Source organism: Podarcis erhardii (genome assembly GCF_964252035.2).
Source record: "Podarcis erhardii genome assembly, chromosome: 7".
NCBI lineage: Eukaryota > Metazoa > Chordata > Lepidosauria > Squamata > Lacertidae > Podarcis > Podarcis erhardii.
In genome coordinates this window covers 93128155-93243579 of record NC_138511.1, presented here as the reverse complement: position 1 = coordinate 93243579, position 115425 = coordinate 93128155, and the positions used below count along the sequence as shown (strand labels likewise).

Below are 115425 nucleotides of genomic sequence, written 5' to 3'. Positions count from 1 at the left end.
GGGACCCCCCTCCGGGCAGAGCCCATCTCTGGCTCTCTGCGCCCAGCGAGGGTCCGGTCCAGCCGGCCCGGGCGCCCAGTCCCGCCCCTCCCCGCGGCGAGCCCACCCCGACGGCACCTGCGCTGCGGCCGGAGCCCCTCCCCGTCCGGCGGCCGGTGGGCTGGCTATTGGCTGCGGAGCCGGAGGGGCAGGCGGGCCGGGCTGGGCGCCCATTGGCGGTCGCCGAGCAGAGCCCCGCGCCGCCGCCGCCGCCTCTTCGCCGCGCCGCCGACGGCAGGATGCGGCCGCCGGCGCTGGCCGCGCTCTGCCTCCTCGCCGCTGCCGCCGCGCTCCTCCCGACGGCGCTGGGCGCAGCCCGCGGGCCGCGCCGTCGGGCCGCTCCCACCCCCGCCGGCGGGCCGCCCCCCCTGGAGAAGCGCAGGAAGAGCCCCGCGGGCCGCGCCCCGAAGGCGGCCAGGTGAGTCGGGGACCCCGCGCCCCGGACCTCCCGCCCCGCAGCCTGCCCTGTCCTTCCTCGACGGGGCTGCCCGGGCAGGGCGCGCGCCGCCCAGGACCCCCGGGGGCTTGGAGGGGCTCTCCCGGGAGCCCGAGGGGCGTCCCGCCGGTGCACGGCGCAGCGCCCGCCCGGAGAGGCCGAGGCGGGCTGCCCCGTGGCGCTGGCAGCGCCGTCGCGCCGGAGCAGCGCGCTCTGACCCCCGCCCCTTCGGGCAGCAGCCCCCGGCGCCTGGTCTTCTCATCAGGGCGGAGGGGGCGGCTTTGGCGGCTGGAAGCCCCATCTGGAAATGTCAGCGCTGGCCCAGGCTCGAGGGCTGGCGCAACAACGCCCCTGCCAGGTGGGTGGCTGGAACCAGGGCGGAGCTCAGCTTGGCAGGAGCGACCTGGGCAACCCCTCTTGCCAGCGCCCCCTCCCCTCTGGGGCTGCTGGGCTGACCTCCTCCCCCCCCAACAAAGACCCCTCCTCCTCCTCCGAGGCTGGCACCAGCTCTTTCCATGAGCTCTGCCCAGGGCTGGCACCCTCAAGCTGCTGGCAGGTGGGAACCCAGAAGGCCAAGCCGAGAGGGAGAGGCTCTCTGCACGTGCTCAGAGGCACCCTCCTTCCTTTTGGGCTCTTTGGAGACCGTGTGGCCCAGGCCAGGCAGGAGACCCCCGAAGCCACTCTGTGGAGGGGGGGGGGTGCCTGGATCTGCCTGCCCCCCCCCCATAGCCCCTCGGAGTGAGGTGGGGGCACCCTGCTCCCCCAGGCCAAGCCTAGGCCAAGCAGTCAGTGAAGAAGGGGCCTTGTGGTCCCCCCCCGCCCCCCCTTCTCTCCCTCTTCCTCTGTTCCATGGAGCTCCAGAGAAACAATCTCCGTCTCCTGCAAATCCACTTAGTAACTTGAGTCCCGGTCAGGACAAGAATGTCAGGAATTAGAGGGGGGGAGAGAGAGAAGAAGAAGAAGAAGAAGAAGAAGAAAAGGAGTCTGGATGACACAGAGGTGGGTGTCCGGATGAGAATTGGGGAGGGGGCAGCAGCCTTTGCAGCCTTGCTGGAGGACCAGCCTGGGGAAGAGAGAGCGCTTCTGAACATGTGCAGAGTGCGTGGAGAGAGAGCGTGTTCCCTCCCTCCCCCTCACGCAGGGTCTCCCACGGAAACGGGATGTGGGATGTTTCAGAACAGACAGAAACTGTCTTCGTCACAGAGCATCCTTAAACCGTTGAGATGCCCAGCGGCTTGGAGGGCAAGAAAAGGGTCAGACCACTAATGGCTGCTCCTCGTAGAATCCGAAGGGCCCCAAAGGGTCGTCTGGTCAAGGCAGGATGGCTGCTGCTTCCCTCCAGGAACTGTGGAAATGGGGTCCTTCTCAGGACCCCCCCCCCGCCTTCCCTATGGGGCCCCCAGCAGGCAGAAGAGGGAAATGTTGTGGGGGGCAATATGAGCCTCATCCAGGGAAGCTGAAGGCTGGGAGATTTGGGACAGATAAAGAAAGTCCTTCTTCACACAGCACAGAGTTAAACTGTGGAACTCCCTCCCACTGGAGGCAAGGAGGACTGCCAGGACGAGGAGGAGAGGGCTCTCAAGGGCTCCCAGCCAGGATGCTCTGCTTCCAGGGCTGGAGGCCGACAGGCCACAGGAGGGAGAGGATGCTGGGCCAGAAGGGCCACTGGCCTGATCCAGCCCCCTCTTCTGATCCCTTATGCAGAGAGTTTTCCCCTCACCATCATCCCAGCTTCCAGGCAGCAGGGCTTCCACGTGGGCGAGTAGGAGTCCAAGGCAGACCTGGACCTTTGGCTCTCCAGAGCCGGCCGAACTACAGCTCCCCTCAGCCCCAGCGAGCACGGCCAAGCAGCAGCAGGAGGGTGGGAGCTGTGGTTCAGCAACCCCCGGGCGGCCACAGAGACACCCCTGTGCTTCTTCAGAAGCTTTGTGGAAGTGGACCCAGCTGCCGGCTGGGATTAGCCTTCCCTTGCGGGAAGAGGGCGTGGGAAGCTGGTTTTGACTGAGTCAGGCTGCTGGGTCCATTGAGCTCAGCCCTGTCTGCACTGGCTGGCAGCCGCTTCTCCAGGTTGCAGGCAGGGCTCGCCCCATTTGGAGAGGCCGTGCAGGGTTGTCTCTGGAGAGAGGCTCTCCTGAGGAGCTACATCTCTTCCCCAAGCGGGGAGGGGAGGGAAGGTTTGGCCCCATGGGGTGGTGGTGGTGGGGAGTAACTCCTTCTGGGGATCCCAGGAAGTCACACGCAGGTGAGGGCAGGTGGTAAGGGGGCACTGCCAGGGCATCCTCCCAGGACATTCCAGCTTGTGGTGGTCAGTGGGTGCTGGGCCTAAATGTATTTATTTTTAATTGAGAGGTAGTAAAGGTAAAGGGAGGGATGCGGGTGGCGCTGTGGGTTAAACCACTGAGCCTCTTTGGCTTGCCGATCAGAAGGTCGGCGGTTTGAATCCCCATGACGGGGTGAGCTCCCGTTGCTCAGTTCCAGCTCCTGCTGACCTAGCAGTTCGAAAGCCCATCAAAGCGCAAGTAGCTAAATAGGTACCACTCTGGCGGGAAGGTAAACGGCGTTTCCATGCACTGCTCTGGTTCGCCAGAAGCGGCTTAGTCATGCTGGCCACATGACCCAGAAGCTGTACGCCGGCTCCTTCGGCCAATAAAGCAAGATGAGCGCCGCAACCCCAGAGTCGGCCACGATGGGACCTAAGGGTCAGGGGTACATTTACCTTTTCATCTCACTTTATTGGCCAAGCTTCCGGATCATGTGGCCAGCATGACTAAGCCGCTTCTGGTGAACCAGAGCAGCGCACGGAAACGCCGTTTACCTTCCCGCCGGAGCGATACCTATTTATCTACTTGCACTTGACATGCTTATGAACTGCTAGGTGGGCAGGAGCAGGGACCGAGCAACGGGAGCTCACCCCGTCGCGGGGATTCAAACCACCGACCTTCTCATCAGTGTTACGGAAGGGGGGGGGGCATGTCTTCTTCACCTTCTTCTTCGCTACAATATATCAATTTATTTCCAATTGTCAAAAGGGACTAAAATCTATAAAATTCATAGAAAATCAGCGTGCCAGTCTGCTCAATTACTCTAGGACTCCATCACATCTCCCCTGTCCAGCATAATCCCTCAAGCAAAGTGTCAAGACCTTAATCCTTTCAAATTGTTCTGATCAGCCTTTCCTCCAGACAATGTCAGGTGGCAGACTATGCATATTTGAGACCATTGTCTTTTCATCCCCAGGAAGTGTTTATCTGTGCATATCTCCAGCTCTGCATATTCCCCCCTCCCTCCTCCATATGTTAATCTGTGCAACCCCTACCTTACTGAACTGCTGATCTGTGTAACCCCACCTTTCTGTGATGTATTCATGACGTGTTTTGCACTGTATTCTGGGACATGGAGGGAGTTTCAAAAACTCATGTCACCCCTTTCTCACTGTTCAATCTCGCCTTGAACCTGTTGCGCAATAAACTTGGATCTTCTGCAGTTTGCTCCTGTCTCCGGCTGAGCTCATTTTCCTCCGCAGGGACCCACGGACTTAGTCCGATGAGCTGGGTGGCAGAGCAGCCTCGCACCCAGATTTTTGCCGTAACAGTTGGCGCCCCACGTGGGGCATGCGGTTCTCCCGCGTTGCTGACTGGGGGCCCTGAAATCTTCAGCCGGCACCAGGCCATTTTGCCTGGGAAGATCCTTTGGACCCCCGGCCATCCTCCGGGCGGTAATCGAAAGCCCCAGGAGTTCAGCCGGGGAGCAAAGAGGGATCCAGCCGGCTTATTCATCAATCCGGGGATCATCATAGAAGACATGTGAGTATAAGGAAAAGGAAAAATCCAGTGCACTGGTGGGAAAGGGGTGGAAATCTCCTGGCAACTGAATTCTCTGCCCTCCTCTCTATCGCTCCTTCTCGCCTGTCTCTTGGTCCAATTGGTGAGAGAGACCGTGGACTGCTGCTCGACCCGAAAGGGGGGTTCTGAGCTCTATCTCTTTCTCTAAAAACCCTCCAGCCAGCCGCACCAATTGGGAGTCCGAAAGTAAGACGGAGAGACCCGACTTGAAAGATAGCCGACTCTCCGCAACGGGTATCCCAGTTGAAAGCAAGGGGCTGGAGTTCTTCTTCCGAACTTCCCGAGCGCCCTTACGGAGGGGGCAGGAAGGGGTCTTGCTTTCTGTATCAATCCCAGCCGCACTGGTCGGTGCCACGTAACACGTGTATCGTGCGTGAGCCCGCTTCCAAAAGCAAGGGGGATTTTCGGTTCGAAACTCTATCCAGGGATCACCCGATCTGGCACCGCACGGCGCGGGCGTTCAGTAGGGCCCCTTTTCCTGAGATTGACGATAGGTAGGAGGTTGCCAGGAGGGATAGCCCATGAGGAATTGGGCGGGATCGGCAGAGTGGAAAAGGACCCCAGGTTATTGACTAAGGAAATAGGAAGGAATACCGGATAGCTAGAGCTCTTTAAAAACCCTCTAAGGAAGTTGCCAAGCGACTAAAGACCCCTCTTTACTATAAATCCCGTATTAAGTATATCAATCTCCTAGATATACCAATCCTTACCACCCTTTCTCTTCCCTCTTTCTGTCTAGACACACGTAAAACATAAAATGGGTACCCAGGCTTCCAAACGCGAGCGGGCTCACTCTGGGAAGAAGGCTTCTAGAAAGCCATCTCAGTCTCAGAAGGACCCTGACTCTCCTCTCCAATTTGTCATCACGTATTGGAAGACGATTCCTGGCCACAAATTATTATCGAAGCAAAATTAGAGAACCTCTGTTCTGAAATCTGGCCTGCCAGCACCGCCTCCGCCAAGCCCGAATTGCGTTGGCCGGCTGGTTAACTGGTGGTGTTTGAAGAGGCAAGGAGGCTCTTAAAACCATGTGGGACCTTCCTACTAATTTCACTTAATGAAGCTAAAGGAAGCAGCCCAACTCCTTGCAATAACCAACTAAAGGATGAGAGTATATATGTTTACATGTTGTCTGTTATGTGTGTTGTGTGTTAATACATATATGAGAATATGTGTGTTTACATGTCGTCTGTTATGTGTGTTGTCTGTTCCTTCTGTCTCTGACAGACTGCCTTTCTTAAGCGCGCATAGTTTAAACTGCAAGCTTGCTTCAAAATTTAATTTTTAAGGAAGCCATGCTGGACCTTATCAGTCCTAAATAAGACAAAATGAGAATGAAAGGTGCAAATGTTTACCCCACCTCGTGCTCTGCCGCAACTTTTCAGATTGTGAGTCTACAGTCTATTTTGGAATGTGAATGTTTCTAATGTTTCTGGAATGTGAATGTTTCTAATGTGAATTAGATGTTTCTGCTGCAAAAGCGTAGTCGAGCACAACTGCTCTCTCAAGCTAAAATGCAGTGTATTTATTTCATGAAGCACATGCCTATGAAAGTATGGTCTTCCTTCTAAGAAAATATCTGAGTCCAGTTTTAACTTTGATTTGGTTGGACAGAAGAGTTATTGTAAGGCTCCTGATATCAGGCCTCTTTTCTTAGAAAATGCCCCCCCCCCCGTTTCATTCTTTCTCTTTCAGGGTTTTTTTTTTTTTTTCCTTTCTCTTCTTCTGTGCCAGGTAAATTTACTTCTGAGTAAGCTTCCTTTAAAGGAAACTGCAAAAGGGGGGGGGCATAGATTAGGTTTACTATTCCTCTGCAAATTCAGGAAAATTGTCACTTTTGTATTCCCTTTAAATCAAATCTATGGCTGTTTTAACTATGCTTTATAAGAGATCCTCTCCCTATCTTAAGAAAATGTTCACTTCAATCTTTCTTTAAAGATCATTTGTCTAGGAACTTGCACTCTAAGGAACTTGCATGTCTAAAGAAGTAAACTCAAACTAATCTCAAGATCTGCTAAAGGGTTCTGTATAAAGTTGGGAATTTTTATTTTCTTCTTCCTTAGTACATGATAGGAGCACTGATTGTGCTCTCTTCCCCAGTAGTGCCTGTGTACATAAGTATGTGTGTGTAGTACAAATCTTGCTGTGAAATCTTGCTGTGAACCCTTTATTTTGGAGGGTTGGACTAGATGACCCCAGGGTCCCTTTTAGCTCTCCCAATTTGAGGCTGTGTGGAAGGACATGTGTCTGCAAGCATTGGAGGATTTGAGGGTAATTCTTAAATTCTGGTGTGGTGATGGAGTTGAAATTCAGCCTAGCTTTGCTCTTTAGTTTTAAAACATGAGAGGTGAAGCCGAAGCACAACTGAGAATATCAAGCATTTGAGTGATTACAGTGTTTATCATTTTGTCTACTATTAAAAAAAAAATCAGACTTCAAAGTCAATTCAAAGTTTAAGCACATCAAATACATATGAGTCTTGACCATTTATCCTGTAAATAAAGGGCAGAAAAAATTTTTGTCTGCAAATGGTAAGGCTGAAATGATTGGGAATATTAAAAATCTTATGAATTCTGAGTCTGGCCATTTTCCCCCATATATAAGGGCGTGGCATTGTTCCACGAATGGCCAGAGGGATATTAGCCCTTTCCTGTACATAAAGGAAGCAGTCGCTTTGCTTGGGCTGAAATTGCTAGCTTTTGTTGGTGAATACTTCAATTGCTGAGTTTCTCTCTTTTGTTTTAAATCTAACCCTCTTTTAAAATCTACTTACCCTTCCCTTATTCAAATTCTAATTTTGCCAAAAGATGCAACATTTCAATAGTATAAAAGGTTTGCTGAGACATGAACTCCACACATGCACAGAGACTAGATCAGCAAGAAAAAAAAAAGAAAAAAGAGGATAGGAAAAGAAATGAGAGAGAGAGAGAGGAAGGAGGGGGAACTGTAGGGAGTGAGAGGAGCTTGGGCTGAAGGGGGAAATTTATCCTAATTTCCTTATGTAAAAACTTGGAGCCACTGAGGGAAATCACCCTTAATGTGTCCTTTGCTCCAGGGGCTTCGCAAGACAAAAGGTGTGCCAAGTTTCAAATCTTAACATGATTAACATGCCAAATTCTTTTCACAGGTAAGGGGGAACTGTAGGGAGTGAGAGGAGCTTGGGCTGAAGGGGGAAATTTATCCTAATTTCCTTATGTAAAAACTTGGAGCCACTGAGGGAAATCACCCTTAATGTGTCCTTTGCTCCAGGGGCTTCGCAAGACAAAAGGTGTGCCAAGTTTCAAATCTTAACATGATTAACATGCCAAATTCTTTTCACAGGTAAATTTCAAAGCACTCCCCCCCCCCAAGGGATTTAAAATCACAGACTTTGTGTGCATTTTAGGAACAGCATTTCCTGACAGGCTTCTCACATGAAATAATTTTTCCCTTTTAACAGGATATGTGAACCCCGATAACAAAGGTTTTTGTCCCTTCTTTTCTCCCACAGCAACTTTCTTTCCTGTTCTGTGAAACATGTCTGAATCCCTGCTGTATTTGTGACTTCCATCTCTTCGTGCCTTTGACGCTTTAAGTTACAAATAATCTCTTTTCATTTATTTAATCAGTTTTTCGATGATGTCTACGAAATTAAGCGAAGCACAACCTAACATTGTTTGTGGAATGGTATTTGTTTACCCTTTGCCTGATCATTTCTTATTAATTCTGTCATTTTGGCTAGTTCAAGGTACTTGCACAACTTTAAATTGCCATTCATTTTCTTGGTATTAAGTCATTTCCCAGTATTTTGCTATTAACATTCTAACTGATGTGGTCACATCAAGAAACACTCTTTTATTTTCATTGTTACTTCAGATTTCTTAAAATTCTGTGTCTTAGCATTTATTTATTTTGGTTCCTCATAGGTCATTGTGTGTGTGTGTGTGTGTGTGTGTGTGTGTGTGTGTGTTTTATTATTATTTTAACTGTGTCTTTTAAGTCCACCCTGCCCTTACAGGATATCACTTCTACAAGTGTGTTATTACAGATCCAATGAAAGACTTCGCCACCACAACAGAAGACACCAAAGTTTCAAAGTGATGTCTCTTTCAAAGGATATAGACTGCCGGGGGGAGTGGGGCTGACAAAGGGGGGTGGAGTTGAATTACAAGGACATTTTCTGACTTTTGAACCTCAAGATACATATATAAAATATCCCAATTGTCTCAAGATATGCAACTGATATTTAATTAGTTTGTTTTGTATTATGTGTTATTACGTAGGAATGTTGAAATGTGTCTGACAGTGTGTCATTTCCACAAATGGGGGGGCTATTTTGTGGCTATTTTTGTGTGTAAGTGTTTTATGTCTAATGTCTTATTCCTTACACCCCAGTGGAGGATCCTCATACATTTTATACCTTTTAACAGATCAGGATATTATGTAGTCCAATGTTTAGACTTAGATAAATTTATTACCATATTTCGTTGTTTCACCTGGCACTCTGCCAACTTCCCTACCCATTTTAAAAAATGTGCTAAAACCCACTTTACCAAGGAGAAGCTTCTAAGATACATGAAGGTGGATATGCTTTGGTTTAGCAGGAATGATCCCTTATACAGTTAAATTGACTTATTTCGACAAGTGCCCCTTTAAGAATGGTTTTCTTTTAACAGATTGGTTTGAAGAGTTGAGAACCATGGGGAAAGATAAATTCAAATTGGACTCAGTTTGAATTGGGCAAGTGTATCCAGGCTGCAATTAGCTTTTGGTCCTTAAAGTGCAAGTGCGCAACTTCCCATGACTGCAAGACCAATAATAAAACCCCCATAGGAAGCCAAGGCAAGGACATTTCCCTCAGGACGTGCCCGAACCTATGGCAGCTGTGGTGAGTGCCAGGCAACATGGTTAATATGAAAGCCCTAAGTGGATTCACCAGGGATTGCCACTACTGTGAGACCACAGAAAAGCTACCTTGACACCTGAGAACACAAAAATGGCGGGGGACAAAGCAAACTACATTTTTTTTCAGTCAGTAGTGGACCTTCCTGCTAAATGTAAAGCATAGACCACTATTGAACAAAATACAACAGGTGTCCTTTTTGCACTACTATACTTGCAAATGGCCTTAAGAGGCATGATTTGCAAGTCCCCTTCAGGTTTGCACAAACCCACACATCTAGTACGATAGATACAAAGTTATTATTTAGTGCATATCTATATAACATACACATACATTGTATTGGTCCGTGTTGCTCCCTCCTTTGTTGCCCTGCTCAACCCACCTCCTTTTCCATTAGGGCCTATTCCCACTCACACGGCACCCCTACCTTCACCGAGATTTAGGGTGCGGAGAAAAGATTTGCAAGTTCTTACAGAACTTTAATGCAAATCTATCTCCGAATGGGGGACTGTTACGGAAGGGGGGGGGGCATGTCTTCTTCACCTTCTTCTTCGCTACAATATATCAATTTATTTCCAATTGTCAAAAGGGACTAAAATCTATAAAATTCATAGAAAATCAGCGTGCCAGTCTGCTCAATTACTCTAGGACTCCATCACATCTCCCCTGTCCAGCATAATCCCTCAAGCAAAGTGTCAAGACCTTAATCCTTTCAAATTGTTCTGATCAGCCTTTCCTCCAGACAATGTCAGGTGGCAGACTATGCATATTTGAGACCATTGTCTTTTCATCCCCAGGAAGTGTTTATCTGTGCATATCTCCAGCTCTGCATATTCCCCCCTCCCTCCTCCATATGTTAATCTGTGCAACCCCTACCTTACTGAACTGCTGATCTGTGTAACCCCACCTTTCTGTGATGTATTCATGACGTGTTTTGCACTGTATTCTGGGACATGGAGGGAGTTTCAAAAACTCATGTCACCCCTTTCTCACTGTTCAATCTCGCCTTGAACCTGTTGCGCAATAAACTTGGATCTTCTGCAGTTTGCTCCTGTCTCCGGCTGAGCTCATTTTCCTCCGCAGGGACCCACGGACTTAGTCCGATGAGCTGGGTGGCAGAGCAGCCTCGCACCCAGATTTTTGCCACGTGTTTTGCACTGTATTCTGGGACATGGAGGGAGTTTCAAAAACTCATGTCACCCCTTTCTCACTGTTCAATCTCGCCTTGAACCTGTTGCGCAATAAACTTGGATCTTCTGCAGTTTGCTCCTGTCTCCGGCTGAGCTCATTTTCCTCCGCAGGGACCCACGGACTTAGTCCGATGAGCTGGGTGGCAGAGCAGCCTCGCACCCAGATTTTTGCCGTAACATCAGCAAGCCCTAGGCTCTGTGGTTTAACCCACAAACTCACCCGCGTCCATGTACTGTCTGCTAAAGTCATTCTGGCATGAATCACATGTGAAAGTGTTGGGAGACCCTGCCCCCCACCTCCCCCTTCTTTCTGCACCCCCAGTTAATCCCTCGCTTTTTGGTCTGGCTAGCAGTCATCCCCCCCTGTGCCCCCTTCCTCTCATGACCCAATCCTGGCTCCTCCTTCACAGCCACTCTCTCTCTCTCTCTTTCTCCAGGCCCAACCTCTGTGGGGAGGTCTGCTGCCCTGGATGGTCCCTGGCACCCAAAACTGGGAAGTGCACCAAAGGTATGGGGGAGGGAAGGGGGTGGGAGGGAGAGGAGTGGGGGGAGGCAGATTTTCAGGGACAAGCATCCTCCCCCCTCCTGAAAGGTAGGCCTCATCCTGCATCCACTGCTGCCCCATCTCTCCAGCGTCTGGACTTGGGACTTGCATCTCAGCCATATTCATGGAATCATAGGACTGGAGGGGGTCCCACGGGGTTGGGGGGGCATCTCTGGGGGGGCAGTTTCTTTGGAGCTTGCTGTTTCCTTACATGGCACATCATTTGCCTTAGGCAAATTTCAGACACAAGGGGATTGGAGCCACATGCGGCCTAGGACCTTCGTACCTACGGGACTGCCTCTCCTGGTATGCCCCGCGGAGGACCTTAAGGTCCACAAATGACAATATTTTGGAGGTCCCTGGTCGCAAGGTGGTTACGTTGGTCTCAACTAGGGCCAGGGCCTTTTCAGTACTGGCCCCGACTTGGTGGAACGCTCTGTCACAAGAGACCAGGGCCCTGTGGGACTTGTCATCTTTCCGCAGGGCCTGCAAGACAGAGCTGTTCCGCCTGGCCTTTGGTTTAGACTCGGTTTGACCCCTATGTTACCCTCCCCTTATGGTCTTGATTTATTGGCTACTTTAAAATGAGGCTGCATTTTAAATTGCATTTTAACCTGTATTTTAAATTGTTTGTTTTCCTTTTTTCTTATTATGTTTTTACTGAAATTTTATTGATGTTAGCTGCCCTGAGCCCAGCTCTGGCCAGGAAGGGCGGGGTATAAATGAAATATATTATTATTATTATTATTATTATTATTATTATTATTATTATTATTGAGAAGCTGTCCTGACGGAGTTTGCGCATATTGCAAACTGCCCTGTGATGCTCAGATGAAGGGCAATCTAGAAATGGAATAAATAAATAGATTCCTGCCTTGCAGGGAGTTGGACCAGATGACCGTGGGGTCCCTTCCAAGTCCACATTACTGTTTCTATGCAATTGCAGTCTCTGGCTGGCCACAGGGGGAGCTGGCTGGGCAGGAGGCCTCTCCTGGTCACAGAACCACAGAACAGTGGAGTCGGAAGGGACCCCAGGGCTCATCTAGTCCAGCCCCCGGCCGGGATGCTCTTAGGAAGCAACCTGGGCAGCAGAGAGGAGACTGGGCTCTGCAGAGGACATCTCCCAGAGCCAGGGCTGGAAGAGCCAGATGCAAATCGCCTCCTGGGAACAGACGACCTGTACTTCGTTAAGAACATCCGTCCCATCTCTTGCGGGGGCACAATTAGTGCCAGTGCCCTCAGTCAAGAGCTTGGGTGTGACCTTCGAGGCCTCCCTTTCCACGGAGACGCAGGTTGCAGCCACAGCAAAGGTGGCATTTTTCCATCTCCGCCGTATCAAGCAGTTGGCTCCTTACCTTTCTTGCCCTGATCTGGTCACAGTGATCCATGCGACGGTCACCTCCAGACTGGATTATTGTAACTCACTCTACGTGGGGCTGCCCTTGAAGCTGACCCAGAAACTCCAGCGGGTGCAGAATGTCGCGGCGAGGCTCCTTACAGGGTCCTCGCCCCGGGATCACATTCATCCAGTGCTTTACGAACTGCACTGGCTCCCAGTGGAGTATAGGATCAGGTTTAAGGTGCTGGTTTTGACCTATAAAGCCCTATATGGCCTAGGACCCTCGTACTTACGGGACCACCTCTCCTGGTCTGCCCCACGGAGGACCTTACGGTCTTCAAACAAAAACATCTTGGAGGTCCCGGGCCACAGAGAGGTTAAGCTGGCCTCAACCAGAGCCAGGGCCTTTTCGGCTGTGGCCCCAACTTGGTGGAACGCTCTGTCATAGGAGACTAGGGCCCTGTGGGACTTGTCATCTTTCCACAGGGCCTGCAAGACAGAGCTGTTCTGCCTGGCCTTTGGTTTAGACTCGGTCTGACCCCTATGTTACCCTCCCCTTATGGTCTTGATTTATTGGCTACTTTAAAATGAGGTTGCATTTTAAATTGAATTTTAACCGGTATTTTAAATTGGGTTCCCCCCCTCTCTTTTCCCCCTATTATGTTTTTACTGTGATTTTATTGGTGTAGCCGCCCTGGGCAGGGAGGGCGGGGTATACCGTAAATAAAATTTATTATTATTATTATTATTATTATTATTATTATTAAAGCACCCGCTGGGTGCAGCCCAGCACCCTCTTCTCACAGTAGCCGCCCAGGTGCCCCCGTGGGAAGCCTGGGACCAGTTGAGGGAGGACGAGAGGGTTCCCCTTGCCATTCCCAGCAAGGGTCTTCAGGGGCCTCCATTTATCTCCCCTTCGCTGCTCCCCAGGCTTCAAAGCATCTGGCAGTTCCATGCTTGGCCAGCAGGTGGCAGCAGCTGCCTTTGCGCAAGAGTTCCCTGGGAAACCTGCTAGGTCAGTACAGTGGTACCTTAGTTCTCAAACTTCACCCGTTCCAAAACCAAGGAGCGCTTTCCCACAGAAAGTCATGCAAAACAGATTAATCCGTTCCAGAGTTTCAAAAACAACCCCTTGAACAGCAATTTAACATGCATTTTACCATCTAACGAGACCACTGATCCATAAAATGAAAGTCATTATCCATGTACTGTACTATAAAATTAATAAGACAGTACTGTAGATTATAAACATATAAATTATTTTTTTTCCTTACCTGCGGTAATGATAGTCTTTGTTTGGATGGGGGGCTTTTATCCATTCCCACAGGCACACAATCCATCAATCAGTAGCTGAACTGGGTTCCACACAGTTATAAAATCAAATGAACCGAAAAAGCCTCAAAAACAAAAATGCAAAATAAATAGCAAAAACAAAAGTGCCAAACTTAATCCATTCCTGAAGTCCATTTGACTTCCAAAATGTTCGAAAACTGATTGGTCCAGGTGCTCCAGAAACAATAGCCAGCAGCCACATCGGACGTTCGGCTTCCGAAACGTTCAAAAACTGGAACACTCACTTTGGGGTTTTGGGGGTTTGGGAACCAAGGTACCACTGTAATCTCCAACACTGGCTGGCAGCAATGGGCCTTCAGGCTTTTCCCAGGAGACGCTGTCATGCATTGAAGTGGGGCCCTTCTGCATGCAGGACAGCTGCTCTGCCAGTTGCAATGGCCCTTCGCCAGGCGAGGCTTTGATCCCTGGGGGACGGGTCCAGGGGGTTCTGCTGCAGCACCCGATTCCCCTGGGGGAGCCCCCTTGTCTCGGAGCCGCAGGGATTCGCACACAGAGCAGCCCGCCGGAAATGGCTCCAAGTTTGGGGGGGGGAGCTCTCAGCACCTGCCTTGCCTTCTGGGCTGCCTCCCTGTGGGGCAAGAGAGGGGTGTGGAGCTGCCCTCCCAGTGGGGGTTCTCCTCCCCACTTTGCAGGAATCTGAGTCAGGCCCTGAGGGTCCATCCAGATCGTGGAATCATAGAATTGTAGACGGGGGGGGGGGACAACTGAGGCTCATCCAACCCCCTACAATGCCATACAGTGCTGTCTACCCCAAGGATGCCCTCCCGATTATTTAGTTTTATTTTATTGCATTGCATTTCTGGCCCACTCCCCCCCCCACAAAAGCTCAAATGAGCGTGCAAGGTTCCCTCCCTCCTCATTTAAACCCCACAATAACCCTATGAGGTTTGATTGATTGATTGAGTTTATATACTGCCCGGAGGTCCCAGGGTGGTTCACAGAAAAGATCACAACACATATACTGTATTTTTCCATGTATAAGATGCCCCCGTGTATAAGACGACCCCTATTTTTTTAAAAAAAACCCGAAATTAGGAAATTAAGCTGTTTAGCTTTTTTTGGTGGGGGGGATTGTGACTTCTGCCAATCGCTCACCCGCCTGCCCGCCACTGCCAATCGCTTGCCACAGCCACTGCTGATCGCACACCTTGCCACAGCCACCAATTGTCTGCCCGCTCACCCCCACCAACAGCCCGCCCACCCACTTGACGCAGCCACCAATCACCCGCCCAATTGCCGCTGCCAATCTCCTGGTCACTGCTGCCATTCATCGCATGCCCCACTTCTGCATTCACTATCCGTGTATAGACAACACCCAATTTCTGCCTAATGTTCTTTGGCCAAAAGCATTGTCTTATACACGGAAAAATTCAGTAATCAGAATAAAAACAATGCAATAACACCCACCCACCCAGGTTAGGTTGAGACAGGCAAGCCCAAAGCCACCCAGTGAGTGGGGATTCGAACTCTGGGCTCCCAGGTCCTGGTCTGACCCTGACCACTCCACCACTCCTCTTGTTGGACTACAACTCCCACCGTCCCTGAAGGTTTTGGCTTTCACAAGAAACATCTAGACATCCCCATGTTGGCTTCTCCAGGAGAGACTTGGGGGGGTGGAAAGTGGGGCGCTCTGCATGCCCAGCAGCCCCCTTCCCCCGGGAACTGTGGGGAGCCATAGGGTGGCTATGGGGGGCAGAAGGGGGCTCCTGATGGACCTGCTCTGACCTCTCTCTCGTCTTCCCCAGCTGTCTGCCTTCCTCGATGTCGGAACGGGGGCCAGTGCAGGGCCCCCCAGCGCTGTGCCTGCCGCTCAGGCTTCTCTGGCCCCCGCTGTGAGCACGCCGCGCCCCCCGGCCCCACGATGACACCGCAGCCCCCCCGGGCGCCCCTGCGCTCCATGGCCATCCGCTGGCAGCCTCTGACGTGAGTTGGAGCGGGCAGGGGGGCTTCCCTTTCTGCCCCCTCCCATCGCACAGTCGAATCCTGTGCACGGTTCTGGTTGCCTCGTCTCAAAAGGGATATTGCAGAGTCGGAAAAGGGCCGGGAAGGGAGATTGGGGGCTCTTTACGGAAGTGGGGAGCAAGAGCTGCAAAGGTCAAGAGAGTCTAGTCTAAGGGGCAGCGGTTGTAAATAAATTGGGACGTCGGCAGACATGGATTAAACGCTTGCCAAAAGCAACAATAAGGATCATTTTGAAAGGGGAAATAGTCTGTAAGCAGAGATGTGCAATGTATAAAGTGGTTTGAATGTTTAAAATATCTGTGCAGTATATCACAAATTTAATTGTTTAGCAGTTGGGAAATTGGGTAAAGGGATCTGGAATATAAGATGATTTGGTGTATTTAAAGAACCAAAAGAAGGAGTGGAGGGGAGTCCGGGGATTTGCGGGTGGGAAAATATGTTTTCTTTTTGGTTATTTTTTAATGTTCATGAGAAATGTGCGGCATAATATGGTACTGATACAATGTGGCATATATTGGATTTTTAATAATTGAAAACTAATAAAAATTATTTAACATAAAAGAGAGATAGAGTCTAGTCCGGACTCCTCGTCTCACCCTGGTCAGCCAGAGGCCACTTGTGGGAAACTTGGAGGCAGGATTCGAACACAGGAGCACTCTCTCCTCCATCGCTTCTGATGGTTGAGGCAGGGCAGAGCCATTTTTCCAGCAGCCATGGATTTGTCAAAGCCTCTTTGGAAGCCCTTGAGGAGTGTGGCCGTCGCTGTGGCAGGGAGTTCCACAGTTTAACTTTGTTCTGTCTCCCTGAATCTCAGCTTCCCCAGGTTCTGGCTTTATGAGAGAGGGAGGAAATGTCTACTCTCGCCATTATTTTTTCCCATGCAAGGCATCTTTTTGCAAACTTCTGTAAGGTTTCCTGCCCACAAGGACTCTGCTCTGCCCTCCCCAGTCAGAGGCAGCGACCGCAGGCTTTGTGTTCGAATCCTGATTTCTGCTTTCCCTTTGGGGCATCCGTTCAGCCCCAGTGAGAACGGGAGGCCGGACCTGACGGGCCTCCGGCCTGATCCAGCGGCTGCTTCTTCTGTGGGGCTGGGCTTGGAGGGAGGGGTCATGCCGCCAGAGAGAGGTTGGGGCGGTCCTGACTTCTGTGGGGATTTGCTGCTGTGTCCCTGACCCCAGGATCGTTCCCCTCAGGCTGGCCGAGCTCCAGGTGGTTCTCCGGCGCCGGAAGACATTGGACCCCTCTGAGAAGATGGCCACGATCCTGGCACAGCATCTGGCCTCCCGGCCGAGCGGGGACAACAATGGCGCTCCTGGACACGGCCCCCCAGCAACACCAAGGCCCCCAGGTACTGGGCACGGGGGGGGGGAGGCAATCTGTTCTGTGCAAGGATCGGGGCCTGGAAGAGCATGGGGCCTCCTCTGCTGGGGAAGAGGGGAGTGTGGAGGCTGGTGGGCTCTCCCTGCCGTTTCCATGGCCAGGAGAGAGCTGCTTTCGCCTGTAGCTCAGGGTGCGAAATCCTCAGCGCTGTGCCAAGTTAATCTGTGGAACTCCCTGCCACAGGGAGCTGCTTGGATGGCTTTGAAAGAGCGAGAAGGAGGAGGAAGAGAGGGCTTTTGGGGGCTCCTAGTCAGGACGGCTCTCCTCCCCCCCCCCACTAGGGAGCAGCAAGGCTTCTGAATCCCGCTTTCCGGAAGCGTTGCTCTTGCGTTCGAATCCTGACTTCAGGATTCCCTTTGCCTGACCCAGAGACTCCCCTTCGCTTCCTCAACGAGCCTCTTGCAATTGCGGAGGGGGAGGGCCGGAGCCCTGACGTTATTCTGGGTACCTCCCCCCCCCCTTGCCCCAGGCCGCTTCAGACGGGTTCCCATGTGCAGCGCAGTCCCCACCCCTCCGGATCCGGCAATTGTTCTGCCCCCCCTTCTGCCTGAGTTTTTCCAGATGACGTCAGCCTTGCCTGCGATGGGAGGGTGAGGCCCGGCTGGCTGGGGGGGGGGGGAGCGGGACAGCTCTGCTTTCTTCTCTCCCCCCCCCCCCCGCCAGCTTCCTCCCTGGGGAGCCTGTTCGGAAGCCCCACCCCCTGTTGCTGCCTAGGAGTGCTCTGCTCAGCCACTCCAGGAGGGGGGGGGGGCAGGTTTCAAGGCCTTTTACGCCCCCCCTCCCTCCAGAAGGAGAACACCCACCTTGTCACCCTCTGGACAACCTCTTTTTTTCTTCCTGGAGGGGGAGATGAGCTCCTTTTCCTTCAACTGTGAAGCAAGCAGCCCCTTCATTGGGGGGGGGGACAACAACAACTCAAGACTTGGGAAGCTAGAGAATTTGGGGTGGGGGGGGGGAGCTAGGGGCACCGTGGCTCCTTTGGCACAGATGTTTGCCTCCTTCGCCCCCACCCACCTGCGTTTGCCGGGAGTCTTTTTATGGGGGGGTGTTGAACAGCTGGAGCCAGCGGGGGGGGGGGAGAGACTCCAAGGCAAAGCTTGAGTAGATTTAGCAGCTGGAGGAAGATGAGGGGGGGCACTGCTGCATGGGTCCCTCTTGGTGCATTTGAAGTCAGGGGGGGCTGCTTTCATATCCTTGGCAAGGGGGGGAGCGGAGAGGGGAGGGGGAAGAGGTCTCTCACCCCAGGAGGTGGGTTGGAGCAGGACTCTTTGGGGGGGGCTTCTTCTGAACTGACAAGTGCAGCGCTGAGCAAGAGCTGGCCTGTTCTCCCTCGCGGGGGGGGGGGGGGCGCTGCTGTTCGGGTTGCGAAAGGGACAGGGCTGCTGGACGCCTTTTTGCGGGGGGGGGCTGGGATGTGGCTGCTCTGGGAACTTCGGCGGAGGCTGCTTTCCTGCTGGCACCCGGCTTGGGGGGGCGGAGGCAAGGAGGGCGGCCCCCGAGTGGGTGCCAAGCCCAGGCAGCGCCGCTCCATCTGGGCTGCGCAGAGCAGGCGAAGAGTTAACGCTCCCAGCCGCCCCTCGTAAACATTGTGCTTGGCCCGGCGCCCGAGACCCCCCTACCCACCGCCCACCCGACTGCTTCCAATTAGCTGGTGGGTCCGTCAGCTTCTGCGGTGGGTCGCCGGCTCCCCTGCCTGCTCCTCCGCCCGTGGCGCCCTCTTCCGCGCGGGGCCATGATCCACGGCCGCCACTCCTTCCCCCCGGCCGTCTCCCCGCTGCTGCTGCTGCTCCTGCTCCTGCTCTGCCGGGACCACCTGCCCGCCGGTGCCCAGAGGGTCAAGGTCCTCTTCACCCCCATGATCTGCCGGGTGCACTGCAGCAGCGAGGGCCGCTGCACCAACCACTGCGAGAGGGGCAATGCCACCACCCTGTACAGCGGGGCGGACGCCAGCCCAGCCGAAGGGGGACCCGGCTTCCGTGTCTGTGAGTATGGCAGCAGGGGGGCTTGGTGGGGGGCTGGCACAGAGCAGGGGTGGCAGCACTCTGCCCTGGGCAGCTGGCAGCATGGAAAAGTGGGCAGCCTCTTGCCTCAAGGGCCCTTCCTGGATCCCGTGTGCCACCCTGGGTGCTTGGCGCCTGCTTCTGCCCAGGTCACAGCATCCTGCATGGTTCTCTCCGCTGTGCCAGGCACACCTTTGCCCCTCGCCTGGTTCTGTGTCTGGTTGCTGAGGTTTGTGGCTACCCCACCCCCCATTTGGGCTAGGAGAAATGGGGGGGGGGCTTCCTGGTGCCCTCACATCATCTGGTCCTTTCGACGGGCAATGTTTTCCTCCCCTTGCAGGAATGTGGTTTCTGTTTCCCAAGAAGAGAGGCGGGCAGCACTTCTCCCCCCTCCTGCCACTTGACCGGATGTCCCCCCTAGCTGGTTCCCCCCCCCCAGTGCATGGATCCTCTCCCACCCGCCCACCTGCCAGCTGCTGCCCTCTCCCCCTCCCCTGCCTGCTGCTGGGTGTTGGAGTGTGGAAGGCAGCAAATGGGTCTGGGGGTCATGGCCTCTGCGGTCAGGCGGGCAGATGGGATTCTCCAGCTGCCACTCCTGCGGTCAAACTTTGCAGGGGGGTCTGCATGTCGGAGGGGGCCTGGGGGTGCAGATCCCACCTCCCAGAAAACATGGTGTTTCTGGGAGTTATATGAGTGATTGCTGAGTGACACCTTGCAGGACGGGGGGCAGGGACTTGGGGGCCAGGGGTTCATTGTTGTGTGTCCCCCCACACCTCCCAGAAGACGCTGAGGGTTGGTGGGGGGCCTGCCTGCTTCCCCACCCACGTTAACCCTGCAAGCGCCGTCTCTTCCTGGCGCCCCACGAGGGTCTTCTCTCGGCCCCCGGATGCCGGCAGAGGCTCCTTCAGGGGCTGGAGGGTGAGCAGGCGGCCAGCTGGCGCAGAGCCCTCCCTCCGCCAGATGGGCCCAGCTGCCTCTGGCGGGGGGCCAGGGGGGCTGAGCTCCAGCCCCAGAGGAGGCAGGCAGACAGGCAGGGGGTCTTGGTGTCCTCAGGGCCACCCTGTGCCTCAGTTTCCCTGGGCAGGCTTGGAGAGGGGCGTCCTGCACGCTGAGGGCTTGGAGAGGGGGGGCTGTTGGGGGGCATCTCCCCGTCCCCCCTCCCTGTTGTGCTTGGTGATGCTCCCCAGGCTGCGCGTGGGTGGGGGTGCAAAGCGAGGCGTGTCCTGGCGGGCCTTTCCCCGCGTGTCGTGCCTCGGAGCAGCGCCTGGTCCTTGCGCAGGGGGAGGCAGCGGCCCCCCAGGATGGGACGCAGCACCACATGCTCATTGACGTAGTCCACAGCCCACGGGGGGGGCTCTTGCGCTCCTGCCCCCGCCACTCCCAGGAACATAGGAATCCGGCCAGCGCGTCCATTAGCTCCAAAGACACTGGCTGGCAGAAAGGGCTCTCCAGGGTTGCAGCCAGAGGAGTTTCTCTCAGCACCCCCCCCCCCCGCCCCAGAGATGGGACCCAGGACCTTCTGCCCCATAGCAGCTATGGCTCCTCCCTATGGCCTGTGGAGGGTCAGGCCTGACCTGCCTGCCCACCCCACCTCCAAATTTCTCCTGCTACTGAAGGCACTTGCACTTCACAGACCTGCAGCAGTTTTGCTGCCTCCATGTTGTTTCTACAGTGGGGGCTCCAAATGATGATGCTGATATTAATAATAATAATAGTAATAATAATAATCCCCCACCCATTTGACTGGGTTGCCTTTGCCACTCTGGATGGCTTCCAATGAATATCAAAGCATAATAAAGCATCAAAGATTAAAAAAATTCCCAATACAGGGCTGCCTTCAGATGTCTTCTAAAAGTCGGAGAGTAATTTATCTCCTTGGCATCTGAAGGGAGGGTGCCACTACCAAGAAGGCCCTCTGCCCGGGTCCCTGTAACTTTGCTTCTCACAGGGAGGGAACCAGCAGAAGACCCTCGGAGGGGGACCTCTGTGTCTGGGCAGAACGATGGGGGTGGAGACGCTCCCTCAGGTACGCAGGGCAAGTATGCCAGCCTTTCTCTGCAGCCCCAGCCAGGGGCATAGGAAGGGGGGCGGTGGGGGCGGATTGCCCCGGGTGTCATCCCTGAGAGGGGTGACAAAATCCCCCCTGGTCGGATCACTGACCCCCGGGCGCCAATTGCAGTGCTGATCCCAGGTGCACGACACGTGGGGGCTGCCATTCTGCCAGAGCCCAGCAGAGAGACTGAGGGGTCCCTGCACAGAACCCCCTTATGGCATCATGGAATTGCAGGGTTGTGGGGGAAGCCAAGGGTCCTCTAGTCTGACCCCCGCACTGCCGGAATCACAGCTGAAGAATCCCTGAATGATGCCTGCCCCAGGTTGTCTTCTCCTCCTCCTCACTCCCCCAAACCACACCCTTTCTTGGCCCTTTCCTGGTGAGCAAGAAGGCCAAGTCCTGGCCCCGATCCTCCTCTTCCTGTGGCCCTGAGTTTCCCAAAGGAGTGGGGAGGGGCTGGCAGCAAAGCCTCTGTGCTGCTTTCTGGGGGTCTCAGGGACTGAGCCAGCTGCCCCCTGCCTCTCCCCTTCCTCGCGTCTCCATGGGGTCAGGCCTGAGAAGGAGTAAGTCGTGGGCGTCCTGGGAGTTTTATGTCACTCCAGGTCTAAATTTTGACTGTGAGAAGTAGACAGAGGACAGCCTGCTTTGGCAGCCGGGAGTCGCGTCTGGGGCAGGAATCCTTCTTCACTCAGGGCACAGTTAACTTACGGAACTCCCTGCCACAGAGGTGGCCACCAACCAGGCTATTGATGCCCACAATGGCTCTGCTCTGCCCTCCATGGTTGGAGGAAACAGTGCTTCCGAATGCCAGTTGCTGGAAACCACAGAAGAGAGCGGTCTTGGGTTCAAATCCTGCTTGCGACTTTCCCACACTGGAATCTGGTTGGCCACTGTGGGAAGCGCCCCCCCCCCTTGGGCTGATCCAGCACTCTGGCTCTTCTTATGGAACCTCCAGCTCCAGAAGCAGTCTACCTGGATTCTTGTCTTCTTAGGGGTATTTGGCCACTGTGAGAACAGGACCAGATGGGTCCCCTTGGGGCCCGATTCCAGGAGGCTCCTCTGACCTTGTGCTCTGCCCCCGCCCCAAAGTGTGCCCCCACCAACCTGGAAACCCCTCCCCCAATGTTTTGAACTACAATTCCCACCAGCCCTTGCAACTTAGAGCTGTGCTGGTGGGAGCCTCTATCCACAAGGCCCCTGTTTTGTCAAGGCTGCCTGCCCCCCCCCCCCCAAGATAGCATTGATTAAGGTTTCGAGTGTCCCGGTGCAAAGCTGGAGCAGCTAACGAAACAAACCGAGAGCGAGAAAACCGACAAGCCGATAACGGAGGCAGGACCTGGGCGGAGGTCAAAACGAAAATGACGAGGAAAATATGCCAAAATAGTCTTGCAGAACGTAGCATAAATAGACACAGTTTCTTCTTTACGTAAGGAGAAATAAACACGGAGATAATATAAACTGGGCTGGAGGGTGCAATTACAGCTTCCATATGTCCAGCCAGGCTGGAGAAAGAGGGAGAGAGGCAGATCAAGAGCCGTTGGACGGGGGGACGGACCCCCTGGGAAGGTTGCTAAGCAGAAGTTGGGGGGGGGCGTCTGCCACAGGGGTCCATCAGTGGCTCCTGCGTTGCGGGGGATGAGGCTGTGTAGAGTCCAAGTGCACCCCCCCTCTGGTGGAGCAGGAGGGGAAGTTTTCATAGAATCACAGGATCTTAGAATTGTAGAGTTGGAAGGGGACCCCCCAGAGATCATCTGGTCCAACCCCCTGCAATGCAGGAATCGCAGCTGAAGAATCCCTGGCATCCAAACTTAAGAATGGAAAGCGTAATGCCGGTGATCAAGGAAAGAGGTTTAAAGACTGTCTCAAGGCAAATCTTTAAAAATGTAGTATAAACACCAACAACTAGGAAACACTGGCCTGCGAGCGCTCCAGTTGGAGAACAGCCTTGACCAAAGGTGTCCTGGGCTTTGAAGACACTCGAACTCAGGACGCAAGGGAGAAACATGCCAAGAGGAAGGCACGCTTGGTGAATCCACACCAGGATCACCTCCTGCATGGAAACCCCACTGTGGAAGGATGCGTGGATCCAGAATTGGCCTCCGCAGTCACTTACGGACTCACTGTTAAGACCCTGTTTGTGGAAGACCATCTTACTTGGCTGCGAGGGACGCCAGAGAAGAAGATTCCTGACCAAGGGCCACGCAGCCTCTGCTTAAAAGCGTCCGATGAAAGAGAATCCCTCCCGAGGGAGCCCATTCCTCCATCTGGTGGCTCTTGCTGTCAGAAATCTCTTCCTATTGCTTAGTTAAAATCTCCTTTCTTGCTGTTCGAATCCATCGATTCGGATCCTGCCTCTTGAACCAGTTTGCTGAACCAGCTGACTTGGATTGTTTGGGTTCCAGAGAGCTTTGGACAGGAGGCAACCCCAGCAGCCCCGGTCCTTGCGGGAGCCTTTTTGGTCACAGGGACAGCAGGTGGTTGGGGCCGGATGGGGAGGGGACCACACCTGTCCCTTTCTTTACCCTCAGCTCAGGTTGACCCTGGCGGTGGGGGGGGGATGAGTGTCCTGCCTTGCAAGAGGGGGTCGGACAAGGTGTCCGTGTGGCCCTCTCCAAAGATCCCTCCTGCAGGCTGCTTCCTGCCATGACAGCTTTTACAGAGAGGACAAGGAGTTCAGGATGGCGTTCTGCCGCTGAAGGACTCTGTGGGGCTCAGAAGCTTGCACATTTCTGACTTTAAAAAGAGGGAGAGCTTGGGGCTGGACTGTGCTGTGCCTGCTTTGGATCGGTTGGCAAGAGAAGCCCCCACACTGCTTTCTCAGTCTGCTCCATCGCTGGTGCCCGCCTGGCCCTCTCCCCACACCAGCTTCACCCTCTGCCTAATCTGGCCTCCCTCTGAGCGCGGCCCAGCTGGCCGGCCTGCAGACCTGCCCTCTCAAAGGCCTGGCAGGGTCTGTCCCTTCTCAGCACCGCCCAGACGGGCACAAGGCAGCCAAGAACAACCGAGACTGTCTGGCCGGCCTCGATTGCGCCTGGGAATGTGGGGCAAGTGGGCCCCCCTCCAAGAGATCTGGCTCCCGCCCAGCCCCAGGGATCGGGGGGGGGGGCTCTGCGTTGCAGTCCGAGTGGGCATGGGGTCCTGTTGCTCCCAGGAGGGAGCTGGCTCAGGACCCCACAGTGCCAGGCAGCGTTGTGTGTTAAAGGACAACCTTCTTTTCCTGAATATTCTCCACCCCCCAAATTAGCCCAGATCTTGCTGTGCAGATGCGTCCCCCCCCCCCCGAGTGTTTAGAAAAGCACATACCTCGCCATGACTCTGGCAAGCGAGCCAAGCCGCACGCTCTGGGCGGAGGCCACGCGGCCCCTACCCCGTCCCTCCAGGGGAAGGTGGGGTGTCCTGAGAGCAGAGACTTCCTGCTGACTTGGCAGTCCAGACCCCACCAAGGGGGGGGGGGGGAGCCAGAGACTTTTCCTAACACAAACACACAGCTCCCAAACCCCCAAAGGCAGCTGAGCAGAAGACTTGCGGGATGAGGCTGAGTTTTGGCAACCAGATGGGGACACTGGAGTCGCTATGCTGGTACCACGTGTAGCGAGTCTGCCCTCTGAGACTCGCACAAGAATGGGGGCAAAGGGGCATCTCGGTCCCCAAGGAGATGCAGGAATCTCTCTTGCGTTGCAGCGGATAACGAACGTCCTTGTTATTTACTTCGTAAAATTTATGCACCATTTGACTGTAAGACAAGAACATTAAAAGCCTCAAAGTAGTTTGAAAGAAGATCAAACGAGAAAAATCAAGTGTGGTTTGCTTTAAAATGTGCAAAACTTAAAATACAAAAGCCGATTAAAGTTGCTTCAATTTTCTAAGCATCTGGGTTAGGGTGCCGAAAAGAGTCCAGTCCTCAAGTGGCAGGGAGTTCCAAAGGCTCGGTGCTGCCACTAAATGACCGAGTTCTTAAAAGCACAAATCAAAGCAGTCAGGTGGGGGCCTTTTGGGTAAGGAGATCTCATCCTGCTGGGGCCATTTCCCAGTTGCATGTGTCTAGGATCAAAGTCATTGTTTATTTTATTTTTAATTACATCCCACTTTAAGAGCCTAAGAAGAGTCCTGAATGAGGCCAATGGCCCACCTAGTCAAGCATCCTCGTCTCCCAGTGGCCAAATTTCCCTAAGAACCAAGGAATCTAGATAGACTTCCTCTGGAGCTGGAGGTTCCATCAGAAGAGCCTGGCTGCTGGATGAGGCCAACGGGGGCCTGTCTAGTCCGGCAGCCTGTCCCCACAGTGCCCGAGCAGGTGTCCACAAGCCGGAGCTGAGAGCAAAAAAAACCTCTCCCCTCTGCAGTTTGCAGCAGCTGCTACTCGGAAGCATTTGTGGCCTCCTGCAAGGTGGCCATAAAATTAGCACGCCATAAATAAAAGGGATTTCGGGTGGCAGAGGCAGCGGCGCTGATGGGAAGTGTTAAAAACCCAGGTTCTCCTGCTGCCCGGCTATCAAATAATCATCCAAATAGTGCATGACGTAATGGGATCCTGACCTTATTTTCATGGCCCACTCCAGAAATGTGCTTAAAGTCTGAAAAGGGGCGCATGCAATGGAACAGCCATGGGCATAGCATGGTAAAAGCATCATTGGTCCTGAAACTTGAAACCTAGCAGCCCGAAGTCATGCGGGTGGAGTGGAAGCGGGCACAAGGCCAGTTCAACATCACACTTTGCCCTAAGAGCACCAGGGCTGCCGCCTTCCTGAAGAAGCTTGATTGCACAATCCAGCAACGCCTATTTTACTGAGCATTGCTTCTGAGAAATGCGGCATTTACTGATCTGCTTTTGGGGTATGATAAGTTATGAATTGTGTGCAACTCACCCAGTACCTTGTGAGGCACAATACCCAGAGGTGATTCTATAAATTTAGGGAAAGGGGGCTTCCGGAATGGACCTGCAACCCTCCCTAAAAGGCGCTCTTTGGAAATATTTTTCAGGGTAACAGGTGTGTAGGAAGGGGGGGCGCCCCAGGTTCCATCATGGAGGGGGGTGACAAATTATCAAGGAACAATTACTGTCCTACTAGGGTGGTTCATAAATCTTTTAAAAAAGGCCTGCTCCAAAGGTCTTATTTTACTACACTAGGGATTATATAACTATATCTGAAATTTCATGCATATCAGTTAATATCTTGACCCTCCTCCATGAAAATAGCTGTTTACTTGGCCGTTTTCCTATGTTGCGAAGGCTGAAATTTCAATTCAGTGGAGCACTTCCTGTTCCCAACCCTAAACCTGCGGAAAGCCATCTAATTCGACTTTGATTTGATTTTGACATGTTTTTAGGAGGTGATTTAATTATTGTTTGATTTTATATCAAGGTTATGTATCTGATGTTAGCCATCCTGAGCCCGACTTCGTCCGGGGAGGGCTGGATATAGATAAAAGTTTATTATTCCTTTGTAAGAAAATATGAAATAACATAAAACCACTTTTGCAGGCCAAAAAATAATAATAATCAATGGGGGGTGGCAATAAATTTTCTGCACCGGGTACCACCTGCCTTTCCTACGTCTCTGCAATATGGGGCATCTCACGTACAGACTTTTATTTGGGGGGGGGTCAATGTTGAGGTGCCTACTGCTGGGACCCCGGGGCTCTCTCCTCCTTCCCCCTCCCCACAGTCGTGTGTCCCCAGAGGCTTTTCTTCCCCCAGGGGAGAGTCTGCACCCTGGACGGAGAGTCGGCCTTTGTGCACGCGGGGGGGGGGGGGGTCCAAAGAGCCAGGGGGGCCTCTGTCCTGGGAAGCAGCTGCACCTAAAGGGGAGACGGGATTATTATTATCATCATCATCATCATCATCATCATTATTTTATTAATTCAACTTATACACTGCCCTATTCCCGGAGGTCTCAGGGCAGCTCACAAACAAGACCACAATGTATAAAATCAAACCACAAACAATAACCCCCCCAAAAAAGAACCACCTTCTAAAAGGGTGTTGGATGTCAATAAATTCAGCCAAAGGCCTGCTTAAAAGGAATGTTTTTGCCTGGTGCCTAAAGGTGCATAATGAAGGCGCCAGGCAAACTTCCCTGGGTGGAGCATTCCACAGACGGAGAGCCACTGCAGAGAAGGCCCCGTTCTCATGTTGACGACCTCCGGACCTCTCAAGGAGGAGGGATGAGAGAGATGGGGAAGGTGGAGGGATTTATGTTATTGCTGCATTTATTTTATTGCATTTATAGCCCTGTTTTCCCCATTCTACTTTGACCCCCACAACAACCCTGCGAGGGAGGCCAGGCTGGGAGGCAGCGGGTGGCCCCCAAGGACACCCCAGGACTGAGGGCAGAATTTCAAACCAGGTCCTGGTCCTGCGCTAACCACTAGGCAACACTCTCTTCCAACTAGGCGAAAAAGGAAAACACCCCACTGGATTCTGACTCCTGTCTGCAGGTGTGGCTGCTGGCCTGATCTCTCTCTCTCTCTCTCTCTCTGTCCCCCAGTCCTCTGCCCCCTCATCTGCCAAAATGGGGGGGTCTGCCTCAAGAAGGACAAGTGCCTCTGCCCCCCCAGCTGGACGGGGAAGTTCTGCCACATCCCAGCCCACCCTCGGCCCCACGGACAGCAGGCACCCTCCCGCCGCGAGACCAGCGCCCAGGCCGAGGGGGGGACCCAGCCCATGGCCAAGTCCACCTACACCCTCCCCATCGCCAACCACCACAAGGAGCGTGACGGTAAGACGGGGGTCGGGAGAGGGGCGGCGTGGCGGCGGGTTGGGCTAGATGGCCTTGGGGGGTCCCTTCCAGCTCTCCCCTCCTGGGATTCTAAGAGGAGTAAGGGAAGGGGGGAGGCAGGATGGAGCCGAGGGGGCAGGAGGTTCCAGAATGCAGTTAAGTCATTTTGGGCACCCTGCCCACCTCGGATTCTTAATCCCACCCCCCAAAAAGCATCGATATAGTAAGAATGAATAATAATTTTTATTATTTCTACCCCCTCCAATCTGGCTGGGCTTCTCCAGCCGTTATTCAGAAAAGCACGTTGCACGACTCGTCGAGGAAAGAACACCCTGAAATCCTAAGCAGTAACAATTCGTTGCCTGTTTCGGCAAGATCTAATTAAAAGCAGGGAGTTTTCTGAGAGGAACCCCCCCCCCCACCGCTGTCCCCTTGCCTCTTGACGCCCTCCCCCAGGTCATAAGTATCTTATTTTTCCTTCTTTTAATAATTTCAATGTGGTGACAGTAAGTTTTCTGCACCGGGTACCACCTGACCGTGCTATGCCACTGCATCCCTTCATGGTTGCACCACCCCCTTTGGGAATCTCGGAGTTAAATGGTGTGGGTGTTGGGGAGGGGGAACACGCCCAGCTGGGAAGCCGGTGCGAGTGCGAGGCCGGATCCTGCGCTGCGTGGCTTCCCGTGCTGTGAGGACCCTTGGGTGCCCACAGGGCCATGCTGCGTCAAGCACAGCCAAGACCATTCTGGTTTGAGTTGGCAGGAGAGACACCCCCACTCCTTACAGCTCAGGGGTAAGAACCCCAGAAGAGCCCATCTAGTCCAGCCTCCTCTTCTCACAGGGGCCAAATACCCCCAAAGAGCCTAGCATTCAAGGTAGACTGCGCCTGGACCTGGAGGCTCCATTAGAGCCTCAGAATAATAATAATAATAATAATAATAATAATAATAATAATAGTAGTAGTAGTAGTAGTAGTTATTTTTATTTATTTATTTATTTATTTATTTATTTATACCCCGCCCTCCCCAGCCAAGGCCGGGCTCAGGGTGGCTAACAAGCAATAATAAAAACAAGTTGAATGAATACAACATAAAAACAAGATTAAAATACAACATTAAAATATTGAAATTTTAATTTAATTTAACTAGAAGAGCCCATCTAGTCCAGTCTCCTCTTCTCACAGTGGCCAAATACCCCCAAAGAGCCTAGCATTCGAGGTAGACTGCGCCTGGACCTGGAGGCTCCATCAGAGTCTCAGAAGGGCCTGGCTGCTGGATCAGGCCCTCCAGTCCAGCCTCCCGTTCTCAAAGTGGCCATCCAGGTACCCCCAAGGGAAACCGGCAATCAGGATTCGAACACGAGACCGACTTGTGGTTCCCAGCGACTGGGGGCAAGAGGCTCCCTCGCTTGGCGCTGGCAGGAGATCCCTTTAGGGTGGGGCCGGGGGGCTCCTTTTTGGGGCTGGCTCCTGGAAAAGGGATCTCTGCCAGCCAGGAAGGGACGGAGCAGACATCCAGCGACAGAGGAGATAAATGTTTGCTGGAGGGACGCCTGGAATTCTTCTTTTTGGGGGAAGGCTGAGGGACACGCTGCCTGCCTGGAAATATTTGAGGAGATATCGGCAGGAATGGGACGCGTTGTCTCTTCCTCCCCGCCCAGCCAAAGCCGCCCAGACGCAGCTGGAGCCTCAGAGGCGCAGATGAAGCAGGAGGAGGAATTTGGCAGGGGAGCCTCCATGGGCAGCAGCAGTCTACCTTAGAGGTGCTGGAGGGAGGGGAGGGGGAGAAGCAGCAGGTGGGGCTCCGCCCTGCTTCCCTGGCTATAACATAATCAATGTTATTTATATCCCGCCCTCCCCGGCCAAAGCTGTGTTCAGAGCGGCTGACATCAATAATATGCATAATGCAATATACAATATGCAAATAAAATAAAATAACATTCCGCATTCATTAAAATAATATAAGTAAAGGTAAAGGGACCCCTGACCATTAGGTCCAGTCGTGGCCGACTCTGGGGTTGCAGCGCTCATCTCGCTTTACTGGCCGAGGGAGCCGGCGTACAGCTTCCGGGTCATGTGGCCAGCATGACTAAGCCGCTTCTGGCGAACCAGAGCAGCGCACGGAAACGCCGTTTACCTTCCTGCCGGAGTGGTACCTATTTATCTACTTGCACTTTTGGGTGCGCTTTTGAACTGCTAGGTTGGCAGGAGCAGGGACCGAGCAACGGGAGCTCACCCCGTCATGGGGATTCGAACCGCCGACCTTCTGATCGGCAAGTCCAAGAGGCTCAATACTATTAAATATCAGCACTTCAAGATGAAACAGAAATCCACTCTTAGCAGTTATTTTTTGCTCTATAGGACACATTTTTTGCTCTATAGGACACACTTTTTCCCCTCCAAAAATGAAGGGGAAATGTGTGTGTGTCCTGTGGAGCGAATGCAGGCTTTCACTGAAGCCTGGAGAGGGAGAGGCGTCAGAGCGCTCCGAAGGCTTGCGGATAGCAGCCTGAAGCCTGAAGCCCAGGGAGCGCAGTGCCAACCACCGCAAGCTCTGGGAACAGTGGCGAGGTTGCGCGCAATCTCGCCACCTCTCCTGGAGCTGTTCTGGGGGCTGGGGTCGGGGGAAGCTCGGGCTTCCCCCGTCCCCAGCTCCACAAGCTCCGGGAGCTCTTTGGGGCTGGGGGGGAATAAAAAAAATTCCTTTATCCCCCCCCCTAAAAACTAGGTGTGCCCTATAGTCCGGTGCGCCCTATAGAGTGAAAAATATGGTAATTTCTAAACTCCAGTCACTAAAACAACAGCAAGCCACAGGGCACAACACTTGGTTGGGGGGTGGGCTGGATGACCCCCAGGGCTCCCTTCCAGCTCCACAATTCTACAATTCCCCAAATCCCTTGGTTTGGGTCTTGCCTGCCTTCCCGGTCTTTGGGGATCCCTCTCTGTCCCCTCTTCTCGGGGCTCAAAGGCCCCTTCAGCCTCCCTCTCTGCCCCCCTTGACCCGTCTCTCCCCCCCCCCAGGTGTGGCCTCCCTGGCCAGCGTCCACGTGGAGCACCCTCCTGAGGCTTCGGTCACCATCCACCAGGTGGAGCGCGTGAGCGAGGAGCCGGCGGGGGACGCCAACGCCCTCCCCCTCTCCCGCCCGGCCCTCTACAGCGTCCTGGCGCAGAGCAGCCCCCGAGACACCCCCAGCGGGGGCTACGGAGAGGGGGCCGGGTTCGGATACTGCTTCCGGCAGCTTCGTGGAGGAGAGGTACTACTTGGGGGGGCATGGGGGGAGAGGGGGGGGCAGCTGTGGCTCATGCAGAGGACCAACCCCCCCATCAGCTCACTTCCAACTCAGCCCTCTAGGGCAAAAAAGGGGGGTCTGTTTAGAAAACCCTCCGTAAATGGGGGGAATCTAGGGGTCTCCCACTGTTCCTTAAAAAAGCTAGCGGCTCTCCGTTGTTAAAAACATAAGAGGAGACTTCAGGATCAGGCCAGGGGCCCCCCAGTCCAGCTTTCTGTTCTCACAGTGGCCAAATACCCCCAAGAACTTAGAAATCCAGGTCATGTCAAATTGAATTTCAGAATGATATACAAAACAAGTATCAACCAAGGAGTTTTTATTTTGATAACAACTTTTCTTGATCATTTCTGTTGTACAGTTTTCTAAACCAATAAAGCATAAAAAAGAACTTAGGGATCCAGATAGACTGCCTCTGGACCTGGAGGTTCCATAAGAACGGAAGAAGCAGGGGCATCAACTATAGGGGGTCTGAGCACCCCAAAAATGTTTGGTTGTGGCTGCTCAGCACCCAATCCGCAGGGACCCCACATGACCTCCGGCGCCTCGTGAAGCCCTGGAAGTCACGTCCGAGGCCAACCAAGACCTCGGAGATGCGGTCGGAGGCCTGGCGAGAACTGTGACTTCTGGTGCCACCGGAATTCCAGGTTCTGAGGGCGCCGGGTGCGTGAGCTCGTGGCATCGTGTCGCACGCACTGGGCACCCATAACCCGGGGCCCAAGTTGGCAGAAGGAGAGCCCAGCCATTGGCCCATCTGGTCCACCTTCCTCTTCTGACAGTGGCCAACCAGATGCCCCCATAGGGAGCCCCCATAGGGACCTGAGTGCGAGGGCTTTCTCCCGTTATCTGGCATTCAGAGGTAGACTGTCCCTGGGCATGGAGGTTCTGCGGTCAACATCGGCCTCTGTAGGAAGAGCCTGGCAGCGGGGAAGATCACAGCCGTCCTGGCCATGGGTCGCGCCCCCCACCTCTGTGGGTTTGTCTAGAACAGGTGTAGGCAACCTAAGGCCCGTGAGCCAGATGCGGCCCCAATGCCTTCTCAATCCGGCCCCCGGACGGTCCGGGAATTGGCATGTTTTTACATAAGTAGAATGTGTCCTTTTATTTAAAATGCACCTCTGGGTTATTTGTGGGGCATAGGAATTCGTTCATTTTCCCCCTTCAAATTCTAGTCCGGCCCCCCACATGGTCTGAGGGACGGTGGTCCGGCCCCCGGCTGAAAAGGGTTGCTGACCCCCGGTCTAGAATCTGCTTTCAAAGCCATCCAAGTTAGTGGCCATGGCTGTCTCCTGTGGGAGGGAGTTCCGTAGTCCAGCTCTGAGCTGCCAGAAGGGAAGCACAGCTGTGAATTCATGTGAAGTGGAGACCGGGGGGGGGGGGGAGAGGGGGCAGAGAGTGGCTGAGCCCCCCGCTGCCTCTTTGGCAAGGGGGTCCGGCTGACTCATCTGCTTTGGCTGCAGGCAGCAGGTGCCGTTCCAAAGCCAGGAGAAACAGGAGTTTATGGGGCCCTTTTGATGGGGGTCTCTCTCCCCCCCTCCCCGCTGGGAGCAAAGCAAGGGGGGGCCTGGAGGCCTCGGCCCCAGCAGGGCGAGGTTGGGGGGCCCGGCAAGCCCTGGTAGGGGTTTCTCTTTAGCGAAATGGCTGGATTTCAGCACTTTGGGTTGACCGGAGGCCAAGAGCGGCTCGCAGATGATTGTATCAGGAGGGAGGGGGCCACCATCTGTGCCAAAAGAGGCGATTGTGAAATGGCAGCAGCTGGACTGGCTGGAGGGGGGGGCTGAGGGGCACAGAAAGAAGAACGAAAGAAGAAAGACGAGAGCGAGAGCGAGAGGCAGAAAGAGAGAGGGAGATCGTAGTCGTCTTCTCTATGTCGATTCCAGGAACACAGTTTAACTCTGTGGTGCCGTTAATAAGGATTTTCTTTGGTTCTGTCTGGAGAGGAAGATGGGACCCCTCTTCTCTCAAGGAAGGGGTGCACTTGGTGACCCCCCTTTAGGGCTTGAACAAGCAAGGGAAAAGGATGGGGACTATCTTATTTTATTGCATTATCACAGCCTGCCTTTTTCCTCACCAAGGAGCTCAAATTCATGGTCCTCCCTCCTCATGTATTCCCCACAAAGCCCCTGTGAAGTAGGTTAGGCTGAGAGGGAAACTGACCCCAAGCTCACCCAAGCAGTGGGGGGGGGATTCGAACCCAGGTCTCTCCTAGTCTGACATTCTCACCATGATGCCACACGGGCTCCTATGCACGAAGGTTTTGCACGCTTGTGAGCAGAGGGCACTGTGTACACCCTGGGGGTCGCCGTGGCTTTGCGGGGGAGGGAGCCCCTCTGCTCTGGGGGGGGGGCTGCCCTATGGAGGGATTATCATGGGCCAAACCCATCCTACAGGTGCTGACTGGAAGCTGGGCTTTTAGGGCTTCTCTGGAACAGCCAAGGTCTGGGTGATGCTGGGGGGGGGGGCTGTTTCTGGGTTAGGATCCCCCCAATTGACTCTCTCCCTCCTCTTTCAGTGCAGTGCCCCCCTGCCCGGCTTGCGCACTCGAGAGATCTGCTGCCGGGGGGCCGGCCTGGCCTGGGGGGTCCACGAGTGCCTGCCTTGCGCCAATGGCGACGTGGGTAAGGTTGCCAACTGGGCCCCCACCCTCTCCGAAGAAGGGGTAGTGGCTGGGGGGGGGGGACTGGGAAGGAGGACGTGGCTCGGACCCTCCTGGGCTGGTTGGGGAGGGGTGCCTTTACCACAGATTCTTCTCCCCCACCCCAAACTCCTGCCCTTTTGGGACACGGGACACCCCTTTGATGTGGCTTTTGGTGCAGCCCTGGAAGTGTCAATGGTGGGGGGATCTTTCTAGGGGGGCATGGATATAGCAAAGGGCTCCTCCAACCGCCTGCTCTCTCCTCAAAGGGGACGCCAGCCCCGTGGGGAGGAACGAAGTGGCCTGCCCCAAAGGCTTTCGCCGGCAGAATGGATCCTGCATTGGTGAGTGGGGGCTGGGCTGGCTGAGGACCCCTTGGTTTGTGGGGGGGGGGGCTTTTCCACCCCTGGATCCTTCTAGGGGCCAAGACAGAGCCCCCACAAAGTCCACCCCCTGGCATCTTCCCAGGTGGGGCCTTTGCTGCCCACCCATCCTGCCAGGACGGGCCTGGATCTCTCTCCCCCGGCCTTTTCTGACACCCTCTTTCTCTCCCCCCCCCCATGGCCAGATGTGGACGAATGCGCAGAGGGCAGCTTCTGCCACAACGGCGACTGCACCAACACCCGCGGCAGCTTTGCCTGCGTCTGCCACGAGGGGTACATTCTCGACTCGTCTCGAAGCAGCTGCATCTGTAAGTCGGGCACCCCTGGCACCGGCGTGGGGCGCTGGGGGGTGGAGGTGGGGGGTGGCAGGCCTCCAAGCCCGCCTTCTGTTCCTGGTTGCATGAGCAGAGCCTGCTGGATCTGGCCAATGGCCCACCAAGTCCGGCCAAGTTTAAAATGCTTTACTTACAAAATGTCCCAAAGGTCAGATTCATGCATTTATCCAGGCAGCAGCAAGGAAAACACAGGCGGAATACTCTTGGGTAGGAAATACAGAAAGGTAGCTTCAAAGACATGCTGTTGGAGCTTGCTTGGACAGGACCTCCTTGGTCAGTTGCATGGCTCAGAGAGAGAGAACAGGAAGAGAAGGCTTCACTTCCTCCTCATCGGATAAGAGGGGGCGTGGCCTAGCTGAATCTAGGAATCTAACTCTGTGGTTTTAACCCCTTCATGCACTAACTAGCTCTTATGTTTGCCTGCAAATTCCCACAGCATCTCCCAACGTCCAGCTTCGTTGAATGTCCAGCAGTTCTAGGGTTTTGAGAGAGAGAGCGGGGAAAGCTCGGCACTTTCTCCAGGCCAGACATAATTTTACAGACTTCTACGCTCTCGCCTCTCGTTCGCTTTTCCTCTAAACTAAGAAGCCCCAAACGCTGCAGCCTTTTGTTGCAGAGGAGTCCAGGCGCCCCCTTCTCATTCTGGCTGCCCTTTTCTGAAAACCTCCTCTGACACTGCCATCTCCATCTCCTTTTTGAGAGGAGGAGACCAGAACTGGGCACAGTGCTACACCCACACCACAGATGTGCAGATACACACACACACACACACACACACACACACACACACCGTATTTTTCGCTCCATAAGACACACTTTTTTCCTCCTAAAAAGTAAGGGGAGGTGTCTGTGCGTCTTATGGAGCGAATGTGTGGTCCCTGGAGGGGAGAAAAGCAGATCATGCTCTTTGTTTTTGAAAGAGGGAAGTAGGTGTTGAAACAAAGCTGCTGATCGGCAAGCGATTGGGAGGGAGATAAGGGACTCTAGAGATAAAGGAGGCTGCCTGGGAGGGGAGGTAAAAGGCCATGGATCCTCAGGATTTTAGCATTGGGTCACCCCAAATTCACCATCAGACCACATAGCATGTCCATGGCTACAGCCTGCACCAAAAAAACCTGCATCCACTGTTTTGTGGGGCCACAATGGCGCAAAAACGTGGTTACAAAGCACGGATACACATGGATCCTCAACATTTTTGCATTGAGCTTCCCCAAACTCACTGTCAATTTACATGTCTGTGGCCACAGCATGAAACACAAATACATCCACTGTTTTGTTCAGAAATATTTTTTTTCTTGTTTTGGTCCTCTAAAAACTAGGTGTGTCTTATGGAGCAAAAAATATGGTGAAATGCATCTCTGGGTTATTTGTGGGGCATAGGAATTTGTTCATATTCCCCCCCCCCCAAATATAGTCCGGCCCCCCACAAGGTCTGAGGGACGGTGGACCGGCCCCCTGCTGAAAAAGTTTGCGGACCCCTGTTGTATATCATATCCCAGCAGGCTTTAACTATACTGCACGTCCACCACATATGTGCAGATTTTGACGCCCCCCCCCTCCCCCTGCAGCCCACCACGTGATCTCGGAGGCCAAGGGCCCCTGCTTCCGCGTCCTGAGGGAGGGCGGCTGCTCCCTGCCCATCCTGCGCAACATCACCAAGCAGATCTGCTGCTGCAGCCGTGTGGGCAAGGCCTGGGGCCACGCCTGCGAGCGATGCCCGCCCTTTGGCTCAGGTGAGGGCGCCCAGGGAGGGGGGCGATGGGGAGACAGCTGGACGGCGGAAGCAAAGGCTGGAAGGGGAGCCAGCTTTGCCTGGGCTGGAACAGAAGGCTGTGTGATGGCGGGGTGGGCTAGATGACCGCTGAGGCTCCCATTCCAATTCCATCATTCTATAAGCTTTCTCTCAGCTCACGAGAGCAGAGGACCTTTTGCCCAGGGCAACCAGCCCCAGCCTGGGATTAAGTGGGGCAAGGCTGTCAGGGAAATGCCCAGCAGGCTCCAGAGTGGAGTGGGGGGTGCTGAGGGTTCCCCCCGCAAAAATAAACCCCTCTCTTCACACTGATCTCCTCCTCTTTGGCAGACGGGTTCAAGGAGATCTGCCCGGCGGGGCCCGGCTACCACTACTCGGCCTCTGACCTGCGTTACGACACCCGCTTCCTCGGCCAGGACCTGCCCCGGGTGCCCGTCGGCCGCCAGCAAGGGGGTCGGGATCCGGCCGCCAGACCCGCCCTGGCAACAACCACAGCGCCAGCCGTCCGTATGTTCCCTGGGGGGAGGCCAGAGCCCCCCCTTCCTGCTCTGCCCCTCTCCCTCTCGGGGCAGAGTGAGGTGGCTTCTCTGATCTGGATGTTTGGGGAAAAGGGGAGCCTTGGCAGGCCAGTTTGTGGAACTGGGGGGGGGCAGAGGGGGGGCAGTTCTACCGCTGCTGCCTGGCACAGCATCAGCCCCCGGCTGCGACTCCCGCAAGGACCCTTGGCGTCCCTTCCAATTATACAGTTCTTTCTTTCTAAGGCTGGCAGAGTCTGTGCCAGTGTGGATGAGGTGGGCTGGTGCTGTCTCTCATCTTGCAGGGCTGGGCATTAGGGGGGTCCTTGCCCCCTCCCCTCCTCACGCCAGCTCTCTCCCCGCCTTGCAGTGCGCTGGAGCCCCCCGCCCACCTCCTTGCCGGAGCGCCAGCCTCCCCGGCGTGTGCCAACCCAGTCTCCTGACCCACCTGTGCCAGGTAGGAAAGCGGGCACGTCAGGGGGGAGGGGGGCATTGCGCCTCAATGTGGGAGCCAGAACTACGTCGTTTAACAGACTCTGGGATAGCTCAGTCGGTCGAGTGTGAGGCTCCTACTAACAATTTCAACTGTTTACAGTGGTTTTTAAGGACTTGATTTAGCTCTCAATGCAATTTCCCATTGACTGCTGTGCAGCGCCCCCTGGTGACACATTTTTACAGCACATTTAAACATTATAACTCACGTATAGATTAGTCCTTATTCCGGTCTCACGGTTATTTTACCTTTTCAACATTGTTTTTGTATATTATCTGTAAGCTTGGCTAATGAAGAAATGAAGTATGATATTAGATCATCCCTCCCTGAACTTCAGAGCATGGGAAGTCGCCCAAAAGATATGTAATATGGCATTGAATATTTGGCTTTTTTGATTGTATTATAATTTGGAATGTTTTAATGTGATTTTTATCGGATGGTTAAAATGGAAAAAATATTTAATATTATTATTTAATATTATTATTTAATAAATTATATATGTGTGTATATATAGGTGTGTGTATATAATTAAAGAAATGCAAGAAAGCAAAGTGGCTGTCCAACGTGGCCTTACAAATAGCGGGGGAGAGAAGGCAAGCAAAATGCAAGGGAGATAGTGAAAGATACAGGAAATTGAATGCAGATTTCCAAAAAATAGCAAGGAGAGACAAGAAGGCCTTCTTAAACGAGCAATGCAAAGAAATAGAGGAAAACAATAGAATGGGAAAAACCAGAGATCTGTTCAAGAAAATTGGAGATATGAAAGGAACATTTCGTACCAAGATTACCATAATAAAGGACAAAAATGGAAAGGACCTAACAGAAGCAGAAGACATCAAGAATAGGTGGCAAGAATACACAGAGGAACTATACCAGAAAGAAATGGATGTCTCGTACACCCCAGGTAGTGTGGTTGCTGACCTTGAGCCAGACATCCTGGAGAGTGAAGTCAAATGGGCCTTAGAAAGCACTGCTAATAACAAGGCCAGTGGAAGTGATGGTATTCCAGCTGAACTATTAAAAATTTTAAAAGATGGTGCTGTTAAGGTGCTACACTCAATATGCCAGCAAGTTTGGAAAACTCAGCAGTGGCCAGAGGATTGGAGAAGATCAGTCTACATCCCAATCCCAGAGAAGGGCAGTGCCAAAGAATGCTCCAACTGCCACACAATTGCACTCATTTCACACACTAGCAAGGTTATGCTTAAAATTCTACAAGGCAGGCTTAAGCAGTATGTGGACCGGGAACTCTCAGAAGTGCAAGCTGGATTTCGAAGGGGCAGAGAAACCAGAGACCAAACTGCAAACATGCGCTGGATTATGGAGAAAGCTAGAGAGTTCCAGAAAGACATCTACTTCTGCTTCATTGAGTATGCAAAAGCCTTTGCCTGTGTCGACCACAGCAAACTATGGCAAGTTCTCAAAGAAATGGGAGTGCCTGATCACCTCATCTGTCTCCTGAGAAATCTCTATGTGGGACAAGAAGCTACAGTTAGAACTGGCTATGGAACAACTGACTGGTTCAAAATTGGGAAAGGAGTGCGGCAAGGCTGTATATTGTCTCCCTGCTTATTTAACTTATATGCAGAATTCATCATGCGAAAGGCTGGGCTGGATGAATCCCTAGCCGGAATTAAGATTGCCGGAAGAAATATCAACAACCTCAGATATGCAGATGACACAACCTTGATGGCAGAAAGTGAGGAGGAATTAAAGAACCTTTAAATGAGGGTGAAAGAGGAGAGCGCAAAATATGGTCTGAAGCTCAACATCAAAAAAACAAAGATCATGGCCACTGGGCCCCATCACCTCCTGGCAAATAGAAGGGGAAGAAATGGAGGCAGTGAGAGATTTTACTTTCTTTGGCTCCATGATCACTGCAGATGGTGACAGCAGTCACGAAATTAAAAGACTCCTGCTTCTTGGGAGAAAAGCAATGACAAACCTAGACAGCATCTTAAAAAGTAGAGACATCACCTTGCCAACAAAGGTCCGTGTAGTAAAAGCTCTGGTTTTCCCAGTAGTGATGTATGGAAGTGAGAGCTGGACCATAAAGAAGGCTGATCGCCGAAGAATTGATGCTTTTGAATTCTGGTGCTGGAGGAGACTCTTGAGAGTCCCATGGACTGCAAGAAGATCAAACGTATCCATTCTTAAGGAAATCAGCCCTGAGTGGTCACTGGAAGGACAGATCCTGAAGCTGAGGCTCCAATACTTTGGCCACCTCATGAGAAGAGAAGACTCCCTGGAAGACCCTGATGTTGGGAAAGATGGAGGGCACAAGGAGAAGGGGATGACAGAGGACAAGCTGGTTGGATAGTGTTCTTGAAGCTACCAGCATGAGTTTGATCAAACTGTGGGAGGCAGTGGAAGACAGGAGTGCCTGGCCTGCTCTGGTCCAGGGGGTCACGAAGAGGCGGACACCACTAAACGACTAAACAACAACATATAATTTATTAAATATTATTTAATAATAAAATTTAATAAGTTATGGAAACTGGCCAGAGTGGCTGGGGCAACCCAGTCAGATGGGCAGGGGACAATTATTATTATTATTATTATTATTATTATTATTATTATTATTATTATTATTATTATTTCTCCCCACCAGACGCTGGGCAGGGCGTGTGTGAACGGCGCCCCCAAGTGTGTGGTCCCGGGCGCTGCATCCCCCGCCAGGGGGGCTACACCTGTGTGTGCGACCGCGGCTTCTGGCTGAGTCCTCAGGGCACCCACTGCATTGGTGAGGGGCGCAGGCTTTGAGGGGGCGCAGGGAGAAGGCAACCCACTGGGGACGCAGAGGCGCTTGCCCAGAGTTCGGCTTCCGAAGCTGAGCATAGGGAGATTCGGTTGCATAAAAGGAAGGACTTCTTCACACAGTGTATTGTTCATCTGTGGAACTCCTTTCCACAGGATCACCAACAGTCTTTGAAATTCATGGAGGAGGAGAGGGCTTCCGATGGCTCCTCCACAGTCGCAGGCAGAAATGCTTCTGAATCCCAGTTGCCGGAAGTCAGAGAGGGGAGAGGGGCTCTGGAGTTCAAATCCTGCAGCTTTCCCAGAACAGGCATCTGCTTGGCCACTGTGAGAGCAGGAGGCTGGCAGGCCATGGGCCTGATCCTGCAGGATCCTCTTGTGTTCTTAGGAAGCTTTGAGGGTGTGCATGGCATCAGAAGGCGGCCTCAGAAGAGCCAGAGGGGCCCGCCTCCCCCAGCCAGGTGCCCCAAGGAACTGGGTGCCAGAGGGGCCCACAAGCCCCACCTGAGCCCCACAGCAGCCATCGCGACTGCCACTCAGAGGCGTTTTCTGCCTCCCCCAGCAGAGGTGGATCTCGCCACTGCGGCACTTGGGGAAATCTGTGGCCTGTAAGCTCAGCTTAGGAAACCAGGCCGTACATGCTCAGAGGTAGCCTCTCCTGGAGTGTTTTGCAGAGCTCAGCTTTTGCAGGTGGCTTTGGCCAAGGGGGGCAGCCAGGGCCGGATTGAGGTTTGATGAGGCCCTCAGCTCCCGAAGGGAATGGGGCCCTTTCTATGTCCAGCTGTCCTTTGTCCACAACAAAATGGTCACTGGGTTTTCTTTTGAATATATGCTAGATGGTCATTGATGGACCTCATCGGTATCTCAAGTCATTTGCACGTCACAAAATGTGTATTTTATCAAAGTAATTGTTGAACTGAAATACAATTAAGAAGAAGTACATTAATGGTGAAATACAATTAAGAAGAAGTATAGTAATAGTCAAATAATTATTAAGTTCTGACTTAAAATGATTGGGGGCTAATGAATTACATCCTAGGAGCCAACACAACACAAAACACTGTTGCTGGGTGTATCTTTTATTTGATTTATTTTTTTATCTTCTATTTTGGAAATGTACATCCAGGTTTTTTCCCTTTAAATTTTTTGGGGGGCCCCAAGAGAGTGGGGCCCTAAGCGAGAGCTTGTTTAGCTTATACTTAAATCTGGCATTGGGGCCAGAGGAAATGTGGGGTGGGGTTTGGGCCGGGTGTCTCGGTGGCACAACTTCTTTCCTTCTCCCTCACCCCCCTCTCTTCTCTCCCTCCCCTCCCCAGACGTGGACGAGTGCCGGAGAAGCCCCCGCCCCTGTGCCAATGGGCGCTGTGAGAACTCGGTGGGCAGCTTCAGCTGCAGGTGCCGGGCTGGCTACCAGGTGGACCCCTCCGGCTCCGAGTGCCAGGGTGGGTGTGGGGCAAAGAGGGAGGGGGCTGGGAAGGACTGCTCCCCTCCTCAGCCTCAAAGCAACACTCTCTTCCTCCTCCTCCTCCCCCAGACATTGACGAATGTGCCAAGACCCCCCCGCCGTGTGCCAATGGGCGCTGCCAAAACAGCCCCGGCTCCTTCCGCTGCTCCTGCCCCCCCGGCTACGTTCCCAGCCCCACTGGCTTCGAATGCAGAGGTAACTGGGAGGGGGGGTCCCTGCCTGTCTGGGAGGAAGGGAGAGTCTGGACAGGAGACTGAGGCTCCTCCGAGCAAGGGAGGGTGGGGGGGACAGGTGGAGGGGGCAACTTTTGGGGGTCCCAATACTCTCCCCGATGCTTTTCAACATCTTTATGTGCCCCCTCGCCCAGCTTGTCCGGAGTTTTGGGCTGGGCTGCCATCAGTATGCCGATGACACCCAACTCTATCTGTTGATGGATGGCCATGCTGACTCGGCCCCAGACACACTGATCAGATGCTTGGAAGCTGTGGCTGGATGGTTACGTGGGAGCCGGTTGAAGTTAAATCCTTCAAAGACAGAGGTCCTCTGGCTGGGACGGGACGATATGGGATTGAGGGGGCAACTTCCATCTCTTGCGGGGGTGCAATTAGTGCCAGCATAGTCCGTTAAGAGTTTGGGTGTAATCTTCGATACCTCCCTCTCTATGGAGGCGCAGATTACAGCTATAACAAAGGCGGCATTTTTCCATCTCCGCCAAGCTAAGCAGTTGGCTCCTTACCTCTCTCGCCCTGACCTAGCCACTGTGATCCACGCGACGGTCACCTCCAGACTGGATTATTGTAACTCGCTCTACGTGGGGCTGCCCTTGAGACTGACCCAGAAACTCCAGCGGGTGCAGAATGCCGCAGCGAGACTCCTTATGGGGTCCCTGCCATGGGATCAGATTCATCCGGTGCTATACCAGCTGCACTGGCTCCCGGTGGAGTACAGGGTCAAGTTGAAGGTGCTGGTTTTAACCTTTAAAGCCCTATACGGCCTAGGACCCTCGTACCTACGGGACCGCCTCTCCTGGTATGCCCCACAGAGGAACTTACGGACTTCAAACAAAAACATCCTGACAGTCCCGGGCCACAGAGAGGTTAGGCTGGCCTCAACCAGAGCCAGGGCTTTTTCGGCTGCGTCTCCAACCTGGTGGAACACTCTGTCACAAGAGACTAGGGCCCTGCAGGACTTGACATCTTTCCGCAGGGCCTGCAAGACAGAGCTGTTCCACCTGGCCTTTGGCCAAGGCACAGTCTGACCCCCATCCTTTGGTGAGCCTCACAGAACTCTAGCCCAATGGTTGCCATTAATCTGATTTGAACTGATTTTATAATGAATTGATTTTAGAATGTTGTATCATTTTACTGTTGTTAGCCACTCTGAGTCCGGATTTGGCTGGGGAGGGCGGGATATAAATAAATTATTATTATTATTATTATTATTATTATTATTATTATTATTATTTATTAAAGGTTAAGAATATGTAGAAAGCACAATGAGGTGAATTGGAAGTCAAAAGTGTGTGAAGTTAGGCGATGTGTTGTTAGTTAATGTTTAGTTGTCCTCAAGGTCTTTGTCTGTCTGTGTTGTTCTATGTCAATTGTTTTGCAATGAAGTTAAAAAGAAAAAAGAAAGAAAATTTCAAATTAGTTTCCTGCAGCCTTTCCCAAGCCCAAAGTTGAATGTGACCCCTTTCTCTCCCCCCAGACGTTGACGAATGCTCCCAGAGCCCCCCGCCCTGCGCCCGCGGACGCTGCCAGAACACGCCCGGCTCCTACCAGTGCAGCTGCCCCTCCGGCTTCCAGCCCGGCCCCACGGGCACCGAATGCTTGGGTGAGAGAGGGCAGCCAGGTTGGGGTCCATGCTCTCGGCCCCCAAAGACCACCTCCCGGGGGAAGCTGCCTTGCCCTGGCTCAGACCACTGGGCCCACCTGCCTCAGGGTTGCTTACACAGGCTGGCAGCAGCAGAGGCAGCCCTCCCTGCAGGTGCTGCCACCAGGGAGGGGCCTGGGTGCCTTCTACATGCCAAGCAACTACTCTAGACACAGAGCCCTTTTGCAGAACGTTCCCCCAACCTGCCTCCTCCTGGGACCCAGCAGCAGAGCAAGTCGGGGGTCCCTGCCAGGGTGGGTTTGATTTAAATCACAATTTTAATCACTATTCAGTAAGGCTTGATTGAAATCATATTTTTTTTATACAGAAAGATTCGTTCTTGCTGGTATCATCTTAATATTTACAACCAGTGGAAGGTTTCCTTTTTGGAATCATAAATTTTCAGAGTAGTTTTTACAGTTATATCAACAATTCCTGATTTGGTTAAACTATCAGAAATACCTAGACAGGTAATTATGAAATTCTGGTGAGGTGTCATAAGTTAACTGTTGATATTTGGACAACTTTTCTGCTGTACTTGATTGGAAGGAGATAAATAATCATTTCCTTAATAACCATTTCAACCATTTATTTAACTAAAACAATAACATTATAGCATATGTATCCATGTTTGTTAACCGATGTGGTTAAACAGTTTTTTTAAAAAAAAAACCCAACAAATTAAGACTGAATGTTAGCACACATGAAAAACTTAAAACAAATCCTTATTTCCGGATGAATAAATAGTCTTTGGACTATAATGTCATTTAAATAGAAAATCTTTAGAAAGATTATTCCTCCAAAAGCATTTTAAAAATCTGATTTAAATTTTAAAAATCTGATTTTTAAAAAATAAAAATAAATCATTGATTTTTATCCACCCTGATCCCAGCCAGCCAGCCCCCTCTCCATCTGTCCATTGGGGGGGGGGTCTTCCGGACCACCCTGGCCCCCAGTCCCTTGGGAGGGAGGGAGCGTCGGGGGCAGAGAAGCCCCCCAGGCCTCCATTGCTGTTCTTTTGCAGATGTGGACGAGTGCCGGGAGACCCCCACCATCTGCCAACCCGGCCGCTGCGAAAACGTCCCTGGGGGCTACCGCTGCAGCTGCCCCATCGGCTACCAGCCCCACCCGCTGGGCACCCAGTGCGTAGGTGAGAGGGCCAAGGAGAGCGTGGAGACACTGCTGCTGCCTTGGGGTCCGCGTCTCCCCCCCCAATTCCCAGGAGACTGCTTCTAGGGCTGGGCAGGGGGGTGGCAAGACGAGAGGCAGCACCCCTGCCCATGCGCAGAGATCTTGATTTCGAAACGCGAATCTGGAGATGTTTGGTGCGGCGCAGGCAGTGGTTTGAGCGTTGGCTTGGGACCCGGGAGACCGGGGTTCGAATTCTCCCGCTCGGCCACAAAGTCTCTGGCCAGTCGCTGCTGCTCCACTTGGCCTACCTCGCAGGGGGGTTGAGAGAATAAGGAAGGGAGGGTAAGAAGAAAAAATTGGTCATGGTGAATTTCTGGTCTGTCTCTCTTGTCTCCCCCCCCCCCACCAGATGTGGATGAATGCCAGCAGAACCCCCCACCCTGTGGGTCTGGGCGCTGCGAGAACGTGCCCGGCGGGTACCGCTGCCTCTGCCCTGCAGGATTCCGTGCCAGCCTGACGGAAAACCAGTGCCTGGGTGAGAGACGGAGAGGGGAGGCGCCTTGCTTGGGGGGGGGGCTTGGGGGTTGGGCTCAGCCCCACGGGGCCCCTGACTCTCCCCATCTGCCCCTTTCCAGACATGGACGAGTGCGCCGCGGGAACGCCCTGCGGGCCTCAAGGGCGCTGCATCAACACGGAGGGCTCCTTCCGCTGCCAGTGTGGACGAGGGTACCGCGCAGAGGGCACGGGGACGTCCTGCGTGGGTGAGGGGGGCAGGGGGCGGGCGACTGGGGTGGGGCGGGGGATTTGGCACTGGGCACCCCTGGGGGCAGACCCTGCCCACCTCTGCTTGTTCCCTTGGCAGCGTGTTCCGGTGTGCTCTGCCAGGGCACAGGGTTGGGCTGGATGACCCTTAGGGGTCCCTTGCAAAAAGAAACTTCCGTGGGGCAGCCCTTCTGGAGTTTGAAGGTGCCCCCCCCCGGCCGCCTCTGAGCCTCCTCCCCCGGCTGAGCACCCCCAACGCCCCCCCCGCCTCTTTCTCTGCCCCCCAGACGTCAACGAGTGCCTGGAGGGCGACTTCTGCTTCCCGCGGGGCGAGTGCCTCAACACCGAAGGCTCCTACACTTGCCTGTGTGCCCAGGGCTTCACCATCGCCCCCAGCGGGGCCTCCTGCATCGGTAAGGGGCCCCGGACCCCGAGGGCCACCCGAGGGCCGCCTGGCACAAGATGCAGACTGGCACAGATGCGGCCTGGGAGACGGAGGGAGGCAGCCATCTTGGATCTCTTCATATATATATATATATATATATATATATATATATATATATATATATTTGCTTTCGTAGATTTTCACGGGTACAGGAATGCAGGTTTTGGTGTCCTCGGGTGTCTTCCCGTGTAAAAGTTGGGGTGTCTAGGCGACGTTTCGACGAGGTCTCACTCGTCATCTTCAGGCTGGTGCTTTCGGCTTCTTGTTACTGGAACAGAGCAGGATCTCAGTGTTTGAGTTCCTATAAATACTGTAGAGGGGGTGTGGTGTATAGCCTCCAATGTTCTGGGCAGAGAGGAAGTTCCCAGGCTAGTGTGCCTTTTCTTCTTTTGTTCCTTAATTACTTGAGAGATATCTTGAGTGATTTCTTGAGTGATATCCTGAGTACCACTTAGGTGGGTCATTAGGTGTGGATTAGTTGCTAAAGTCTTTGTGTCTTGACCTCTTGAACTTTGTGAAGAGTTTTCCTGAGAAGATGGCTGTACTGTACTTAGTTGTGCTCTGGCTTGGCTTCGTGTATAGGGGCGAGCTGTGGTTTTGTGGCTTGTGTCAGCCAGATCTGTGTAGGGATTGCAGGGGAACCACAGCTCGCCCCTATACACGAAGCCAAGCCAGAGCACAACTAAGTACAGTACAGCCATCTTCTCAGGAAAACTCTTCACAAAGTTCAAGAGGTCAAGACACAAAGACTTTAACAACTAATCCACACCTAATGACCCACCTAAGTGGTACTCAGGATATCACTCAAGAAATCACTCAAGATATCTCTCAAGTAATTAAGGAACAAAAGAAGAAAAGGCACACTAGCCTGGGAACTTCCTCTCTGCCCAGAACATTGGAGGCTATACACCACACCCCCTCTACAGTATTTATAGGAACTCAAACACTGAGATCCTGCTCTGTTCCAGTAACAAGAAGCCGAAAGCACCAGCCTGAAGATGACGAGTGAGACCTCGTCGAAACGTCGCCTAGACACCCCAACTTTTACACGGGAAGACACCCGAGGACACCAAAACCTGCATATATATATATATATATATATGAAACTCAGAAAATTAGAATATCGTGGAAAAGTTCATTTATTTCAGTGATTCAACTTAAAAGGTGAAACTAATATATGAGATCGACTCATAACATGCAAAGCGAAATATGTCAAGCCTTGATTTGTGATCATTGTGATGATCATGGCGTACAGCTGATGAAAACCCCAAATTAACAATCTCAGAAAATTAGAATATTAAATGAAATCAGCAAAACAGGCTGCTATTGAGGCTTCCTGGTCTTCCATAACTCCTCAGCAGTGCCACAGGCTGATAGCATCCATGCCACGCCGCATTGAGGCAGTAATTGATGCAAAAGGATCCCAAACCAAGTACTGAGTACATGTGCATGCTTCTACTTCACAGAGGTCCAATTTCATTTCCTGATTTCATTTCTATCTCATATATTAGTTTCACCTTTTAAGTTGAATTACTGAAATAAATGAACTTTTCCACGATATTCTAATTTTCCGAGTTTCAACTGTATTTATTAGTTTTTTTTAACATATCATTTCCAACATTCATATAACATAATTTCTTATCTTATACAATATTTTTTATTTTTTCATCTCCTCTGGTGATTTCCCGTCTTTTTCTGTAACTCTTAATTATCATTAACTAGTAATTTTCCTCATAGTCTTTTTTTGCAATATTTCAACTAATCCTCCTTAACAAAACTTCTTGCAATCCTACTAGCGTAATTTATCTAATTCTGCATAGTCCATCGATTTCATCTGTTGGGTTGTGGGTTGACATAGCAGATGACACAGCAATTTCTCCAAAGCAGCTCTTTATTTTGTAAGCTGGAACAGAACTAAACTGAGGAGCTCAGTCAGCCTGCTTATATAGAGCTCCAGAACAATTGTAACTGTTGCAACGTTCTAAAACTATCCAATCACTGAACGTCACTTTTCGATCCTTCATTTGCATACAAAACTATCCAATCACTGAACGTCACTTTTCAATCCTTCATTTGCATAACTATCTACAGTATCCCCCTGCTGGCCCAGGGTGAGAACTTCAGTACATAACACCCCTCCCCACCGAGATAAGGCGTTAGTTACAATCGTAATGGTTTCCTTATATACAGCACTACATGTAATGGTTCAATTAAGCACAAAAGCATATCGGTTACATTTCCCATACTTAGACCAACAGTGATACATGTAAAACAACATAGTCCTTGAAATAAGTTGGGCGCTTGGAAACTCTGCCAGACCGCCGGGGACTGGTAGCCAAGTCCGGGGGGCCACACAATTCTTGCTGAGGCTGTGGTGCGACCCTAGGTGGCGTTGAAACCAAATCCCCTGGATCCGCTGCTGTGGGTGGAGCCTCCGAAAGTGGAGTGGTCTGAGCCTGTGGTAAGTCTGGCAGACCCTCTGAAGCGGCTTGGTTCGGCTCCACCCTGGCAGTTTGCGAGGGAGGTGTAGGTGGAGCCTCGCCATCTGTAAGTGTCTCTTCTGGAGCCACAAGCGCAGCTGGGGGCACCACGGTAGTGTCCAAGTCCCCAACCCTGCGCCTAAGCTGGTCTATGTGCCGGCGCCACAATCGTCCGTCTTCGAGTGCCACCTGGTATCTGACTCCCACTACTATGGCTGGCACCCAAGGAATGTCCCCCACATAGTTCCGGGCAAAGACCTGGTTTCCTGGAAGAAATGACCGTGGCGCGTTGGCACAGCCTGGGGGTTTAGCCACGGCAAAGTCCGGGTGCAGCCAGTCGAGCGGTGATCTGAGGTGGCGGCCTATAAGCAGTTCAGCAGGACTCCGCCCTGTGGCCGCATGAGGGGTGATGTGTTGCACGAACAAGTATTCTGTGACCCGCTCGTGCCAGTCTCCCCGGTCCAGGTGCGCCAGTGCCTCTTTTGCCGAGCACACCATTCTCGACCAGGGTGTCTTTGGCTTCTCCCAGGTGTGTCCCTTAGCTGCCGGTGGTGCAGGCCTCAATTCTTGGCACGCTTGACAGGCGGACACCCAGGCAGTGATGGCATCGTCCATGTTAGACCACCAGACATAACACCGAGCCAACACCTTCATTTTGACAATTCCCGGGTGGCCAACGTGCAGAGCCTCCAGGATGTGTTGACAGAGTCTTTGGAGAATCACGACGCGGTCTCCCCACAGCAGACAGCCGCGATGAGCCAAGAGTTCGTGTTGTCTGGTTGTGAAGGGCTGGAACTCCGATGCAAAAGGCCCTTGTGGCCACCCCCTCCACACCCAGTTGAGCACCCGGCTGATGGTGCTTAGCGAAGACCTTACCCTCACCCAGGGAATGCAGCAGGTGTTGGACAACAGGAACCGGATAAGTGTGCTGCTGAAGTGCCTTGTTGATCATGCACTTGTAGTCAGCGCAGATTCTCACTGACCCGTCTGGCTTGACAGGCGTGATGATGGGGGTTTCCCACTTGGCGTGGTCAACCGGCTCCAAAACTCCTTGGGCGATCAGCTTGTCCAGTTGTTTGTCCACCTTAGCCTTGAGAGCAAAGGGAACCCGGCGTGGCTTTAGCTTGATGGGGGCGACTTGTGGATCAAGGCTAAAGGAGATGGGCGTACCTGTATATTGCCCCAAAGTGCCATCAAAAACCTCGGCAAAGTCTTTGACCAGACTCTCAGTCTCTGCGTTAGAGATGCAGTTGATGCCGGTGACTTCCAGGCCGAGGGCATCAAACCAGTCAAGCCCTAGGACTTCTGTTGGAACTTCCTGCGCTCCCGCTTTGTCTGGTGCACATCATCGTCTTCACTGGAGGATGCCTCATCACTGCTGGCCTCTTCGTGATGCACCGGAACTGGCTTCCTATCAAGACGTGGGCTGCTGGACTTGCGGATCTCTTGGGCGGAGTGTTCAGCAGCTTCTGAGGCCACAGCCTCCTCAATGGCTTTCTGTAGCGTGAGGTCTGGCTTGGCGAGGAGACGCCGTTGCAGATGGATGTCCCGGACCCCGCAGACGATTCGATCCATCAGGGCATCGTCTAAGTCTCAGAACTCGCAGTGCATTGCAGCCTGTCGCAGGGCGGTGGTGTATTTGTTGATTGACTCCCCCTCTGCCCGGTTCCGGTAGTAAAACGCATGGCAGGCAGCAATCTTGGACGGCTTTGGCGCGTAGTGGTTGCAGAGCTTCTCTTGGATCGTGTCCCATGGTGTTGCCTGGACTGCTTCAGGCGCAACCAATGCTCGGGCCGTCTCGAACACCTCAGGCCCACAGAGGCTGAGGAATAGGCCCCACTTACGCTCCTGTGATACTTGTGTCAGCTCGTTGGCTTGGAGGTAGCAGTCGAACCGAGCGAGGTAGGAGTCCCATGATTCAGAGGCTGGCGCAAACGGCGGTAGAGGCACAAGTAAAGCCATGATTCCGATGCCGGCGTGAAGGGCGATGGATGGAACACAGTGCTCTAGCCAGAACAGTCAGCTCTGAATTGGTTCTGTCCAGTGATTTCGCGCAGTGATTTCGCTCTGTGATTCAGCTCAGTGATTCAGCTCAGTTCAGAGGATGGCCGCATCTGGCTGTGCTCTGATGTCCATCGATCCCATCCTCGTCGCCAGTGTTAAGTTGTGGGTTGACATAGCAGACGACACAGCGATTTCTCCAAAGCAGCTCTTTATTTTGTAAGCTGGAACAGAACTAAACTGAGGAGCTCAGTCAGCCTGCTTATATAGAGCTCCAGAACAATTGTAACTGTTGCAACGTTCTAAAACTATCCAATCACTGAACGTCACTTTTCGATCCTTCATTTGCATACAAAACTATCCAATCACTGAACGTCACTTTTCAATCCTTCATTTGCATAACTATCTACAGTATCCTCCTGCTGGCCCAGGGTGAGAACTTCAGTACATAACACCATCCTCCATTCTTCTTTCGTTGGTAATTCTTCCTGTTTCCATTTTTGTGCCAATAATATTCTTGCTGCCGTCACTGCATATAAAAACAACATACAGTCCTGTCTATTTTTATCATCTCCTACAACGCCAAGTAAAAATGCTTCTGGTTTCTTAATAAATGTATCTTTCGACATCTTTTTCATCTCGTTACATATCATTTTCCCAGAAGTTTTTCACTTTTTTACATTCCCACCACATGTGATAACATGTTCCTTGCTTTTCCTTTACATTTCCAACCTTTATTACTTATTTTATACATTTTAGCTAATTTCACGTCTTGGATCTCTTCCTTGGGGGGTGGGCATCTCCCTGCCATGCTGACCCCCCTTCCCTCCCTCCCCACAGATATTGACGAATGCCAACCGGGCACGGCATGTGCCGGGGGCCACTGCGCCAACACCGAGGGCTCTTTCGACTGCTACTGCCCGCCGGGCACTCGCAGCAGCGCCAACAAGGCCTCCTGCGAAGGTGAGGGGCACCGGGGGGCGGCAAGAGGGAGACGGGGGAGGGCCAAGGAAACCCTGGCCTGGGCCTGACCTCCCACTCCCCTAGATATCGACGAGTGCCAGGAGTACGGGGCGGCCCTCTGTGGGACGCAGCGCTGTGAGAACACGCCCGGCTCTTACCGCTGCGTGGCAGATTGCCAGGCCGGCTACCAGGCTGGCACCACGGGAGACTGCATTGGTGAGTGTTGCTGCAGGGCCCAAGTGGGGGGTCTGGGGGGGTCTGGAAGCCTCTCTTTTGCTCTGGTGCTCCACTGGGTGGACATCTGTCTGGGAGGCTTGAGCTGAGATTCTTGCCTTGCCGCCTGGGGGTGGACTACAGGACCTTTGGGGTCCCCTCCAACTATGATACTGTGATTTCTGAGGCTGCCAAGGAGTCCCCACCTCCTTTGTTGCCTGGGGGGGTGGTATTGTTGGGTTATTGTTTTTATTTTGATTTCATATATTGTGATCTAGGACCCTCATACCTACGGGACCGCCTCTCCTGGTATGCCCCGCGAAGGACCTTAAGGTCCACAAATGACAACACTTTGGAGGTCCCAGGTCACAAGGTGGTTAGATTGGTCTCCACTAGGGCCATGGCCTTTTCAGTACTGGCCCCGACTTGATGGAACGCTCTGTCACAAGAGACTAGGGCCCTGCGGGACTTGACATCTGTCTGCAGGGCCTGCAAGACGGAGCTGTTCCGCCTGGCCTTTGGTTTGGATTCGGTCTGACCCTTATGTTTCTCTCCCCTTATGGTTTTGATCTATGGGCCACTATTAAAATGAGGTTGCATTTTAAATTGTATTTTAACCTGTATTTTAAATTGGGGTTTTTTCCCCTGTTACGTTTTTACTATAATTTTACTGGTGTTATCCGCCCTGAGCCTTGCTCTGGCAAGGGAGAGTGGGGTATAAATAAAATTTATTATTATTATTATTATTATTATTATTATTATTATTATTATTATTAGTGAACCACCCTAAGACCTCCGGGTATAGGGCGGTATATAAATTCAATTAATAATAATAATAGGAGGAGGAGCAAAAGCTCTCTCCTGAAGCTACCCCCCCCATCAAAGAGATCCCTCCAGACTTGAGAGGCTCTTGACTCCAATGAAGCTGAATGCTGGAAGGTTCAGGGCAGGTGAAACAAAGTCCTCCTTCACCGAGTTGAACTGTGGAACTCCCTCCCACAGTGACGGCCACGGACCTGGATGGCTTTTAAAAAGGATTAGTCCAATCCATGGAGGAGGAGAGACGCCTATGGGTGGCTCTCAGCTACAATGGCTTCTGCCTCCCATTTTTTCTGAGTCCCAGTTGCTGCAAACCGCAAGAGGGGAGAGTCCCCATTGCTCTCAGGTCGTATTTATTGACCCCTTGCGATCAGGACGCTGGACTCTCTGCTCTGCTGTCCTGATGCAGCAAGCTCTGTTGACGCTCTTATGTTTGACATCACGTTTTGTGGTCCTTCCTCTCTTTCCTCCCCTGCCCCACAACATGTACTTATGGGGCCTTCCTTCAGACATCAACGAATGCCAGGAGTACGGCATGAGCCTCTGTGGGGAGAAGCGCTGCGAAAACACCCTGGGGTCCTACCACTGCGTTGCCAGCTGCCAGACAGGCTACCAGGCCACAGCCACCGGGGACTGTGTGGGTGAGTCACGGGGGGGGGGGTGCACAAGGGGCAAACCCATCAGATGGGAGAGGGCGCCTCCTGCCCCCGGGCCAGGCTGGCAAAGGGGTGCAAACTATGGGAATGTTCAGGGAGGCAGGAGGATATATTATTTATTCATATCCTTCCTAACTTGAGCTAGCAAGTTCCTTAACTTAGCAGTGTTTCACATTCCCCTTTTAAATACACAGCAAATAACTGGTTGCAGGCTCGTGTGAGCCTCTCACTATTATATACAATTCATTATTGAATTGTAAATTCCTTGTAATTTCCCTTTTATCCCTCTTAAAAGAATAAACAGACGGCATTCTTGTGTCAAGTATATAAAAGAAGTTTACTCACACATTCAGTTCACAGTTAGATCCCTGAAGGCAGACTTGGTTACAAATAACTATATTCATGTGGATCTAGCCCATATGGGGATAATCCCAGTGTTGACTGAAAACCAACAGAGCATTTCTAGCTAAAAAGCTGCTCCAGCGATGGAGGAAGTCAAAGAGAGAGAGTGTGCTGCGTGACTTGTCCTTTTGTTACCTGGACAGGTAAGGTCCCATGCAAGAGGAAGGATGCTCCAGGCCAGGAGAAAACAGGATGTTTTTGACTGGCTGGTTCAAACATTCCTGCACGTCCACTCTAGGAAAACAAGGAATGTTGTACTTGACTGCTACTTACATATCACATCCCCCACAAGCCTGCGGTGGGTGGAGGGAGAGAGCGAGCGCTGAGTGGGTTGCCCTGGTGTTTTCCAGACGTGGACGAGTGCCAGAACAGCTCCCTCTGTGGTGCCCACGCTGTGTGCCACAACCTGCCCGGCTCCTTCCAGTGCATCTGTGACCAGGGCTACGAGAGCGCCAGGGACGGGCGCCATTGCCTGGGTACGTGGTGGGGGCGAGGGAGGGAAGTTGGCGATGCCCACGTTCTCCACCAAGGTCTCCTGGGAAAGAGGCTGCCTCTGTAGGGGACCTGGCATGCTGCCGGGTGGGGGACAAGGGGCAGAGGGGACCGGGCAGGTGGGGACATTTCTCCGGTGAGCCCCTCCGCCATCACCCCCCCTTTGCTGCCCCCCACAGACATGAACGAGTGTGAGACGCTGCAAGGGGTGTGTGGCACTGCTCCCTGTGAGAATGTGGAGGGCTCCTTCCTCTGCATCTGCCCCCGGGCGGGCGAAGAATTTGACCCCATGATCGGGCGCTGTGTCGCTGTGCCAGGAGCCGGTGAGAGGCTTTGAGCTGGGCTGGGGGGGGGGTCCTTTCTCCATAGGGGAGTCGCTTCCCCCCTCAATCACCCTGGCTGCTCTTTCCCAGACCTCCTCCAACTCTCCCCCCCCCCTTCTGCCTTTTCCAGCGCGGCCCCAGGCCTTCCCTCGCCGCCCCGAGGCTCCGCGGCCCGAGACCTGGCCCTCTGGGACTGGCGAGGGCGTTCGGCGAGAATGCTACTATGACCCCAACGCAGCGCAGGCTTGTGAGAACGTCTTGGCCTGGAACGCCACGCGCCAAGAGTGCTGCTGCAGCCTGGGCCACGGCTGGGGGGTCGACTGTCACATCCAGGCTTGCCCTGCCCCAGGGACAGGTAGTAATAATAATAATAATAATTTATTATTTATACCCTGCCCATCTGGGTGGGCTTCCCCACAGGGCGGGCGCCACCACCGAGAAGGCCCTCTGCCTGCGTCCCTGTAACTTGGCTTCTCACAGTGAGGGAACCGCCAGAAGGCCCTTGGAGCTGGACCTCAGGGTCTGGACTGGATGATGGGAGTGGAGACGCTCCTTCAGGTATACTGGACCAAGGCCGTTTAGGGCTTTAAAGGTCAGCACCAACACTTTGAATTGTGCTCAGAAACGTACTGGGGCCCAATGTAGGTCTTTCAAGACCGGTGTTATATGGTCTCGGCGGCCGCTCCCAGTCCCCAGTCTAGCTGTTGCGTTCTGGATTAATTGCAGTTTCCGGGTCACCTTCCAAGGTAGCCCCACAAAGAGCGCATTGCAGTAGTCCAAGCGAGAGATAACTAGAGCATGCACCACTCTGGCGAGGCAGTCCGCGGGCAGGGAGGGTCTCATCCTGCGTACCAGATGGAGCTGGTAAACAGCTGCCCTGAGTAAGGAGCTCACAGAGGCGAGGAAGGGTCCACTGAGCCCTAAGCCTGAGGGGGAATTCAAGCCCTCGTCTCATTTCATCCCCACAACAACAACCTTGTGAGGTAGGCTAGGCTGAGGCAGTCACTGACCCTGGTCATGCAGGGAGAGCTTCATGGTCTCACCCATGTCCTAGTCCAGGGGTCCTCAACACATTTCAGCAAGGGGCTGGTCCACTGTCCCTCAGACCTTGTGGGGGGCTGGACTATTTGGGGAGGGGTGAACGGTGGCAGAGGGACGATGAGCAGCGCGCGAAAGGGCTCCACATGGGGGCTGCTTTAAATGGCGGCCGCTTGAGGGGGCACTCAGCCAACCTCGGCTCCTGTGTCTTGCAAGTGGCCAGGGCTGGTGGCAGCGGCGGCAGAGGGACGATGAGCGGCACGCAAAAGGGCTCCGGAAGGGGCTGGCAGCAACAAAGCCCAGCCCCCTTCCTCCTCTAGGCAGGGCGGGGAGAAGCCAGGAGGAGGGAGGGAGGGAGGAGGTGCTGGTGGCGCCACCCTGTGAGGGAGAGGGAAAGAACACGCGTGCTGGCAATCCACGCGGTGATTCCTGGACCGTCCGCACTGTGCAGCGCTTGGAGTCACAAGACTCTGTTTACATTCCAGACTGTTGGAAGTCTCACGGGAGACGGATGATGTTACTGGTTTCCCGTTTCTTTGTACCAGTTGTTCTCTGCCTTTCACAGAGAGAGGCTGTATATTCTTTTCTGTCTGTGTTGTTTGAAATAAAACTCTTAGCAATGTAGCTCATATTTCTCGTCCTTCTGCTGCTTGGATACTCTCTGTAATGAGTGAACGTGCCTGAAGCCTCGTCAAAGGCTTAGGTCGTTGGAGTTTCCACAGGCTCAACTGGAGGAGTAGCTCAGTCAAACGGAGATTTCGGCACACAGGATGGATTTAGAAGGCAAATGGGCCTGATCCGGCCCACGGGCCTTAGTTTGCCAACCCATGTCCTAGTCTGACACTCCAACCACTAGGCAACACTGCCTGTTAGGGTGCGGGGGGTGAACTTCTGCAGGGTTCTGCAAGCAGGGCTGAAGCAGAGGGTCCTTGGGCTCTGCTGACGGGTCCTCTCCTCCTTCCGCCCCCCAGCTGAGTACCAGGCCCTGTGTCCTCACGGCAACGGCTTCGCTGCCCCCATCACCGGAAGCCTCTCCTCCCTCGCAGGTGAGATTTGCTGCTCTTGGGGGGAACCTGTGCCCTGCCCACCCTCCTGGGTCTGTCCTTGGCACCCAGGAGGCAGTGGGGTTTCTGGGCGCGGAGCCCTTGGTCCTGGGGGGCTCTCTCTCACTGACCCTCTCCTTGTCCTGGGCAGATGTGGACGAGTGCTCCCTCTTCAACGCCCAGGTGTGCAAGGGGGGCGTCTGCGTCAACAAGGTCCCTGGCTACGCCTGCTACTGCCCCAACGGCTACTACTACGAGATGCAGCACTTGGAGTGCATTGGTGAGAGCCTCTGTCCGCCTCCAAACCCCCTTCTGCCCCGGTTATGCCCCAGAGGGACCCCACGGGTAAACAGGTCCCTCCTCCCACCCACACGTGCCCACTTGACCAGCTGCATCAGCAGACCTGGCACTCTTGCAGGTGCCACAGGCTGCCCACATTGGCAAGAAATCAATTAACCCTGACCCTTTGGAACTCCCTGCCTCTTGAAATCAGGACGTGCCACCTTCGCTGTGCTTGAAACGTCCCCATTTAGAGAAGGCGGACCAGTGCTTTCCCCCCCAAAAATAAATGTTTAGGGGTACTCTCATTTTGACTCATGGAAATCACCATTTTATAATTCAGTTCGGCGGGGGATAAATACAGTACATGGACAAAAGTACAAAGATTCGCAAAATGTTTAGGGCTATGCATCCCCCCGGGAAAAAAGCACTGAGCCTAACCCAGATGTTCAGAAATTCTGTGCAAGTTTCAATCTGTTTTAAGCCTATTAAATTTCTGAACATTTTAAACTATTATTGATAACTACTGTATTTTTTGTTCTATAAGACGCACCAGACCACAAGACGCACCTAGTTTTTGGAGGAGGAAATCAAGAAAAAAATATTCTGAATCTCAGAAGCCAGAACAGCAAGAGGGATCGCTGCACAGCGAAAGCAGCGATCCCTCTTGCTGTTCTGGCTTCTGGGATAGCTGCGCAGCCTGCATTCGCTCCATAAGACGCACACACATTTCCCCTTACTTTTTAGGAGGGGAAAAGTGAGTCTTATAGAGCAAAAAATACAGTATATTAGCTGTTGTTTTTGCAGTCGAGCAGCGTATAAACTTTAAGAACTAGCTAAATTGCAGAGGGTTTCATGACCCTTGGGGCCTTTTCCCGACTCTGCAATTCTATGATTCTGCAAAACAAAGGGGCCCCCCGCTCCTCTGACCCCCCCTTGTCCCTCCCCAGATAACGATGAGTGCCTTGACGAGGAGGCGGAGCCTTGCGTGGGGGGGCGCTGCATCAACACCATTGGCTCCTACTACTGCTCCTGCGCTGCCCCCCTGGTGCTGGACGCTTCACATCGCCGCTGTGTGACCAACGACAGCCAAGGCGCAGGTATGGGGCAGACCCCTCCCCACACCCACCCACTTCCCAGTTTCCCCCCTCGGCTGTTTCTCTCTCCCTGATCCATCCTGGCCTCCCTCTCCCTCCCTCCCTCCCTTCGATTCCTGCGTGGGCTCCCTCCCAACCAGGCCCATCTTGCCCATAGAGGCCAGTGGCACAGGGCGCCAGGGTGCCAAGTTCTGGAGGGCGCCAGGCAAGAGTCCGGGGAACACCGAACGAGTGCGCTGAGTGAGCGAGGGTGGATGCGCCACTCCTGCCAAGCATTGCCTCGTGTGCTGGTCCCACGGGTTACCCGAGAGGCATGGTCCAAGTCCGGTCTGTGGTCAAAGGTGCAACGGGGAGGCAGTCCGTAGTAGCTGGAGCTGGGTGAGGGCAGGGAGTCGGGTGAAGTCAGGAACAGGCTTGCAAGCCGGGAGCCAGGGCAGGTCAGGAGCTCAGGCAGGAACTAGCAACCAACAATGCTGCTCCCGCAACTTGGGACTGGGACTGGGACTGGCAGGCTTTTATCTGCCCCGAGGCATAGGGTGGCCCCGATCCTCAGGTGACTCGCCTCTCCTGGCCTGGAGGCGAGCTCTCCTCCTGCGGGAACTTAGTTCCCTTCGCCTCTCTGCCCTGAGCCTCTGCAGCTCAGGAGAGGCTGGAGGGTTACCAGACCAGAGGCAACCTCAGCTTCCCCTGACGGGGCTGAGAGTGGAGCACCTGCAGGCAATGGGTCCTCCACCCCCTCAGGAGCCAGAGCAGACTCAGCTGGTGCCTGCACCTGAGGATCCAGCACAGGTGAGGACCCTTCAGGCTCCATGCCCCAGCCCCGGCTCAGCTGGTTCTGGAGGTGGGGAATCCTGTGCAGGCTGGGATCCCTCAGGTTCAGCATCCGAGTCCGAATCCCAGACCATCACACCTCGGTTTTTTTCCCTTTTAGCCTGCAGTTGCCGAATTCTGCGTGGCGCCAGAAGGCTAAAAGGGAAAAACCCAGCTGGCGCTTGGCAGGGGTGGCACAGGCGCCCTCACTCACTCAGGCTGCCTGTGGTGGCCACCCGGCACGAAGCGGCCAGCTGAGCCAGCAGGCGCCATGTGGAGTCTCCACCTCCTCCCCCCCCCCACCGGAGGAGCCGCCCTCCAGCCGCTGCCCGCCTCCTCCAGCCCTAAAAAAAGGCCAACTCTGGGAAAGAGGGGGTGCCGGAGGGATCTCTGCACCACAGCACCAGATATGCTTAAGACTGCCCTGATTCCCACTCTGCCGTTCCGTGATCCTTCTCCAGAGATCCCAGATTCATTCATCAGGAGGATTTTGCCCAACCCAGCTCCTCATCCTGGTTTTGGGGGAAACCCAGGAATCAAGTGAGGGGAACAATTTAGGGGTGCCCCTAATGCAATGCACAACCCCCCCCTTCCCTCCCCACTTTGCATCTAAGGCAGTTAAGGGCCTGGGGGCCCCTCTGCATCCCATTTGCAGGTAGGGGGCACCTGGGGGGGGCAGGTATGCCGGGTCTCCATTTCTCGTACTTAACTCTGGGTGCTAAGTCCGTGGACCTGGGGGAAGCAGTCCCAACCCCTTCTGGGCTCACCTCTTTCCCCAAAGTTATGGGCCAAAATCTTGTGGTGGTAGGTTCCAGAGGCTAATTTTTTTGGCCATCTTCAGCCTCACCAGTTCTTTTGCAGTTTGATCCCTTAGGATTTTGAAAGGGATCACTCCGTGTGAGATTCATGTGGAGGGCTGATGCTCCAGCTCAGCGGATCCCAAACTTTTTCCAGGAGCTGCCTCCTTGATTCTGTAAACTCAGCCCCAGATCCAGTCATTTGGGCTCTCCGTGTTTACTCCTCCACTCCGCAGGATCCGTGTGAACAGGATCCGCGTGGGTTTGGGGCCTGGGGGGAAGGGGCAGGAAGAGGCCTGGCCCCGATAGATGTGCCTTGGGTCAGTTTCTCCATTTCTCCTGCTCTCCCCGCCTTCCAGATGACAACCTGGCCGTGTGCTGGCAAGAGGTGGGGCCCGACTTGGTCTGCAGCCGCCCCCTCCTGGACCGCCAGGTCACCTACACAGAGTGCTGCTGCCTCTATGGCGAGGCCTGGAGCATGGACTGCGCACTGTGCCCAGCCCCGGACTCAGGTAAGACCCAATGGGGGCTGGGGGGAAGGCGATGCAGCCAAAGTCCTGCTGGATCAGGCCCATCAAGCCCAGCATCCTGGCCTCCCAGGGGCCAAAGGCAGTGGTACCTTGGTTGCCAAACTTAATCCATTCCGGGAGTCCATTTGAAAACCAAACTGTGGGTTCCGATCAGCCGCAGGAGCTTCCTGCGCTCAATCAGAATCCGCGTTGGACGTTCGGCTTCCAAAAAGTGTTCGCAAACCGCAACACGCACTTCTGGGTTTGAGGCGTTCGGGAGCCAATTTGTTCAGGAGCCAAGCCGTTTGACAACCAAGGTACCATTGTACCCCTAATGTTTAGTCCAAATTTAGTTCAAATGCTGCTTTAGTTGCAATTCCAACTTTGCCAAGTGCTTCCTCTTTCCCCCTTTGAGTCTCTTTGCGCTACAAGGGGGGGCCGGGGACCAGGGCCAGATTTACGTATAAGCTAAACAAGCACTAGCTTAGGGCCCCACTCTCTTGGGGCCCCCCAAAAAATTAAAGGGGGAAAACTGGATGTGCATTTCCAAAATAAAAGATAAAAAACAAAACCTACATACAGCAACAATGTTTTGTGCTGCGTAGGCTCCTAGGATGCCAGTCATGGCCCCTGCCTACTCGCCTGCTCCCTCAAATATCCCTGGTTTGCTCCTTTCTATATCTAGGGTGCCCACATTCCGCATGGACTGCTTGCAGGGCAACCTGGGCTTGAGATACCTATGAGGTCCATCAATGACCATCTAGAATATATTCAACAGAAAAACCAGCGACCATTTGTTGTTGACAAAGGACAGCTGAACATAGAAAGGGCCCCATTGCCTTCAGGAGCTGAGGGCCACATCAAACCTCAATCCGGCCCTGGCTTGGACCCAATCCCATGTAACGCCCCCCCAGGCCCACTTGCAGATGCCCCCCCTCACCCTTGGGAAGAGGCCTTGTGACCCCACTCCCTGACCAACAATGTCCTTCTCCCCCCCACCAGATGACTTTGAGACCCTCTGCAACGTCCTCCGCCCCCCCACCGGCTACGGAGCGGGGCCGCGCCCGGGAGGTGTGGGGCCGCCCTTTGAGTACGGTGGTCTGCCCTACGGCCCAGAGATCTTCGCCCCCCCGCCGCGCCCTGGACCCCCCCGCCTGCCGGACTACGACCTCTTCCCCCGCGACTCCCTGTACGGTCCCTCGCCCTACGAGGCCACCGACTTTGAGGACCTGCCCTACGGCGAGGCTAGGCGGGAGGGCCCCGGAGAGAGCCCCCGGGGGGTGTACCGGCCCCGCAGCCCCCCTGAGCCAGAATGGCACCTCCCCCCACCCCGCAGTGGCTCCAGCTCCTACCTGGAACGGCCGGGAAGGGCCAGCGAGGACTATGGTGAGTGGTCTCCCCCAAACTGTTCTCACAGTGGCCAGGTGCCCCTAAGAACCCAGGTAGACTGCCTCTGCACCTGGAGGTTCCATCAGAAGGGCCTGGCCATTAGATCAGGTCTGTGGCTCGTATAGTCCAGGATCCTCTTCACACCGTGGGCAACCAGATGCCCCAGTGGGAAGCCTCCGCAAGCAGGATCCGCACCCAAGACCCCTCTTCCCTCCTGCAGTTTCCAGCAACTGGGAGTCAGACGCAGTGATTGCTTCTGACCCACGGAGGCAGAGCAGAGCCATCACGGCTAAGAGCCACCTGTCACCGTGGATGTGGTCTAACCCTATTTGAAAGTCATCCAGACCTGTGGCCGCAGCTGCCCCTGGTGGGAGGGAGTTCCACAGGTTAACTTTGTGCCAAAGGAATCGGCCCTTTTTTCTAAATCTGCCCTGCATCTGTTCATTGGATGTCCACAAATTCTAGTGTTAGGAGAGATGAAATCTTTCTCCAGGCTGGGCGTTAAGTTCATCTACGACTCCCTTGCCTTTTTCCCCAGTCCTTTTTTTTTCTTCTTTTTTTTTTTTTTTGCTTAAAAAATGCTTAGGGGTACTCTCATTTTGACTCGAGAAAACCACCGTTTTATAGTCCAAATCAGGAAAAATAAATACAGTAGTCCAAATCAGGAAAAATAAAGAAATACAGTGGTACCTCTGATTGCGAACAGGATCCGTTCCGGAGGCCCGTTCGCAACATGAGTAGAACGCAACCCGTGTCTCCGCGTGCCGCGATTCACTGCTTCTGCGCATGCATGTGATGTCATTTTGCGCGTCTGCGTATGCACGAGCGGCGAAACCCGGAAGCAACCCCTTCCGGTACTTCCGGGTCCCCGCGGGACTCAACCTGAAAACGCTCAATCTGAAGTAAATGTAACCTGTACAGTCATACCTTGGGTTGAATATGTTTCATGTTGAGCGCGTTCAAGTTGCGCTCCGCGGCAACCCAGAAGTAACAGAGCGCGTTACTTCTGGGTTTCGCCGCTCGCGCATGCGCAGATGCTCAAAATGACGTCGCGTGCATGCGCAGAAGCGGCGAAAAGCGACACGTGCATGTGGGGACGTACCAACGTTAGTTACATTTTCTTCTGGATGCGAACGGGGCTCTGGAATGGATCCCGTTCATTTCCAGAGGTACCACTGTAAAGTAAATGGACAAAAGTACAAAGATTCACAAAATGTTTCGGGATATGTGTACCCCTGCGTACCCCCAGAAAAAAGCACTGCTTTTTCCTAAGCTGGAAAACCCCATGGGCTGCACCCCTTCCTCGCAGGGGCGTCACTCCGGCCCCCTGGATCCTTTGCGCGACCCTTTCCTAACTCTACAAAATCCTTCTTGTGGGGAGGAGACCAGACCTGGGCACGTTTCCTCTTCCGCTTGCCCATCTCTCTTGCCCCCCCTCCCCAGGCCCCTTTGAGGGATTTGGGGGTCTCCTGGCCGAGGAGTGTGGGATCCTGAGTGGCTGCGAGAACGGGCGCTGTGTCCGCGTTGGCGACGGATTCACCTGCGACTGCCACGAGGGCTACCGCCTGGACCCTGCCCGCATGGCCTGCCTGGGTGAGTCTGCCCCCCGCCCCGCCATCCTGGCATGCCTGGGGGTGGGACCCCCAAGTGCCATCCAGCCGAACCCCCTTTTGCGCCTCCCCACTTGCCTCTGCCCCTTTGGCCACGCCAAGGTTTCGTCTCTCTCTCCCTCTTCCGCAGATGTCGACGAGTGTGGCGAGTCGGAGCACCTCTGCCCGGGGGGGCGCTGCCTCAACATGGAGGGCTCCTACCGCTGCCTGTGCCCCCGCGGCACCGTGCCCGCTGGGCAGCCCCCCCGCTGCGTCCCTGCCCCCCGCAGTCGAGCCTGAGCAAGAGGGGAGGAAGAGGCTGGGGAAACGTATTTATTTACCTGTATAGACTGGGAGGGGAGGGGCGGCCCGGGACAAAATCCTCTCCCCCCCCCAGCAAATGGAGGCTCCTTACCCAGGGAGACCCAGAGGAGGTGGCCTGGAAATGCACTTATATTGGGTGGGGGGGCGGGAAGCAGCTCTTGTCCACTCCCAGCTTGGCCTGCTGCATCAGCGCAGAAGTCGCAAAATAGGATTTAATCCCCCGTCGTTGAGGAAATACTTGTAGTCAAAAAAGAACCTGCCTTGGGAAGGGGGGGGGGTGGCATTCAGCAAACTGAGCTTTTTGTCTCTCCCCCCCCCCCCGCAATTTAAACAGCCTCCACTCTGCCCCACTGGATTTGCCCCATTGCTCTTATGGCTTTGGAAGATGCTTTTGCAAAGGCCAGGCCACTTTCCTCACCAGCTCGGGGGGGGGGGTGGCGGCACGGAGGCTATTTCTGCACTCTGCGCGAGGCCCTGCGCCCTCTTTCCCACCCAACCCCAGCCTCCTGGGCCTGTAGATGCTGGAGCCTTGCAGATCTCGCCCCAGAGTCCGCCTGGGCCAAATTCTCTGGTGCCCCCCGGGCAACCCAGTCTGTTTGCCAAAGAAAGCCAGGATGCCTTGCTGGGTGGGGCGCCACCCCCCGCTGGGATGTGGGGTAAGTGCCCCCCACCCTATCCCAAAGCTGTCATGAGGGTGGGGAGAAGAACCCCCCTGGGGGTTGGTTTTGGAAAAATACATTCCCAACTGGGTCATGTGCCCCCTTGGTCTTCCAGAACTGGCAGAGAAGGGCTTCAACCCCCCCCCCCACCACCACCAGCCCCACATCCTTCCTAGGAGATCCAGACATCCCCCCCCCCGAGGCAACAAGGGCCAGCCCCCCGCTTGCCTGGCTTAGGCCGCCCCCCTCGCCCACCCCAAGAGAGGTGCTCCTGGGGCACCGCCAACCCCTCACTGCTGTTACTAGAACAATAAAAGTTTTCTACAAAAGGCGACGGAGTGGGTGTCTCTTGGGAAGAGAGGTGGGGCAGGGAGGGGAGAGGGCAGGGGGTGGTTTTAGGTTGGGGGGGCAGAAAAGAGCCAGTTCCAGGGCTGGGGGGCGACGAAGGCCTGCAGAGCAACTTGTGGGTGCCCTTTCTCCCTTCACCGCCTGCGAGATCTCCTCTCAAATCAGCCAGGGGGGTTGTGTCTGTGTGTCTTTTGGGGCTTGTGTGTGTGACTCCAACCTTGCCCCCCCCCCCGAAGGGCACAGAAGCCAGACCCATCCGTTTAAATATTCTCCATTCATTCCACAAAGTATTAAAGTGTACATTAAAAGCAAAAGGACAAAAAGGCACTTCATATTGGTGAGTCGACTCCTATCTCCCTCCCACCCCAAAACTTGCTCCCCCCGGCTTGTTTGTGGCCAGTTTCCCCTCCGACAGCAGCAGGGCTGTGGCTCTTACAAAGCAGGAGGGCTGTGGCTCTTACAAAGCTGGTCCTGGCTGAAAATGAGGTTCTGCAAGGTGGAAGCCCCTGTTTGGTAGTTCAAATTAAAACCCAGCAGCTGCAAGTTGTGGGGGGTGGGGGGAGGCAAGGGTGGAAAGCAAGCCCATCCCACCCATGGGGGGGGGCAGGCCGAGGGGCGACCCATTGCCCACCGAGGGGCCTTGTTAAATCTGCTCAGGGGAAAATCCTAGCAGCCTCAGGCAAGGGGGGGCAGCAATAGAGCCTGTGACATTTGGGTGGGGGACGTGAGAGAGGCCCACCCCCAACAGCAGAATCTCGTATCCCTGTGTGGAATCAAGTGTCCGTGAGTTCCAACGTCATTCTTTGTTCTTTTTGAAATAAAATCACTACCCAAGAAATGTGAATCTGGAAGCCCAGAGGAAGCAGCCGGGGTCTTGTTCAGGCCCTGCCCACCGAGAGGGGCTTTCTCTCCTCCCCCCCCCCCGAGACTGGCCAGCGCCCAATAGCACAGGGCCAAGGAGAAGGAAGCTTTGTACATGGGCAGAGGCTCAGCATACAGGGTGGCAGGGGAGTAAAACAGGCACACATCCCCCAGGAAAGGGGGCTCTGCGGGGAATCCCCACCCCCCTCTCTGGAGCTTGATCATCTGTTGATGGAGGAGTAGTTGGCCTGCCCCCCCGGGCTGGGCTGCACGGGGGTCTTCTCCGCCTGGCGGGGCTCCGGGGGAGGCGGGGGCTCGTCCAGGATGCGCTGGTGGTCTTCCTCACAGGGCTGCTCCCGGGGGAGCAAGACCAGGTCGGAGAGGCCGTGCAGCTCGGCCAGCCGGTGGAAGGTCTGCAGGAGCAGCAGCATGGCCATCAGGCCCAGCAGGAGGTAAACTGGGGGGGGAAGAAAGAGGGGGTAGCAGGGCGGGGCAGGCAGGACCAGCGCCCCCCTCCCCACAAGGGCTGCGCAAGGCAGAAGCGCCCGTCGGCCCACCCACCGCTTTGGGGCTTCCTCCAGCCAAGGCTGTGGTGTTTGGAGCAGCTCAGAGGACCCCGCCTTCCCCCAAAAGACCAGCGCCAGCTTCTGAATGCTGCGGCAAACCAGCGCAAGAGGACTCTCCCCTCTACTTCCCTTTTCAGAGGTAGACTGCCCCTAGGCATGGAGGCTCCGCAAGGAGAACCTACTAGATCAGGCCCAAGGACCCACCTGTCCCAGAATCCAGGTGCCTCAGTGGGAAAAGCAGAACGTGAGCCCCTCTCTCTCCCCTCCTGCCGTTTCCAGCGACTGATATTTGGAAACACGGCTGCCTCCAATGGAGGAGAGCAGAGCAAAGCCATCCTGGCTGGGAGCCAGCTCTGCTCCATGGATCGGCCCAGTTCTCCTTCAAAGCCAGCCAAATTGGTGGCCGTTTCCAGCTCCTGTGGCAGGGAGTCCCGCAGTTGTAACTGTCCTCACCCCCAGTGCTGGATTTACGTATAAGCTCAACAAGCTCTAGCTTAGGGCTCCACTCCCTTGGGGGGCCTAAAAAAAAATTAAAGGAAAAAAGCAACTGGATGTACATTTCCAAAATATAAGATAAAAAACAAATACAGTCATACCTCTGGTTACATCCCCTTCATGTTACGTTCTTTCAGGTTACATCCCACAGTGACCCGGAAGTACCGGAAAGGGTTACTTCCGGGTTTCGATGCCCGCGCATGCGCAGAAGCACAAAATGACGTCATGCACGTGAGCGGACGCGCCACTGCAGGTTGCGCTCTTTTCATGTTGCAAACGGGCCTCCGGAACGGATCCTGCTCGCAACCAGAGGTACCACTATAAAAAACCACCTACATGCAGCAACAGTGTTTAGTGTTGTGTAGCCTCGTGCCCCTCTCCCCCCCCCCCCCCGCCTGCTCCCTCAAATATCCCTGGTTTGCTCCTTTCTATATCTAGGGTGCCGACATTCTGCATGGACTGCTTGCAGGGCAACCTGGGCTTGAGATAGCTATGAGGTCCAACAATTACCATATAGCATATACAGTGTATGCTCAGGTTGTGAACGTGGTCCGTGCGGGAGGCACATTTGCAACCCACAGCGCCACGTCTGGGCACGGGCTGCTCGCAATTAGGTGCTTCTGCGCATGCACAAAGCATTATTTAGTGTATTTGTGAATGTGCGAGCGCCGAAACCCGGAAGTAACCCATTCTGATACTTCCAGGTTTGGAGCGGTGCGCAACCCGAAAACACATAACCTGAAGTGTCTGTAACCCGAGGTATGACCGTATTCAACACAAAAAACCCAGCGATGATTTGTTGTTGGCAAAGGACAGGTGGACATAGAAAGGGCCCCATTCCCTTCAGGAGCTGAGGGCCGCATCAAACCTCAACCCGGCCCTGCTCACCCCCGCTGCCCGCCTTGCCCGCAGCTGGCATATAGATGCTCACCGGAGATGGAGACCTTGTAGAGGGAGCGGAGGCGCTGGCCGGGCTGCTCCCCGGGGACGTAGTCGCCCAGGCCGATGGTGCAGAGGGAGATGAAGCAGAAGTAGAAGGCGTCCAAGAAGCTCCAGGACTCCTCCAGGGCACTGAAGATGGCGGCCGGAATCAGGAAGAAGGCCACCAGCACCCCCAGCGCCAGGAAGACGAGGTGCCCGCAGGAGAGCGCCCGCTGGCTGTGGCCCCAGCGCAGCGCCAGGTACTCCAGGGGGCCGGAGGTGAAGGTGCCCAGCAGGCGCTGGGCGGTGGCCGTGAGCACCAGCATGGTGAAGGGGACGCCCAGCAGCGCGTAGAAGATGCAGAAGGCCTTGCCCGCGTCCGAGAGAGGCGTGGTGTAGCCGTAGCCTGCAGGGAGGGAGGGAAGAGAAGGGCAAGGGCTGGCAGGAGGAGTCCCAGAGGGGGCAAGGAGGGGCCCAGGGGTCTTCAGGGACCCCCAAGGGTCTTCTAGTCCAGCCCCCCCTGCAAGGCAGGAGTCCCAGCTCAAAAGAAGCCCTCCAGCCTCTGCTTAAAGACCTCCAACAGAGGCAAGGGAAAATTGACACTCTTCTTCGGTTGAATTACTGTATTTTTCACTCCATAAAATGCACTTTTTTCTTCCTAAAAAGTATGGTGAAATGTCTGTGCGTCTTATGGAACGAATGCGTGGTCCCTGGAGCCGAATTGCCCAGGGGCAAAAAGCAGATCATGTTGGGTTTTTTTGAAAGAGGGAAGTGGGTGTTGAAACAAAGCCGCTGATCAGCAAATGATCTAAGGGACTCTAGAGATAAAGGAGGCTGCCTGGGAGCAGGGAGGTAAAGACAGTGAACTTGCAAGGAGAAGAGACAGGAATACTAAAAGAAGCAATGAGGAGAGAAATTGGAAGAAAAGGAGGAGCAAAACACTGCTCCAGTTAAGGAAAAGACACTAAGGCAAACAAGAGGGAAGGGTGGTTGAAAGGAAGTAGCTGATCAGCAAGTGATCGGGAGGGAGATAAGGGAGGCTAGTGATAAAGGAGGCTGCCTGGGAGAGGGAAGGTAAAAGCCCATGGATCCTCAGAATTTTTGCATTGGGTCATCCCAAATTCACCATCAGCTCACATAGCGTGTCCATGGCTACAGCCTGCACCAAAAAAACCACATACCCACAGCTTTTCAAAATCCCACTGCCCACTTTGGGAACAACAGATTTAAAGGGAACAGGGCTCTTTGGATATCTGACCTTGAACAGGGCAGCTTCTAGGGGTCCTGGGGGAGAACCTGGGCAGATCAGATCAGATCTTTGCTGCCCCACAGAAGGCAGATACACATTAATTGCCTCAGCAAAGGCATCTGCTGCCCCTTTGACTTGCAAAACTAGGTTGTTGTTGTTGTTGTTGTTGTTAAATATGAATGGAGGAAGGAAAGCAGCCAGAGAACGATCGGTCCTCCCAGTATGGGGCAGTAATTATTGAGTGTCCGCCCAGCTAGGACCTTGGAAAGACCTGGGTTCAAATTCTGCCCCCCCCCCTTGGCCATGATGCTCACTGGGCAACCCTGGGGGCCAGCCCTGCCTCTTAGCCTGACCTACCTCACAGGGTCGTGGTGCGGTTTAAATGAGATGGGGGGGAGACACATGTATGTCACTTGGAGCTCCTTGGAGGGAAAAGGTGAGCTAGAAATGCAGTAAACAGGCACTTTGGGGCAAGGGAGGCTGCGCTGCCTTCGAGACTTGGGTCGGCCACATGATCCAGAGGCGGCTTCTTCTCAGAGCAACAGCAGGGCAAAAGCTCGGGGGCTTTGGCAAAGGCTGCCCCTCCCAGCAGCGCACAAAGGATGCTGACATGTGCGAGATAAAGGCCGATCATATGAGGAACAAATGGCTGAAGCAGGAGGCTATTTTTAGCCAAAGAAAATAGAGCCAAGGCTGCCAGGGGGAGAGGAGCCAAAGGTTTGCTGGCATCCAGGAGGCCCTCAAAAAGAAATCTGGTAGAATCACAGAATTTGTATGGTTGGAAGGGGGACCCCCAGCGGTCATCCAGCCCAACCCGCAGCAACGCAGGAATATGCAGCTGTCCCAGAGGGGGATTGAACCTGCAACCAGGGCATTCTCAGCACCAGGCTCTAGGCAACTGACAGAAAGAGCCGTTGGACTGGGGAACGGACTCCCTGGGAAGGTGCTCGACTCTCCTTCCTCAGAGGTTTCTCAAGCAGAGAAAAACAGGTTCCTGCATTGCAGGGGTTGGACTAGATGACCCTGAGGTTCCCTTCCAATTCTACAATTACATGATTCATATAATGTAATTAGCAAATCATCAGTAAAACACTTACAATCTACAAAACCAGAAAACGTAAAGCACAGCCTGTTCCCATATGAACTTGCCTAGACTCCACTTCTGTCTTTTTGGGAGGGGGGCTTGTGCAGGGTTTGGGGCCTTTGTTTTTATGATGTATTTGTTTATCTTGTACTGTTCTGTTGGGAACCCCTGAGATCCACGGATGGAGGGCAGTATACAAATGGAATCAACGAATAAACGAAATGCTGTTTAACAAACCAGCAACTAAAGAAAGCAAGCTAAAGGTCACAATGACAGCATAAGTCATATTACACGATTAAATCAATAAGGCATTTATAATCTATAAAACCATAATGTGAAAACAGAAACTTTAAGAAGTTCATACACCCTCTCTCTCTTGCCTCCCTGCCCCAAATGACTCATAAACTTTCATTCTATTCAGTTCATTGAAATGCACACAAACATATCACACAAGAAATACCTCCAATGGGGCTACACCTTAATTTATTAGTTTTTAAGTAATACCTGTGACCCATCCTTCTGACCAGTGATGCTGAAGACAGGCAGCCTCCAACAACAGGTGTGGGGGACTCCCTGGTCCTGAATGGGGCAACTGTGTCCTGAAGGACCAGGTGTGCAGCCTGGGAATCATTTTGGACTCACAGCTGTCCATGGAGGCACAGGTCAAGTCTGTGTCCAGGGCAGCTGTCTCCCAGCTCCATCTGGTACGCAGGATGAGACCCTCCCTGCCCGAAGACTGTCTGGCCAGAGTGGTGCATGCACTGGTTATCTCCCACTTGGACTCCTGCCATGCGCTCTACGTGGGGCTACCTTTGAAGGTGACCTGGAAACTACAACTAATGCAGAATGCAGCAGGCAGACTGGTGACTGGGAGCGGCCTCTGAGACCATATAACACCGGTCCTGAAAGACCTACATTGGCTCCCAGTATGTTTCCGAGCACAATTCAAAGTGTTGGTGCTGACCTTTAAAGCCCTAAATGGCCTCAGTCCAGTATACCTGAAGGAGCGTCTCCACCCGCATTGTTCCACCCGGACACTGAGGTCCAGCGCCGAGGGCCTTCTGGGGATTCTCTCATTGCGAGAAGTGAGGTTACAGGGAAGCAGGCAGAGGACCTTCTCAGCAGTGGCCCCCATCCTGTGGAACGCCCTCCCAGCTGATGTCAAGGAGATAAAGAACTATCTGACGTTTAGAAGACATCTGAAGGCAGCCCTGTTTAGGGAAGTTTTTAATGTTTGATGTTTTATTCTGTTTTTAATCTGTTGGGTGCTGCCCAGAGTGGTTGGGGAAACCCAATTATTATAACAGCACAGTCTTAGCAATTCACACATTGTGCCAACCAGGAAGCCCCTGAACCGTGAATGGGCAGCCAGTTCCACCTGATGAGCTGCACTGGGTAGATGCCCTGGCTGGGCAATGGCCCTCCTTTAATGCCCCGCCTGTTAAAGGCAAGACGTGGTGCTGCCTCACCTCAGATGGGGAGAGAGGAGAGCCATGAGCCCAGACAGGGCTGGCAGGGTGCCAGTCTACTTCCGTGGGCTAAGCAGGGGCAGCAGCTGCTGCAGCACATCTGGCCTGCCTCCTTGTCCAGCTCCAATCGCAAGAGGCCCTTAAAAGAAGCTCGATGGCAGGGATTTCAAGACCAGGAATTTTCTCACCCTGACAAGGCACAAAAAGGGCCGTTTTCTGGGGAAAGCGGTGGCTCTGCTTCCCTGGCGGTTTCGAAGCAGAGGGTGGGTGGCCACCTGTCAGATATTCTCTAACTGCAATTCCTGCATCGCGGAGGGTTGGACTAGATGATCCTTGAGGTCCCCAGCCTGGGCTGCCAGATCAGACCAAAGGCCCAACAGTGCTGGTGCTTCTCAGCTGCTGGTGCGCAGAGGCCTCTCCTGCCCCTCCCAGGGGAAGATGAGCAGAGCCGTCCTCCCGATTCTCAGCCACTGAGAGCCCTGTTCTGCCCTCCAATCAATTTGCCTAATCCAAACTGAGGGGCCCCTTGACATCCCAGAGCAGCAAAGACCAGCGTTAATTCTGCAGAGTGCAAAGAAGTCTTTACTTTTGCTCATCCTGAATCTCTAAACTTTCAGCTGTGGTGAATGACCCCTATGTGGGGTTGGAGTATGACCCACATTCTCCAGGCATCGTCTCTGCCATGTCTGCTCCCCTTCTTTGCCTCTCCCCCTAAATTAAAGTGATCCAAAAATAAGAACCTAAGGAGAGGCAGCCTGGCTGCTGGATCAGACCCATGGCCCATCTTTTTGCAGTGGCCAAATACCCTGAAGAACCCAGGAATCCAGATAGACTGCCTCTGGACCTGGAGGTTCCATAAGAAGAGCCTGGCTGCTGGATCAGACCCATGGCCCATCCTGCTCTCCCAGAGGCCAACCAGATGCCCCTCATGGGAAACCGCAAAGCATAATTTGGGCACAAGAGCAGCCCTCTCCCCTCCTGCAGTTTCCAGCAAGTGAGACCAAGAGACAATTGCCATCTTGGCCGTTGACAGTCCTCCTCCTCTATGAATTTGTCTGATCCTCTTTTAAAGCCAATGGGACGAGGCTGGCACTGTGGGTTAAACCACAGAGCTTGGGACTTGCCAATCGGAAGGTCGGCGGTTCGAATCCCCACGACGGGGTGAGCTCCTGTTGCTTGGTCCCTGCTCCTGCCAACCTAGCAGTTTGAAAGCACCTCAAAGTGCAAGTAGATAAATAGGTACCGCTCCAGCGGGAAGGTAAACGGCGTTTCCGTGCACTGCTCTGGTTCGCCAGAAGCGGCTTAGTCCTGCTGGCCACATGACCCGGAAGCTGTCTGCGGACAAACGCCGGCTCCCTCGGCCAATAAAGCGAGATGTTTGCTGCAACCCCAGAGTCGGCCACGAGTGGACCTCATGGTCAGGGGCCCCTTGACCTTTTAAAGCCACTTGGGAGCCAAAATGAGGCCAGCTCCCCCCCCCGGGGGGGAGTTGCTCAAGGCCCAGGAGAGCTTCCCCATTTCCCAGCTCTACAGCATCCCCACAGAGATGGGGCAACGTCTCCGGAGGGTTGGGGTTGAGCAGAGCAAAGGGAGGCCACCGCATGTGCTGAGAGCGGGGAGGGAGCCCGACTTCCTGCGGAGATCATGCTGCCTGCCACTTTCCATGATGCTCAGCGTTTCCCCCTCCAGGAACCAAGGGCAGGCCGCAGCTTCCCCTGGCCTCTGAGACGCTGAAGGCTGTCGAGGGTCTTCTGGTCCCACCCCCTGCAAGGCAGGGATCCCAACTCAACCTCCCCAACTGAGAGGCAACACTGATGGCTCCTAGCTCCGCTGGCCCTGTCTCGCCCTCCACAGTCAGAGGCAGGAAAGGGCCCCCAGTGCCAGCTGCTTGGGGGAACCAGGTGGGGTCACTGCTGGTCAGAAGGAGGCAAGGAGAGCCTGCTGGGTCAGGCCAAAGGAGTCCCCATCTAGTCCAGCCTCCAGCTCTCACAGTGGCTGAGCAGATGACCGTTAGGAGAAGCCACACTCAGGATCTGAGTGCGAGAGCAGCCCTCTCTCGCCTCTCCTGTGGCTTCCAGCAACGAGGATTCTGATGCATCATCTGTGCCTCCAGCTGTGGAGCCACCAAGAGGCCCCTTTTGGCTAATCCTCTTTTAAAGTCCTGCAGGAGGGAGTTCCCCAGTTCAACTGCACTCTGCGTGGTCCAGCTTGCAGGCTTCTTGCCCAGAGTGCTGGAAGAGATGGGCGCTTCTCCTCCCAAATGTCACCCCAGCCCCCTCCCTCTAGGAACTGGGCCTAGCTCTGCAGTCCAGGACTTCTGTACAGCTGGGGAGTGACTCAGTCCTTGTTGTGTCCACACCCACCAGGATAAAAACAGGATGTAGGGAACTTGGATCAGAAAGCTGCGCTGGCAGGCGAGTCCTGGGCAGAGCACAGCCAGAGAGGGCCCGGCTCTCCCGCCCCACAGGCAAACACTCGCAGCTGGCTGCAGTTAACCTCTGCAACCCCCACCTCCTCCGTTGCTTGCTTGCAGGAAACACTGGAAAAGAAGAAACCATTGAGCCGCAAAGGGTGGCCACCACAGCCTCTTGGAGGAAGCAGGAACAAGGAAGCTGAGCTGCAGAGGCTGGCGGGGGGGGGGGGGTTATGTCTTAAGCCACATGTTGAGCCTCACAACTGCCCCAGCAGGGCAATAATCCTGGCATTGGCTGGCTTGGTAAGACCAGCACCACAGGGTTGTTGTAAGGGGTATCAAGATGCCCCATCTTGAAGGAATAGCTGGTGCCACTCGTGGGTCAGAGCTCCCAGGAGCAGGATATGGGTCTGGGTGTCAAGGTGCTGGGGGGGGGGATTCCCCACCCCTGCAGGGCTGCAGTTCCTCTATTTCACGTCAGAAGCCCCACATACAAACTTCCACCTGGAAACCAGGAAGCCACATCACCATACTGCAGGTGACCCCCCCCCAACCTCTCAGCCCTCCCCCAGTCCCCCCTCCTTTAGCTGCAATTCCTGGAGTGCAGAGGGTTGGACTAGATGCCCCTTGGGGTCCCTTCCAACTTTACAACTCTGTGTTGGACACCTTGTGCCCGGGACCACAGCCTGTCTTATCCTGCCACCCCCTGCTGGCCCTCGCACTTGCATGGACGCCCACTCCCCAAACTGCCAGGTTCCTTTAGCTGGAAGGAGGACTCACTTCAGGGTGCATTATTCCAGTGCGTGCTTACTGGGGAGTAAGTCACACTGAACTCTGCGGAAGCTGAGCAAACAAGCCGACGGCTGCGCGCTGCGATAAGCGCAGGGAGAACTTTCCCCTTGCAACAGAGCAGGGAAAGCGGCTCTGCGCACCGGCGGCCCTTGGAGAGCGCAGGCGGCCCTAGCGGGGACTGGCGTCGGGGCCCCGCGGGAAGGGAGCCTGGGGGCCCCGGCTGGAGTCTCCGGGCGCAAAGGGACGGAGAGGCGGGCTCCACAGGCGCCTGCACCCGGTCCCCGCCCGCAAGCTGCGCGTCTCGCCCGGCGACTCACCGACGGTGGTGATCAAGGTGCTGGAGAAGAAGAAGGCGGAGGCGAAGTCCCAGTTGGACGGGGCGGCCGAGCCGTTGCGGAGCAGAGCCACGCCGTGGCGGTTGGCACTCAGGACGGCGCCCAGGAAGCTTTCGAGGGCGGGCTCGGGCAGGCAGGGGCTCTCGCGCAGGAAGGCGGCCTTGAGAGCGCGCAGCTCGGCGCGCAGCCGGCTCTCGTAGGGCCGCTCCACCGCCGAGATGATGAGCGCGCCCAGCAGCAGGTAGCCCACGTAGCCCAGCGCGAAGGCGGCCAGCAGGGCGCAGCGCCGCATGGCCGCCCCGACGACGGGGCCACCTGCGGGAAGCGGCTCTGGGAGCGGGTGGAGGCCGCCACGCGCCCCACTCCGTCTCGCCTGTCCCGGCAACGCGGCGAGCCAGCCTCTTAGGCAGCCCGGCCAAGCCCCTCCCGTCGGGCGGAGCCGCGCCCGCCTCCCGTCGCACCTGGCAGCAGCGGCAGCCGGCGCCGCCCAGGGGAGGGAGCCCGGATCGCCACGCGGAAGCGCCTCGGCGCGCCCCTGCCAGCCCAAGCCGAGGCGGGAGGCGCTCTGCCCATGCTCAGGGACGCTGCTTATTTGCCCCTGGAGTCCCCAGGGGGAAAGCGCCTTTCTCAGCCCTACCCGGCTGCTGTTTCCAAACAGCTGCTCCGTCTCCAAGCGCGGCGACCCCTGCGCGCAAGTAGGGCAGCGAGTGGCGTTGAGAGATCGCCTTGAGATTCTCGCGGGCAGTTATGAAGTCTTTCCTTTTCACATCCCACCCCAAATGAAGCGCGTTTTCAGGACGGGCAAGAATGAGCTCAATAGGAGGTTTGGCGTGGGCAGCAGGTCGGTATTCCCAGCAGGGCTGATATTCCTGCAGGGAGGGTTTTTCTCCCTGGGAGGGTCTTTCACTGGTGTGGGGAGGGCTTTTCCCCTTGGGGCTACCGCCAGTCTTTTCTAGAACTGTCTCTCCCTGGTGTATAAGGAAGTCATTGGAGCACCCCACAATTGACTAACCTTGGAGACTTCAGCCAGGAGACAGAAGCAAAACAGTGGCCTGTAGGCCTGATCTTTATTGTTGCAACAAGACTTCCCACTACCACAAAGAGAAGCAGCCAAAATCCCAGTTACATCATTTTTTAAGAGTTTCCCATAATACATTTCCAGAAGCATCACAGAAAAGGTGTGGTCACAGGTAGAACCTGAGATCCAGGCATGCCCCTGTCACTCAAATATAGTCTCTCATGCAAACTCCATCCAGTGGCGTAGCATGGGTTGTCAGCACCCGGGGTAAGGCAAGTAATTTGCGCCCCCTAACCCGTGGATTTGGGCCCCCTAACCCTAACCCCCAGGTGTTGCGCCCGGTGCGGCCGGCCCCCCCTGCACCCCCCATGCTATGCCACTGACTCCATCACAGTACAAAGGAAAGTATTTACAGTTCCCTGGTACCTGAGTCAAGTCAAATACACCCCTTTGTCTTGTCCAGGCTTCATCCCACTATGGGGTGGGTAGACATTGTGACTGAGATGGTTATCTGTCTGACAATTTTGGGCAGAGGTAGGCAACCTAAGGCCCGGGGGCCAGATCCGGCCCAATCACCTTCTCAATCTAGCCCGCGGACGGTCCGGGAATCAGCATGTTTTTACATGAGTAGAATGTGTCCTTTTATTTAAAATGCATCTCTGGGTTATTTGTGGGGTCTGCCTGGTGTTTTTACATCAGTAGAATGTGTGCTTTTATTTAAAATGCAACTCTGGGTTATTTGTGGGGCATAGGAATTTGTTCATATTTTTTTCCAAAATATAGTCCAGCTCACCACATGGTCTGAGTGATGGTGGACCAGCCCACGGCTGAAAAAGGTTGCTGACCCCTGCTCTTGGGGCAGGATATCATGACTCCTTGGGAAGCCCCTGCAGACAGAAGTGACAGTACATCTCAGGGATTATGGAGGGCTCACTCATCCCTCCCCTTATACAGGGGTACCTTGGTTGTCAAATGGCTTGGCTCCCAAACAAATCAGCTCCCGAACGCCACAAACCCGGAAGTGAGTGTTGCGGTTTGCGAACGTTTTTCGTAGCCGAACGTCCAACGCGGCTTCTGATTGAGTGCAGGAAGCTCCTGCAGCCAATCGGAAGCCGCGCCTTGGTTTTCAAACAGTTCCAGGAAACGAACGGACTCCTGGAACAGATTAAGTTTGACAACCAAGGTACCACTGTATTTGACTTCCCTGGGTCCTAAATGTGCCATTGGAACTGAGAAGATTGATACAGTGGTTTACGAACTTAATCCGTTCCGGAAGTCCGTTCTTAAACCAAAGCGTTCTTAAACCAAGGCATACTTTCCCATACCAGCAGAAGACTCAATTTACAAATGGAACACACTCAACAGGAAGCGGAACCTGTTCTGCTTCCAAGACAAAGATTACAAACCAAAACACCTCCTTCCAGGTTTGCAGCGTTCTTAATCCAAGTTGTTCATAAACTAAGCTGTTCTTAAACCAAGGTACCACTTGTACAATGATGTGATTTCTTATGAATTTCTAAAGTTTTCCCACTGAGCCAGTAAAGAGATACATTTAGCAGTGAATTGCTACATTTGGTAATGTCTTTGTCTGGTCATATGGAGAGGCAAGGCTGGGGGGGGGGAGGCCTCTCACCCTCCTTTCAATTTCCCGGTAACACTGGTGGCCCCTCCAGACTTGGGGAATGGGGTGTCTTCTGAGGCATGTCACTGATGCCCTAATGGTGCCTTAGTGGCAGATATATACCAGACCCACATTTGCAGTACAGGTTACAGGGCTGCAGCAGTAGCACTGATAGGAAAACACGTAGGGTGCCTGCCCTGAACATTTCAGAGTGGAGTGGCATATAAACACCACCATCCCATCATGAGCACAAACCTCCTCTTGCTTCCCTGGCTTTCTTTTGAGATACAGATAGGTAGCCGTGTTGGTCTGCCATGGTCAAAACAAAATAAAAAAATTCCTTCCAGTAGCACCTTAAAGACCAACTGAGTTAGTTCTAGGTATGAGCTTTCGTGTGCATGCACACTTCTTCAGATACACTGAAACAGAAGTCACCGGACCTTTCTATATAGTGAGAAGGTGGGGAGGGGTATTACTCAGAAGGGTGGTGGGATTGGGTGATTGGCAGATAGCTGTGATGAGCCTGTTGACGACTCTTAATGACTGCAATAGGTCTAACAGGAAAAAGCAAGGGGTGAGAAGGTGAAAAATGGCTTTGTCATGTATAATGAGATAAGAATCCAATGTCTTTGTTCAAACCAGGTCTCTCCATAGTTTTAAGTTTGGTGATAAGTTGCAATTCAGAATTGAACAAAGACATTGGATTCTTATCTCATTATACATGACAAAGCCATTTTTCACCTTCTCACCCCTTGCTTTTTCCTGTTAGACCTATTGCAGTCGTTAAGAGTCGTCAACAGGCTCATCGCAGCTATCTGCCAATCACCCATTCCCACCACCCTTCTGAGTAATACCCCTCCCCACCTTCTCACTATATAGAAAGGTCCGGTGACTTCTGTTTCAGTGTATCTGAAGAAGTGTGCATGCACACGAAAGCTCATACCTAGAACTAACTCAGTTGGTCTTTAAGGTGCTACTGGAAGGAATTTTTTTTTTTTTCTTTTGAGAGTTCCTGCTGGGATAGAGATTCTGAATAAACATCAGGGGATCTCCTTCGGTTTCCAGACCCTGGATCATCTTGGTTGCCCTCCTCTGCACCCCTTCCAACTTGTCAACATCCTTCTTAAATTGTGGTGCCCAGAATTGGACACGGTATTCCAAGTGTGGTCTGACAAAGGCAGAATAGAGTGGGACTATTGCTTCCCTGGATCTAGACACTAGACTTCTGACACCTGGCTGGTTGATAGGGGATCAAATACTTATTTCACTCATTATAATGCACATCAATCTCTGACTTTCGTCTTCTGGGTTTCTGGGGGGTTTTCCTGTTGTTGTTCTGTCTCTCACAGCTACAATAAACCTACCATTAAAATGATGGTAGGTCATTTCTTCGTCAGAGGGCAAACGGGCAAATTTAGCAGGGGATCAAATACTTTCCCCCCTCACTGTAGCTGCTTTGCTTCTCAATATTCTCTGGTTGGCCTCTGTTAGTTTCTCCTGCCCATAGAGAACCTACTTAAGGACTCTATATGGACTCTTAGATGCCCCATAAGGGAAAGGGAGCAGTATTTTCCTTATAACATTGCTGAGCTCAGGAGCCCCACATTGCAAGAAGGAAAAGTCCCATTTCAACTGCAGCACAGAGCAGGGAGGTGGGGGGGGGTAGCAGCAATGGACCTCGGAGGCAGGAGATAAGCAGGCCCTGCAGAGTGGGGTGACTGGCCCCTTGGCCACGCAGGAGAGGCCAGGAACAGATAATTCAGCGGCCAGACACGGCCAGGGTCCTCTTTTGCTAGGACAGCAGGGCAAGAACCATTTCCAGCGCGCAAAGCCCATTCTGGTCGAAGTGAGTCCGACAGTCCATGGTCTATTGACAGAGAGGACTTAGCCGAGGGGGAGACTGCTCAACAAGGGGGCACAGAGGGCAGCTGACAGAGGAACACAAGCACAGCCTGTTCTTCTCAGAGCCATGAACTGGGTCACAGCCAGGCTCTGGCACCGTCCTGCAAGTCACGCAGATCGGGGCCAGTCTGGACCCTCTGCCTTTTGCCAGAGGCTGGGTCCAGAATAAGTTAAACTGGGCTGTGGGGGGATTTGCACTCTGTCTGTGAATCTGTTGCTGGATGGTGTTTATAATCTTAGAAGCAAGAGGCAGCTTGTTTCGAAACAGGCTGGCCATATTAAAAGAGGCCCCAATTCTGGCATTGGGGCAGAGAGACAGGGAGGTGCAGGGGTAAAATGTTCCTCCTAAGAGGCCTGGGTTCAAATTGCCACTCAGCCAGGAAGCTCACTGGGTTAGGCGACCTTGAGAGTGTCACCATCTTTCTGCCTAACCCGCCTCACAGGGCTGTTGTGGAGAGGTAGAAGAAGGGGAGAACCATGTACAGTTCAGTGGAAGATGGTAGAATAATAATCTAATAAATGAACACTGTTGTGAAAGACCTGCTTAACAACTTCACCTTTCAAAAGGGGAGCTGTTTAACATCTGTCGCGGCAAAAATGAGCCTTGTGATGCCTTCAGTGCTAACCAACCTTTTATGGCATGTTCCAGTCCATGAAAGCTCATACCATAATTAATTAGTTACCTGTCTTTGATGGTGCTACAAGATTCAGCTTAGATACACGGCTCTTTGGTCGCTTTCCAGAGATGCTTGCCTTGCTTGGCTTTCTGAGGAAGGACAGCCAAGGAGAATGTGGGTGAAATACTATTTTTATTTTCTTTTTAAAATGTGTGCTTGGCACTTCTTAATGATGTATTCTGAATGAGGGAGGAAAACTTCCCTCCACCCACAGTCTCCACACCCCCGACAACCTCTGCCATATCCAAGGCGGATGATAGAAAACATCAAAATAAAAGCAAAAATTATATCCGCTTTTATCCCAGCAGGAACCCATAAAACCAAGCAAGGGAAGAAAAATAATGCAAAACCCCAAATCATCGCCATCATCATCATATATATGGAAGCCTCAGGAGTCAGCCCTAACAAAGCTTTCTGAAAAGCTGGGCAGGACCTGGCACCTGAAAGCCCAAATGTTTGGGGGCTGCCTGCCAGGCTCCACTGTGTAAGACTGGTGCCACAACAGAGAAGACCCCTCCCCCCCCCGCCCATCCAGTAGTGTAACTAGGCAGGGGCGGGGGAGGGAGCTGTAGGGCAGCATGGCATCTGCTGGGCATTGGGGTGGGCATCTGGGTGGCAGGGGAGTTGCTCAACAACGGAGATGTCTCTAATGCACCCATGCAATCATTAGGGCACCGTAGCAAGACTTCAGATATTGAACAGAATGCACAGGCGAGCTGGTGGGGGGGGGGGAGACATACATAAACAGCCTCGGTCCTGTATACCTGAAGGAGCATCTCCACCCCCATCATTCAGCCCGGACACAGAGGTCCAGCTCTGAGGGCCTTCTGGCAGTTCCCTCATTGCGAGAAGTGAGGTTACAGGGAACCAGACAGAGGGCCTTCTCGGTAGTGGTGCCCGCCCTGTGGAACGCTCTCCCTTCAGATGGCAGCCCTGTTTAGCCCTGAAGGTAGCCCTGCTTAGGAAAGTTTTTAATATCTAATGCTGTGTTGTTTGAACACTCGATTGGGAGCAGCGGCTGGGGAAACTCAGCCAGATGGGCTGCGTATAAATAAATTATTATTATTATTATTATTATTATTATTATTATTATTATTATTATTCAGGGTCAGGTGGTCCTGAAACAGACCCTGGATACGGATCGGCAACCAGTGCAGCTCTTTAAAGTACCTAATGGGCCGTGTCAGAGAACGTTTTAGCTCCTGAACCCTTTTCAAGGGCAGCCCCACATTGAGCGCATCACAGTAGTCAAGTCTGGAGGGTATGAAAACCTGAACGGTTGTGGCTGGGGCCAACCTCTCCCTGGGGAAGAGTGCCGCAGGGGCACCAGCTGGAGCTGGCAAAAGGCTTGCAGCCCATTCTGGCGGCGGACTGAGGAGGAGGAGGAGGAGGAGGCGGCCCCCACAGGCGACAGCAGCAGGAGCAGGCTGCCTTGGGCATGTCGCTCAGGCCCGGAGAGCTACAGATGAGACACGCTCCGTGCCCCACCTGGAAGGACCTGGTATCCCGTCTCCTCCTCTCTGCCCTCTGGCACGTGAACTGGATTTCACCTGAGATGATGGGATGTCACGAGTGTCTCTTGCTTGACACAGATAACTGCCTGCTACTCCCAAATCCCCACCTCTTCATGGCTCTCGGAGCAAGTGGGCTTCCCCTCCTGTCTTTCCTGGTAGGAAACAGCTTCTGGGTAAACAAGAGGAAGTGGGGAAGAGGTGAGTGGCTTGTCCCAGAAGCCTTGCTCTCGGGGAAAGGCTTGGTGGGGAGGGCTCAGCAAAGCCAGGCGGAACTCAAGGGCGGCCAAAGGCTGCTGGCTGGCGGCTCAGGGAGCAGTTAAGTCCGGATTTCTAGCCAAGTCATGCACTTTGGCTTACAAGCATCACACTTGCCCTGGCCAGGCAGGGTATAGGGCAGTATATAAATATATAGACCTCCGGGTATAGGGTGGTATATAAATTCAATCAATTATAATAATAACCAGGCCCAACACTTTCTGAGAAAGGTCCGTCCTCACATCTACTCTCGTCTGGAAATAAATAAGTTTTGATATTTTGCAGTTTGCTTATAAACGTACATACATACATACATTTCATTTGTATACCAAACTTCATCTGCAGATCTTGGGGCAGGTCACCCCATAAAAATACAAGATAAAAACATAAATACATAACAAAATATATAATATAAACAAGAACACACACATATAACCCCCACCTCCCCCAAACACATTTAAAAGGGGTGTAAGATGTAAATCAGACAAAGGCCTGTCAAAGAAGAACATTTTCACCTGGCTCCTAAAGGTGTCTATTATTATTATTATTATTATTATTAACAACAACAATAGCGATAAAAGATTGAACATTAAAAACTTCCCTAAACAGGGTTGCCTTCAGGTGTCTTCTAAAAGTCAGATAGTTGTTTATTTCCTTGACATCTGATGGGAGGACGTTCCACAGGGTGGGCGCCACCACCAAGAAGGCCCTCTGCCTGAAGGTGCCAGTGGAACCTTCCTGGGGAGAGCATCCTATAAATGGGGAGTCACTGCAGAAAGGCCCCGTTCTCGCGTTGCCACCCTCCGGACCTCTGGTGGAGGAGGCACAGATGGTAATTGGAGGATCTGGATCAACATATGGGGAGAGGCAGCCCTTGAAGTCGTGAGCCATTTAAGGCTTTATAGGCCAAAAACAGCACTTTGAATTGGGCCTGGAGACTAATTGGCAGCCAGTGAAGTTGGGCCATGAATGGCGAAATATCTTCCAACCATCTTGCCCCAGTGAGCAACCTGGCCACCAAATTCTGCACCAGCTGAAGTTCCTGAACCACTTTCAGAAGCAGTCCTACCTATAACCAACTGCCTCCATCTTATCTGGACTGAGTTTCAGTTTGTTGTCTCTCATCCAGTCGGTTACTGAGGCACGACACTGGTCCAGCATTTCCCTGGCCTCCCCTGCAGGTGTAAGGGAAGAGGAGAGTTGTGTGTTGTCAGCATATTGCTGACAGCAAACTCCGGATGACCCCACACAGCGAGTTTGTGTAGACAGGGGATAAAATCAAACCCTGATTGGGGGTTGCTCCACAGGACTGAAACATCTTCCTTGGAAACGCCCATCCAAGTAGGACTGGAGCCACCACAAAGCAGTGCCAGCCACCCCTAACCCAGACAGCCGCTCCAGAAGGATACCATGGCCACTGGCATTGTTAAAGGAAAATTCCTGGCTCACTTGGCTTTGCCAGACAAAGATATCAGCCAAGAATATTGGAGCAAAACAGCAGCCTGTAGGCCTGGTCTTTATTCAAGGACTGTTGCAACAGAACTTCCAACTACTGCATGGAAGAAGCAGAAAGAAGCCCCAAAGAAAGAATGGCTCCCTTTTCTTTAAGTTTCCCCTTTTACCCATAACACCCTGAGTGAAGCATCATCACAGCCATGTCATAATCTGGGAGGGGTCTCCTGGCAGAAACCTGAGTATCAGGTTTTCCCCCATCCCTCCCTTGACCTCCACCTCATACCCATTAAGTAAAAGAAAAGGCATGTCCATATTCCTGTTCTCCTGGTCAAGTTAATCACACCCCTTTGTCTTGACCAAGATCCTAATAAACTGAGGTTGGGTTTATTATTGTTTCTGGAATGGCTACCTGTCTGGCACTCAGGGGCCAGGATGCCAGCGGTTATCACCCAGGCAAAGAGGCTGCTGAGTACCTGGTCTCAGGCTTGGGGGATTATGGCTGCCCACATCCCAGGCTCCCCCATCGGTAGACATTCCTTTTCTGCACAGAACAAAGTTGGAACGGTGCAAATACGATACTGGAGCAATTTTATATGACTTTCTAAAGTTTTCCCATTGAACCAGTACATAGATACATTTATCAGTGAATTGTTGCATTTGTTAATGTGCAGCAGAGGCCTTTTGAATAGAGATAGGAAAAAATTGTGTGATGAAGTGTTTTGTGGGGACATTTGCAGGAGTGATTGTGTTGAGTTTGGTAGTCAGGGTGTGTGTGTGTGTGTGTGTGTATGATATCTGCTGGAGGGGCAACCTCAAAAAGAAACTTTACATAAATTAACTGCTATAAGAAAAAAACTGTTCCTTTTCCCTTATGGGGTATACATAGAATCCTTTATCGGGTTCCCTATCAGTAGGAGAAAATAACAGAGGCCAACCAGAGAGTACTGAGAAGCAAATCAGGTAGTAAGCTTGATCTTTATTAAACTGTTGCAACAGGGTCCCCCACTCACCCCACACAGGGAGGGAGAAGAGCCTAGAACAATGATGTGCAAGCTCTTATCCAAGGATCTGTATTTGTTAACTAATAGCCGTACCCCAGCCAACTTCATGTTGGTTCCCTCAGTGCTTAAGGCAGTAGTTAAATCTGAGCTTGATGTGCCTATGCACTCTAAAAAAACACCTGCCTTAGCTGACAAATTATATGACTTGGATCCTGAATCATGGCATATATTAAGACTCCTACTATAGACAGACCAGTTTTAAATCTGTCATTGTGACATCTGGTCCCCAAGGAAGGAAATGCTCAACTTCTGGACACTACTGATAGGAGAATCAAATTTGCCTTATGTAAGACCCATGATGCAATGGCCCTCTCTGTGAGAGCTGCCTGCGTAGCATCCTCACGTGCTCGAGCTTAAAGATTTTTTGCAATCTCCTCCCCAAGATCCAGCTCGACAGCACCAGATTCTGACCAAACTCCTTAAAGCTCGAGCTTTTATGGCAAATGCCTCCATGGACTCCATGCTGTTTGCAGCTAGAGCAATGGCATCCCAGATAGCTGCTAGGCGCACCCTGTGGCCAAAGCCCTGGAACGCTGATACTGCCTCTAAAGTAAACCTTTCCGCTGAACCTTTTTCAGGCGGTCAGCCGGAAGGGAGAAGCTACTGAGAGGGCCTGAAGCTCTGACATCCCCAGTCGGGGGGCCAAAAAGGAGGCAGCAGAACCACCTATGTCTTTTCCTGTCTGATCTTGCGAAGGACCGTGGAAGGGTGGATTGAGGTGGGAATGCATAGAGGAGGCCTTGAGGCCACAGGGACACTAGGGCATCTCATGCCTCTGCTTGAGGGTCTTGAAATCTCAGAAATTACTGTAGTAATTGACAAGTGGCTTTGCTTGCAAACAAGTCCACTTCGAACTGGCCCAGCCAGAGCCTGCTTTCTGCAGAGCACGGGAAGCTTGTTGCCTTCCTAGAGCACAATATACATCTGGAAGCCTAGTTGGAGCAGAATTGAGTAGACGCTTCCAGAGTTGACACTAAATACATTACTTCTGGTAACTTAGCCACCATAGCCACTAGAGGGCCATGAACATTGGTGTCCTGGGCTTTTTACACTCATCTACCCACCAGAAGCAGCTTAGTCCTGCTGGCCACGTGACCCGGAAGCTGTCTGCGGACAAACGCCGGCTCCCTCAGCCACCCTCAGCCAATAAAGCGAGAGGAACGCCACAACCCCAGTCGTCCACAACTGGACCTAACGGTCGGGGTACCTTTACCCACGTACTATCTGAAACCAAAGGGGCCTATTGGTTTGCCAGATGTGAAATATATTGGCATTGTTTTCAGCTCTCTCATCCTACTTCTTGCCTTTTGAGGGCATGGCGGTTTTCGGACCTATGCTGCAAGCACAGCTTGATCAAGTGCCCGGTCGCCTTGCCACAGAGCAGCAGTCACCTGATCCTTCGCTGCTCTGAATCCAGGGGCTGCTTCCTGCGCTCTGGCCACGTGGGTCCGGTCAGGCCTCTTCTTCTGGAATAGGCGCGTCTTGCCTGGGTCAGACTTCCTCTGAAAGGCACCCCTCGCCTGGCATGACGCCCACTGCGGCATGCGGCAGCCTCTTCCGCCAGCCAGGAGACACTTCGGTGCCTGCGGATTCCCACCCTTACGGAAATGACATGGGAGGGGGGCTACATCTTTCAAGTTGTTTTTGTTGTTGTTTAAGTCATTTAGTCGTGTCCGACTCCTCGTGACCCCCTGGACCAGAGCACGCCAAAGTGTGTCTGGGGGAACAAAGAGGAACGTTTTGAAAGAGGAGGTCGCCCCCTGCTCGGGGTTCTTGCTCCCTTTTTTTTTTTTTTTTAAATATTTTTTATTGAGTTTATGAAATACAGGGGGGAAAAAAAGACAGAAAAGTAGAAAACAGATAACAGAAATAGAATAGAAAAATTTCATATTTCCATATTCCTTTTTTCAGCAAATCTAACGGACTTCCCCACATCTACCGGACCCTGCATTCTTTATATTATAAAACATCAGCAATTTGTTAACTTGTTTCACAGCTTATTGTATCTTCCATTTTATCGTGTTACCAATTTTCAAAATGTTGTATCCCAGTTCCCATGTTTTAAATTAACCACAATAAAGTTATTTCATAATTCCACCTCCAACTTCTTGTTACCTTAGTTTTCATTTCATTAATTATGGTTGCTGAAGCTAGCATTTCCTAAAAAGTGCAATTTCTTAACATTCATACAGCTTATAATGTTTTTGCAAATAGTCCTTAAATTTTTTCCAGTCCTCCTCCATTGTTTCTTCTCCCAAGTCTCGGGTTCTGCCAGTCATTTCAGCCAGTTCCATGTAGTCCATCAACTGCGTCTGCCATTCCTCCAGCGTGGGTAAATCTTGTGTCTTCCAATACTTTGCGATCAGGATCCTTGCTGCTGTGGTAGCATACATAAAAAAAGTTCTGTCTTTCTTAAGTACTCTCTGGTCCACAATGCCCAGAAGAAAGGCTTCCGGTTTCTTGGGTAAAGTATATCTAAATACCTTTTTTAGTTCATTATGAATCATCTCCCAGAAGGCCTTCACTTTTGGGCATGTCCACCAGAGGTGAAAGAATGTCCCTTCCGCCTCCTTACACTTCCAACATTTGTTGTCAGACAGGTGATATATCTTAGCAAGTTTGACTGGGGTCATGTACCACCGGTATATCATTTTCATAATATTTTCCTTCAGGGCACTGCATGCCGTGAATTTCATTCCGGTGTTCCATAACCTTTCCCAGTCTTCAAACATAATGTTGTGCCCCAAGTCCTGTGCCCATTTTATCATGGCGGATTTGACTGTCTCGTCCTGTGTATTCCATTTAAGCAGCAAGTTATACATTCTCGAAAGTAATTGGGGGGGGGGGGTTCCTGCTCCCTGTGGGAATCTGTGCAGGCGCAGCAAGCAAGAGCCCGCTCTCCCGCCGCTCTTCTCCTCCCCATTCCTTGGCCGGAACTTCCTCCTTTTACTGACCTCGTGGCCCCCCCGGGGGGGGGGACTCGCACCCCGACCAGCTGGGCTGCCGAGAAGGTTTCCCCCCCCCGGGATTCCCCCCCCCGCACCACGTGGCCCCTGGAGCCCCGGGGGGGGGCCTTCCTTCTCCCGCCCCGCCAACTCCCCTCGGGACCCCCAAGCTGCTGCAAAGGCTTCTGGGACGGAAGACGCAAAGGCTTCTGGGATTGCTAGCCCTCTTTCCGCGCCTTTTCCCCCGGCGCATGCGCTTTCTCCCCCCGGTCACGTGAGCCGCTGGCTCGTCCTCTCGTCCCCTTGGCAACGGCGCGCTCCCCTCCCTCCCTCTGGCGGTTCCGACGGAGAGGCGCGTCGGCCTTCGCGTCACGGCGTCGGCGCCGCGTCCCGCGATTGGCTCTTGCCGGCGGCCTCGGAGTGCGCCTGCGCCGCGCGGCCCGCCTTCTCTTCCTTCCCTCGCCGCCATGGAGCGCGCCGGCGCCGCGCCGGGAGCAGGAGCCCCGCCCGCCCGCCGGCGTGGGTGTCACGTGGGAGAGGGGAGGGGGGAGGGAGGGGAGGGGAGGGGGCGCGAGGTGGGACCCCCCCGCCCCCCGCCTCCCGCCCCCCCTGACGCCCCCCCGCCCCGTGTCTCCCCCCCGTCTCTCTCCCCCCGCAGCCACCAAGCGCCGCCCGCCCGGCCCCCCGGCCCCCGGCCCCCCGGCCCCCCGGACGGACCCCCCGCGCCTCTTCGAGGACACCAGCGCCGGCGCCTTCCTGGCCGAGCCCGTCTCCAGCCTGGCCGCCGCCTACGGGAGCAGCCTGGCCAGCCAGGGCAAGGAGATCGTGGGCCGGAACGTGAGTGCCCGGCGGGGGGGGGGAGCCCGGGGGGGGAGCCCGGGGGGGCGGGGGGTTCAGGTCCCCCCCTGCCCAGTGGGGCCCTTGGCCTGGAACCCAGGAAGCCAGCATACAGCGGGAAGGGACCCCCGGGGGTCCTCTAGTCCAGCCCCGCCAGCTCCCCTGAACCCCCCCCCCCCCGGAACAGAGGACTTACATACAAGCCGGATTGGTGCATAGTATCAGCTCAACAAGCTAAAGCTTAGGGCCCAACTCTCTTGGCCCCCCCCCCCAAGAAAAACAAAGGAAGAAAAACCTGCATTTCCAAAATATTAGAGAAAAAACAAATAACATAAACCTACGTACTACAGCAACAGTGTTGCGTAGGCTCCTATTGGTGATGTGCAAATGGCTTGAGATACCTATGAGGTCCATAAATTACCATCTAGGACGTATTCAACACAAAAAACAGCAATTTGTTGTTCGCAAAGAAGAGCTGGCTGTATCAAGGGCCCCATTACCTTCAGGAGCTGAGGGCCTCATCAAACCTCAGTCTGTCCCTGCTCCCGTTAATAACCCCAGAGCATAAGTGGTTCAGCTCCTCCCCCTCTTCAGTGGCAGGAAACAAGCTTGGCCCCTGTTCTTAAAACCCAAGAATCATACAGTTGGAAGGGACCCCTGGGGGCCATCTAGTCCAGCCCCTGCCAGCCAGGAATCCCAACTCAGCACATCCATATTATCGATTGCATGTCATTTACTCCATGGGGCGCAGGGTGGCAGCTTTGGTTCTCCCGGCCTCATCGCTTAAACCCTCCCCACAACCCTGCAAGGTAGGCTGGGCAGAGAGAGGCAGCGGTACACAACAAAGGAAATCCCCTTGAGACACTTGAAGTAATAATAATAATTTATTATTCATACCCCGCCCATCTGGCTGGGTTTCCCCAACAAAACAGTAAAATACCTATTAAACATTAAAAGCTTCCCTAAACAGGGCTGCCTTCAGATGTCTTCTAGAAGTTTGGTAGTTATTTTTCTCTTTGACATCTGGTGGGAGGGCGGGTGCCACCACCAAAAAGGCCCTCTGCCTGGTTCCCTGTAAGTTGGCTTCTTGAAGTGAGGGAACCGCCAGAAGGCCCTCAGAGCTGGACCTCAGTGTCTGGGTAGAACGATAGAGGTGGAGACGCTCCTCCAGCGGCTCCTCTTTCCTCTCTGCTCACACTCTGCTTCTGCCGCTTCTCCTGCCCTCCCAGATCGACCGCTTTGTCCCCGTGACCAAGCTGAAGTACTACTTTGCTGTGGACACTGTCTATGTGGGCAGGAAGCTGGGGCTGCTCCTCTTCCCCTTCCTGCACCAGGTGAGCCGCAAAGGGCCCGGCTAAGGCGGGATGGGGGGCTGCCGGGAACTGTGGGGGATCGCCCTGCTCCAGGCTGCCCCCTGCTATGGCTTTGAGGCTCAGGCCAGGGCGCCTTTCCCTGTGCCACCCTGGTCTCCTGGCAGCAGGGAGCCCGTTGGTAGCCTCTGGGGGTTCTTGGCTGTCTTTGGCAGGACTGGCAGGTGCAGTACCAGCAGGACACCCCCGTGGCCCCCCGCTTTGACGTCAACGCTCCCGACCTCTACATTCCAGGTACAGCAGGTCTCTGGGGGTCCCTGGGGTGGCACCAGCCCTGAGGTGGCTGGGGGGGGGGAGATGCCCCGGGCAGGGAACAGGGCTGAGCGCCGGTCTCTCCCGTGGCTAAGGAGCCCTTTCCCTCCGCAGTCATGGCGTTCATCACCTACATCCTGGTGGCAGGGCTGGCGCTGGGGACCCAGAACAGGTGAGAGGTTTTAGGGATCACCTTTCTGCTGGCATTCCTAGGGAAGGCGGGGCAAGGCAGCTCCCCCAAACGCTGCTGAGCTTCCCAGAAGACCTGGAGCCCATCCTCGTTTCCTTGCCGGTTCAGCCCAAACAGGCATTGCATCCTGCAGAAAATCCCAGGATGTGTAGTTTGTGAAGGATGCTAATAGTTGTTAGGAACTCTGGGGACCCTGTAGCTCTGGGAGGGGATAAGGGGTCTCCTAACAGTTCCCTTAGAATAGTCCTCTATCTAGTCCAACCTCCTGCCGTGCAAGAATCACAGGAGAGCCTACTGACGGAGTCTGTTCCGCTGTGGACAGGCTCTTACTATCAAGAATATTTTCCTAAAGTTTAGTTGGAATCATGGAAGAGGCGTGAGAGGGTGTGGGTCTGTGAGTGCCCTCCTGTGGCCCCGGAGGCCTGGGCAGTTTGGGTGACCAGGGAGCCCCTCCCTCAATACTCTCCCTCACCCGCCCCTTGCAGATTCTCCCCCGACCTGCTGGGCTTGCAGGCGAGCTCAGCCCTGGCTTGGCTCATTGTCGAGGTGCTGGCCATTCTCCTCAGCCTCTACCTGGTCACCGTCAACACGGACCTCTCCACCATTGACCTGGTGGCCTTCTCAGGGTACAAGTACGTTGGGTGAGTAACCAGGAGGCGAGGGCAGCCTGCTCCAGCCGGGGGGGGGGCGGGACTGAGCCCCTCTTAATGTTTGATGTTTTATTGTTTTTAATATCCTGTTGGAAGCCGCCTAGAGTGGCTGGGGAGGCCCGGCCAGATGGGGGGGTGGTGGTATTATTATTATTATTATTATTATTATTATCATCATCATCATCATCATGGGCTGGGGAAGAGCTGGGCTCTGGGCCTGACGCTTCTCCCCTCCTGTGACAGGATGATCGTCGGCCTCCTGGCTGGGCTGCTCTTTGGGAAGACGGGTTATTACCTGCTGCTGAGCTGGTGCTGCATCACAATCTTTGTCTTCATGGTAAGAACTTCCAGGAAGTGGGGGGTGGGGGGTCATTTCCCAAACTCTTCTGCGCTTGTTGAGCATTTTGCACAGCAGGAGCAGGAACCCCTCCAGGGTGTAAAAGCAGAATGCAGATGGCCTTTAAATAAAACAGCGCTTGTTGCAAGAACCCTCCCTCCTGCTTGGCGAATCCCCAGGCAGGCAGGCAGGCAGGGCCTCCATGTCCCTCCCTGCGCTCCGCCCCTGATTCGCCTTTTCCTGTGGCTTTTCCAGATCAGGACCCTGCGTCTGAAGATCCTGTCGGAGGCAGCGGCCGAGGGGGTGCTGGTGCGGGGAGCCAAGAACCAGCTGCGCATGTACCTGACCATGGCTGTGGCCGGACTGCAGCCGCTCATCATGTACTGGCTCACCTTTCACCTCATCTACTGACGGACGGGTCTGCCAAGGGGGCAGGGCGGGGGTCCTCACTCCTGGTGGGGGTCTGTGGGGCAGGCTGGACATAGACCTGGCCTGGAGCCACTGTGGCTCTGGCTTCAGCGACCTCAGGTTGGGTGGGCAGCAGGAGCCTGTTTGTAGATGGGGGGGGTGCTCTGGCAGGGGTCCTAGGCAGGCTTCCACTGAGCTCCCTCTGCCTGGGGGGCAGCATCCTTTTCCCACCCCCCTTTGCATGCCAGAGCCCTTGTGATCACTGCACACCACTGGAGAGCGCATGGCGTTCTCCGCCCGTGTGCCAGGTTTTGCTGCTTGCGAGCAACTCAGTATTAATACGGAGGGCAGGGGGAGGCTGCCGGGGGGGGGGGTTCATGGAGCAGCCGCCCGACACCCGCCTGCCCCCCCCCCACCAGCCCACAAGCTGCTTGCTTCTCTGTTCAACTTCACAGCCTTTGGTGCTGTACACACAACACCAGCCCAATAAAGAATGAAACCTGCACCGGGGGTCACTCTCTCCTGTGGGGGGGGAGAAAGTGGGGCTTTCTTTCTGGAGCAAGAAGGCTCTTGCAGGCTGCGGTGGTTCCTCTCGGCGGAGCATGCAGCTTGCGTCGCTCGCTCAGCCTGCAACACTGCCACTGCTTGTGGGGAGGAGAGGTTGGGGGGCATGGGCGGGGGGCACAGCACTAGGGCTTGGCCCTCACAGAAGAACTGCAGTCCTTCCCGCCCTCTTCCTTGTAACTAACTCCTCACCCCCCTGGTCCACCAGTGGGGCATGGGGCTGAATTGTGGTTCCTCTCTGGCATGGAGAGAAGGCGAGGCTGAATCTGCTCAGAGCAACACCGTCCTTTGCCCACAGCATTTTCCCCCCTGTGGCCCCCTCCAGCTCAGCCACCCCCCTCCAGAGTCTCACGCCTCTCCTTTGGCCCAGATGGATGCGTTCCAGGTCTGCCAACTAACACACCCTCACAGCTCCTTGCCACCAAAAGGATTTAATTCTTTTACTTCGCTGAAGTTTCACCTTCCATTTTCTTTCATAGACAATTCCAGTGTAACAGAAAAGGCAGCTCCCTTTATTTGTCCCAATATTGCAAAAAGCAGGGGGGGAAACCCTCCACGAGAACATAAGCAGAGCCTGCTGGATCAGACCAAAGGGGATCCATCTAAGTCCAGCATCCTCTTCTCAGGTGCCTCTTTTGAGAAGCCAGCAAGCAGGATGTGAGCACATGAGCCTTCCAGCATTGACTGCCTCTGTGGCCAGGAGCCCTCGCTGGCCCTCTCCTCCTCCTCCTCTGTGAATTGGTCCAGCCTTTGAAAGCCATCCCAAGTTGGTGTTCTTGCTGCCAGCAGAAGAAAGCAGAGCCCGTCCGCGTACAATGCGAGGCCCCTGATGCGCCAACCTTCAAAATGCAAAGCCCTTCTTCCCCTGCTGAACCATCGCCAGGGAGCATAACATGCTTGACAATCTGAAAGCAGCCCCTTGCCTTTCGTTAGTCCTGAGCCAAAGGACTGGGAGGAGCAGCAGCAGCATCTGCTGGGCTCCGCTGGGGCTTGGGCAGGTCTGCAGCGAGGGGCCCCGGGGTGGGCAGGCTCAGTGGCTTCTCTTCTCCTTCTTCTTCTTCTCCTTATGGGGCTTCTTTTCTTTCTTGGGCTTCTTCAGCTTCTTCTGGCGGCCGGTGCCAGGTCCCTGCAAGAGGGGGGGGGGGCAGAAGAGCTTACATTTCCCACCAGCTGCAGCAGGCAAGGGAAGTTTGCCTTTCGACCAGAAGCCAGCCCACAGTCCAGGGGCAGGTGTGTTGAGGGAGGCTGTGTCCCCTCCTAGGCCCCCGGGGGGGGGGATGGATAGGGCTGGCCAGGAAATGGGGAGGGGGACAGGGAAGAGAAGAGAGCCTGTGGAGACTCGGCCACCACCGACTGTCAAAGGCCAGTTGGCACCCATGCAGGAGGTTTTTACATTGCCCAGAGAGTCGAGACCTAGAATGGTAGAGTTGGAAGGGGCCCTGGCAGCAGGAATCTTTTGCCCCATGTGAGCCTGGGGAAGGGGTCAAAGCACCCAGCGGGGGGTGGGGGGTGGAGCCAAGCGTTGCCCCCCCCCCCCCCGACATGGAAGAAGCTCTTGCTTGTGGCCTAAGACAGAATGACTTGCAACCAAGCATCTCCACGCCCAAAGGAACACAGAAGTGGCAGGAAGCCTGACCCACACAAACTCTCAAAACCTGGCCAAAGGGGCACATCTTAACCTGGGTTGGAGGTCAGGAAGAGGCCCATGGCCACCTAATCCATCCCGCCGCCCCCCCCCTCCTTAGAGGGCCAGCCAGGTGGCCATGGTGGGAGACCCAGGGCTGGAGCCCCTCTCCCAGTCGGGTCTCCAGCTGCACTTATGTGGGGAGGGGGGCAAAGGCGACAAGGGTCTGCGAGAGGAGGGGGTCAGGCCTCTTTCTCCTGGAGGGGGGGTCCTCCCTCTACCCACCTCCCGCCCCCGCCTCTTGCCTTGCGCTCCTGGTCGCTGTCGCTGGAGGAGGAGCTGCTGCTGCTGGAGTCGGATCCGGATCGGGGCCCGCCTTCCTGCAAGGGGGAAGCGGGAGTGAGAAGGGGCGTCTCCGCCAGTTGCTCCAGCGAGACCGCGGCCCCTGGAAGCGGGGAAGGGGAGAGGAGGGACCCCCCAACTCACCGCGAGGCTCTTTGCTGCGCCCTCGGCCGCAGGAGGCGCCCCCGACGGCTGGGCAGGCGCGTCGCCGCTGCGCGGGCCCGGCTTCCTCTCCGCGACGGGGTCGGGCTTCGGGGGATCGGGCCCCAGCGCTGCAGGCGGATGAGAGAGGGAAAGGGTGAGAGGGGGCCTCACCTGGAGGGGACCCAGGCGTCCTGGCCTTGGGGACACCCCGCCCCCGACCAAAAAGGGAGAGACCCCAGCCGTCTGGCCAGGCGCGCCCCGACTCACCTGCCGCCAGGTCGAAGTCCATCGCGCCAGGTGCGCCCTTGCTCCGCTTCCGCGGAGAGGCGAGGCGAGGCGAGGCGCCGCCCGGAGAGGAGGGATCCGGCGCGCTGGCTCGGGAGGGAGCCGCCTCGGAGCGTCCTCCTGGGCGGGCGGGGCAGCGTCCGCCCCGTCGGGGGCGCCAGGGGCTCCTCCGGGCGCAGAAGCACAGAAGTGGTCAAGAGACGGGGAGGGGGGTCTCCGGAGGCCGGAGCTTGGGGGACATAGGGGGCGCGCACCCCCTGCCCGCCTGGCCAGAGGTCCTGAGCTTAGACAGGGTTAGAAGAAAAAACTGCTCCTTTTCTCCTTATGGGGTACCCAAGAGCCCGTAGAGAGTCCTTAAGTGGGTTCCCCATCAGTAGGAGAAAATAACAGAGGCCAAGCAGAGAATATTGAGAAGCGAAGCAGCTAGTAAGCCTGATCTTTATTAAACTGTTGCAACAGGGTCCTCACTCACCACAAGCAGGAGGGAGGAGAGGAACCCATAACATTGGTGTGCAAGGCCTTATAGATTTGAAATTTGCCTCCCCTGTAGCTCAAGCCCCCCCCCCCCAAAAAAAAACCACACACAACATCATGCATACATCACTGAAAGGGCGGTCTACAGCAGAAAACCTGTCTGCCAGGCCACCTGATAATGGTCACTGATTGCTTTTACCTGGGCAGTTCCTGAATCCAGATCACAGGCTCACCCTATACATGCACAGATAGGCCCATAAGACAGGATTTCTGAGCAAAGAGACAATGGGGAGGCTTTTCCCATTTCCTTCCTCCTTGCAGAGAAACATTTGAGGTCCATTTGGGAGAGTCAAAATGGTTTCAGGGTTGCTCCCCTGTACTATTTCAGACACGGGGTTTGCCTTGTACATTTATGAAAATTTATTATATATATATAAGACCTTAGAATTCCTGTAGTAATAGGATGCTCTGACATAACATTGTAGAGCTGGAAGAGACCCCCAGGGTCATCTAGTCTAACCCCAGGAACCAAGAACCCCTGGCAGAGGGCCGTTCAACCCGTTTACAAACCCTCCACGAAGGAGAGCCCACTGCCTCCCAAGCCCACCTGTCCAGCAGCTCTTCCTCCTCTTTTGAGGCAGCGTCTTTTCTTGTGAGGTGAATCCTTTGCTTAGGGTCCTGCCCTCTGGGCAGACAAAGAACGGTCTCACTCAGTGCAGTGGGGCAGCTACAGCCCTGCATGCTACCTGCTCTGCTAATTGGGGGGTTGGCTGACACCCCCCCCAGTGGTGCAACAGGCCAGCTGGTTGACTTGCAGAGCAGCTGCTTCCTGCTTGGTCCAGCCTTAGGCAGGAGGGGGTTAATTCATGACACAGGAGAAGAGCGTGGGGACCCTCTTTGTTCTCCCCTCTGCGCTGCTTTTTGGGGGTGGCTTCTGAGACAGAGGGAGATAGCTGATCCCTCTTCTTACTAAACACAACACACACACACACACACACACACACACAGCCACCGCCCCTAAGCTGTGGGTCTGGACACCTGCCAGGAGGCGGCTGGCCCTGCCAGGCCTTTTCTGTTCCAAGCAGGAAATGTTCCCTTGCACCAGCTGCTGTGCAAAGCTTGGATTTGGATGTGGCAGAATTGTGGCCTTCCCTGAAAGTGGGGCTTTTGGTGGGTGTGGGGCAGGGGAAGGCTAGAGTTCTCCCAAGTCCCTCCTTTGGGCAGAGTAATGTGACAGAGGCCAGAGAGGCTTGTCCTGGCAAATAATAATAATAATAATAATAATAATAATAATAATAATAATAATAAATAAATAAATAAATAAATAAATTTATACCCCGCCCATTTGACCGGGTTTCCCCAGCCACTCTGGGCGGCTCTGAATAGAATATTAAAAACACGATAAATGCATAAAACATTAAAAACTTCCCTAAAGAGGGCTGCCTTCAGATGTCTTCTAAAAGTCAGATAGTTGTCTATTTCCTTGACATCTGAAGGGAGAGTGTTCCACAGGGCGGGCGCCACCACCAAGAAGGCCCTCTGCCTGGTTCCCTGTAACCTCACTTCTTGCAGGGAGGGAACTGCCAGAAGGCCTCAGAGCTGGACCTCCGTGTCCGGGCTGAATGATGGGGGTGGAGACGTTCCTTCTGGTCTACTGGGCTAGACTCCCCTCTCCACAACAGGAGTCACCCCAGGTGAACACACAGAACAGGCCTGGAGCAGGAATGGCACCCAGGCAGCTGCCCCCAATGGCTCTGTCCTTAGGGGAGATGCTGAGAGACGAGGCTTTTAGGCTTTCCCCCAGGGGGGGCACAGGGGTTGCTGCCTCTCTGCCTTCCCTTCCCTCAAGAGCCAGGGGTCCCCCCAAAAGCTGCACACACACCTTCCCCTCCCCGGGCTGTCCAGCACAAGACGACTCCAACCACCGCAAGAGTTTGATCTGTTTTATTCAAAGACCTTCCAGATTTAAAAAGGCAATTAAAAGAACAATTCCAAAAGATTTGACGCAATCAAGTTTCAATTTTTTAAAAAAGTATAAAAACCCACTGAATGCTACACACAAGTCGTCGGATTTTGTTCAGAGGGAGGTTGCCCATCAAGGGGAGGGGGGAATAAGCGGGAGTCAGTTCCTTGTTTTCTCCAAAGGAGGAGGTCCAGCAGCCTCAGCTCCCAGGGAGGAGCCCAGGCAGGCAGGAAGGCAGGCGTCACGACTCTCAGGTAAGTGGCCTGCCTGTTCCTCCCACCGGCCAGCCCTGCAGCTGGAGCCTGATGGCCCCCGAAAGATCAGGAAGAGGCAGACATGTTCAGGGCAGCCAGTCCCAGAAGCAGAAGGTGATTTCAAGGCCACACAGGAGGAGGACTTGGACCAAGCTGAAAACCTGCCTCCCTTTTTTTTTCTCTCTTGATGCTCCTCCTGCTGCAATGACTCTGGCAGGGACACCTGGAAAGCACACCTGTGAAGGCCAGGAAAGGGGCCAGGATGGAGGGAGGGATGGGGAAGCTGCAGGTGGAAGGAAGGGAAGGTGGCTGCGGCAGCAGACAGAGAGCAGGCAGAGAGGAAAGGCCTCTCCAGCAAAGGTGAAACTAAAACTCACTTCAATTGATCCAGAACAAAAGGGAGTAGCCAGCAGAGTTGGACACACATGGAAAGCAGAAACCTTGAAGAAGGCAGGAGCAGCTCAGGGAGGAGCAGAAGGGGCCAAAGCAAAGCAGGCCTTGAAGGGGGGGTCATGCTGCCTGCCTGGGGAGTGTCTTTCTGTGGAGAGCAGGACCAGAGCAAGCCCCCTTCCGGGCAAGCAGAGCACCCGTGGCCAGACTTGGCTTGTGGGGCTCAGGGACACCCGGGGGGGGGGGGTCTGTCTGGGGTGTGAGAAATGGCTGGAGTCTCCCTGGAAGCAGCAACAGCAGCCGCTGTCCCTTCCCACCCCCTCGCAGCAAGAGGCCATAAAACAGGCGGCAAAGTCCACAAAAACACAGGCCGCTCCCTGCAGCAAAGACCGTGAGCCCAGGCAGAGGCAGGGCATTCCTGACCCCACAGAGACTTTGACCTGCCCCCCACCCCAACTCTCAGGAGCAGCGCTGTGAAGACTGGGGCAGGGGAATGAACATTCAGTGGGAGACGCTTCGCTCCCTGGCCTACAAAGCAAAATTTCGTACCACTGGGGAGGGGGGGTAAGAGGGCCCCCGGCTGGCCAATTTCTCCCTCTCTACCTTCACATCTCTACCCTGCAGTGAAGAGTCACAGCTTCACGGAGTCAAGGACTCCAGCATTGTGCCCCCCCCCCAAAAAAAACACCACCTGCTGTAACAACTGGGCTTCACGGCCTGTGTTGAGCATCTCCCACAGACCAGACCCATGGGAATCTGGGAACGGCAGCGGACCCCAAGGCTGGGGAGGTGCCCCCCCAACTTGCACTGGCATTGAGGAGGGTGGCTGTGATAAATGGGGGGAAAGGGGCAGGCCGTGTATCTTGGCTCTTGCATTTGCCCAGGCACCCTTCCCTTCCACGTTTGGGGTGCAGGCCTCCCCCATGCTCCAAGTAACCTTTCCGGGGAGATGGGGCCCCAGATACAGCCCCCCCCCGCCCGTGTTCCTGCTCCTGGCGGCTGTGCTTAGAAGAGAAGGGGCGAGCAAACTTGGAGAGACAACCAGCGTCATGAGAAAGGAGCCCCCTCCCTGGGAGAGATTTATGATCCAAGCGTGTTCTACAAAGCTGGCCCCAGAGAGGGGGCGGGTAGGGCGGGGGGAGAGCCCCTCGCCTCCATTATTTACATGCAGCTGGAGCCCCAGCCGGCCAGAGGGAGCCCGCCTGCCCCTGGGGCTCAGAGGGTGTAGGCGTTGCTCATCAGGTACTCCTTGTCGTCCAGGGTGCTCCAGACCGGCCCCAGGCTCAGCTGCGGGTTCTTCCGGCAGATCTTGACAAGGAAGAGAACCATGGAGCCCAGCAGGGCAGCCGCCATCAGGGCCAGAAGCACCGCCAGCACCACCGCTGCGGAGGGGAAAGGGTTAAAGTGTCAGGGGAAGTTATTATGAAGCTGCCTGCGTTACCTGGATCTGAGATTGGATTAAGTTAGAAAATGCAGATCTGTTAGATCTGGAAGAACATGCTTATTTGTGGTATAACAAAGGGAAAATACACAAAGGATTTCATAACCATATTATCAGGATATCACTCTTCAAAGCGTGGGGGGACGACGACATAAAGATTAATTAGAACAAAAAGCCCCATGGCTGTTGTCCCCAATAGAAGCAACCTCAATAAAACAAATAAATAGGGAAGGAAAATGCCCTACATATAGAGATCTATTATCAGAAATGGAAGGAAAATTAAAGCTTGAGGAATTTGAAGAGACCAGAGAACACATCTATGACTGGTTGCAGCCGAGACTTCTTGGCCCCCAGGAGGAGAAACCAAGAGATGTTGCCTCTTCCATGGCAATTTCTGCCTTTGGGGACGCCCTTCTGACTGCGCCACTCTTAAGGCCAGTTACCCAAATGGGAAGCTGCAGGGAGAGGCTGGAGGCGGAGCCAGGAAACCTGCCAGCTGGGGGGGAACTAGGAGCAGATGCACCCAAGTGACAGACCCCTGAGGAAAAAGGCTTCGCCAGCCCCCCTGGCAAATCTCCTCTGGATTTCAGAGGCTCCCCCAAACACTGTCCCTTTGCATTTCTTAGTGCAGAAAGTATTGATCTGATGTGTCGAGGTCTTTCCTATTCTCAAGAATTCAAGAGGGTTCGGGAAGCTTCTCTGTTTGAAAGAAGCAAGCAGAAGGTTCCTGGTGTTTGGGTTATTCCTTCAGAAAAGGAATACAGCTGGTTTAAAACTGGTCCTGTTATGTCTTTCAGTCAAGGTCGTGCAAACTATAATCGTAAGGCCAGAAGGAGCCTGGGCTTCTCTCTCTCTTTCTGTCTCTTTTCCTTCTGGTGTTCTGTACATAGTATGCTTAAGGTTAAGTCTTATTCTAAGTCATGGTAAGTTTAAGTTAAGTCTGCTGCAAGTGGAAGGGGCCAACCCTGAATGTTTTGGATTTGTGACCATTACGCTCCTTCGCCTTCAGTAGCAGTAAAGCTCTGCTGGATGAAATATAATTGCCTCTAGTCTATTTCTGGGGAATCCTGCAACGTGTTTAAGTTTCTACTCTGCTAACTATATAATTATTATCATTATTAGTAGTAGTATTTATGCCCTGCCCTCCCCAGCCAAGACTGGGCTCAGGGCGGCTAACACCAGGTATAAAAACAATCAATTAAAATACAACTTAAAAACAAGATGAAAATACAACATTAAAATGAAGCCTCATTTCAGTAGAAACTCAAATCAAAAACTTTTTTGGGGATGAAAATGTCAAATCTTCACCAAGGCCAACTATATGTCAAAGTTCTGCTCTGGAGCACTATTGAGTGGAGTTTAAATGACAAACACTGCAGCCCCTGGCCTCTTCCAGGAGAGTCAGAGGCCTGGTGCTGCGACCCCCCCTGCCCCCCAAAACTCCCCCCTCCAGGCACCTACCTCTGGTGGAGTGGATCATGGGGTCCGGGAAGAGGTGGCTGTGCTGCTTCGGTTCCAACGGCTCTTCCGTTAACTCTGAAAAGTAGGGAGACGTGTCAGAATGCAAGGGGAGCCTTGCGGCTGGATCAGGCCCAAGGGGGAAACACTGGGTGCTCCAATCGGGAACCCCAAAGCAGGATCCGGGCACCAGAGCAACGCTCTCCCCTCCTGGGGTTCCCAGCGACTGGTATTCAAAAGCATCCTCTGTCTGTGGGGCAGTGCAGGGCCCTTGGGCCCAGGAGCCCCACACAGCCCTCTCCTCCAGGACAAAGGCCAGCGGGTGAGAAGGGGCTGGGCAGCACCCACTGCCTCCCTGTCCTGGGCTGGGGAGCCAAGGGCCACATGTGCTGGTTTGGACCTCTAAAGCCTTGAATGGCTCAGGACCGCAATACCTCCAGGACCGCCTCTTCCCATATGGACCTACCTGGACCCTGAGATCATCTTCTGAGGCCAGAGGTCCAGAGGGTGGCAACACAACAACGGGGCCTTCTCTGCAGTGGCTCCCCATCTGTGGAATGCTCTCCCCGGGGAAGTTTGCCTGGTGCCTTCATTATACACCTTTAGGTGTCCGGTAAAAACGTTCCTTTTTAACCAGGCCTTTGGTTGACCTGATCGACATCCCATACCCTTTTAAAATGTGGCTCTTTGGGGGGGGGGTATTATTGGGTTATTGTTCTTATTTTGATTTTATATATTGTGATCTTTTCCGTGAACTGCCCTGAGCCCTCCGGGTATTGAGCGGTATATAAATTCAATCAATCCACCCATCACTCCATGCTCCAGCAGGAGAAGCCACGGGGAGTTGCGAGTCCTCGGAGCCCAGCCCAAATGGAGGCCTGGTGAGGACAGGATCGGGGCCTTCCTGGCAGGTCTCTGGAGGGGAGAAGCGAAGGAAAGAGCTGACTTCTAAAACACCTCGAAGCAGCAGCCGGGGGCCCCTCTTGCCAAATCCAGGAAACCTTGAGTCTTAATAAACCGGCCAGCCCACATTCAAGGCTTTGGCAAATGGCCCTCCTGGAACTAATAGGATCGAGAGAGCAGAGCCTGAAGGACCGGTTTCCTTGCTCTGTGAGAAGGCATGACAAGATACACCTTTGACAAACATGGAGGCGCATTCAGAGCCACCAGGACAAACACCTGGCTCACCTGAGACGATGGAGAACCTCTAATCTCCTTTAGGATGAGACTCCCAGGCGGAGAACGCTTTAGTTTCTATAAATCTTTACTCTTTGCTAAGGGAACATACTCTGGAGCAGTGCTGGATCTGTGCCCTTTTGTCCTGCCATGACGTGATGCTTCCGTGGTTTAAATTTTCGGTGCCCTTTTCTCTCATTTTGTTAAGTTTGCCCTTTTTCCCTCGGCTAACAAATCAATAAAAGTTTTAAAGAGAAGGGAGTGAGGAGTCTCTGGAACTTTTCCAAATCTCCTTGGATTTTGGGGAGGGGGGAATCTGCCCTTCCACCCTGGGCAAGGATGTGAGCCCTTGGGGGGGGGTCTGGCCTGGGCGCCCAGCCTGCCCCTTCTTACCCCCGTCTCTGGCGCACTGGAGACAGTGCTCCTCGTAGTCATAGTTGTTCTTGTTGCCCCCGCAGCCGCCAAAAATGAACATCTTGCAGGTACGGGTCTCCAGGTCAAAGTGCCAACGAGGGAAGGCTCCGCGGCAGCGCCCAACCTCTGGGGGGGCAGCGCAAAACTCTGGAGGGGGGGAGGAAAAGGAGACTCAGAGGTGCCCTTGGAGAGAGGCCAGAACTGGTGGGGGGCTGGAGCCACCTCTGCCCCATCAGCTGCCACCCTTGCCCCACGGAAAGCCACCCTCGCTCCACCCCAGTTACCTTGGAAGCCCTTTCGGTCATCTCCCGGCAGACGGCGGTGGCTGGATCCGGATGCGGCTGTCAGGGAGGGAAGGAGAGCAAGTCATTCCAGAAGAAGAAGAGGAGGAGTTTGGACTTGGTATCCCACCTTTCACTCCCCTTAGGTAAAGGTAAAGGGACCCCTGACCATTAGATCCAGTCACAGACAACTCTGGGGTTGCGGTGCTCATCTCGCTTTACTGGCCAAGGGAGCCGGCATACAGCTTCCAGGTCATGTGGTCAGCAGGACTAAGCCGCTTCTGGCAAACCAGAGCAGCGCACGGAAACGCCATTTACCTTCCCACCGGAGTGGACCCTTTGGAAAACTCCTAGACGCCCCCGCGAGGAAGGCCACCCATTCTTGGAGGGTAGGGGGCCACGAGTCTCCCTGTGCAAGGAGGGGCCAGGCACAGAGCTCCCTCCCAGCCCCCCCCCCGAGAGCTTCTCACCCATCTCCCATCTCCTTACCCTTGCTGGTGGGTGCCGCTACTTCTCCCTCTGTGTCCCCCCGGCCGCCATCTGAAAGCCAAGAGAGAGTGTGTCAGGCGGCCACAGCCAAGACCCCCCCAAGGTGGTCCCTGAGCCCGGGGGGGGGGACTGCCAGGACACAGCAGCTCTTCAGCAAAGGGGAAGGTCATCTTTCCAGCTCCTCGGGGTTGGCAAGAGGGAGACGTCGCGTCTGCTCTCCTCCTAATATGTGAAAAGCAGGAGAGGGTGAAGGAGCATCTCCACCCCGGACACCAGGGTCCATCTTCCGAGGGCCTTCTGGCGGTTCCCTCCCTGCGAGAAGTGAGGCTGCAGGGAACCAGGCAGAGGGCCTTCTCGGTGGTGGCGCCCGCCCTTCCATCAGATGTCAAGGAAATAGGCAACTATCTGACTTTGAGAAGACATCTGAAGGCAGCCCTGTTTTTAATGTGTGATGGATAATATTCCTAGAGCAAATAAGAGAAGCAGACAGAAAATTGGGTTGATAATGGTAACCATGGAAGGGCGGAGGGAAGTCACGGGATTCGGAAAATCCTAAAGAGGAGTTGACTGGTGTGTTTGAATTTAAATGCCATGTAAAACTTAATTTAAAAATTTAATGCAATTTTGTAAAGTCAGACGATTCACTGTGCCAGAACCCCCCCACCCCCCACTCACCTGCAGCGCAGATCTGGCGACACTTGTCGGCCGAGACAAAATTGTTGGCGTTTCCCCTGCAGCCGCCGTAGATGAACTCCTGGCAGGCCTGGCTGGAGGCATTGAACCACCAGCGGGGGAAGGCAGCCCGGCAGCGCCCCACCACCTTGGGCAGGTAGCAGTCGTCTGGAAGGAAGCAGAGGGGCCAGCAGGCTCAGTGGCTATTGCGACAAGGAGGGGACACATCCAGAGGCTCAGGGGGAGGGAGGGGAGGGGGGAGAGCAGGATTCGAATCCCCGCTTCAGCCAGGAAGTTCACTGGGTTCAGCGTTATTTCCACCCCAAAATGAGGAAGAGCCTGAAAGTTTCGGGAGCGGCTGCTATCAGATTCCTCATAGCGATTCACTGCAGTGTCTTGTTTGCTGGCGCTCCAGTGGACCTGCGATTTTCAATTTTTGTGTTCTTCGCTGCCAGTTGCCTGCCTTGCAACCTGCTTTGGCCAACCTGCCCTTGAAACAGTCGAAGTGAAGGAAGGAGACAAAACTTCCTCCTTCTCCAGCCCAGGAACGTGGCTCGACTCCAACCCAAAACGAGGCGCCGGGGAGAGGAGGCAGGATGCGCACCCCACAGGCAGGGGGCGCTCCGAAGCAGCTGCGCCCTCTCTGCTAGCGAAGGTGGCAGCTCCAGGCCCAGAGGTGCAGACTCTGCTGGCAGCTGCTCCTGAGCGGGGGAGAGGATGATGTCCCCATCGCACTGAGCGAGACGCCAGAGTCCGACATTCCCAGGCGGTTGGGGGTTTCAACTAACTCCGCTCCGCCTCTGGCGCTCAAAGGATCACCAGAGAATTGGTGGTGTTTGCCCCCACGGGCCGAAAACGCTCTCCCCCCCGGACGCGACATCACAAAGTGGGAGCTGCAGGATAATGGCACAGCTGGTGGCGCAGCCGTGCGAGAGAGACGCTTTTCCTGGGACTCTTTCGTGGGGAAGTGGGACCCCCACCCACAGCAAAAGCTGCCTCCCGCAGAGTCAGGCCATTGGTGCGCCTTGCTCCCTGCACTGACCGGCAGCAGTGCCTCTCTGGGTTTCAGGCGGGGGGGGGCCCCTGCCCTACCTAGAGGGGCAAAGGGAAAATGAGTGTGGGACCTGGCGCCCCAAGGGGGGGGGGGGCACAGCATGATAAATCCATCGGTCTCAAAGCCGACACAAGACTCTGTTCTTTTCCTGATGGGATCTACTTAATGAATAAAAGGCTTTTTGCTAATCCAGATAGATAGATAGATAGATAGATAGATAGATAGATAGATAGATAGATAGACAGACAGACAGACAGACAGACAGACAGACAGACAGACAGATAGATATAGCCAGATTTAACCAGTGAGTCGCTACAAGGAATATGATAGCAGCCACTCCCCAAATTTTCAGGCCCTTCCCTATTTGGGGGGGGGGAAAAGCTAAACCCAGTGAGCTTTCCAGCTGAAGCGGGGATTCCAATCTTGGTCTCCCAGGTCCTGGTCCAGCACTCGAACCCAGGGCCAGATTGAGGTTTCATGAGGCCCTCAGCTCCTGAAGGGAATGGGGCCCTTTCTATGTCCAGCTGTCCTTGGTCAACAGCAAATTGTCACTGTTTTTTGGTGTTGAATATACCTAAGAGGTATCTAAAGCCATTTGCACATAGCAAATAGGAGCCCACACAACACAAAACACTGCTGCTGTATGTAGGTTTAATCTTTTTTTTTTTATCCTATATTTTGGAAATGTACATCCAGGTTTTTTTCCCTTTAAATTTTTCTGGCCCCCAACCGAGTGGGGCTCTAAACTAGAGCTTGTTTAGCTTATATGTAAATCCGGCACTGGATAGATAGATAGATAGATAGATAGATAGATAGATAGATAGATATTGCTGTCTCCCTCTTTCCCTGACTGCTCCAGCTGCCCATCTCCAACTGAAACCCAACAGCCAACACAATTGGCCAACTGGCACCCATTTCTGGAGCGCTCCGTGAACCAAAGTCACACAGGAAAGGTGCTGTTTTTAAACAGGATTCAACTACCTTTTGGGGCGGACGGAAGATTCCCATTTGCTTCTCCCACAGATAAGCCAAGTTTGCACAGCTACCCAGAGTATCTGCTTCCTGTTTATGCTACTTGAGTTTTCTGCTTGCTCTCTAACTTAGGAGTTAAATGCAGATCTAAATATGGAGCTGGGCGGCCCTTTGGAGTTAATCTCTTCTCAGGCTCACAGTCTGTTTGTTTTTATAACATTCCTAGCTATTAAAAGATAAAAGCTCAATAACCAAAGAAGGGCGAGCCGGAGTTCAAGGCTTTGCTCGGGATGCTGCGGCACAAGGAGAGGGAAAGTGTGCCTCTGAGCATACGTAGGCTGCCTTCCCTTAGCCCGGCCCCCAGGGTGACGCTCCAGCCAAAACTCTCCTCCCCCCTTTGTGGCAAAGCAGCAGCAGCAGCAACCTCAAGAGCACTTTCCCCAACCACTGGCAGAACTCTTCACATGGGCAGAGGCACAGCTGCCCTCCTGCTGGGAAAGGAGGGCTGCAGGAGAGCCGCCCTCGACTACTACGGTGGGACCCCAGTCTGCCGGGGGGGGGGGGGCGCAAGGGGAGTCAATTCCTCCATGCAAAGCAGTCGGGGGGGGGGGGTGTCCTTTTGCCCAGAGGCCACATCTGGGAGAATTCTCCCTTCTACATTGTCAACAGGTAGATCCTGACTGATCTCGGGATTAAATCAAGTGGACAATGAACGTCCCCACCATATATGTATGTAATGACTAGATTAGAAGAATGATATGGTTTTATTCCTAGATGTGTGTTTTTGTTGTTTTTGTTCTTTTGTGTTCTGTTTTTGTTTCTTGTTTGTACTGTTTTATTTCGGATTCAATGTTTGTAATTTTTGTTGTAATTTTGCATTGAAAATTAAAAAAAAATTTTTTTTTGAAAGAATGTCCCCACCCCCCACCCCCATCGCAGAATTGGGGGGGGGGCGGACTGTTGTGAACAATTTTTTGCATTCCCCCCCCCCTATCAAAAGCTCAACAGCTCTTGGCAAGGACAATGGGTAGATCACTGCCATTTTTTTATATACTGGGAGTAGATCGCAGTCTCTTGGGAGTTGAACATGCCTGCCATAAAGGAAGGGGAAGTAGGAGAGAAAGAATCTAAATAAAAGCAATTACTGGGCAAAATGTCTCTCAATGTCCAAGGAGACAATATTAATTTAACAGCTTAAAAGTTTAATAAGTCCTCTTCTTAGGAGATGCTGTGAGAATTTAGGGGGCGTCTCATAGGATTATTATTGACATATTTATTTGTCCTCCGCCATTTCCCCCGACAGGAACTCAAGGCGGCTCACGGATGAAAACAAGAACAGCTCAGGTTCTCTGACAAATTTGTCCAACAAAGCCTGGCCATAAAAAGGACTTGTGGAAAAATCAGATCATAAAATGAAATTGGCCCGAGGCCTGAAGCACAAAGACTCTTCTGTGACTGAATCTCACAGCTTCATGATGCAAGTGGCAAGGCCAAGAAATGAAAATCAGAGGACACCATTCACAGCAGAAAACCTTTTCGGCTGACTTGAAATTGTTTATCGCCTTCTATACAAACAGTAGTTTGGGGAGAAGAATTTGCGTCGTTCGGTTGTTACTTCGCATGTATTGCCTTAGAATCACCTTCTGGGTTAGGTTGGGATATTCCAGTATTTATCCATCCAGTGTGATGCTGTTCTATGTTGAAAGAATTTGATTTTTTAAAAACCAAACTATGCTGAAATGGCAAAACTGACTGGGAGACTCAGGAATCAAGAAGGTAAGGACTTAAAAAAAAAATAGGGGGAAATTATAGTTTACTTAGGAGACCATTGTAAAATAAAACAGCTAGATGGACAGTAAAAAAAAACTTGTGAAGAAACGAAAAATATGGACAATTTAGAGAAATTTAAAATGTGGATAATGTAATGAGATGCAGGGGTTAAGTCACGAGATTCAGAGAATCTCATATATGGATATGGTGAAAGTTTTTCCTTTTATTATTGTGGATTTGTTTTTGTAAATTTTTTTTTTTACAAAAAAATGAATTCTTTTTTTTAATTAAGAGAAGGGGGTAGTCCTATTCTGCTCTTTTGCAGTGTTACGGCAAAAATCTGGGTGCGAGGCTGCTCTGCCACCCAGCTCATCGGACTAAGTCCGTGGGTCCCTGCGGAGGAAAATGAGCTCAGCCGGAGACAGGAGCAAACTGCAGAAGATCCAAGTTTATTGCGCAACAGGTTCAAGGCGAGATTGAACAGTGAGAAAGGGGTGACATGAGTTTTTGAAACTCCCTCCATGTCCCAGAATACAGTGCAAAACACGTCATGAATACATCACAGAAAGGTGGGGTTACACAGATCAGCAGTTCAGTAAGGTAGGGGTTGCACAGATTAACATATGGAGGAGGGAGGGGGGAATATGCAGAGCTGGAGATATGCACAGATAAACACTTCCTGGGGATGAAAAGACAATGGTCTCAAATATGCATAGTCTGCCACCTGACATTGTCTGGAGGAAAGGCTGATCAGAACAATTTGAAAGGATTAAGGTCTTGACGCTTTGCTTGAGGGATTATGCTGGACAGGGGAGATGTGATGGAGTCCTAGAGTAATTGAGCAAACTGGCACGCTGATTTTCTATGAATTTTATAGATTTTAGTCCCTTTTGACAATTGGAAATAAATTGATATATTGTAGCGAAGAAGAAGGTGAAGAAGACATGCCCCCCCCCCTTCCGTAACAGTCCCCCATTCGGAGATAGATTTGCATTAAAGTTCTGTAAGAACTTGCAAATCTTTTCTCCGCACCCTAAATCTCGGTGAAGGTAGGGGTGCCGTGTGAGTGGGAATAGGCCCTAATGGAAAAGGAGGTGGGTTGAGCAGTGCAACAAAGGAGGGAGCAACACGGACCAATACAATGTATGTGTATGTTATATAGATATGCACTAAATAATAACTTTGTATCTATCGTACTAGATGTGTGGGTTTGTGCAAACCTGAAGGGGACTTGCAAATCATGCCTCTTAAGGCCATTTGCAAGTATAGTAGTGCAAAAAGGACACCTGTTGTATTTTGTTCAATAGTGGTCTATGCTTTACATTTAGCAGGAAAGTCCACTACTGACTGAAAAAAATGCAGTTTGCTTTGTCCCCCGCCATTTTTGTGTTCTCAGGTGTCAAGGTAGCTTTTCTGTGGTCTCACAGTAGTGGCAATCCCTGGTGAATCCACTTAGGGCTTTCATATTAACCATGTTGCCTGGCACTCACCACAGCTGCCATAGGTTCGGGCACGTCCTGAGGGAAATGTCCTTGCCTTGGCTTCCTATGGGGTTTTATTATTGGTCTTGCAGTCATGGGAAGTTGCGCACTTGCACTTTAAGGACCAAAAGCTAATTGCAGCCTGGATACACTTGCCCAATTCAAACTGAGTCCAATTTGAATTTATCTTTCCCCATGGTTCTCAACTCTTCAAACCAATCTGTTAAAAGAAAACCATTCTTAAAAGGGCACTTGTCCAAATAAGTCAATTTAACTCTATAAGGGATCATTCCTGCTAAATCAAGGCATATACACCTTCCTGAAGCTTCTCCTTGGTAAAGCGAGTTTTAACACATTTTAAAATGGGTAGGGAAGGTTGGCAGTGTGCCAGGTGAAACAACGAAATATGGTAATAAATTTATCTAAGTCTAAACATTGGACTACATAATATCCTGATCTGTTAAAAGGTATAAAATGTATGAGGATCCTCCACTGGGGTGTAAGGAATAAGACATTAGACATAAAACACTTACACACAAAAATAGCCACAAAATAGCCCCCCCATTTGTGGAAATGACACACTGTCAGACACATTTCAACATTCCTACGTAATAACACATAATACAAAACAAACTAATTAAATATCAGTTGCATATCTTGAGACAATTGGGATATTTTATATATGTATCTTGAGGTTCAAAAGTCAGAAAATGTCCTTGTAATTCAACTCCACCCCCCTTTGTCAGCCCCACTCCCCCCGGCAGTCTATATCCTTTGAAAGAGACACCACTTTGAAACTTTGGTGTCTTCTGTTGTGGTGGCGAAGTCTTTCATTGGATCTGTAATAACACACTTGTAGAAGTGATATCCTGTAAGGGCAGGGTGGACTTAAAAGACACAGTTAAAATAATAATAAAACACACACACACACACACACACACACACACACACAATGACCTATGAGGAACCAAAATAAATAAATGCTAAGACACAGAATTTTAAGAAATCTGAAGTAACAATGAAAATAAAAGAGTGTTTCTTGATGTGACCACATCAGTTAGAATGTTAATAGCAAAATACTGGGAAATGACTTAATACCAAGAAAATGAATGGCAATTTAAAGTTGTGCAAGTACCTTGAACTAGCCAAAATGACAGAATTAATAAATGATCAGGCACAGGGTAAACAAATACCATTCCACAAACAATGTTAGGTTGTGCTTCGCTTAATTTCGTAGACATCATGGAAAAACTGATTAAATAAATGAAAAGAGATTATTTGTAACTTAAAGCGTCAAAGGCACGAAGAGATGGAAGTCACAAATACAGCAGGGATTCAGACATGTTTCACAGAACAGGAAAGAAAGTTGCTGTGGGAGAAAAGAAGGGACAAAAACCTTTGTTATCGGGGTTCACATATCCTGTTAAAAGGGAAAAATTATTTCATGTGAGAAGCCTGTCAGGAAATGCTGTTCCTAAAATGCACACAAAGTCTGTGATTTTAAATCCCTTGGGGGGGGGGAGTGCTTTGAAATTTACCTGTGAAAAGAATTTGGCATGTTAATCATGTTAAGATTTGAAACTTGGCACACCTTTTGTCTTGCGAAGCCCCTGGAGCAAAGGACACATTAAGGGTGATTTCCCTCAGTGGCTCCAAGTTTTTACATAAGGAAATTAGGATAAATTTCCCCCTTCAGCCCAAGCTCCTCTCACTCCCTACAGTTCCCCCTCCTTCCTCTCTCTCTCTCTCATTTCTTTTCCTATCCTCTTTTTTTTTTTTTCTTGCTGATCTAGTCTCTGTGCATGTGTGGAGTTCATGTCTCAGCAAACCTTTTATACTATTGAAATGTTGCATCTTTTGGCAAAATTAGAATTTGAATAAGGGAAGGGTAAGTAGATTTTAAAAGAGGGTTAGATTTAAAACAAAAGAGAGAAACTCAGCAATTGAAGTATTCACCAACAAAAGCTAGCAATTTCAGCCCAAGCAAAGCGACTGCTTCCTTTATGTACAGGAAAGGGCTAATATCCCTCTGGCCATTCGTGGAACAATGCCGCGCCCTTATATATGGGAAAATGGCCAGAGAGTCAGAATTCATAGGAATTTTTATTTCATTTATTATTATTTTTTAACATTCTAAGTTTTTCGGCCTTACCATTTGCAGACAAAAATTTTCCTGCCCCTTTATTTACAGGATTGGTCAAGGCCCATATGTATTTGTCTGATTTTTAAATAGTAGACAAAATGATAAACACTGTAATCACTCAAATGCTTGATATTACCAGTTGTGCTTCAAAACATCACAGCTTCACCTCTCACCTTTTAAAACTAGAGAGCAAAGCTAGGCTGAATTTCAACTCCATCACCACACCAGAATTTAAGAATTACCCTGCGATGCTTGCGGACACATGTCCTTCCACACAGCCACAAATTGGGAGAGTTGAAAGGGACCCTGGGGTCATCTAGTCCAACCCTCCAAAATATAGGGTTCACAGCAAGATTTCACAGCAAGATTTGTACTACACACACATTCTTATGTATACAGGCACTACTGGGGAAGAGAGCACAATCAGTGCTCCTATCATGTACTAAGGAAGAGGAAAATAAAAATTCCTAACTTTATACAGAACCCTTTAGCAGATCTTGAGATTAGTTTGAGTTTACTTCCTTAGACGTGCAAGTTCCTTAGAGTGCAAGTTCCTAGACAAATGATCTTTAAAGAAAGATTGAAGTGAACATTTTCTTAAGATAGGGAGAGGATCTCTTATAAAGCATAGTCAAAACAGCCATAGATTTGATTTAAAGGGAATACAAAAGTGACAATTTTAAGCCTAATCTATGCCCCCCCCCCTTTTGCAGTTTCCTTTAAAGGAAGCTTACTCGGAAGTAAATTTACCTGGCACAGAAGAAGAGAAAAAGGAAAAAAAACCTGAAAGAGACAGAATGAAACAAGGGGGGGCATTTTCTAAGAAAAGAGGCCTGATATCAGGAGCCTTACAATAACTCTTCTGTCCAACCAAATCAAAGTTAAAACTGGACTCAGATATTTTCTTAGAAGGAAGACCATACTTTCATAGGCATGTGCTTCATGAAATAAATACACTGCATTTTAGCTTGAGAGAGCAGTGGTGCTCGACTACGCTTTTGCAGCAGAAACATCTAATTCACATTAGAAACATTCACATTCCAGAAACATTAGAAACATTCACATTCCAAAATAGACTGTAGACTCACAATCTGAAAAGTTGCGGCAGAGCACGAGGTGGGGTAAACATTTGCACCTTTCATTCTCATTTTGTCTTATTTAGGACTGATAAGGTCCAGCATGGCTTCCTTAAAAATTAAATTTTGAAGCAAGCTTGCAGTTTAAACTATGCGCGCTTAAGAAAGGCAGTCTGTCAGAGACAGAAGGAACAGACAACACACATAACAGACGACATGTAAACACACATATTCTCATATATGTATTAACACACAACACACATAACAGACAACATGTAAACATATATACTCTCATCCTTTAGTTGGTTATTGCAAGGAGTTGGGCTGCTTCCTTTAGCTTCATTAAGTGAAATTAGTAGGAAGGTCCCACATGGTTTTAAGAGCCTCCTTGCCTCTTCAAACACCACCAGTTAACCAGCCGGCCAACGCAATTCGGGCTTGGCGGAGGCGGTGCTGGCAGGCCAGATTTCAGAACAGAGGTTCTCTAATTTTGCTTCGATAATAATTTGTGGCCAGGAATCGTCTTCCAATACGTGATGACAAATTGGAGAGGAGAGTCAGGGTCCTTCTGAGACTGAGATGGCTTTCTAGAAGCCTTCTTCCCAGAGTGAGCCCGCTCGCGTTTGGAAGCCTGGGTACCCATTTTATGTTTTACGCGTGTCTAGACAGAAAGAGGGAAGAGAAAGGGTGGTAAGGATTGGTATATCTAGGAGATTGATATACTTAATACGGGATTTATAGTAAAGAGGGGTCTTTAGTCGCTTGGCAACTTCCTTAGAGGGTTTTTAAAGAGCTCTAGCTATCCGGTATTCCTTCCTATTTCCTTAGTCAATAACCTGGGGTCCTTTTCCACTCTGCCGATCCCGCCCAATTCCTCATGGGCTATCCCTCCTGGCAACCTCCTACCTATCGTCAATCTCAGGAAAAGGGGCCCTACTGAACGCCCGCGCTGTGCGGTGCCAGATCGGGTGATCCCTGGATAGAGTTTCGAACCGAAAATCCCCCTTGCTTTTGGAAGCGGGCTCACGCACGATACACGTGTTACGTGGCACCGACCAGTGCGGCTGGGATTGATACAGAAAGCAAGACCACTTCCCGCCCCCTTGCCGGGCGCTAAAGAAGTTCGGAAAAGAACTCCAACCCCTTGCTTTCAACTGGGATGTCCGTTGCGGAGAGTCGGCTGTCTTTCAAGTCGGCTCTCTCCGTCTTACTTTCGGACTCCCAATTGGTGCGGCTGGCTGGAGGGTTTTTAGAGAAAGAGATAGAGCTCAGAACCCCCCTTTCGGGTCGAGCAGCAGTCCACGGTCTCTCTCACCAATTGGACCAAGAGACAGGCGAGAAGGAGCGATAGAGAGGAGGGCAGAGAATTCAGTTGCCAGGAGATTTCCACCCCTTTCCCACCAGTGCACTGGATTTTTCCTTTTCCTTATACTCACATGTCTTCTATGATGATCCCCGGATTGATGAATAAGCCGGCTGGATCCCTCTTTGCTCCCCGGCTGAACTCCTGGGGCTTTCGATTACCGCCCGGAGGATGGCCGGGGGTCCAAAGCATCTTCCCAGGCAAAATGGCCTGGTGCCGGCTGAAGATTTCAGGGCCCCCGGTCAGCAACGCGGGAGAACCGCATGCCCCACGTGGGGCGCCAACTGTTACGGCAAAAATCTGGGTGCGAGGCTGCTCTGCCACCCAGCTCATCGGACTAAGTCCGTGGGTCCCTGCGGAGGAAAATGAGCTCAGCCGGAGACAGGAGCAAACTGCAGAAGATCCAAGTTTATTGCGCAACAGGTTCAAGGCGAGATTGAACAGTGAGAAAGGGGTGACATGAGTTTTTGAAACTCCCTCCATGTCCCAGAATACAGTGCAAAACACGTCATGAATACATCACAGAAAGGTGGGGTTACACAGATCAGCAGTTCAGTAAGGTAGGGGTTGCACAGATTAACATATGGAGGAGGGAGGGGGGAATATGCAGAGCTGGAGATATGCACAGATAAACACTTCCTGGGGATGAAAAGACAATGGTCTCAAATATGCATAGTCTGCCACCTGACATTGTCTGGAGGAAAGGCTGATCAGAACAATTTGAAAGGATTAAGGTCTTGACGCTTTGCTTGAGGGATTATGCTGGACAGGGGAGATGTGATGGAGTCCTAGAGTAATTGAGCAAACTGGCACGCTGATTTTCTATGAATTTTATAGATTTTAGTCCCTTTTGACAATTGGAAATAAATTGATATATTGTAGCGAAGAAGAAGGTGAAGAAGACATGCCCCCCCCCCTTCCGTAACAGTAGGTTTAAGGAAGGTGAGCGGGACATGGAAGGAATAACCAATACCCCACTAGCAGGGTTCTTGTAAGACAAGCTTGCAACATTAAGGATTTGTACCTTTTTATATTTATTTAAAAATTTGTGATTAAGTGAAATGTAAATGGGAAAATGTATAAACGCTATGAAGTAATAATGAATTATGGCAACCATATGGGGGGAGGGAGTCAAAGCTTGATTGAGCAAATATGTAGTGAGCACAATAAGGATTTGTTTAAATGTAATAAAATGCAAACTTAATCAATGTAATAATAATAAAAAGGAAGGCTGCCTCCTCCCCACCAGGAAGTCTGGCCTCCATGGGGCAGAGAGCGAAGGGGCCTCCCTCCCCCCCCCCCCGCCCTGGTGATTCAGGGAGAGCAGCTCCGGTGACCTCACCACAAACAGGCTGAACCAGTTTGAGACTGGCTGCCCAGCCCTGCGGAGCCCAGTCAGATCAGGTTCCCTTTGCACCCGGTCAGCCTGGGAGCCTGACCCAGAAAGGCTGTTTTCTTTGGCCCACAAAGCAGGGAAGGGAGGTTTCTGGGCTCCCAGGCGCACTCTCTCCTCGCTAAGTCTCTGGACCAGGCTCAGCCTTGCGCTGGCTGCGAGGGGGTTGGACTGGATGACCTCTGGAGTCCCAGCTCTGGGATCTTGCCTCCTGGGGTCCAGGGAGCGCAGCCAGGAGTCTTGTCCCAGGCAATGCCCCAAGGGGCAAGAGTGCCAGGGGGCACAAGCCGAGGCCCACGGTGCCATCACTGCCTCTGCCCATCCGGCTTTTGCTCCCACGCTCGGGACCCAGCTCCTCCCTCCACGAGGGGCAAACCCAGCCAGGTGGAGAGAGAATAAATGATGATGATGATGATGATTGTAAACGGACCACTTCCTCGACTTTAAGAGCAGGCACGACCTGGGCGGCAGGCCAGCCTCCTGGGGCAGCCCCGGGCGAGGGGGGCAGCTCCGTCCCCTGGCACAGGACTCCCCCCCCCAGCCCCTCTATGGGGCCGGCCCCTGCCCAGTGGGGTCTCTCTCCTCCCAGCCTCCCACGCCTCGCGCAGAATTCGCACCTGGCACCGAGGGACTGAACCAGGAACAAGGGGCACAGGCGGGGGGGGGGAGGGGGCTTGGCAGAGAGAGCACTTCCTCCTCCTCCTCCGGGGGGGCTTCCCCCACCCCAATGGGGCCACCCCCTCCCAGGCCCCGCGCGGGCCCCATAGAGAGAGGACCAGGGCGGAGGGGGGGCCGGCCAGGGATGGGAGCCCCCCCACCCCCCAAAAAGACAAGGGATCGGGCAGCCATTGTCCCTCGGGGAGGGGGAGGGGCCCGAAGAGAAGCCCCGCCCCCTCCCGGGGGGAGGGGAGGCAGGCAGTTGACTGCGCCCCCCCCCAAAAAAAACAAGGCGAGAGAGAGAGAGAGAGAGAGAGAAAGAGAGAAAGAAAGAAAGAAAGAAAGAAAGAAAGAAAGAAAGAAAGAAAGAAAGAAAGAAAGAAAGAAAGAAAGAAAGAGAGAAAGAAAGAACCCCCCCCGTCTTTCTTTCTGTGATTCCCTCACCTGGCAGCGCCTCGGCGGCGGCGCTCAGCACCATCGCGGCCATCAGGATCAGCCCCGCGCTGCGCCCCATCCTGGCCGCCTGCGAAGTCCCAACTGCGCCCGTCGCGCCCGCCGCCCCCGGAGCCCGCAGGTGAGCCCCGCCCCCAAGCCAGGGCCGCCAATCGCCGCCCCCGACGTCACAAGGGGAAGGAGCCGGCCACGCCCCTCGGCGCACCTGCACCTGGGCGGGGCCGCGCCCCTCCGGCTGCTGCCGGCCCGTGTCCGGCGCCATCGGGTCCTGCTGCCGGGGGTTGCTGGGGGGGGGGAAGAAGGCGCCCCCCGAAGCAGCACTCCGGGATCCGGCGGGGGGGGCGGCGCGCTCCCGCGGGGCAAGGGAGCGCGCGCGGGGGGGGGGGGCGGGCAGCGGATAACTTCTTCTTCTTCTTCTTCTTCTTCTTGGAAGGAGTCAGATGGTCTTCCACGAACAGGCTCTTAACAGTGAGTCCGCAAGAGACTATGGCAGGCAGATGTCCAAAGTTCCTTTCCGGGGCCTAATCCGGCCCGCTGGTCGGTTTCATTCGGCCCCTGTGGCAGTTTAGTTCCTGGGGTAAAATCCTCAACAACTTCAATCGCCCTTTGGTCAGCCC

The 115425-nt window shown here is 53.3% G+C and overlaps 5 protein-coding genes across 7 annotated transcripts; 2 read left to right on the top strand and 3 right to left on the bottom strand.

Moving 5' to 3' along the window:
• Positions 1 to 278: 278 nt before the first annotated feature.
• Positions 279 to 63780, top strand: LTBP4 (latent transforming growth factor beta binding protein 4; the record flags this gene model as incomplete). 3 transcript variants are annotated; one of them, XM_081868644.1, is made up of 33 exons in its annotated part: positions 279 to 457; positions 10827 to 10897; positions 15371 to 15548; positions 16781 to 16935; positions 27509 to 27739; positions 30759 to 30991; positions 33537 to 33642; positions 33929 to 34003; positions 34228 to 34350; positions 35946 to 36110; positions 36458 to 36634; positions 37013 to 37099; positions 39747 to 39878; positions 41209 to 41334; positions 41427 to 41552; positions 43065 to 43190; positions 44254 to 44379; positions 44770 to 44895; positions 44996 to 45121; positions 45410 to 45535; positions 50889 to 51011; positions 51096 to 51227; positions 52553 to 52684; positions 53452 to 53577; positions 53773 to 53916; positions 54047 to 54271; positions 55926 to 56000; positions 56149 to 56277; positions 57227 to 57376; positions 59340 to 59492; positions 60492 to 60875; positions 62322 to 62471; positions 62619 to 63780. In XM_081868644.1, 33 exons carry the CDS (start codon positions 279 to 281, stop codon positions 62765 to 62767), a joined length of 4866 nt encoding a protein of 1621 aa, XP_081724770.1. In that variant the 3' UTR covers positions 62768 to 63780. The 3 variants fall into 3 exon arrangements, with proteins under 3 accessions (XP_081724770.1, XP_081724771.1, XP_081724772.1); XM_081868645.1 differs by lacking the exons at positions 279 to 457; positions 10827 to 10897; positions 15371 to 15548; positions 16781 to 16935 and adding an exon at positions 18430 to 18949; XM_081868646.1 differs by lacking the exons at positions 279 to 457; positions 10827 to 10897; positions 15371 to 15548; ... (2 more) ...; positions 41427 to 41552; positions 43065 to 43190 and adding an exon at positions 18430 to 18949.
• A 277-nt stretch (positions 63781 to 64057) lies between these two features.
• Positions 64058 to 74290, bottom strand: KCNK6 (potassium two pore domain channel subfamily K member 6). The gene is made up of 3 exons (XM_081869454.1): positions 73966 to 74290; positions 66652 to 67047; positions 64058 to 65116 (listed from the first exon to the last, which is right to left on the bottom strand). The coding sequence occupies exons 1-3, from the start codon at positions 74273 to 74275 to the stop codon at positions 64881 to 64883; spliced, it is 942 nt and encodes a 313-aa protein (XP_081725580.1). The 5' UTR covers positions 74276 to 74290; the 3' UTR covers positions 64058 to 64880.
• A 12608-nt stretch (positions 74291 to 86898) lies between these two features.
• YIF1B (Yip1 interacting factor homolog B, membrane trafficking protein) lies at positions 86899 to 90978 on the top strand (the record flags this gene model as incomplete). Its single annotated transcript, XM_081869497.1, has 8 exons — positions 86899 to 86950; positions 87090 to 87268; positions 88498 to 88602; positions 88794 to 88872; positions 89005 to 89062; positions 89566 to 89721; positions 89974 to 90067; positions 90323 to 90978. 8 exons carry the CDS (start codon positions 86899 to 86901, stop codon positions 90476 to 90478), a joined length of 879 nt encoding a protein of 292 aa, XP_081725623.1. The 3' UTR covers positions 90479 to 90978.
• Positions 90979 to 92905: 1927 nt separating this feature from the next.
• On the bottom strand, positions 92906 to 93800 carry LOC309347753 (immortalization up-regulated protein; the record flags this gene model as incomplete). The annotated part of the gene is made up of 3 exons (XM_081872524.1): positions 93417 to 93800; positions 93150 to 93277; positions 92906 to 93043 (listed from the first exon to the last, which is right to left on the bottom strand). Exons 1-3 carry the CDS (start codon positions 93436 to 93438, stop codon positions 92906 to 92908), a joined length of 288 nt encoding a protein of 95 aa, XP_081728650.1. The 5' UTR covers positions 93439 to 93800.
• A 2036-nt stretch (positions 93801 to 95836) lies between these two features.
• SPINT2 (serine peptidase inhibitor, Kunitz type 2) lies at positions 95837 to 114921 on the bottom strand. Its single transcript, XM_081869644.1, has 7 exons — positions 114800 to 114921; positions 102450 to 102614; positions 101775 to 101825; positions 101289 to 101345; positions 100984 to 101151; positions 99418 to 99492; positions 95837 to 97897 (listed from the first exon to the last, which is right to left on the bottom strand). The coding sequence occupies exons 1-7, from the start codon at positions 114867 to 114869 to the stop codon at positions 97731 to 97733; spliced, it is 753 nt and encodes a 250-aa protein (XP_081725770.1). The 5' UTR covers positions 114870 to 114921; the 3' UTR covers positions 95837 to 97730.
• Between the last annotated feature and the right edge of the window lie 504 nt (positions 114922 to 115425).

What these genes read in the sequence shown, in the direction of transcription:
- SPINT2 (XM_081869644.1), bottom strand. Translation starts at nt 114,869, where the DNA reads ATGGGGCGCAGCGCGGGGCTGATCCTGATGGCCGCGATGGTGCTGAGC. An exon ending in CGCCGCCGAGGCGCTGCCAG is followed by an intron (nt 102,615 to 114,799) that starts GTGAGGGAATCA and finishes GCTTCCTTCCAG; the next exon opens with ACGACTGCTACCTGCCCAAG. An exon ending in AGCGGCACCCACCAGCAAGG is followed by an intron (nt 101,346 to 101,774) that starts GTAAGGAGATGG and finishes CCTCCCTGACAG; the next exon opens with CCGCATCCGGATCCAGCCAC.
- KCNK6 (XM_081869454.1), bottom strand. Translation starts at nt 74,275, where the DNA reads ATGCGGCGCTGCGCCCTGCTGGCCGCCTTCGCGCTGGGCTACGTGGGC. An exon ending in CACCTTGATCACCACCGTCG is followed by an intron (nt 67,048 to 73,965) that starts GTGAGTCGCCGG and finishes CCCTCCCTGCAG; the next exon opens with GCTACGGCTACACCACGCCT. An exon ending in CTACAAGGTCTCCATCTCCG is followed by an intron (nt 65,117 to 66,651) that starts GTGAGCATCTAT and finishes TTCCCCCCCCAG; the next exon opens with TTTACCTCCTGCTGGGCCTG.